The following is a 144,179-nucleotide window of genomic DNA, read 5'->3' on the forward strand; positions in this document are numbered from 1 at the left end:
CCTAAGTGAGGTAGTGCTTGCCTTGTTTCTCCACTATACTCATTTTCCCTTTTTCCATACTGTACTCTCTAGAAGGAAGTCAGTAGCACAGCCCACATTCAAGGGGGTGGGAGTTATACTTCAGGGTAGATTATCTCAATAAATTATTCAGAATTCTTCTGCACCAGAGATTTGTCTCCTCATCCTTGTTTTATTACTTTATTCATGTCAGTATTCACATCATTAGTTTATTTACATCAATATAGACTCATGGGTATCAATTTTATACTTAAAGTTATAATCCAATAGAACTTTACTGGTTTTGTTGCTGAAGGAATGCGTATTTGTAAGACTGAGTAATTCACTACAAAGCTATCGCGCTAACCTAATGGTGGTACCAACTCTCACAGTTAACAATGAGGATCCATTTCCCTTTAATTTCACACACCCTTTTTAAAAGCAGGTCAGCAAACAAGGGCGAGGCCCAGGTCCCTCCCTGCCAATTCCCCGACGCCCCCGAAGACAGACGAGGCCAGCCTGAGGAGGCGTGTTCTTCCCCTAACGGAGACCTTATCCCTCACCCAGCCCACCCTTAACCACCAACACTACAGGCCCGTAACCCCTTCTCCGGGCTTCCCCAAGGCCCCTCCCACCGTGGGGCGGAAGTGGGCGCGGCCACGGGCAGGAAGCGTCTAGCCGGGGCGGGCCCTCTCAAGCAGCAGCCCCACCCACTCCGCTCCACCACCGCCCCACCCCTCCGGCCCAGACCGGAAATGAGGTCAGAAAGGGAAACCCCGGCGGGGAGACTCGGCCCCAAAAGCGGCGGCCATTGGAGGTGGCTGCTGCAGCTGGTGAGGGGGAGGAGTGGGTTGAGAGGGTCGGGGGCCAGGGGCCGGCGCCAACGGGAATACCGGCTCCCAGCGGAGTCTGAGGGGCCGTGTGCGCCATGGGGCTGCGAAGGTTGGCGGGAGGGGCGAGGGTGGTTGGGCCTTGTTTTTCAGGGCCCATCGCCCCCATCCCGGGGAATAAGGTTCGGGCGTCTCCGGGGCGACACTCACCTCTTCTCCTTTCTTCTTTCTGGCGCTTTCGGGCAGGCGACAGCTTGAGGGCTTGCTGTCCCGAGCCGTGTTCGCCCTAGTCCTCGGAGGCGGGCCGGGGGCTTGGAGGGAGAGTCCTTCGAAACCAGCTTTTTCTCACATATGTGGCCATGTTGCGACCCCTGATCACGGAGGGAGCTTAGTCACCAGGACTTGAATTTTGGCAGTTTCTGCCCGAGCGAGAAGGGCTGAACCCCTGCCCCGGTGAGCCCAAATGAGAAGTTGCTTCCTGCCTCCTGCCTTCCTCCCCCCTCCTCCCCCCAGCTCCTCGCAACCCGGTCTTTCGCTCAGACCATACGCCTGCCTCTTTTTACTTCTATCCGTTTCCCGTGCTTTTCTTTGCGTGACTTAACCTTTCCTCTCCTCGAGTGCTTGCTGGACAAGGGGGTTCTCTCGGAGTATGCACCCGAGAGTGAAGGTGTGGGAAGCTCAAGGTTCTTCTGTCACCTGCTGTTGGACTTGCAGTCTTTTAGGAAAGGATTCTGCACGAATGACTGCAAGTTGTTCTGTCACTTTGTTTCACGTTAATTTGTACAGTTCTGCCTGAGTTTTTAAAGCAGTAATTCTTTATTAAGGAAGTCGGTTTAGACGTGCTGTCCTCACTTCTGTTTTGGTCTTACAGGCAGTTGCCTCCGGAACCCCAGTCATGGCGTTTTAAACTATTTCGTATTGCTTAAAGGGACGTGGGCATTTTATATTGTGTGGCTTTTGACACTTTGAGACGTTTTGTTTGGTTGGTAGTTTTGGAACTAGGTGTCCCCATTGCTCCCATCCATGTGGCAGATAAGCCAGACTACTGTTTTCTTCCCTTTGAAGTCGTTGGCATGGGGACAGCATGAAAATAGGTTTTAGAAAGTCCTTTGCAGAATGTAAACTGCATGAACGAAAATACCGTCTGAGAGTGGCGCCACACAGTTTTAAATTCTAATTACGGACTTGAAATACTTTGGGCTTAACAAGGGCTAGGGAAAAGTGCTAATTTAATATGTACTTAATAAGGTGTTGTACGAATTATATTAGACATTTCCCTTTAAAGGGGCATTCCAAAAATTGCTCCTACTGCTCTAATCTCTTGGAAGGTTTGCTTTTAAAGTGACTCCTGAAGTATGAGGGTTTGACATTAGGAAAGTTTAGAAAGCAGTTGGCTAGAAATCATAGAGACTCCTCCCGTGCGTTTCATTTCAACCTGTTATATCCTGCTGTCGTGTGATGGGTACTAAAGCACATAAGTAGGGTGATCACTTAATTTTTTGAAGGATGGGAGAAGAGCATAAAAGTTGCTAGTTGTTATATATGTGTGTGTGTGTGTGTGTGTGTGTGTGTGTGTGTGTGTGAATGACCTACTCAACAAATGGCCTTCCCTTCTAGCTTCCAGGTGGTAGTTGGGACCATAATGGGTGCAGACTTACTCTGTTTTCTCCATTCAGGGTACAAATGTGGGTCACTGCAGTTTCTTGGATCACTAAAAGTACAAGCAGACTTCCTTAAAGTGTGTCACTGTGTTGTCTTCTCCCTTCCACAAGCATCCTTATTAGTGACCCCAGACCATAGCACAGTTGTTTATCTATGGTTTTGAAGTTGTGTGCTGTTGTGCTACTGTCTGGTGAGACATTGTCTAATCTTTTTGGATTTTATTATTATATAATTTAGTGATGAGTTTAATTGGGAAAAAAGGGGAAAGATTTATTTCCCTGGGTTTGCTGGTTTTTGCTAATATCCTGGTTGTGATCCGGTGAGTGTTGACTTCAGGCACTTAAGGGCCAAACACCTATTTTTAGTGGCTGAAAGGAGCATGGATGGTAGGAACAGAGTCTTAAGTGTAGCCTGATGAAAGGTGAGTTTATTTTCTGTAGATAGGTTGGGCTGTGCACTGCCATGATCTGGTTTATAAAATTATTCTAAAACAACAGATCCTGTTAAGTATTTCTTTTTCTTTTTTCTTTTTCTGGACTTTCTTTTGGCAGATGTGGCCTCATGGATGAGCTGGTACATGACTTAGCCTCAGCCTTGGAGCAGACATCTGAGCAGAATAAGCTCGGTGAGCTGTGGGAGGAGATGGCCCTGAGCCCTCGGCAGCAGAGGCGGCAGCTTCGCAAAAGGAGAGGCCGGAAGCGCCGCTCGGACTTCACTCACCTGGCCGAGCATACCTGCTGCTACAGTGAGGCCTCTGAGTCGAGTCTCGATGAGGCCATTAAGGATTGTCGAGAAATGGCCCCTGTTGCCAATTTTAGTGACTCCGATGACACGATGGTAGCCAAACGGCACCCGGCTCTCAATGCCATTGTTAAGAGTAAGCAACACTCTTGGCACGAATCTGACTCCTTTACTGAAAATGCGCCCTGTCGACCCCTCCGGCGCCGGCGGAAAGTGAAGCGAGTGACATCAGAGGTGGCTGCCAGCCTTCAGCAGAAGCTCAAGGTGTCAGATTGGAGCTACGAGAGAGGCTGCAGGTTCAAGTCTGCTAAGAAGCAGCGTCTGTCCCGCTGGAAGGAGAATACTCCCTGGACCTCATCAGGTCATGGGTTGTGTGAATCAGCAGAAAATAGGACTTTCCTAAGCAAAACAGGAAGGAAAGAAAGGATGGAGTGTGAAGCAGATGAACAAAAACAGGGCTCTGATGAGAACATGTCAGAATGGTGAGATCTCTCTTACTAAGTCAAAGATTTGCCTGCTTATTTTTACCCCAGGTACAAATTTACAGTCGTGATGAGTTCAACTTTCAGAACTAGCCACTGCAATGTTGCCTTTGTAGCCCTCCTTTAACCAGTCAGCTAGAGTTTATCTCTAGTTTTTTAAAGTACATTCATGATTCTATTTCCCTAGGTCAAGAAAGCTTTATGTAATGAAACACATTGTTTCTAAAAATTGTTTAAAATGTGTATCTCACATGCATAACCAAGAATTTTGTTTTAAAAACCGTTTACTGCTGTTTATACCATGTAGTTCATACATCGATATTGTTAGAACCAGGGTCTCAGCAGAGGCTGGTGTGTGTGTTTGTGTATGTGAGAAAATGCTGGTACTGGGCATGTGGAGTTTGTGTACGTTTCTGGTAAGCTTCCTTTACCCGTTAAGAGTCTCGTCTTCAGATAACGGGCTATAATTCTGTTCTCTGCTACTTACGGTTTGACTCTGTTGAGTTTATTTTTTATGGCTGACATCCAAGTCGTCTGAAAGACATAGTGGGGCTTTGAAAATAACAGTATTGAATCCCATTAGTTTTCAACCAAATGTCATTGAGCCATAAAAATTTGTGTCTATTGGATGCATCTTTAAAATGTCAGTGTAGATTTTGGTGACTTTGTTTTTTCCATCTCACATAGTCCTAGGAACATTGATAAGCCCCACCTCGATACTTTAATATTAATGTTTCTCAAGGAGGGTGCTCTTGGTGTTTTTTTGTTTGTTTGCTTTTAATGTTTATTTATTTTGAGAGAGAGAGAGAGAGAGAGAGTGAGAGTTGGGGAGGGGCAGAGAGAGAGGGAGAGGAGAGAGAGATTCCCAACCAGGCTCCACACTGTCAGCTCTGAGCCCATCTTGGGGCTCAGTCTCACGAACTGTGACATCATGACCTGAGCTGAAATCAAGAGTCAGGCTAATTTGACCTACTGAGGCATCAAGGTGGCCCTCTTGGTGTTTTGAATGGGGGCAGTTCTTTGTGGTGAGGGACCGTACCATGCTTCACAGGCTATTTGGCATCTCTACATTGTTCCCATCCCTTTCATTGTATCAAACCACATGCCCGTGTGGGTGCTGCCTAGTGGGTTGGTGGTCCCAGGGGAATGTTCAGGACTGCGCCGTATGGCAGGCACTGCTATTCGTACTTTATAGAAGAAGAGATGGAGGTTAATAGCGTTTAGATAATTTGCCCATGGTCACCCAGTGGCAAAACTAGGAATCAAATCTGATTCCATAGTTCATACTTAACCACCATGTTTTGCTGCCCTTTGGGTTTGCCTTTTCCACTGCTCTTTCCGCCTCTTCTTACCTTTTACAACTGTAGAATATCTGGCCTTTCTTAGGACTTTGCTTCTGAAGTTTGTCTGAAAAACAAAGACATGAATCTTAGGAACTGTGTCGTGAGGCTGTGTCAGTAATCAGAAAGGCTGCGTAGGTCTTTATATAAGCCCATACCTTTTTCAGGGTGGTTTTTAGTCCAGCTTCAACAATTTTTCTCACTAACTTTGTATTTGTGGGTTTGCACAACTGGTTAGGCTTATAATATGGCTTCTCTAATTTTCCTCTAATGTATATCCTAAGACCTTTTTACCCAATATATATGTGTAATTTTGGGTTACAAAGGTTTTTTTTTTATCATGCTGTTTTTTTATTTAAAAAATATATTTTTAATGTTTATTTATTTTTGAGAGAGAGGGAGACACAGAGTGCAAGTCAGGGAGGGGCAGAGAGAGAGGGAGACACAGAATCCAAAGCAGGCTTCAGGCTCTGAGCTGTCAGCTCAGAGCCCGACGTGGGGCTCAAACTCATGAAACCGTGAGATCATGACCTGAGCTGAATGAAGTCAGACACACCAACTGAGGCACCCAGTTGCCCTTATCATGCTGTTTTTTTTAATCAAACAAATGTTTAGTCAATTTACAGCCGTACACAATATCAAAACCCTCAATTGAGGTGTTTAAATTTGTGTCAATGTCGAACATATATTCCAAATAATTTACTGTTGAAAATCACGATTTGTTTTTTAAATTTGAGACAGAGTGAGAGCGTGTGTGAGTGGAGGAGAGGAGCAGAGGGAAAGAGAATCTCAAGCAGGTTCCATGCCCAGCGTGGAGCCTGACACGGCTTGATCGCTGGGATCATGACCTGAGCCAAAATCGAAAGTTGATCGCTTTACTGACTGAGCTACCCAGGTGCCTTGAGAATAGTGATTTTTAAAAATTGTTTTTTGCAGTGATAGCTTGTGTATATTTTTTCTCATGACATAATTGTTCACTCTGTCTGCTCTTAAGATAACAGTCTAAGTGTGGTTCCAGATGCAGTCTGTAATCTAGTAGCGAGGCACTTTTAGTTCCTTCCTACCTCAGACACAGCTATTGCACATATAGTCAGGTTGTGATAACATTCTAGTTACGTGAGAGTCTGGATAAGTTGAAATAGGCAGCAATTCATATGAAATTCTTATTCTTTTCAAAAAATTTTTTTTAAATGTTTATTTATTTTTGAGAGAGACAGAGACAGAATGCAAGTGGGTTAGGAGCAGAGAGAGAGGGAGACACAGAATCCGAAGCAAGCTCCAGGCTCTGAGCTGTCAGCACAGAGCCCGACTCGGGGCTCGAACTCACGAGCTGTGAGACCATGACCTGAGCCGAAGTCAGACACTCAACAAACTGAGCCACCCAGATGCCCCTATTCTTATTCTTTTCATTTGAGAAGACCTTGTTACCCTGTTTGGGCTATCTGCCTGGTACATGACTTCAGAGTTCTTTTAACATTCTTTTTTTTTTTTTTTAATGTTTATTTTGAGAGAGAATATGAGTAGGGGAGAGGCAGGGTGAGAGGGAGAGAGAATCCCAAGCAGGCTCCTCGCTATCTGCACATAGCCCAATGTGGGACTTGATCTCATGAACCATGAGGTCATAACCTGAGCCAAAATCAAGAGTCAGATGCTTAACGGACTGAGCCACCCAGGCGTCCCATCACTCTTGAGTTATTTTAGTAACATGGATGCCCACATTCTTGTAGCTATGAGAGAAATTAGGGTGGAATAGTAGCAGACTTAAAATGAGAACAATTCTTCTTTAGAATCTAATTATTTAGGGGTCTTAAATATGCCTTGACTTATATCGTTTCATCTGTAGTTACGAACAGAAGTGCCTTGTATTTTTTCCCCCTAAATCTACTCTGTGGAGAAAGAGGGGTGACTGACTTACACTTTGACCACAAATTATGTTCAGCCTCTCACCAGTAAGATGGAACTAAAATCTTGCCTTGATTATTAAGCATACCTTATGAATAGGACTAGCATTAGAGTATGTTTAAGTAGATAATAATTTATGATTTGGATATTATACTATTTTGGTGAATTGATTCTCTCAAAATTTTCCTACCTTTGTTCTACATTAACAAATATTTTTAAGAATCTCCTTGGTTGCTCTTTCATAAATCTGCTTGGACGTGCATCTTTGTTCTCATACAGATCAAGTGTAGAACCTTACATTTTATCAGTGATATTGAAGATTGTCAGTGTGTATGATCCAACTTGTAAAATTATTAGGATGAAGGTGATCAGTAAATTTAACTTAGCCTCATCAGTGGATGGAATTCTTTTTTTTTTTTTAATTTTTTTTTTTTTTAACGTTTATTTATTTATTTTTGAGACAGAGAGAGACAGAGCATGAACGGGGGAGGGTCAGCAAGAGGGAGACACAGAATCTGAAACAGGCTCCGGGCTCTGAGCTGTCAACACAGGGGCCCGATGCGGGGCTCGAACTCACCGACCGTGAGATTGTGACCTGAGCCGAAGTCGGCGCTCAACCGACTGAGCCACCCAGGCGCCCCATGGAATTCTTTTAAAAAATACGTGTCAGGTGTTTTAGGTTTGAAAATGTATGTCTCAGCCAGGGAGCTGTATTTCTAATTTCCTTAAATTCACTTTACTAATTAACCATGGAATAGTTTTAAGCTTAACCAATAATTCCTTTTCCTTTTATTTTTCTGTTCTTCCTTCAATTCTACGCCAACCAATCCCTCAAGAGTTTTGAGGAACTGGAAGTGGTTATGATACAATAGTTTTTTATACCTGCAAAAAGATCAGTTATTATTTTAGTAATTTTCCTGTGTATGTGTGTTCCATTCTAGAATGGAGAAATTCTTTTGTAAAATTCCTTTCTACTGTTTTTATTCATATTGTCTATATCACAGGTATTAGGTGATTCATAGCCTAATTTTACTCTGTTCTTCACTAACTCATCCTTTGTTCCCCTTAAATATAGTTTAGCTTCTTTGGTTTTTCTAAGTGAATTGGTTTGGTGTTGGCCTGAAGTCTCAGTCAGGAGCTTTCCTAAGGTGATGTATTAGAGGCCGATCTCACAGGAAAGAAAATATTCCCTTCTCTTGGAAGGCAAGTGACAGAGATAGAGTGCTAACCCTCCCCCCTCCTTTTCCAGCCCACGCTGACCTTCTGCGGCCCCTTGGTGCCTCTTGTTTTCTTATTTTTATAGAAAATCAATATCCCTTCTGACACAAACAATAGCTCAGAAGCAAGAATAAATGGGAGAAAGCTGAGATCTCTGTCCATCACCTCTCACTTTACCTCCCCAAACTCTTTAATTATGAGCATGCTTTGCTCCAGGTGTTTGTGACAGTGAAATTGCTAAATGAGGACCATTTTAACCAAAGATTGGGTGATCAGTAACACTCTATAGCAGTACCTTGTTGGATCAATAGTATTCATTATTTCATGGTTAAGGTAAGTAGCCTCCTTTGCAAGTGGAGGTCATTAATCAGGGAATACTGGAAAGAATGTATGTGGTAGGTTGAGGTTGCCCTGTTTCCTATTCCATAACTGGAGGTGCTGACCAAGAGTGTATTTACCATTGTTGCAAATGGTACTATTGCATTTGAGAGTTCTGAATAGCTAGCATAGCGTGCGTCCATAGATTTATGCAGAGTTCTGCTAGTATATCCTTGGGAACAACGGAGAAAGACACCTTGGGAGATGGATTTGATACTACTGTATTTGAAAATCTGTCTCTTGAAAGAAGTGTGTTAGGATTATTCTGTGTGACTCCAGAGGATGGAGGTAGGGCTCATAAAAATGGAAAGCACAGAGAGTTAAGACGTTGCCTCATTGTCAGATACAACATTCCAAAAATTCGACCTCTGTAAAAATGAAATGAATTGTTTCACCGGGTAATGAGTTCTAGGTCACTGAAGGGGTTCAAGCCTGGGCTTGGTGACCACTTACTGAGTTATTGTAGAGTTGGTGAGACTGTGCTGCATGACCTCTAAGGTCCCTTGTAACACTGAGACTCTGGAACTCTTTCCAGTCACAGCCTCCTTCCAGTGCATCATTGTAACTTCGTAGTGTAAAAAACATTTGATAAGCAATATCAGCTGCCCATTAAAATGCTTAGGAAGACAGAAAACATTGTAAACTCACATCGCCAGGAACCAGGACTTAGAGTTGGCCTCTCGCCAAGATAGCGACAAACCACAAGGCTGATAGATGTGCAGTTGGAAGCCCACATCGGCAGTGCTGAGCCTACGCTGAAGGTATGTAGTGAGACCCTTCATTCTCTGTAGTCAGGCCTTTGTTCAGAAACGCAGGTCCATTTTAGTCAGAAAATCAGGCAGCTGCAGTGTGAGCCAGAGTGTTGTTCCGTCCTCTACAGTAGTCCCCTCTTGCCCAGTTTCTTTCTGTGGTTTTAGTTAACCCTCAGTCAGATGTGGTCTGGAAGCAGGTGATGCACCTTCTGACATTCCGTCAGGAGGAGGAGGAGTAGCCTAACAGTACGTCACAGTGCCTGCATGGTTCACTTCACTTCATCTCATTTCCTAGGCATTTTATCCTCTCACATGATCATCAGAAGAAGGGTGAGTAGAAGATATTTTGAGAGAAAGGGCCCACATTCACATAACTTTTATTATAGTATATTGTTATATTATTAGTTATTGCCTCTCTTTTACTGTGCCTAATTTATAAAATTAAACTTAATCATGGATACATATGTATAGGAAAAACACATGGTATATGTACGGTTAGGTACTATCTACAGTTTCAGGCATCAGTGAGAGTCTTAGAACTTCTCTGCCGTGCGGAGAAGAGGGGATACTGTACTTCCCAATCTGTATCTTTGAGTTTCTGTTTGGAGGCTCTAACTCCCAGAATATACTTGGATAAGGAATTGGTGTTTTCTGTGTGTGTATTTGTGTTTGGAGTGGGAGGCAGTCACTGCAAATTCAGTCCTGGGAAATACATTCTCCAAGAATAAAGTTTACTGTTGGCATGGGGAGAGGAGGAAAAAATCACTCTTAGTGGTGCATTCTAGAAATTGCAGTGTTTTATATATCTTTATATATTGTAGACTCTTGGAATGGGGTCAGAATAAGGCAGCGACAGTTAGAAGAAGATCCTGTCTTGGTCCCACATAACTATATGAGGGACATATGGGTGTTAGGCCAGGAGCTCTATATCTCATAACTATATGAGTGACACTGGGTGTTAGGCCAGGAGCTCTACACATTGTCTTGGCCAGTTGTGGATGTGGGAAGCATGTTACCTATATCCAAGAGAATAGAGAATGGGACCAGGGGTCATTTACACACCCTTTCTGTTGGCAAGTAACGAGATTCTAGGTAAACCAGTTTTCAGCAAGAGGCCTTTCAACAAGTTCTGTGGAATAAGGGAAAAGGAACATTATCCTGAAAGTTCAGAGGAAAAACACATATCCAAAAATGATTGCCAGTGGAAACCAGAACATTTTAGAAAGTCTTCTTTAGGATGCGAAAAAGACATAGTCACTTTGGAATAGGAACAGTTAACTCATAAGGAAAGAAAGATGGCTATTTGAAGACCCAGTAGTATGGGAGGAAAAATGTAAGGAAATTGTTGTAATTGCAGTGTTAAAACAAGACAATTCATTCTGTGGAAAATTGAGTTGATTTGGAAAACTTTGGAAGCCCTCCCAAGATGCAATGAGAGGAGGTGATAATGAGAGAGAAGTTGATAGATCTGGAGAACAGAAGATAGAGGCCCTGTCTATGAGTATGTAAATATTTCAAAGGAAGAAACTGAAGCATTGGAATAGAATAATGATTTAAAAAATAGAACTGAAGAGAAAAGGCATTCTTGGGTTGAAAAATTATAAAGATTAAAAGGGAAAATGAATGAACAGACACATACTACCTAGATCTATCCTGGCAGAAGTTTGCATTCTGCCTTGGTGCAGGGGTGGAACAGGTATAAAGAACAATTTTTTTTTTTTAATGTTTATTTTGGAGAGAGAGCGCGCATGAGCATGTGCAGGGGAGGGGCAGAGAGAGAGAGAGAGGGAGACAGAGGATCTGAATTGGGTTCTGTGCTGACAGGAGAGAGCCAGACGTGGGGCTTGAACTCATGAACTATGAGATCATGACCTGAGCTGAAGTCGGACACGTAACCAACAGCCACCCAGGCTCCCTGGGTATAAAGAACAATTTTAAAAGGGATGAAAACAAGGCTGGCATTTATTCCTACAGTACTAAGTGTGAAGGGCTGCAGTTGCCTGTAGAATTTTGGAGCAGGGGGGGAAGATTGCTCTCCTACTCCCCCCCTGAATTTTATGTATAGCCAAGATAGATTTCATATGGAAAAGCAGCAGAAAGTCATTCTTAGACATTCAGGTCTCAGAATATATGTTCTTTAAAAATTTACTCTGCAAAGACATTTCTTCTAACTGAAGATGAATCACTATTAGCTCTAAGAAAAGGTAAGTCGTAAAAGGATGGGTAGGCTTCTGTAAGGCACACCCCCCTAGCTCAGTAGCAGAGTCCTGGGGCAAATCATTAAATCTTTACCCAGTATACCTGATTGCAGGGGCTGCACTAATAAGCCTGTGAAACCAGTGAGGCTGTTTCTTTTGTGGTGTCCTCCCAGTGAAACCAGAAAACAAACTCCTTCATTATACATTCTTACAACTTATTAAGTTATTGTGGGAATAATTTTGCAGTTGGTGTGAGATATTTCTCTGAAAAACCTCTCCCTTGGTCATAGTTACTTTTAGACTCTGAAATCTGACTGTATACGGTTATAGATATACCACCTTGACCCAGGAAAAAAATTGAGCAAAGATGTCTTTGGGCTCTGGGTCTAGGAGTGACTTTTCCTTTCTGTTTTTCTGAATTCTAAGATGATTTAAAATTTTTGTTAAGTGCATTATTTAATAAAAAGTTAAAATGAAAACCCCTTATCTTTTAACATGATGGTAGAGGCCATTCTCTCTCTCTCTCCTGTTTGTTTCTTTTAAAATTAGATGTAAAAGATCCATCTTATTCAAGATACTTGGTTAATAATCCAGGTGTTAACTTACTGATACCGCTGTTTTAATTATAGGTAATAAACGAATTCCTTATTTTAGTTGAGACAGGTATAAACTACTCTTACTCAGTTCTAAATTTATAGTCCTTTGTGGTTAGGAATATGAAAGAACCAGCGAGCTGTTAGGTCAGAGGACAAGGTGTGTTTTTTCTCCCAATTATGAGAATTCAGAGATTTGTCTTATTCAAATTAGAAGCTTTTGTTAGGGCTAGAAAGCAGGGAGTTATTTTCAAAAAAGAATTCACAAAAATGCTGTATTATTTATTGTGTCAGAAAAAAAAAAAACTGCCCTGAAACTTAGTAGCTGTAAGTAACATTTACAGTTTCTGAAGTCAGGAATCTGGGAGTAGCTTAGCGGGGTGGTTCTGGTTCCGAGTCTCATATTGTCACAGTCAAATTGTTGATTGGGGCTGTAGTTGTCTCCGGGCATAACTGTGACTGAAGGATCCACTTCCAGGCTCACTCAGGGAGGGCTGTTGGCAGATTTCAATTCCTTGTAGGCTGTTGGACTGTAAGTTCCTTTCCACAGGGGCCGGGCCCCTCCACAGGGCTGTTCGTATTCTCAAGACATGGCACTTGACTTTCCCTAGGGGTAATGATTTGAGAGAGAGAAAGAGAGAGAGCATACCAGCCCTCACTGAGTGTCCAAGAGGGAAGCCAGTCTTCTATAATCTAATCTCAGAAGTGACCTACCGTTACTTCTTCCTATGCCATCGGTCGTCACACAGACCAACCAGGCTGGGAAATACCAGGATGCTGGGATCATCGGGAGTCATCTGACAGTCTAGTTACCACAGATGGCTCTCCATCTTCTGGAGTTTTTTCCTGACTTAGTGTGAAGCTAGATTCAGGAATGGTATTTTCAGAGTATCTGTCCCTAGAATTTGGGGGAATGTTTTTACTTTGATTTCAAAGGAAGGGCATTCAGGAACTCTAAGGACAAGCGAAGGTATAGATAACTGAGAGTATATTTTGTTGTAAGTATGTATACTGAAGGTGAATATTTATTTTTAAAATTCAAAATATGGCATTAAGATGGAGAGCTTTTTCCAAAGTGAATCCCTAGTTTGTTTTCTTGGTGTTCAGCATGTTTGATGCATTTTTAGCTGATATAGTTAGAGTCAAAACATAGAGTTTCAGCTGTGTCTGAATGTTTTAACTAGCAAAAAGCAAAGGAACATTCTTTCCCAAGTTCAGTTAATCTGTTAGCATTTTCAGGAGAATGAAAATGAGAAGTGCTGAATTGAAAAGTAGCTCATGAAGAGAGAAACATGGAATTACTTGGTAAATGAATCTGTGCACCATCCATGTTTTGGCGGCCATTCAGCAAGCTCATGGACTTTGGAAATACACCGTATTGGCTCTGACGTTTATTTGCTGTGTAATGTTGGGCAACTTGCTTGCCCTCTCGAGGCTTCACTACTTCACTTGTAATATGAGGTTGACATAGTTACCTTGTAGAGTTTTGCAGTAGAAGAAATGTAATAATGAATGTAAAGCTCTTAGTACTTTGCCCGGCCTGTACTAGAACTCAGTAAATGATATTACTTGAATCAATAATGAATTCTGTATTAATAATTTCTATTAAGGATTTGAACTATTATTATTAATAAACAACTATAAAATTATTGATTAAAATTATTAATATAGAATTGTTATCTAATACTTTTGTACTATCAATAATTTTCTTATTAATAATTCTTATTAATAATTTTCTGGAACTCCACTCAAGTACCAAACCCCTTCTTGAGACACTTCTGGTTTGGATATCTACTGAGAGCTGTGTCTCCCTCTCTTGGATGAAGCCCCATATAGAGAACATATTAGATTTCATAAGCCACATTTATTTTTCCATTCAAAATGAGAACAGATTCAAGTCCCATAGAATGTTGTTTTTTCTTTACTGGAGTATAATTGAGAGTCCTATAGAATTTAGATTGCTATTTAATAAAAAGACTGTCCGGGAATTAACACTATCATCTGCTAAAATAATAATATTGGAGACATGAGAATTAGCACCTTAGAGGTAGCTTCTGAATCTTTCATCCTTTGGCTCTGTATAAGATTCTAGAGTCTGGGGGCGCCTGGGTGGCGCAGTCGGTTAAGCGTCCGACTTCAGCCAGGTCACGATCTCGCGGTCCGGGAGTTCGAGCCCCGCGTCGGGCTCTGGGCTGATGGCTCGGAGCCTGGAGCCTGTTTCCGATTCTGTGTCTCCCTCTCTCTCTGACCCTCCCCCGTTCATGCTCTGTCTCTCTCTGTCCCCAAAATAAATAAACGTTGAAAAAAAAAAAATTAAAAAAAAAAAAAAAAGATTCTAGAGTCTACAAAGTGGGATCACATACCTCATATCATCACATCCTCAGAACAGCCTTGCAGGAAATAGTATTAGAGAAGTGAAGTGATACAGCATGAAGGCCATAGAAGGGGAAGCAGCAGCTGATCTGAAGGCGTTCATTCCATATGTAACATTTGCTGAACGCCTGCTGTGTGCCGGGTGCCGTGCTAGGCATTGGGGAGACTGAAATGAGCAAGATCTTACCCTCTTTCCCAGCCTGGATCTCTCTCTCCTCTCTCTGCCTGGGCTGGGCAGGGAGGAGTGATCTGTACAACTCTTGAGTAGTTTCAGTTCTACCAGTTGGCCTGAAGGTCCAGCTACCTTCTCGTGATTCCTGGGATCCAGAGGCCTCAGGCTCTTTGAGGCCCTGGCAAGAGAATGGCATTGTTGCTACTATGGGATGTTGACCTCTGTCCTTGAAGGCCGGCTTTATCCAGCAAAAGTGCACAGCCTCCTCTCTGAAGTGGTTTTCCTTAACAAGATGCCCTGTCGGCTTCATCCTGTACTTTATCACTATAGACGAGGGTTCTCCCCTTTGGCACTACTAGCATTTTTGAGTCAGATGATTACCTGTTGTGAGGGTTGTCCTGTGCATTGTAGGATGCAACGCTCTACCCAGTAGCTGCCAGGAGGACACCAACCCCCCCTCCCCTGCTCCAAGTCCTGACAAACAAAAATGTTTCCAGACATTGCCACATGACCCCGCGGGTGCAACGTGGGAGTGGGGGTGAGGAGAAGGGGGTAAAATTGCTTTGAGTTGAGAGCTACTGCTGATGTTTCTAGGTGCTGATCTGGGGTTTTCACTTAATTGATTTTGCTTTCACCAACAAGCGTAAGTTTCAGATTTAGAGAACTTAGTAAGGCCAAAACATTGATCTCTTCTATAGAATAAAAATACTGTAGTTTTTAAAACTTTGTAACTGAGAGTTTTTGCCAGCTTGAAAAAATACCCTTTAATTGCTCCTCAAAAGGGCAAACGGTTCATTTTCAGAACTTGGAAGGAAGAGCAATTCAGATGAAAGCATTTTAAAGTTCATACCAAGGTTTACAATATTGAGCTCAGAGTGTTTGCCCTGGAATCAATGATTCAAGTGGATGAGGGGTATCAATAGTGTTTTATTAGGCTTGATTCCTGTGATAATCTCCTTCTCTGAGAGTGGATGCCAATCATCTGGTCTACCAAGAGTGTCTTGGATTACCAAGATGCCCAGCAGGGAAGGTTAGAGGGATAGATGTGTGATAAAACAGAAAAAGCAAAATGTTCATGGCAGTGTGTGACGTGCGGTAGGTGATATGATGGAGTGTGAGTGGTAACTGGAACTTCTTTCAACCTTTTCATATGTTTCAAAGTGTTCATAATACAGTGTTGGAGGAGGGAAGCCTCTGGAACTGCAGGTTAGTGGGACTTTCTTTACACTTCTGTTTTTTCAGCTCGATGTGGTTTGGTTTCTTTTCTAACATATAATAATAATTAGGTAATACAATTGGTGGTCTAAAACGCAGGCTTTAATTTTATTTGTGTCTTATTTAAAATGGTGGCTATGCTGCTGAATTCAGTGTGGGAACATTTTTTAGGGACAACCACTGTAGAGAAGTGTGATGTATTATTACTGTTTTTACTCACATAGAAATACTTTTGAGGTGTTTTCTGATTTCTAAGATGGGGAGATTTCCTCAGTGTTACATGGTTAAATTGTAGGCTTGCACACCCCCTTATTTGCAGAGTATTATTCATTGGAAAGCATTCTTCCTTTTCACATCCTTCTCCCGTGGTTTAGACTAGGTTTCTTATAAAATGTACACCTTTATATTGTTATTGAGACGTTTCTTTGTTAGTTTTAGGACTGGGTAGAGTGGTTTCTGGTGTATGGTAAATAGTCAGTGCTTACTAAGTGAATGAGTAGAAGTTTAGGAGAAATGGGGGAGGGGGCTTTTCCTCCTTTTGTTGTGAGAAACTCATTGCCCTAATTTTTTGAATTTTTTGAATGATGTATAAATTATTTGTAGGGTTAATACATTTTTAGAAATTTTAGAAATACTCTAGGAGGATTTTATTTTTAATGCAAACTATTTATAGGTGAGAACCATGTGAGAACAGGGAGTCCAGAACAGCTCCCAAAGCAAAGACAGGAGGCATTGCTGCCTATAGGAGTTGCTGCCATTTTAGGAAAAGATGAGATTTCACACCTGCTATCTTTGTGGGTTTTGTGTAGTTTTTCTGAAGGTTAACAAAGGCTGAGTTTTTGTCTTCCTGACTGAACTTCAGAGGACCACAAGTAGAGTGGACACTAAAGGTAGGATCACACTTTTTTCTTACAAAAATCAGGAGCAGAGCTTTTTCTCCTTGCCTAGTAAAAAGGCTCATGGCAAAAAAGTTATAAACAAATTTGGAGGTTTTGAGATAGGAAAAACACGTAGGATTCTGTCACCTTTTAACTTTTTGACCTTGTGAACTACAAAGGTGCTAAAAGAAACTTATGTTTATTGAAAGGTAGCTTAGTTTTAATAGACCATTAAACATTCTGTTTAGTTAGCTAAATTAACATTTTCTAAAAGCGTTTATTTTTATTTATTTTGAGAGAGAGAGAGAGAGAGAGAGCAAGTAGGGGAGGGACAGAGAGAGAGGGAGACAGAATCCCAAGCAGGCGCCGCACCATCAGCACAGATGTGGGGCTCGAACTCACGAACTGTGAGATCCTGACCTGAGCCGAAATGAAGAGTCGGATGCTTAACCGATCGGGCCACCCAGGCACCCCATAAATTGACATTTTATAGTTGACTAAATCGCTATTAAATCTCACTAAGCTGATTTTTTTCGAAGAAGATCTCAGAGCCAGAAGTGAATGAAGTCTTCAGGACTGGACAATTTTGTCTTCTAATTTGGAAGGGGAAATATTTGCTTCTACTTTCTAGCTAGCACTACACTTTTGCATGCTGTATCATAGTGTTTATGTGCAGATATGCCATGAATTTCCCACTTTTGTCTTTTTTCTCATCAAATCATGCTAACAATTTCTTATGTATGATTAGATTTCCACAGTGCAAGTTCTTCTGAAGGAATAAATAGAATTAGCAGTTGCTATCCAATGTACTAGTTACTTCCAGATACCAGTAGACTGGTGATACTTTTATGTCATAACCATGCTGTAAGACAAACTATTTTCTCTGTGAAGAAAATACTTATTTCTCTTGATCATAGTCTTAAAATCCTGGTGATATTTCTGTAACATCATTGCCATTCCTCGAATTAACTATATACAGAAAGCTTATAGACATGTTTAATCCAGCCTCTTTCAGAAACCGTGAGTCCTCTTAAATGCTGTCGACAAAAATAGAAAAGGTACAGTGACACAAAGGCTTTAGGTTACCAGCACCTTTCTTGATCCAGCAGATTTCTTTGAGCTTACCCCCTTGGTTTAGAATACGAGGAGAGAACGGCATCCGTGCAAAAAAGGATCAAGGGAGCACTGTATTTTGTAGTACTTACAGGTGGCTGGAAATGAATGGGGAAAAGAATTGATAGATTTTGTAATAAAGCAAGCAGTTTAAATTTTATAATGGTAAATACTCAAGAGTAGAACTTGTACATGTAGAGTAGGGGTCAGCAAACTTCCTCTGTAAAGAGCCAGATAGTAAATATTTTAGGGATTTGCTTGTGATATGTTCTGTGTTGCCACCACTCAGCTTTGAAGTTGTGGTGTGAAAGCAGCCATCGATGATATGTAAATGAATAACTGTGGCTCTGTTCCAATAAAACTTTACTTATGGACACTGAAATTTGAATTTCATATCATTCCCACGTGTCACAAAATTCTTCTTTTGATTTCTTTTTTTGCTGTAAAAACCATTCTTAGCTCACAGGCTAAAATAGGTGCAGGCTGTCATATGCTGACCCCTAAATCTCAGTTAGTGATACTGCAAACTAATAAAGTATATATAACGTGCTGATGGGATAGCGTATCTGTTCTATAGCTTAATGTGCTTTTTTTAAGGACTGCTTACTGTGAAGAGGAGTTAAAATAATATCAAATTTGGTCTATCTTTGAGGCCAGATGAGGATAATAAAGTGGTAATATGAGAGACTGTGTAGTAGAACTCAAGGGAGTTAGACCACTGATGTTCTTAGGAATTTGCTAAAAATACAAAAGTAGCACCATGAAGTTCAGCAGGCACAGTTCCTTGAACTCAGAAGTAGGAAGGGTGCAGTGCTCAGGGAGGATGGCCTCTGGTTTTACCCGCAGAGCTCCTTGAAGATTCTAAATCCATCAGAATCCAGTAGTATAGTTTTGTGACACATTTCTTACGACAACACCCGAGAAAGTTCTCACTTATCAGTACAGAAGAAAAGAAAATGAAAGAACGTTTAAATAAATCGAGTTATGTTTTATTGGCTCTTGCTGCAGCAAATTTCTTGGATCTCTTCAGAGATAAACTTAAGCGAGGAAAGAGCACAGCTACTTAATTTAATCAGCAGTTTAAGGATTTCGTGTTGGCAAGATATTTGGACATGTTGCAAAAATACAAAATATTTTCACATTTTTGATCCAGAAATGTAGACTGGGATTTTGCCAAGCCTATTGCTTATGCAGTATGATAAGAATGTTTCTTCCTTGCTCTGGTTCCTTCCATCTTTAAGAATAGGTGAAAAAAAATGGCGAGTTTGGAAGGAAACACTCCCAATCAAGGGAATAGCTAAAATTGTAAAGAATAGGGAAATTTTTCCTGAACCAGATCAAATTTAATGGAGATTAGGCCCAAGACATTGCAGCATCAGAAGAGGCAGAATCAATTGTTAGTAATAGCTCAGAAAATGAAGCAAATTGAACAGAAGTCTACAGAGCAAAAGTTGTATTTCATTGGCTTCAAATGGAGTTTGTTTATACCTTTTTATTTTTTTTTTTTGACGTTTATTTATTTTTGAGACAGAGAGAGAGCATGAATGGGGGAGGGGCAGAGAGAGAGGGAGACACAGAATCAGAAACAGGCTCCAGGCTCCGAGCCATCAGCCCAGAGCCTGACGCGGGGCTCGAACTCACGGACTGCGAGATCGTGACCTGAGCTGAAGTCGGATGCCCAACCGACTGAGCCACCCAGGCGCCCCTATACTTTTTTATTTTTAACCTTCTGTTTTGAGAATGAATTTTGTTGTGTCCACTTCATATCGGGAAGACATTAAATTTAGAAAATGTAACTTTGGTCGTACTGACTTTTTTTCCTGTTCATGGATTTTTGTTTGCCGCTTTGTAAATGGGAACAAAACTTGAGAGATGCTACATGTCTTAGAGTTGGACAGTTTCGTTTGAAACCGAGAGTTAACAGTATTTAAAAAAAAAAAATCATTGGTAAATTTGTGTTGTTTAATACATCCAACCAAGTTGAGATTAGTTTTGTGAGCCTTAATAAGTTTTTTTTTTAAGTTTGTTTATTTTGAGAGAGTGAGTGGGGGAAGGGCAGAGAAAGAGAGAGGAGAGAGAGTCCCAGGCAGGCTCCGTGCCGTCAGCACTGTCAGCACAAGGCCTGACGTGGGCTCTATCCCACGAACTGTGAGATCATGACCTGAGGCAAAATCAAGAGTTGGACCTTTAACCGACCCAGCCACCCAGGTGCCCCACTAAATAACTCTCCAGTGCTAACCTAACAAAGTGACTTTTGGTATTTTTTAAGTATTTTGAAATAGAAGTATAAGTTTTAGAAGTTTCCTTAGGTTTTGTTTTACAGGAAAATAAGCTTTCCTCTGTGGCTTAATTATGAAATTTAATTTCTGATTGGCTAATGAGCCGGAGTGAAATTAGGCAAACGGGATGTTTTGATTTGAAAACCTGAAGAATGGATGCTGCTTTGGTTTTGATGGGATCTGATGTGTTCTCTTGTGTTTGTCTCTTTTCAGTGAAACCAGCAGTGTGTGTAGCAGCAGTGACACAGGGCTCTTTACCAATGATGAAGGACGGCAAGGTAATCTTGATCCCAGCTTTGGGATGTTGGTTGAGTATTTCTGGGAAGATTCGAATGATTATAGGAATAAGTCACTGAGAATATGGTGGTTGTCTATGGCAGCGGTTCTCAAACTTTAAGGCATATAAGAGCCACCTGGTGAACTGTTAAAACTGCACATTCGGAGGTCCTACAAATCAAATAGATCTAGTTAGATTTGGTTTTTGGAATCTGAATTTTTCGCAGTGATTTTCATGCAGGTAGTTTAGACTTTGAGAATCATTGATTAGGGGGATAGGGGATTAGGGGGATAGTGTCAAGGATAGGACTTTTGGAAGTTGCTTTTAATTAGAACCAAAAAATATCCTTCTGTATTAGCTCCTTTATTGGATATTAAGACATTCTTATTTTTACATAGGAAGAGTTTATTTTTATAACCTTGTTTATAAATGATCATAGTGTTCTAGATGAATATATTCTAGAAAACATCTTCTTTCTAATGTTAAGACTTCTGAAATTCAGTATAGAACACTGTGGATAAGACTGGTATAATTTAATTACCAGTTCTTTATTTTTACAACTTAAACAGTCATTTGAGACTTTGTTTTTATCGGGTACACTTGCTTAGGACCATACTAACTATGTTCCAATAAGAGTTTCATATAGCTCCTTTGGACTGTAATTCTCTTCGTCTAAATAAGGGATTTGTAGCTCTCTAAAGTCCCTTCTAGCTCTGGGATCCAGTGATTTTTCTTCAAAGGTTAAGTGATCAAAGGACAAAAACACAATGGCTACATGTCTAGGCTGATCCAGAAGAGATCCTGGGACCGTGAGACTCCGGATCCAAGTTCTGATTTTGGAAAGAGATTGCGGGAGGTTATCTCCCCCATACCTCAGAGTTGTGGGCATGGATGGGGTTGCTGAGCTTCTTATTGTAATGGAGGTTATTGTGAATACATTTCTGTCCCTTTCGGGTTCTGAGGGAGCTAGGTGTCATTAGAGGCTGTGTGTATATACTCCCAGATTGGGTGCAACTAGGGTCTTGATTCTTTTGTCTTTGTTTGAATGAGCTAGTGTATACAAATTTTGCTCTTTTTCTTTGCTTTTATACTGTTCTATGAAGTATCATAATGTGTCTCTTAAAGATTATGATATATAATTATACAGAGGTGTAAGAAAGTGTGGACCTGTTATGACAGATTAAGTTTCAGGCCTTCGGAAAACCTTTTTACTTGTAAGCATTCCTTGCTTTATCGTGGAAGATTTTAGAATATAGCCCTAGCTTTCCTCTCTATCTCTGCTTCAACTTCATGCATTCTGGTGATATTTGGATACTTAGAGTTCTCAGCACAAAGCTATGTCATTTTCTGCTTCCATGTCTTTGTTTATGCTGGTGTCTCTGCCAGAAATCACATCCCCACCTTTTCTTGACTGGTTGGTCATCCACCTAGACAATTTTCGTTTTGCCCCTCCAGGGCATATTTATGGACTGTGTCAGTGGGTTGTTTTTTTTCCCTCAATTTCTTATTGGATTTGGCCAATAGGAGGCATTAGCAGAAGATTGGAGGGAGGAAGGTGAATGAGACTGAGTGTATTTTGTTAAGTTTTTATTATGGTAATACTGTTTAACAGCCCCAGAATTTCAGGGGTTTACCTCATTTATTTCTTGCTATGGGGCTGCTTGTTGGCTCAGGCTCAGCTGATCTAACCTGGGCTCAGCTGGTCTCCAGGCTTTAAGTTAGGTTTGTATCTATCTACTCAGTGTATCCTGTCCTGGGACCTCTGCTGGAAGAGCAATGACTGTTCTTGGCACGGACTTTTCCTGGTGGAAGACATGAATGCTAAGTGACCAAACCAGAGCTTGGCGACCAAGCCATATTTAAAAAAGCTTTTGCTTGGATCACATCTGCTAATGTTCTACTACCCCAAGTGAGTTATATGACAAGCCTTATGTCAGTGGGAGGAGGAAGTATGCTCTGCCTGAAGGGGAAGGCTCTGGAATTCTGTGGGTAAAGGCAGAAGGCATGGATGTGTGTTATCACAGGGAGGTAGCGAAGAGTTGGAGACAGTAATATAGTCTGTGACTTTGGATTGTAGCTTTCTCGGGCTCCCTTTCTGTTGGACTGCTGGTTGGCAGTGGTGGTGTTCCTCTGCCAAAGGCCACCACCCCTGTTGGCAGTCTTCTGTAACCTAAGCTTTCTCTCTGGTCTCTAGTAACCATTCTCTCTCCTTGCTGCTTCAGGTCTAGGAAAGGTAAAGACTTCCTGCCGGGCTGGCTCCAGGGTGCTTCACCATCCCTTATTGGATCCTCTTAATACTATCCACTCCTTTGTAAATAGTCACCTTATTGAAGTCTCCATTACTGCATTTAAGTGTGTGCGCATTTCCTGGAGGGAATCTGGCTGGATGTCACAGTCTGTGCAGGCATCATCTTCTAGAACCAACCCTTGCTCTTTCTTTCCCTGTATTTTCTTACCGCTTACCATATGACATTATTCATAGATGTGTGCCTTTTCCATTGAAGCTTTCTCAAGGTACGAGTTTTTTTTATTATTTGCAACTATAGTAGGTAACACATTGCCTGGCATATAGTAGCTCTTAATGAATGGTTATTGTGAAACTCAGAAAAGGGGAAAATTCTCCTCTTTCTCCCTCAAACAGAATTATACATAGAACCTCAGATTATGAAACAGATAACCTGTTTTGGTTAAAGCGTGATTCTAGAGGAGCAGGAATTCTGGAACCTGACCCATCAGCCTCTTCCTTATTCTCCGGCAGTACTCTTCTGGAGAGCTGCTGCATCGTGCATCCACAGGAGCCCAGGGTAGGGGACTACTGGTCTAAACGATTTCACAAGGTTTCCTTTGGTTCAAGTGAAGCCCTTTTTGTATTGTCAAAAATCTTGAGTGAATGCTTGAGTATCAAAAAAAAATGCCATTATGGGATGCCATTTGTCATCAGAAAATATTATCTTAGCTAAATATACTGTTTTAATAAATGGCTTAAGGAGTGTCTATGAATAAGAAAGGAATTAATATATTGACATGCAGAGAAACTAATCATTGTTAATTCTAATGCCTTATCTTTAATCCATCTATGCACCTGGTTTAGTAAGATGCTTTTAGAGTAGTAGTTCTCAAAATGTCCTGAAGTCAGCGCAGCATCACTAGGGAACTTGTTAGAAATGCAAATTTTTGATCCTCCTGGGACCAGAATCAGACACTTTGGGGATAGGACCCAGCAGTCTGTGTTCTAACAACCGTTTTTGGTCGTTCTGATGTACGTTGAAGGTTGAGGGCCACTGTTCTGGAGAAATAGCCATTGATGGTATGTTTTTATAAGGGAACACTTTGAGTAACTTCTTTATGAGCATTTTCATTTTCCCTTTTAGAGATCTCCACAATGAGTTAAGAGTTATCATTACCATGGATGTAAGTGGCCCATGAATCTGATACTTCATGTGCTTAACATGGCCTAAGCAGTTTCCCTGGGATCTGGCACACATTAGAGAATGAAGGCATTATGAACACTTTAGATGTTCTTGTCATGAATCCCTTCATCCTTGGTATTTTGAAAGGAGTATGGGATGGCAGACATGAAGTTATCAGTCTTACTACTCTTTGTGGGTGGAACAAGGTCTCTTGCAAACTGAGATGCTGTCATTGTAGCCAGTAGAAAGAGGTTTGAACCGAGAGTCTGGCTATATGGGTCTAGTCTTGACTTTGTCACTAATGACGAGTTTGGCCTTGGTTGAATGGTATAACTTCTTGACAGATCTTGGGAGGTTATATTGCTTGTCTCTGTGGTTATTTTTTTCCTGGTTACTTGAATTGCTAGTGTCAAGATGATTTTCTGTCCCATTAATGTCAGGGTACCAAGGAAGAAATGAGGTATGGGTATACATTTTTTGTTTACCTACTATGAGAAATGCAAATGTAATACCTCAGGAGTAGCTAGTTTTGAATTAAGAAACGTTTGTGGGCTTTGAACTCCCAAGTTCATTTACACCACAGAATGGTACATAGGAGGCAATTTATTTTTGTGTTAAAGGCTTTGGAGTTAGTCACGCTTCGGGTTCAGATCTTGGTTTCATCATTTACTAACTTGACCTTGCCTTCTCTCGCTTTAGTTGCCTTATTTATAAGTTGGAATTAGTGTAGGGTTTAGAAGAGATAACATGCTTGCAGATTTGTAGCATGGACCCTCATAGGGTGGTAAGGGTTTAGTAAATGGTAGCTTTATTAGTTTTTTACTATCAAAAGTAGTCCAGTGTAACACAGTATTTCATTTACGTGAAACTAGTTTGGTACTCTAGTTTCCATCATAATATGGATCAAGAAGAAAGTTCAAAACAGTTTTTTGTACTTTGACATTATTTAAAAGGTATCATCAAATCTATAGTTCTGAGAAATCCTTGCATTTGGTTTTCCATAGAGCATGTTAAAATTCCAACTTATGATCTCTTTACTTTAGGGGATGATGAGCAAAGCGATTGGTTCTATGAGGGAGAATGTGTCCCAGGATTCACTGTCCCTAATCTTCTGCCCAAGTGGGCTCCTGATCGTTGCTCTGAAGTAGAAAGAATGGATTCTGGACTGGATAAACTTTCCGATTCCACATTCCTTTTACCTTCTCGACCAGCTCAAAGAGGTAAGTTCTGAGGAGACCAAACTATACTTCACACTTTTATGGTTCTCTTTGGGGAGAATCATCATGGCAAGCATATTCATGCCTCTAAGCATGTATTAACTATCTGAGTTTTGGAGCTAGTCCAGGGATTTTTCTAGAAGATTCAAGGGTGAGTCTTAAAACTTGAGGTTCTCCATTCGTACATAAATCCAACCCGTGGAGACTCTTGGGATATCTATTAGCAGGGCATTCCTTCAGCTTGCTATTGCCATTTGTGCCAGATTTAGGAAGCCTAGCAGCGTGTCACTGCTGCTTACCTGCTGTGAAACCGATGAGCTATGGAGTGCTCAGTGGGAGCCTGAAGTATTGGATCTTGGAAGAGAACAGATTTCAGTAAGAACATTCACAGACAAGGTATAATGACATTTTTTAATTGGATGATTTAAAAATATTTCCTTAAATTATTTTATTATTGTGGGCTTTCACACAAATACATCCTTTCTCTTTGCTTTACCTTTACTTCTGATGCAGCGAGGTAGAGTGGGAAGAGCCCAGGGAAGGGAGAAGGAACTGTGGTGATAATACTGTCTGGTACTGTCTTCCTAGCTCGGTTACTATGACAGAATCGCTTCATTTCTTTGGGACTTCAGGGTCATTACTTAAAACACTGTGATATTGAACAGACTATTTCAGAGGTTTCTTTTAGTTCTATAAATTTATGATTCTAAGATTCCCAGGAATCCATTATCAGGTAATAGTTGGGCATCTGTTGGTGATTAGAATTATGCTCAGAGCTATAAACTCCTATAGCAATTTGTTAAGATGAATTTGGGTGATTGAAAGTCCTTCTCAAAATAGTGGGCTCTTGGTAAAGATTACTGCCGGGCTTAGGCACACATTTGCTACCTTAACAACTTCCATCAAACATTTCAGTGACCATTTCTGAAACTTCCTTATGGACCACTTAAAATACACACAAGAGGAATAGGGAGAACAACTTAAGATGGCCTGTAATTCCATACCCAGAGACAGTGTCAAGATAACATTTTGGTGTGGACTCTTCCAGTTGTGTTTTTTGGGTGTGGAACGCATGCAGTAATTAGAAAAATGAGATTTTACTATACAGGCTATTTTTACTGTTATTTTATGGCATAAAGTGTTTTTGAGATAATAACTGGCATTTAATTTATAATTAGAAATTATTGATAATGTCTTCTATTTGTGTAGTGTTTTTGGTTTATAAAGTACCTTCCATGTGCTGTTTCATGGAGTCTTCAAATGAGCTCTGTGAGACAGGATTGAGCCAGTGATTATCCCTCCTTTACAGGTGAGGATGCCTAAGTCAGAGGTAAATGACACGCCTAAGATCATACCACAAACACATGGGAATAATAAATCCTTGGAGGATAGCCTAGTGATATGAGCTTTAGGGTCAGTCTAGTAAGATCCTGGGAGGAAGGCCTGTAGTGTGCTAGAAGCACATCATTGCTAATGAATCTTCTGCATTCGGTTTCTGAGGGCTTTCTTCTGTTTTTTAGGATATCATGCTCGCTTGAATCGTCTGCCTGGAGCTGCAGCTCGATGCCTCAGAAAGGGCCGAAGAAGGCTTGTTGGGAAGGTGACAGCTCTCACTGTCTACTGGGCTCACTGGGAGGATAGTATTCCCTACAGGATTTGTGTACCCTGTTGCTAATCAGAGGTGCTGCGGTACTCCCTGGAGTAAATTAAGCCAACTGGAATCTTTCGCAAGTTCACGAGAGAGAACCTTATGTAGGATGTGAATGGATACACACATAAGAGACGAAGCTTAATTCATACAGAAATTTTGACAGAGCAAACACTGTCATGACAGTTTATCTGTAAATCTATAGGCCTGATCTTGTCTCTTCTCTTTTGATTAATCTTATATTACTATGGAAGTTAAAATAGTCTTGGCTTCTTTATAACTCCTCCTGAATTCATGAATGCTTCTTCTATCCTAACTTTGGTCTTTTATTCTAGAATTCATTAAAAAAAAAACCCCAAAAACCTGAAAGAAAACCTGTTCTCAATTTTTAAAAGCTCCTTGGCCACAAGGAAGGGATATCTACCTTTATTCAGTTCTGCCCTTGCCAGGGACTATACTGGGCACTGGGCACCGAGAAGGTATTGCCTTCTACCTGATACTACCTAGACAGAAGTGGCAGATAGAGAATTGAACCCAGCTGTACTTTTGTTTTATCTTTTTAAATTCAAATTTAAAAATTTTTTTAAATTCATTTTTTACTCTAGCTTTGAGATTGAAAGTAGGTTAAGACTGGGGCTCATACCCTGTTAGAGAAGATGGTGGTGGGCTAAGAGTGAGCAAGTGAGAGGCATTTCAGAGCATTACTGCATTCACTGCACATGCAATTAGAATGCCTACTATGTGTCAGGCTCTGTGCCAGGCCAGGTATATATAGTGATCACAGCCATAGCCTGGCTACCCTTAGGGAGCTACTGTTTTGTAGTGGAAATAGGGAGTTGTTTTCTGAGATTTTAGCTATGTAAAAGGAATGAAGCTATTTATTTCCAGATGAACTCAGATTTTTTATCTTTAAATTTAATTTCAGATCTCTCATTAGAAAGACATTTGATTATTGGAAGAATTATACCTTCTTCTTTTGGCTCATTTATTTTACAGAAAATAAAACGCTGCTTTTGCTATCCTGGGAGCTTATTCTTACTTAATGGGCCAGCTAACAGGGTAGGAGTGCATGAGGTAGAGGGAGGCAGGAGGTTGGGAGTAGGGAACAGAGAGATGGTTTTACTTTTTATTAGTTAGGCTGGAAGGGTAATGTTCTCCTTACTGTCTGCCTTATTTTGTTTCATCTCCTGTAAAATAAGAGCCTTCCTCTTTTGTGGAAGTAAATCATTTCGTCTTGAAGGCTCCCTTTAGTTTGCCTGGAAGGAAACTCTAGGGCCTGTTGGACGTGCCTCCAAGAATTTCAGATGAATAGGATAATATTTACTTGTTTCATTCATCTTCATCACCTTAAAGGGATATTTGTCATTTCTAGCAGAGGTCACTGTTCTGCCCCCCTCCCCCTCCCCCACCTCTCTTCTCTTTTTCTAAATTATAATCATAAATAATGAGTTTCATTCACCGCTCCCTGCCAGCGAGCTGCTAATTACGCAAAGTACTGCTTGTAATTTACACAGTAATAAACTGTAAATTTAAACATTACGGCACTTTAAGTTAATAATTTTTCTGCAGTAACAAATAGCTCATTTTTCACCCATCTTTTCTGTTGGCCCCACTACTATGGCTGTGTCTGTGACCAGGAGGCACGTGCCTAAGGGAGGAAAAATGTGAAGAATACACTATGTGAAACCTTTTCATTTAGCTCCACTCCCACCCAGAATCTGACCTCAAATTAATTTTTCTAGAGTCAGTTCTGCTAAAATGCATACCCTAATATTTTGGGCTAGTCCACACAAATGAACTATCGATCCACATAAATGAAAAGCGATCATAATGTTTTCCCAGAAACAAATGTGTTTGAATAACAGGCTTCACATTCTTGACAGTCATGCCCGTGACTTATGCGTTCTCATCTTCACACTTACTCATATGTGGGTACCTCTTATTTGTGTATCATTGGTACCCTTCCCCAGGTACTGTGGTGACATTCATTGTAAATATACTCAAGTTAAATGAAGGGTGAGTGCCTTCTGCCATTTTCCAATTTTTTGGAGATGATTAGTTTCTGAATTGCTTTTGGTGTTATGGGTAAGCTTTCATATTACAGTCTTGAGAAACCTAAATTTAAGAACCAATTTATACAAACTATTTTACTTTAAGAGATGATGCTTAACAGACAAAAGGCATGGTAGCAATTTTTGTAAGTTCTAAAATTCCTTTAACATGTATGTGTTACTCACCAGATGGTAGGTGTTACCAGTGAGGCCTGGGTAGATTTCCCATTATGAAGGCTATTGGGGCTGTAATCATACTTGCCTAGAAGCTTGGTGTGCTAGCCTATTAAAAATTGGCTGCTGTTGGACTTCTTTTTTTAAGTGTGCTATTTCCATATACTTTAAAACTCCCTGTATTAAAACATATAGTAAACAAGGTTTATAATGACTTTTTTGGAACACTGGGAAAAATAAGGCTAGGATCACATGTAACACTTTTTAAGATAGATTCCCATAAAAAGAAATAAACTTGCTGTTAGATTTTAAGATTGACATTTGACATGTGCCTTTGAGGTTGCTGGCACAGTTGTGGGAAAGTGTGAGCCTGATGACAGATCATACTTTATTTCTATGGTTAGATGACACTCGTCTTCCTTGCCTTTTCAGGAGACCAGCATAAGTACTCTGGGTACTGAGAGGATAGGCCACATTATTAGTGACCCTCGGCAGAAAGAGTAAGTGCTGCTTATATATTTACTTATTATCCCAGCCTGTTCCTTGGAGGAGGTAGAGGGAAGTTTTATGGAGGAACCTAGAAATTGGGCTTTAAAGCTGAATGAGAAGATCTTAAAGATTTGTGCTTTACCACGGTTAACATGGCTAACACCCCAAACCCATGAGAGTGATTTTTTTCCTTTCGAGACTAGTTTTTCTTTCTTTGCTGTTTGTATGTACAGGTGCTGCATTATAAAAGTAGCCTCCAGTTAGGATGTTGTTTTTTTTAATGAATGAATGAATGAATGAATTTACATTGAGGTAAAGTTGGTATATAGCATTACATAAGTTTCAGGAATACACCATCATAATTCAGTATTTGTATCTGCTACAAAGTGATCATCACCATAAATCTAGATACCATTCATCAGCGTAAAATAGAGCCCTTTCACCCACCCCTCAACCCCCTTCCCCTTGGTAACTACCATTCCCTATATCTATGAATTTGTTTTGTTTCGTTTTATTCATTCATTTTGTCTTTAGATTCCACATAAAAGTGATGTCATACAGTGTTTGTCTTTCTCTGATTTACTCATTTAACCTAATCCCTCAAGGTTCGTCCATGTTGTCACAAATGGCAAGATTTCCTTCCTTTTTATGGCTGAGTAGTACTCCATTGTGTATGTGTGTATTTATGTATACACCACATGTTCTTTATCCGTTCATCCATTGATGAACACTTAGGTTGTTTCCATACCTTGGCTGTTGTAAATAATGCTGCAGTGAACATAGAGGTGTATATATCTTTTCAAGTTAGTGTTCTCATATTCTTTGGATAAATACCCAGAAGTGGAATAGCTGGATCATATGGTAGTTCTATTTTTAGTTTTTTGAGGAATCTCCATACTGTTTTCCACAGTGTCTGTGCCAGTTGACTTCCCACAAACAGTGTACAAGGATTCCCTTTTTTCTGCATCCTTTCCAGCACTTGTTATTTGTTTTGTTGATAATAGCCATTCTGACAGGCGAGGTGATACCTCATTGTGGTCTTGATTTTTATTTCTTTGATAGTGAGTGATATTGAGCATCTTTTCATGTGCCTATTGGCCTGTATGTCTTTGGAGAAATGTCTGTTCACATCCTCTGCCCGTTTTTTTTTTTTTCTTCTTATTTATTTTTATTTTTTATTTAATTTTATTTATTTTGAGAAAAAGAGGGCATGCATGAGTGGGGGAGGGGCAGAGAGAGAGAGAGGGAGAGAGAGAAAGAGAGTATCCCAAGCAGCCTCCAAGCTGTCAGTCCAGAGCCCAATGTGGAGCTTAATCCTGTGAACCTTGAGACCATGACCTGAGCCAAAACCAAGAGTTGGACACTCTCCTCTGCCCATTTTTTAATGGGATTGTTTGGGGTTTTTTTGTTGTTGAGTTATATGAGTTCTTTATATATTTTGGATATTCTTTATTGGATATATGGTTTTCAGTATCTTTTCCCATTCAGTAGGTTGTCTTTTGGTTTTATTGATGGTTTCCTTTGCTGCACAAAAGCTTTTTAGTTTGATGTCGCATTTGTTTATTTTTATTTTTGTTTTCCTTGCCTTTGGACTCAGATCCAAAAAATAAAAAAATAATAATCAGAAGAGACCCATGTCAAGGAGCTTACCACCTATGTTTACTTCTAGGAATTTTATGCTTTCAAGTCCTACATTAAATTCTTAATCCATGTTAAATTAATTTTTGTGTATTGTGTAAGATAGCGGTCTAGTTTTCTTCCTTTGTATGTCGTGGCCAGTTTTCCCAACATCGTTTATTGAGGAGACTGTCTTTTCCCCACTGTATATTCTTGCCTCCTTTGTCATAAATGAATTGACCATCTATAAGTGAGTTTATTTCAGGGCTGTTTATTCTGTTCCATTAGTCTATTTGTCTGTTTTTATGCCCATACCATACTATTTTGGTCATTATAGCTTTGTAGTATAGTTTGAAATGAAGAAGTGTGATGCCTCCAGTTTCGTTCTTTTTTCTTAAGATTGCTGTGGGTATTCAGGGTCTTTTGTGGTTCCATACAAACTTTAGAATTATTTGTTCTAGTTCAATGAAGTATGCCATTGGAATTTGAATCTGTATGTTGCTTTAGGTAGTGTGGACATTTTAAAATGTTAATCCTTCCCATCCATGAGCACAGAGTATCTTTCCATTTAGTTGTCTTCAGTTTCTTTCCTCAGTGTCTTAGAGTTTTCAGTGTACAGGGCTTTCACCTCCTTGATTAAATTTAGTCCTGGGTATTTTATTCTTTCTGATGTAATTGTAAATGAGACTGTTTTCTCATTTCTCTTTCTGATAGTTCATTATTAGTGTAGAGAAACACAACAGATTTCTGCATATTGATTTTGTATCCTGCAGCTTCTTTGGATTCATTTATTAGTTCTAACAGTTTTTTGGTGGAGTCCTTAGGGTTTTCTGTGTATGGTGTCATGTCATCTGCAAACGGTGATAGTTTTACTTCTTTCTTTCCAGGATGTTATTTTTTTTTAATCTATTTTTTAAATGTTTATTTATTTAGTTTTGAGAGGGGGAGAGAAGGAGAAAGCAGGGGAGGGGCAGAGAGAGAGGGAGACCGAGAATCCCAGACTCCGCACTATCAGCATAGAGCCTGATGAGGAGCTCAAACTCATGAACCGTGAGATCATGACTTGAGCCGAAACCAAGAGTCAGACGCTCAACTAACTGAGCCACCCAAGCACCCCTCCAAGATGTTACATTTTAAGCTCATTTTTCTGTCTCTTAAAATTCTTTTGTTCAAAATGGGTGATTGCCTGTATACTCTCCTATGCTTTTCCCATGTTTAGACCTCTATCTAGAGAAATAGAAATCTCTTTTGTCTTAACTGCTGTGGTAAGTGCAGCTGGAAACCCTGTGTGCAGCTATAGGAAAATGATTCCTCCCTTTCTTATGACAACCTTGTCCCCTAACGTGATTGGCTGTTTGTCTCCTACACACTTGAAAGTCAGTGTCTAGTTACGATCCTACACTCATTAGCCTGGTCGAATTTGTAATTAACAAAATAGGCAAGATATGGGTATGGTTTGCGTTCTTGTTGAATTCGGGGATCCTCTTGTCACCACACAGCTGAGATTATGGTGTCACACCATAATCTTGAGTTTGTTTTTAGAGGGTCCAGGATTTCACATTTCATTACAAGACTTTTTCCTTTGAAGAGTTATTTTTCACAAGAAGTTTGTGCACGTCTACCATGTCTTTTCTTTTCTACAGTTCCTTCTTTTCCCCAGTTCTTTCTGTGTCTTCACTTTGTTATGCCAGAGGCCTTTTTTCTTCTCCTCCTCTATAATTTCCAACCACTTCTTTTATTTTCTTTCCTGTTGTTCTCTCCCTCTCTTTAGTTTCTGGTTACCATCAGCTGGGAAAAGAGAACGAAACCAGGTAAGATTGCTTTTCTTTGTCATCTTTAGTTTATCATTTGATTTCCTTTTCTTTAGAAAGAATAAAGCATTGGCTTCTGATTTTCCTCACATTTCTGCTTGTGCGCATGAGGTAAGGTTCCCGTTCCCTGCGTTATTCTGATTTCTTATAGAGGACTGTTTTCTAAAATTTTCTGATATTCACTGATAAGAACTATAGCTAATTCCCCTTTTTAGGTTCAACTGTGCTTTTCAGTTTATTAGTTATAATGTATATTTCATAGGAATCCTGTTTTTATTTTAGTTTTGAACTTTGCAGTAAGAAATCAGAATGAACCTCATTTGCGTATGGTTTAGTTCAGCACCAGCATCCTACGCTGAGAAGTACAATGGTGAAGCCTGAACATAGGAGACAGAAGAAGGTAGAGCTGCTGTGAGTGAAGTAGTGGGGTCAAGGCCTTAGAGCCGTGCCCTCGTAGTCGCTTAGTCTTTTCCCCAGCTACCCCTGCGGAGGGCCCTTGGCAAATCTAGGCCTTTGTAAGGGTCATAATTTAAAAATTACTGACAGTGACTATCGATGCGTTCCTTTCACGTTTGAAGCTTTTGATTTTTGGGGGGAAGAGAGGTTGCTTTATCTTGATTAGTTATAAAGTAGATAAAGACTGGTAGGTAAAAATCTCAGGCTTACTGTTGCTCAGTGTTTTTTGTTTTGTGTATTGACCACTTAGGACTTACTAAATTGCTGTGCAGTTTAGACTTGAAACCTTCCTCTTGAGGACACTCTTTCAAAATGAACCAGAGCAGGGGTAGACCTAACTGGTGTGTATTCATGAGATGCTTTTAGATGGTGTGTGGACATACAATTATTTTAAGTTATCATTTGTAATTGGAAAAAATGTCATCATCATATCAAACTTGTTCCTTAGAAACATAGTAAGGGCAGGCTGAGTAAAAATAATTGATATGAAGAAAATACTAAGTAAATAACAGTGCAGGTTGTGGGCAGAGAAAGAAGTCATTAAGGCGGTGAGAGACTGCAGCTTGGGAGATCCTGAGCCCGAGCACTGTTTGCAGGGGAGGATCTAAAGGCAGAAGAGGACCTGTGTTGATCACCCAGTCCAGATCTGTTATTTACAAATAAGATTTAAGTGATTTGCCCAAAGTCCTGCTTCTTTCTAAGTTCTTTTGAAATTACCATTCAGAGTTCTTCTGGTCTTAAGATATATTTAGGTTTGAAATTTGGGGGTGGGGGGCATTATTTATTCTAGGGAAAGTCCAAATAAAGCTAGAAAATGGAAAGTAAGGTACTTTTTTTATATATTATATCCAAGTTTGACCCTCACAACCACCTTTTGAGATGATTAGAAGTTTTACAGAAGAGAAACTGGAATTACCGACTGAAAGCAATATTTTATTTATGCCCCCGGTAATCCTGTAAAATAGGTAAGACAGCAGTGCACCCCCTCGTACAAGTGAGGACAGTAAAACTCAAAAGAGATTATGTGATTTTTAATGTATGAAAACTCAGTGATAGACTGAAATTAAGTGTTAGGTATTCTAATTCTTAATCAAGTTCTGTTTCTACTACACTGCAGCTGGTATGTGCTAACCAGTTATTTACTGGAAACATTGGCCAGGATAAAGAAAGAAAAAGGTAGTTTCATGCTAGTTTTCTTGGGAACAAGGGCCAATAATCAATAGATAAGTTCCTGTTATGTCATATAGAAAGCGCTATCTTCTGCCATTTAAGTAATTACCAGGTATTAGAGGTTTTTGAAAAATTGTTATTTACCAAGGAGTAGCCTTTTTGGGGGTATGTGGGATCAGGTATGCTAGATTTGTGGTTAAAACTTTATTGAGTGGTGTCTGTTATATGGCAAGAGAGTCGAACCGTCAAAGGGGCAAAGTGATCAAACAGAAAGTCACCTTTTAGAATCAGATCTTTTTCATGTAAGCTTTGCTAAAATAATCTCATTTATCCCTGCAGTTTAATCCCCTCTCCCCTCTCTACTCCTTGGATGTTCTGGCTGATGCTTCTCACCGAAGATGTTCACCAGCGCACTGCTCTGCCAGGTAATAGTCTTCTAGCGACGATTTTCTTCCAGACAATACCATTTCCTTTTTTATAATGCTTTTCAAATTATAAACTATGTTTGTGTATAGTATCCAATTTGATCGTTACAACAACCTTTAGAGGTCAGTAGATGTTTTACAGATGCAGAAACTGAAGCACAGTATTGAAGTACCTTTCCTGTGATCTCATGGCTAGTATACGATTTATGTCTCAACTGTGACCTAAGTCTTCTGACTTGTATTTCATATTTCTTGTGCTAAAAGCCCCATCTTCAGAGAATGTTATTACCGGTCCTTGCCATGACCTGCAAAACTCTGCGTAATTTGACTTCTGCCTGCATATCCAGCTTCCTTTCATATATACTCCTTTCTCCTCCCTGGGGGAGAGGTCCAGCTGTGCTAGAGAGCTCAGCTCCATTTTGTTCGTCACAAATAGCAACCCTTTTGTGCCTCTGAAGCCTCACACTTGTTCCCTTTGCCTAGACTGCCGTGTTAAGCCTCTTCTCACGGTTGACTACTTCTCATCTCAACTCTGGGAGGACCTCTCAGACCATCCTATGTAAAGGGGCCACCTCCATCACTCTCCACTCATCGATTTCTTTCTGCTAAAGCTTTATCACGGTCTATAATGATTTGCTTGTTGGGTTCCACCCTCCCCCCCAACTTTTTCTCCTGTCTCTTTCACTACGATATAAGCTTCAAAGTGTAGGGACCTTGTTTTATCTTGTTCCCTGATAATACCCTCAGCACCTAACACAGTGTCTGGCACTTACTAGACATTTGGTATGTTTGTCAGAATGAATCCTACGCCTCTCAGTATAAATTCTCTTGAGTTAGGTGACATGGGAAATAAATATGGTTTTAATGGTAGCATCCCCTAGCAGGGTTATTGTGCACAAAAGAGGAGCTAATTGGCTGAACCGTAGAACTTTTATTATTTCTAGTGGCACAAAGAATTCCTTTCCAAGGTTCTGATGTGTTGTTGGTTTGTTTGTTTGTTTTTCTTTTTTCTTCCTGATTTGTTCTTAATTGGCTGTATTCATAAGATTAGGGTACAGGCACAAGAAATTATACTTTCATGGATGCAATGAGAACTTCACTATGGGCTATACTAATAAACTCCGCACCATAACCTACCACCAACTACCAGACCTTCTATTGGAGAAGTGGCGTTTCAGTGGAAAAAGTCTTTTGAAAAGAGAGACCCTCACAAATGGTGTTACTAGAAATGTGGAAAATTGTGGGACGATTAATAAACTACTTCCATAAGGCCCTCTCTTCAGTAGCACGCTGTTTGTCCGTCGTCCATTCCTTCAGCACTTGCTGACTGCCTCCTGGGCCCCAGGCCCTTTGTGTAGGCACCACCCTCAGGAGCTTACATTCTCTTGAGAAAGGTGTGGAGATTGATAGCTACAGCGTGGAACGCCAAATGTGTAAAAGATGTGTGCCAGAATGCCAGGAAGCACAGAAGAGAGGCTTCTAAGAGGCTGATGGGGGGTTTCTTAGAGGTGGTGATCCTCAAGCTTGAAAGACCAAGATTTCAGTCCATAGAAAAGCAGTCCTTCAGCTTTTTGTCTTCATACCAACGGAATCATGGCTGTGGCTACTCTTTGGGAAGACTCTGACTAGCACCGTATTGTGTCCGATGCAGAAAGAGGATTCTTTGCCGTCCTCCCTCTACGTCTGTTACCTAGACCCCGTGCCATGCTGTGCTGAGATCAGTATCCATGCATTTATCACTCAGGTCTCCTGTTGCCTCTGAAGCCTCATCCTGGCTGGAGTGGGTGTCAGTTTTTTGTCTCTTTGTGTATCTCATTATCCACATCGTTGTCTTGGTTCTCTTGCTGGTGGTGCTGGGGGCCAGACTTGGAAACATAAGGCAGTCTGGGCTGTGCTTCCGGTGTAGTCTGCTGTAGAGAAATATTGCTTATTGCTTTAGACCATTGCTGAAAACAAGGTGAGAGGGTCTGGACAATGCCAGCTTATCCTTGTCCTTCTAGGTGTCATTCCCAGGACACTGGAAGTAAAGTGAGTTGCATTGTTTGGGGCAGGGGAAGACATTTTTTAAACTTACATTCACTATCTGATCCTTAAAAAAATGGTTTTTTGTTTTAAATTGTACATAGAAGAATCCAACAGCACATAATTTTGTTTATATGTGTTACATACATAAAGAGTGTGCAGATCTTTTACTCGTGAGGGTGCCTAGTTCGTAAAGTTTGGCAACCATGGCTCTGTGGGAAATGGCTAGCACAAGTGACCTCTAAGCAATTTTTAGAAAATGTGGGTGATGAAATCCTGAGCCCTCAGGGCATCCTCTCACTCCCTTGAAGTTGGGGGTGGGGAGGAGTTCCCTGCCCAGCAAGGGGTCAGTTGAGAAGGAGCCATCTAGCTCCAGTGTGGCTGAAGGATGAGATGGGATCCAGAACTGGATGGTCAGCTTTGTACAGCGTGGACACCATTTAATAAAGCCTGGAGTCTAGGAAGGAATGTTAAAAGAGTGTTGGTGGCAGGGAAGAGGCAGGTGAATGACTGTATTAAAAACTGTTTCGAATGGAAATTTTATCTTTTTCTTGTTCCATTTTATTTGTAGTAGGAAAAGATTTCTTTCAAAGCGTCTGGGCAGCCCTGGGAATTTCACACCCATCATTAGAACGATTTGTGTGTGTGTGTGTGGTGACTATGTTATCATTAATGGTATAATTTTATTTTGCGAAGAGAGAAGTGTTTCCTGTTTTATCACAGCTTTCCCCGAGGAGGGCTGGTGTATTAATTTGCTGTATTGCCTCCTGGCTGTTCCCAGGCTGTTTTTCCTCTTCATCATGGAATTTTTAATGGCCCTGGTGCCTCTTGGGAAGCATGTGAGGAAGAGTTCCTCAGGGAGTGCTTCCCTTTTTTCACATGCCTATAATTACTCTCCTTTAAGAGCACAAAGAGTTTGATAATCATGCCTGAACTGTGAAGGTTTCCTCTTGTCGGGTTACTGAGCTGAGGCTGCTTCCTGCCTGGACATTGCCTGTTCTACTCTCCCACACACTCAACTGTGAGAGAGTGAGGACCCCTCAGTCACCCCCTCACTGCTGGCACTATTCAGCTCTGGTTCTCAGAGTGAGGCTTGGGGGCCACTGGGAGGCCATGACCTCAGGTACTCTCTTGTTTAGTATTTCATTGCTATAAACAAGGAAATAATGGGACTGTGATTTTAAGAGAACACTACTGATGTGTCATTTTAATACAGCCCAGATGGTAGGCAGGCACAGTTGTTGGGCAAGGGAGTCTTTGTGGTCTTTGTACCACCTAATAGATCTGTGGGTTATGAGGTTTTCAGAAATACCACCCTAGAAATAATTAAATTTGGTGGTTTTCAACCCTGACTGCACTTTTGAATCACCTGAGAAGCTTTAAAAAATATATCCATGTTGAGCCCCACCCCAGAGATGCTGATTTAACAGATCTGGGGTGAGGTCCAGGCACTGGCATTATTTAAAGTTCCCAGGTGACCCTAATCCGTGGCCTGAGTTACAAATTATTGCCCTACCTGCAAATGGTTTTATGACTAGTGCTTTGTAATTTGCTTAACAGGAAATCCCATTTCGTAATTGTGATTTGGTGTTGCATGCCTGATTCCTCAGGGGAGGTAGGACGCTGGACTTGTCTTCCCTTGGAGAACTGCCGAGGTGAAGAACAGGGTGTCAGGGCCTAGCATGGTGCCCAGCACGTTGTGACTCACCGTCGGGGGGACTTGCTGGGCAGGTGTTCGGCTTGTTGGCAGGGTTCACGGAAGAAATTTGTCAACCCACTGTCTTGGATTGGTTGTTTTGGTCACTAGTATTGGGATGTTGCGTTAAAGTAGTGATACTTGTTATCGGTGGTAGGGATTGCTGCAGCTCCAACAGCAGATGGTGTGATTGGTGTTCTGGTGGAGGCAGCGGTATTGCTGTCAAGGACACGGTTCTAGAATGGTAATAAGGAGCGAGTGCTGGAGGCAGCTTTTCCCAAAATGAGAGATTTATTGATCAGGAAAGATAGCTTTTCTTCCATTATTGCTGTAGAAAACCATAACTAGAACTTATCAGTTGTTAGATCTGTCTGTGTGATGCACAAGTCCTCCGTTGTAGTTTTTGAGTGTCTTGTGACAGTTCTCAGTTTTCTCCAACTGTCCTGACCTTTCCTCTGTTGGGGGTGGCGATTTGATGATGTATCACCGCTTCCATTTATCCTTCTTTTAAGTTTCTGATCTCATATTAGTGGGAGTCCTGGCAGTCCCAGGTAAGAATCTTAGCTTTACCTGGGCAAATGACTTAACCCCCCTCTCCCTCAATTTCCTCATCTTTAAAATGGAAATATCAATTTTTATGGGGCTAGTGGGGATCAAAATGAAACAATATATTTGTTTAGCATACTGGTAGCTAATATTACTTTTGTTACATGGTTACTACTCCTCCCCTGTCTTTAGGATAGTTGCAGTTTTATAAACTTTGAGTCTGCTTCCAGAGTCATTTGCTAATGAGATGTCGTACAGATCCTTGAGGTGCTTAAATGGCTTAAATGGACTATAAGAGGAGGCATTTGGACAGTGTTTGGGTAAAAAAGAGACCTTTCTGCCCATTAGAGAGTTGAAATATGATAGGCTCTGCTCATTGTAATTCATTTTATCTGTTTCACAAACGTTACGATCTGCATATCAGAGTTGTGTGCCCAGCTGGCTGTGCCACTTGACAAGGAGTTTCAAAGAGCAAGAAGAAGACTCAATTCACGCTGTTAATTTTGACCTTTGGAGCCACAGTAAACAGCCTCGGGTTTTACCTCAGGGCTTAGGGGAAAGAACCTTTTATTAGTCCTCTATCTGCTAGGGATGCTGTGACGCACAGCGGCCCTTGCCCATCTCTTTAGTGCCTGAGTTGTGGCCAGGTGTGAGGAAATGTTTCTGCTGTGATATTGTCCAGAAAGCTGCCCAGCCCTACTGGAGCTTCCCGTCGTAGAGTACACAACTCTTGAATCTTTTGTCCTTTACCAGATGGTCTTGTCGACAGCACCCTCAGCCGGCTGGCATCTTACTGCCTAAGTGGAGTGACGAAAAGCATTTTCCCTCTCTGGCCACTGTAACAGACCCAACTTTCCAATTGATGCACAGCTTTTCTGCTCCTGTGGATGGCATGAAACCACTCCAGGATATGCCAACCTTGGCCCAGGCCGGGGAAGGAGAGTACATGGAATTTTCAGGTGCCAGTGAGCACTTCGTTACGGACTGTCAAGGGTTAGGTTTGAGTGAAAACACTATTGGAAATGCTGGGATCTCATCCTGTTAGAGAAGCCTCTTCTGTGCCCTCTCATTGTGAAGTGGTTTTCTGTCCCTAACTGCTGCTCGTGTCAGGCCCGGACCCTTTCCTGTGCGCAAATCTGAGAAGACGGTTCCTACTGAGTGCTTCGTCAATGTCAGTTAACCCCGAAGATGAAATCACATGTGAGGAAGGGGCTTCTTCATTTCTCTAGATTGGATCCTCTTTTCCTTCCTTTTACCCTAGCACTTTGTTCTTGGATTACAGCTCAGTGTCTGGCATCTGTTCATTCTTTACGCATCGGCCTTCCTCACTGCGTCCTGAGTGCCCGGCGGACGGGCCCTCGGCTCAGTCATCTTGTGTGTACCCTCTCCACATTCAGCAGAGTGCTTTACACAGGGTAGGCCTCCATAAATTTTTGTTAAAAATAATTGAGGGGAATAGATTAGTAATTAAGGAGAATAATTGGAATATATGATGTATATGACCTTTGGTCCTTAGAAATATCAATAATTTTTTTTTCTTGATGTTACTTGTTTGTATGTGTTTAAGAAAAAAATACAGCGAATAAATACCTTTTCACAATAAATCTTATTTTTATTTCCCATATTTAAAAAGTGAACTTTTCAGTGATTTTTAAATGAGTGATTTTTGAAGGTGAACTATTTCTTAAATTAACTTGCCATTGGCAGGTAGACTGTTTTCTCTCCTCAGAAGCGACTCTAAACATCTTTGTTCTAAATCTAAAGCAGCCACTTCAGTTATTTTTTGCCAACATTGGTTCTATTAAACATGCATGTATTTCTCAAAGTAATTTTTTTTCCCCTAAAAGTACATTCCTGCCCCAGGGACATAGTGATCTGCCCAGTTTCCTAAGTAACACTGCAGCTTGAACGGCTCACCTGATCTTTCAGTTACCTGAACTAAAAAGTAAAATAGAAATGTTGTGTTTATGTGTGGATATACAGAATGCTCTTTCAATTAATTGCTAATGTTCAGCATTCACCTTCACATTTATGAAATGAATTTAGTTGCTTTTCCTGAAGTAAGGATTTTTAAAGAGTGTGTTTCTTTTCATACTCACCACCCCCCCTCCCCCATCAGTTCTTTTTGGCAAATGCTGCTGAATGTGATGTTTTTAGGGGAAGCACTCTTGCTGTGGAAGGATCCCGCCCCAAGAATGTGGAGGCCCCGATCAGATGAAACAGAACGAGCATAGCTGGTCTTTTCTTTAGGTTAATTGCTCGTATACTGGGGGACAGCAGTTTTATTTAAATTACTATTCATTTCATCATTCTGTTATTAAGTTAAATTTTTAGATCTCTTTTATTGACTAAGTTGGCTTTGGGAATTTGGCATATATATGTATTTTTTTAACTCAGTAATTTTCACAGCAGATAGAAGCTTATCAGAATTACCTGAGGAGAAATTTCAGACTAAGCATATTACGGATTCTTCTCCCACCCCAGCATGGTGGGACATGCATATTTTGTATAAATCTTCTTATGTGATTCTGATAACCATTGCCGATCCAATGGAGAAGAAGGTTTAAATTTTAACCTGGTAGAAATTTTAGCTTAACTGATACGTATTCTTTTTGCCCCCTGCATAATTGAAAGGTCCCTCCCCTACATACAGTACACGATTTGCAACAAAGAAACACCTGTGTAGTGCTCTTGACAGAGAGTTAAAAAAAATCTAGTTAAATCTTCCACCCTTTCTACCTACAATGGGGGGGCTCTCTTTCCCTGTCCTTTGAGAGACCTCGATTGTATATGTTGTCTCTTTTCAGTTTCTATCTTGTGAGAGTAGACAGAGAAACTGAGTAACACAAAGAAGCAACACGTTGAAAAGAAAGGGGGCCAGAAAGGAGTTAAATACTCTTAAATGAAAGTGAGTATGGGAGGAAGTCCATTTTTTTTCTCCCCTTTCCTTGATTCTCTAGGTCTCCTGTTTTCTGATATGGAATTATTTGGGACGGTTCCAAAATTGGAACTGCCTCTTCAATAGGAAGCGGTGGCTGCTCATTGCACACCTCCATGCTTGGGTCCCCAAATGTAACACAGGGGCCCTCCCGGCCCCCAACGCGGATTGCTCTCCACTCCTGAACAGGGCTGCCCTCGTGTTCGAAATGTGCTAGACAGTGTGGCAGGCTCTGTTTCCTGTCTCTCTTAAATCCTCTTGTGCCGAGCACCCAGCTTCCTCTGTGCTTTCCCCAGGCTCTGGGTTTCCAGGTTCCTGGGTCCTCTTCCCTTTTTGTCCTCCAAGGTTCCTCCCAGGCAGATGGAGCCCTCAAAGGGGAAAATAGATTTTCCCAAGCTGTAAACTCTGCCATTACTAGTGTTCAGTTAAAACCAAAGAGAAGGAAAATGTCTTACTGTCCTTTATAATAATTTGACTGTCTCCCTTCTTCCTTTCCCAGACCTTTACCAGGAAGGGACGTAAGGAGAGACATATATCCCTTCTGTACTCAGACCTAAGATGTGATGTTATTCAACTTCTGAAATAGCTCTCCAGCCTGGAAATTGTCTTTAAGAGAAATGTGTTAAGAGGGAGGGAGCATTAAACTGTGTTTTAGGCATGAACATGGCTTCTCTTTATCCCTGCCTCAGTTTCTCTGTTATCTAGTTCTGTAACTAGAAAAGCTGTGTGGCTGGAAATAGGGCCAGGCTACAAGGTCCTTTAGGGAAGAGACTGCCTCTTTTCACCACCTCAGTAAAAACAGTGAACAATAAAAGAAGCAAAAAAACCCTCCTGAATAGAAAGGAAATAGTCTGTGTAACGATACATACTTTTACAACAAAATAAGGTGATTGACTTCATCAACTTTATTACCTGGGTCCCTTAGAAAGCCTTAGGTTCTTTCCTAAGTTACCACAGAGGAATTTACAAAATTTGAAGGATTTAGAATGTTCGAGGTAATAATTAAGAATGGGAATGGGGTGATAGAAGTCGATCATTTACCACAGAGACAGGTAACAGGCTGGAGGCTTAGCAGTAAGGGAGCATTTAATGTAGGGCCAGTTGACCCTAAAGCCCTTACCATCACTGAGCAAGGAAAGAGTGGGGGTCAGAGAACCATGGCCCAGAGGGACAGGGCCTCGTAAGGATCACCTGAGTCTGTGAGGCCACAGCAGCCCCCTAAGGACACTGCAGGATGTAGCGCAGTATAATAATCTGTATGCGCAGTAATAGGTAAGTGATACTTATTTTTATTTTACTAAAATAAGCATTTAAAAAAGCACCATATTTCTGCTTAAAATCATTGAAAGTATAAATATTTTGGTATATCAGTGATTCCATCTTTTTATTCCCAAATGTGTCAGTTCTTGAAAATGTGAGATAAATGTCACTGACTCGGTCAATTAAGGGGTGATAATATGGGCCCTTACCCATCTTACTGACATATATCAAACATGCAAAGCTGTGAAAATGATGAACGGTGTATATATAAAAGGCAGTACTTATTTAGTTCAGCCCAAGTTGATACTCTGAGAATTAATATCTTTAAACCCTTTTGAGGGGTGCCTGGGTGGCTCAGTCAGTTAAAGCGTCCAACTCTTGATCTCTGCTCAGGTCATGATCTCTTGGTTCATGAGATCGAGCCTGCGTCAGGCTCTGCACTGACAGCGTGGAGTCTGCTTGGGATCTCCTCTCCCCCTCTCCCTGACTCGTGCTCACTCTCTTTCTCTCTCAAAATAAATAAACCTTAAAAAAAAAACCAAAAAACCTTTTGAGTGCTTACACTTTGCATTTTGCATCTGTCTCATAAAATTCGGCACTTTGTAAACACTGACCTTGAAGAAATAATGTTTTGTGGGTTTTGTTTTAGTTTGTTTGCAAAGGTTTTTAAACTAAGCTTTCTAATGAAGGATAGTGAAGTCACATTGAAATAACCTGTATCCGGATCCAGACACGGAACGTTACCAAAAAGAACCCCAGAAACTCCTGGTGCTTTGTCTAGTCACTATCCCTCCTCCCTTCCACTCCATAGCTCAAGGGTGACCACTGTCCTGACATCTAACAGCATAGCTTAGTTTGAAGAAAGGATGTTAACATCTAATCTAAAAAGTTTTGGAGAGTCTTTAATGAGCTTGAGGTAAAGAAGAAAACATGAATATATACCGTTACTCTTTCTTTATGTGACTCGTCTGTCTGAAGTACTTCAAGAGAAGCATGCTTAGATTAGAGCAAAGTGGAAAATTTGAGTCTGGATCTGCATGTACTCAAGTACCTCATCTGTGGAAAAGATGGAAGCCATATTCTGTACATTCCTGTATTTTGATAAAAGACAAAACTTTGTCAGGCCACTCTCTTTTCTGCCTGTGGCTTTGACTTCAAAGGGAATTCCCACCTTTCTCTGTAGATGGAAGGCCAGTCTACCTTTGGTATTCTGCCATCTATGTTTCTTATTATTAATCAACATGCTGATTTATTCCCAGGACTTTGGTAAGGTATGGAAAATGAATTGTTCTCTCTGCTTTACACATTTGTATTCACATTTCACTTTGGGGGCTCTTTAACTCTTCATGGGATACTTAAAAGTTAGCTCTTTTTCCATTTAGAAGAGAGTGATCGATGAAAAGTGACTTAGATGGAATATTCCAAAATACGGGCTTTATACTATAAATCTCTGCCTGTTGTAATGTTCTTTGCATTCTGAAAATCTTATGATTTCAGTTAAAGTCTTATCTTTTTTTGTTTATAAATTGAATTGATTCTTAAGCTTTTGCGTTTAGAGAAAAGAACGTATATACTTGCATGCTTTTTAAACTGTGGAAGTTGCCAGATTAGGGGCCCTCTGAATAGGAAAATTTGTCCATTCAACAGTTGTCTTAGTACTTTGTTAACTAGGTGCTCTTAGATTTGACGGAGGTTCTAGTCTTAAGACTGATAAAGTATATAAGCCAATTTGACAATAAATTATATTCATAAAAAAAAAAAAAAAGACTGATAAAGCCATGAAGGATGCCTGGGTGGCTCAGTCAGTTTAGCGTCTGACTCTTGATTTCTGCTCAGATCATGATCTCCTGGTTCGTGGGATCGAGCCCTACATCAGTCTCTGCACTGACAGCATGGGGCTTGCTTGGGATATTCTCTCTCTCTCTCTCTCTCTCTCTCTGCCCTTCCCCAGCACATGTGCACACACTCTCAAAATAAATAAATAAACGTTAAAAAAAAAAGACTATTAAGCCATGATACTTGATCCCCAGCTGGGACTACCAATTAAGAGTTCATCTGGTATAATTTTACTAGATTCCTTTTTATATGTTATATACTCTGGCTATTTTTTAAAAATTGTGGTAAAACATACATAACAGAATTTGCAGTTTGAACCACTTTTAAGTGTACAATTAACTGGTTTCTAGAACTTTTATTCATTAGTATCAGTTCTAGTCAACAGATATTTAATGGCCATCAGCTAGGTGCCTTGTGCTGAGGTTAGTAGATCAGTGGAAAATTATGAAAGGAGTATAAATATGGTCCCTGTTCTCAAGGAGATTAAGCCTCATTAGTGAAACAAGATATATGTATACCAGTTAAATAATGATTCATGGTCAGTAAGGCCTCGAATGTTCAAGGAAAGCTTTGTGTAAAGGTGAGAATCAACTTGGTCCTTCATCGGGTAGGGTCTGTCTAGTTTGAGAGGAAGGAGGAAGTGGGCAACTAAAATCGCAGGCCAGCTGTTTCAGCGTTCAATCCATTGTCTTTCATACAATCTTTTGCTTTTTTCCAGCAGTGAAGCACTCACTGTTTTGTTTTTAAGTTAAGCTGACTATTCTGATGAGGGAATATGTTATTAGCAAGAAATTAATATTTAAAAAAATCACAGAAATCAAACTTACCTAACTTGTGATACAGACACTTAAAATCCAGAATTATAATGATAGAAGGGTTAAAATCCCTATTAAAATTCTGTGCAAATATCTGTGTTCATGCAGCATTAAACTTTTCAGTATATTACCACTTGGGAGTAGGTATTTCATTAGTGAGTTTAGAACAATTGCAGTTATAGTTTTTATGAAAAATAATTGTACAAAAATCAGCATGCAATGAAACACATTTATTGAAATTAATCTTGAGTGTCTGCTATTCTGAAATTAGGTAAAAAGTTTAGAATGGGTATAGATTGTGCATAAAAAATGAGTTATGGTTAATCCTGAATAATCTTGTACTTGACAGTTGATGACAAAGGATGGTACCTGTCTTGTTAGTGTATGTCTGTAATGGGTCAGGGATTTTATCTGGGCCGAACATAATGTCTTACAATAAGAATAACAAAGTAAAAACAGTGTTTTTTCTTTCTCACATCTGCAGACAGGCAAACATACACTTGGGACCCCCATGTTCACGTGACATCAAGAGGAAACGGAAACCTGTGGCCACAGCATCTCTGTCTAGCCCAAATGCAGGTAACTGTATGTAGTTATCATTTCTTGAGCACCGGTTGCGTGTCAGGCGCTAAATTATGTTTTTATATACCTTTTCATCTAACCTTTATAATAAGGTAGGTCATTTTATTCCCATTTTGTATGGGAAAATGAGAACGTGAGAAAGTAATTTGCCCAAGGTCATGTACATGGTAAGAATTCAAACCCAGCTCTCTCCAACCTAGAAGTCTGTGCTTTTTCACTGTGTCCTGTGGCTTTCTTGAGTTTGAATCCCACCCAGTATTCCACTGGATCAGCAATCTTTAGTCATCTGTGCTTTTGTTCTACCACAGACAAGGAAGTTAGGTCTGTGTTAATGAAAATCCAGATAGGATGGTGGTTTAGTCAGTAGTCAGGGAGCCACATGGATTTATTTACTTTCTTTTTTTTTTTTTTTTTTTTAATTTTTTGTTTTTTTCAACATTTATTTATTTTTGGGACAGAGAGAGACAGAGCATGAACGGGGGAGAGGCAGAGAGAGAGGGAGACACAGAATCAGAAACAGGCTCCAGGCTCTGAGCCATCAGCCCAGAGCCCAACGCGGGGCTCGAACTCACGGACCGCAAGATCGTGACCTGGCTGAAGTCGGACGCTTAACCGACTGCGCCACCCAGGCGCCCCTATTTACTTTCTTATTTGGTTCACAGTACAGTGCATTCTCACTGTTCTTATTTGTAGTAGAGTGCTAATACTTTCCTATCTGTGGAATTTCTACTTAAAAACTATTTTTAGGGGCACCTGGGTAGGTCAAGTCGGTTGAGCGTCCGGCTCTTGATTTCAGCTCAGGTCATGATCTCACGGTCGTGGAATCGAGCTCCGTGTCCAGCGCAGAGCCTGCTGGGATTCTCTGTCTCCTTCTACCTCTCTCCCCCACTCACATGCTCTCTCCCGCTCTAAAAAAACAGCTTTCAAGTTAAAACCTGTTCATTTTCGGGGCAAAACCAGTTGACTAGAAACTGAAATAGTGGTTCTCTTTGGTGAGCAGTAGTGACCAGGAGAGGACATGAAGAAGTCTTCTAGGAAAGGCTGTATGTCATCAGCTAGGTAGGGTTACATGAATATATACATATGTAAAACTTCATTGAGCTGTACATTAATGATTTATGTACTTTACCTATGTTGTTCTTAAAAAAGGGGGAATGACTATTATTTATATCAGAGAGAATATCGGATAACTCCAATTTTTCTTTGGAGTTAATAGAAAGTAGTTAAACATAGTTGGTAATCAGGAAATTTTTGTGTTATTTCAATACAGTTTAGGATGAATTGCTCTGGGTAAAAAGATCATATCTATTTGTAGGATCTGTCAGAAATACCTGCAGTTATTTTCTTGATGATGGTGAATTCACCCTGAGGGAATTGAGTATATCATAGATTATTTTATTTTCTTTTTTTTTTTTTTAAATTTTTTTTTTTTCAACGTTTATTTATTTTTGGGACAGAGAGAGACAGAGCATGAACGGGGGAGGGGCAGAGAGAGAGGGAGACACAGAATCGGAAGCTGGCTCCAGGCTCTGAGCCATCAGCCCAGAGCCTGACGCGGGGCTCGAACTCACGGACCGCGAGATCGTGACCTGGCTGAAGTCGGACGCTTAACCGACTGCGCCACCCAGGCGCCCCGATTATTTTATTTTCTTCAGAAAATACTACATATTATATAGATCAGAGCAGTTGATAGCTGAGTAAAGAGTAAGCCTCAGAAAGATGGGGAACTCTGTCCTCCCCACCCCCCCCCCTTAGTAAGTTTCAGTATACATTGAAATTGACTTTCAGCTTCTGTTTGAGGTGGCTACTGGACAATCTTATCACAGATCTGGTAATTATAATAATTTTTTCCAGTGATTTCTACGTGGCCATGCCCTGAGCTGATTACTTTCCATGCATTATTTCACTTAATCTTTGCAACAACTTATAAGGTAGATGCTGTTTGTATTCCCAATTTACACATGAGCACATTGAGGCTTACAGAAGTTAAATCACTTCCCCGAGGTCACATGGGTGATAAATTGCAGTGCCAAGGTCAAACCGGTTTCCCTAGGACTCTCGAGCTGCCTTCTTACACACTTCAGGTGTTCCGTGTTATATAAGGTAGAATTGGTTCCAAACAGTGACTGTATAAAAACCCACCCAGATCCTCATTCACTCTATGGTATTGAAAACATTAAAACAGTCTCCCCTTTTTATCTTTTTTTTCCTCCTTAATATCTAGCTTCTATTTTTAGGTTTTAATTGTTCATAAGACAAGAACTGTTGAGAAGAGTTTAAAATCCTTGTTCCGTACTCAAATCAGGAAAGGTACTGGGAGGTATTGAATAAGACTTGGAGCATTAAACATTTCTCCTACTGAGCTCAACCCCTCCTCTCACTTGTTGACTAAGGTCTGCTTCACTGAACATTTTTTTTTTTTTTTTCTATCCACAACCCGAGTGCCCCATGGAGGTGAAGGACATAGCCCGAGCCCGCACCATCAGTCAGTAGAACAAATGGGCTTGCTCTGCCTAACATCGGGCCATCTCGGATTCCACCTCTTTTATAGAAATGAGTGATGAAGAGAGGTGCGTTCCGCTTTGCCGCTGTATTAATACACATCAGGGGCCAGCTCCTGGCACTAAATCACGCTACTGCATACATCTGTTATCGGACTCTTCACCAGTGTGATGAACAAGACTGCAGATAGAGGCTTCCTTGTGTCATTCTTTATAGGATTTTCCTAAAAGAATAAATAGCTCAGATCTCTGCCAACACTCTCCCCTGTCACTGTGATGAATTCAGCTTCTTTCTTAAACATGCAGCCACAAATCTTTTTCCTTTTCCCCTCCCCCACTGGTAGAAAGTTTTGAGTTGAGATTGACTGAATTTAAAGGTATTAATAAGGCTAGAGAGGTGAAGAGCGGAAGGGAGTAGCTTGTCTTGTCTTTTTATATTAATACTAAGAAAAACCAGGGGAAAAGGCCTTTCCATTAGGTCGTTAAATACATCTTGAAAGTGTAGCACCTTTATTTTCTTCTTTTTATGTCCACTTCCCTTCTCTTTATGACTTTATAACATACACAGGTGTCTGGCACACAGAGCCACCTTTGGAGTTTAGCGAGAAACTGTGTAAACTGGCTTCTGTTTCAATAGCACCGGAACAGGGAAGACCCAGTAAGTCTGTCCCTCGTGTTCAAGTGAATTTGCTGGATATGCTCTTAAAGAATGTAACTGGAAAAGAAAAAATGGGTTATTTTCTCTGAGGTTCAAGATCTTAAGTAGTTATAAGAAAACGTAAGGAACACAGCTGAAAACTAGGTTTCATTTCTATAAGATGATTTTCTTCATTAGAATGATAGAATGGAGGCTTTGGTGTACAAATCCTATTCCTTCAAAAATTAAACACCTGGCTTCGGGTAAAGGAGAGTTGGGGGGTGGTATGATGCTGTATTCAGAGCCCTGACTGTGTTGGCCATCCCCAAAGCCTCTTCTGACCTTCCTGTCTCTGGGACCAGATATGTGTCCTTAGAGCATCAGTTGGAAGGGTACTCAGCATTTCCAAATACCAGGCCATTGATGCTAGAGACACATTTGCAAGGGCAGGAGTTTCTGTCTGGTCTGCTCACTTCTGTACTCCTGGCATCTAAAATAATACTCTGCCCGGAGAATGGTCTCACTAGATAGTTTTCATGTGAATAAGTGAGTACAATCTTAAAGTTGAAACAGAGTTATTCTGAAAATTACTCTGACCCTGTGACTGGATTCAGTAGTTCCACTGTAAGTTGGCCTTGTCCCAGGAGTCATAGGGCAGATTCTTATCGCCCCTTTTTGTTTTTGTTTTTTTTCTTACTGCCCCTTTTTAAAGTTTAAATGGTTTTTAAAGTTAAAAATGTTTTTTAGTAAATATTGAATGGCTATGAAAGAAGATTTGTAGAAGATCTGTAAGGTGTAAAGGAAAACAATATAGCAAATATCCACGTGCCTACCATCCACTTTAAGAAAAAGACCACCACCTTTAAAGTCTTCTTCTCACTGTCCTTGGAGGTCACCATTGTCCTGATGTGGTTTTTTGTTATATTAATAAGTGTTTTTTAAAAATCATTTGTCATTCTTTGGGGTTTGTTTTCAAATTGCTTTAACAGACATATGTTCTTTAAGCAATATATTGTCTAGTTAGCATGTTTTAGAAGCTTGTGTTAATGGAATGTCCTCTTTTATACGTTACAAGTTTCACCCAGTTGTATTTGAGATTCGCTCACGTTTTGTCCTGCCAAAATCCTTTTTTTTCCTGCCGTATGTACGGTATTCCGTTGTATGAATATGGTGAGTATACTACAATTAAACATTCCTAATGGACATTTGGATTATATCCCATTTTATGCTATTGTGAAAAATACTGCATTGTTCTCTGGGAGAACATGTGCCAAAGTGTCCCTGGGCCACTTCACACTCCTTAGGATGGCTGTATCAGGGAACAGGGAACAACAAATGTTGGGAAAGAGGTGAAGAAATTGGAATCTTGTGCATTAACGGAGGGTATGTAAAATAGTGTAGCCACTGCGGAGCCCTGTGGTGGTTCCTCAAAATTGTAAACGTAAAACTGCCATGTGATCCAGCAATTCTGCTTCTAAGTGTATACTCAAAAGAATTGAATGCATGGATTCAAACAGATAATTGGACACCCGTGTTCATAGCAACATTATGCACAGTAGTCAAAAAGTGGAAACAACCCAAATCGATAAATGTATAAATCGATAAACAACATGTGGTGTATACACACAGTGGAATATTATTTGGCCTTGACAAGGAAGGAAATTCCGACATGCTACCGCATGAATGAAGACATAACGCTAGGAGCGCCTGGGCGGCTCAGTCGGTTAAGCATCCGACTTTGGCTCAGGTCATAACTTCACGGTCTGTGAGTTTGAGCCCTGCACCGAGCTCTGTGCTGACAGCTCGGAGCCTGGAGCCTGCTTCGGATTCTGTGTCTCCCTCTCTCTCTCTGCCCCTCCCCCAGTCGCTTGCTCTCTCTCTCTCTCGAAAATGAGCATTAAAAACAAAAAGACATAATGCTAAGTGAAATCAGTCAGACATAAAAAGATAAATACTATATGATTTCAGTTATATGAGGTACCTAGTATGGTCGAGTATTTAGAAACAAAGTAGAATCATGGTTGCCAAGGACTGGGGAAAGAGGAGAATAGGAGTTACTATGTAATAGGATAGCATTTCCATTTGGGATAGTGAAGAAGCTCAGGAGTGGGATGGTGGTGATGGTTGTGCAGCATCGTGAACGTACCTGATGCCTCTGAACTGTACACTTGAAATTTGTTAACGTGGGAAATTTTATGTTATGTGTATTTTACCGTAATAAAAAATACAGAGCAAAAAGCCAGTTTTCCTAGGATAAGAGGTGTTTTCCCACTGCGGCTGAATACCATATAGTAACGTTAGATTAAGTTTCGTGAAATTTATTTTCAGCTAAATATGAGTGAGTGAGCATGTTTTGTGTGTGCATGTGCATGTGTGTGTAAGAGAGACACAGAGACAGATTGGGGTTGTGGTGTCAAACGTATTTCTTACTGCTATGGGTGAGGTTCCAAAATGTTTGAAATCTGTGTCATAGAATAATAGCCTGCCGTGAGAAATTCATGTTTGAATATGTATGTGGGTGTGCATGTAAAGCTAAAATAAATTCTTGGGTTCACTCTTATATATATTACTCCTTTTCGTTAGAAAAAAATACCGGTCTTGGCCTACTAAGTTGATTTGGTGACCCACAATTTGAAAATTACTGTTCTGGTTACATTCCTAGGAGATGAATTATTGAGTGACAAGGTAAAAACAAACATTTTCTAGATTTTGCTGTGTTTTAGTGTATATCCGTTCACTCTGAACAGAGTGGGTGTGATGGTGGTTTGTACCACTCTGCTTGGGCATTTGGAAATGTGAGGACACTGTTTGGTCATCACAGTGACTGAGGAGTGCTTTTGGCATTCAGCGGATGAGGTCCAGAGTGGAAGTGCCCTAAAGTATACAGGGCAGCCCTGCACAAGCAACGATTGTCGTGTCCAGAATATCTTCGGTGTCCTTGTCGAAAAACACTGGGCCTGACTGTGTAGTTTTTCTACCGTTTTTCTTTTTGTATGCTATTTATTGGTAACACTGTATTATTGGAGGCATGGGCCGTAACAAGCCTGGGGCCTGAAGTCCGGAATCAGAGTTTGAATCTTGCTACTTAACCAGCTCTCTTGTGTCCCTGAACAATGTATCTGCTTATCTCTCTGCCTCAGTTTTTTGATCCAGAAAATGGAGATGACAATACCTACTTCCAAGGGTTTGCCTTAGAAAATAAGATTATGGTTGTAGAGTATTTACAAGCTCATAAGTGCTCAATAAATGATAATTACTACATTATGAATTTGTACTGCTGTATTTATTTGTTCAGTTAAACCCATTTTCTCAGGTAGAGACATACTTATCTTACTTAAATCTTGCCTTATTATTATTATTTTTTTTTTTTTGGAAAGGAAAAAGAGAAACCTTATGTGGCCACTTGGGTTAATAGAGTATAAAATAAAAGGATTCAGAGAAATTTGCCTTGAAGTGTCTCTTATTCTAATTTGTCTCCCCTTGATCTTTTCTTCCTTATTTTTATTGTAACCACCTTCCCAGTTCACGTGGATGTAGTGGAGCCAACCACACCAGCATCGCAGGTCCAGAAATCTCCAAACCCTGAGTGGTTGGTCAGGACCTCTGCCGCAGAGAAAGCTACTGACTCCGCTGCAGCTACGTTTTTTAAAATGCCACCAGAAAAGAGCCCTGGATACAGCTAGAGGGCAGGAGCCCACCCACCGGGAGCCGCTGGGTGTCGTGCAACGCATCCTAGACGTGGTGTCGCAGAGCCTTGCATATCGCAGTTGACATTCCCAGTCCTTTTACCGCCAGGATGACCCCTCTTCAGACAAAGCAGTGGACTCTTTCTCTTAGAAAATCATGTTGTGCAAATCTGGTTTAAAAAAAAAAAATTAGTAAAGTATTGCAGCAGCAGTTTAAAACAGAAAAAAAAAAAGTCATCCTCTGCTATTTGTTACATTGCTGTCATTGTCCCAACAGTTACCTGCAGCCCCGTTTACAGAGCTGTTGCTTTTTGCAGGTATGTCTCTTTCCTTGAAAAACTAGTAACTGCTTTTGCATCCTTTTTGTGTAGAGCTTTTAATATCATTTGAGGAAGTCCCAAATTGGTAGCCAGTTCTAGACAGATTCAAACACTGAGTTAAGACCGGTGTGTGGAATTGCGTTTGCAGAGACAAGGTTTGCCTTTGAGCCTGGTCTTGATTCACTGATCGTGCCAATAAGCTAAATCCATCAAGTTCTCATTTCGGAGCCTCAGAGGAGACCCCAGCGGCCTGGACAGCGGGAACTTCTTCCAGTTTTCTAAATGGCCTAATGGGATCTCCAGCAGATGCATTTGTACTTGGCCTCGTCTCCAAAGTTGGTGTTCTCCTGCAAGAGGATGTCTGTATTCATGATGTAATGAAGAAAATGGTTTAGTTGTTCAACAAACTTAAAATAGTCAGTGGATTGTGTCTTAATACTTCATGTCACAGTGTAAGCCTTTATGTACTAAATGGGAATTTTATTGTTAGTTTATAGGTCAGTAACCTGCAGCAGAAATTCATACTCTGTTATAATAATGGCTTCTTGGGGCCGTACTTTGGGGAGAAAAATGTCTTTTTGACACGCCTTTATACTTGGCGTGTTTATGACGGCTCAGCTGCGTGTGGAGTTATGTATACAGCCATGCCTGGAGTTGGATGCCGCTTTGTCAGAATGAGGAATAAGTGACTGCCTGGAACCGCTGGGGAAAAGCCACCCTTTCTAAAAAAGTATTATCAAGAGTGTCTGTCATTCAGAGGACTGGTTGACAGCGCGTTCTTTTTTGTACAAATTGAGTACATTTACTCTGAAATGTACAGAAACTGTTTTCAAAGTGCCCACTGCTCTGGAACATTCCAGAGGAACTCCCAGCCCCGCGCCTGGATATTTTCTGTGCTTGAATAGGTGCTGAGTGTCAGGACAGAGCCTCCTTTTCATGAAACGCAGTTGTCCCTTCTCCTCACACAGAATGTGAGGGTGGGCTGCTCTATCACGTTCCCTTTAAAAATGGTAGTCCTCTCCAGTGCCAAGTCCAGGGTTTCCTTGTTGATGGGTGGGTGTGAGTCTAGTTGGAAAGGGGGACTTGAAGGTAATTTACGTAGCCCTTTTCTGTAACGGAGAACGGAGAACATGTCAGCTGTAACAAGGGGTATGGTGGAGGGAGGGGCAGGTGGAGATTGTGAGGTGAGGGAGTGGCGTGAATGCCAACCCAGCATCTCTGGGAGCCACCCCTGGTTCTCATGCAGTAGTGAGTGTACTTCCCTTCCCTGGGGCCTGTAGCCGTGGCAGTATAAGAGATAAAGTGCCTGTTGAATATGAAATGGCACTACCAAGTTGTTTTAGTGACGAAGGTTGGCTTGATTGTCCTGTGTGCATTCAAACCTAGTCCCCGTCGTGTCCTGAGACAAATCTCTAATGTAATTAGTTGGATTTAAGGGAGAAATCCATGGATGTAATTTTACTTTCTTTGCACTAAGCTCTGGCTGTTGTAGAGACGGGTCCTGTCATCATAGCCTATTCAGACTTCCACAGTTCAGGGCGAGTCTTATGGCCTAGCAGTTCTCCTTTGTACCTGTGATTACAAATAATTTACATAGACAACTTTATTTACATTTTAAACATCTGTGTGATGTAAGGGTAGGTGACTGCTGCCATTTTTCAGAGACCAGAAATAAAGTTTAGCACCTTGCCCAGAAATCACATAATCAAGCCAAAACTGAAATCCCAGATTTTTGGACTTCCTCTGCCCTGGGTTATAATCTTTTGTTTTTCATTGATAGGCCTGAGTGACTCGGAGACCCATAATTTTGAAACAGTGTGTCATGAACGTTTGTCATCTTTCTTGGGCATGCTTTTCTACATATTTTGAGTACCTTCAACAGGGATTACCCCCAAATGCCATATCTACCTATAAGTGGGGAAGAAAATTAGTTGCCTAAAAAATAGCCATGAATACTTTGCAACACAGGGTTGTCAGCTGTGCTCCTCATTTTAGGCTGCTGCATGAGCATGCTTACAGAATTATTAACCAACTTACTTTGCTTCTTTTCTGTATGAGTCAATTCCAGAGGAGTAACCTTAGAATGGGGTGTTTTTTGAATCTTAAATTTTAAATTTCTTTTTTATATGGCCAAGTGTATGATGTCATACACCGAGAAAAGTCTGTTACTTTTCAACAAAAGATGTAATTTTACGATCAGGTTTTGTAGTCTGTTGAAAAAACTCTCATAGCATGACTTCCTTTGGGGATAATCATTGAGCTCACATGCATTTGATCTACTCAAAACTAGTAACTGAAGCTGAGTTGCACAGTTCTTGCTTATTTCAGGGTTCTGATTTATCCTAGCCGGCTATACAGCCTGCCTGTCTGAATCCTAACCTGTATTTTCCATGGTGGGCACAAGTCAAGACATTATCTACTTGCATGAGCATCATTCATAAAAATTAGTTTTGCTTATGAATTTAAGGGAATTGGAGGTTATTTTTCATTTTAAGGGAACAGGTTCATTTGCATCAACTCTTGTGTTACTTTTTGGTAAGAACTGTGCAGAATAGGGAATTAGCGGTTTCCGTGGTGCCAAGTTTGGGAGGGGCAGGGTGTGGTCTCTATTGAGCGGTGTATGCTTAATAGGGCACATTTAACCTTGAATTCTTTTGAAATCAAATGCAGTTGAAAATATCAGACGACATTGTTTTGCTGGGCTGTGAAACAGGCTGCGAACAAGGCCATTTTGGCAGTAAAGTGACCAAAAGCTGAAATAAAACTTCTTAATCTGTGATGCTTGTGGCATCCTTTGCTAAGTCAAGCTCCACACTGAGGACAGGTAATTAAACTACTTAGGAATCCCACATAGATGGCTCTGATCTGTCCCTGTATTTTGGAATCAGAGACATGGTCTAGACCCACAGCATCGGAGGTTGTCGAGCTGCAGAGGAGCAGAGTCACCACAGAGGTCACTTAGAGTGGAACAGGTTACGGTGTCAGGAGGAAGGAGGTAGGCTGGCAGTGTCATTGCTGGTGTGACGGCTACTCCACTTTGGCTCTAAGGCTCCTGGTGATGTTTGATTTCATTTCTGGTCTTCTCTCTATTTTGACTTCATTCCTCTGGTCAGAGCCACATGCTTTTTGTTTCCTGAGGCGAAGACTATGTAAAAATCTTAGCATTACGAGCCACATTCAGTGTTCCCTAAGTCTGGTGAAATTCAGCCGAGCTGGCGTGAGAACGGACTGGCCTACTCTAGCAGCTGTGGATACAGTCTAGCTGGGGGCAGAGTTTACAGGGTGTGTCATGATTCATGTGGTGGCCGGAGGGATAGTAAAAGCAGTTTGCCCCTGGTGTCAGCTGTTACCTTTGTTAATACTTGAGCTGTCTCACTTGTTGGTATTTGCTTATCTCCCGCACCGGCCACGCCAGCTGGTGTAGTTACTGATGGTGGCGGCAGTCAGGATGGGCTCTTACCCCATCAAGCAACAGTACTGAGGGAGTTGTTGGGTTTTGCCAATGCACTAAACGCAAGGTGGCCCGGAGAGGCTTTCACCTACATTAAGATCCCAAAAGAGATGAATGTCAAATGCCTGAAAACAGCAATGTGGAATAGACACAAGGAAAATGAATGATGCTGCTGAAGCGTATGGATCTGTAAGGTTTTTAGCAAGCCCAGCAAAACAAACTTCTGGCCAAAAGAAATTTTCCCGCCACTGCACATAGGTGTGTTAAGCACTTGGGGAAATTGCCAAGTTTTCGGAACGTAAGCTTTCCAAGCACAGTATTGAAGAATGAGGCAGATCCTGAAGATGTTCACCGGGGAAAACAATCTTGGGAAGGTTCAGAAGTAAGAAGGCATGACGAAGAGAAGGAGACATGCTTAGAGCAGAGGTGCTGGGGCCTGTAGACGGACAGCAGCAGCACGTCCTTGCCCCAACCACACATACTGGACCAGAAATGGAGGGTGGGTTGGGCAGTCTTACAAGCCCTCCGGGGGACTCTGGTGCACGCTGACATTTGTGAACCACAGGCTTTGCATAGTTAAATGTTTTAAGATGTTGGTGTCCCCCTAAGCTGTAAGGTGCACTTACATTTCTCTCCACAAGTATAGACGTGTTTTGTATATGATTCTTTGCAGAAATTGTTAATGTCTTTATTTCCCATACTTTTTCCCTGAAGCTCCTAAAAAATCTCCTGGAAATATTGGGAAAGGATGATGGGGAGAAAAATGTCATCAAGGCCATATTTAGATGGATGGAAACAACCTTTCACGTGGGTTAAAATATAACTGAATTTTCAGTCTGTGCGTGATAGTCATTTTTCACAACAGACAGCAAAACATTTGTGTAACGTACGGCCGCCTATGATTTCATGATACTTGTTCATTGCATCTTAATTTCCTGGGAAAGTGTTATGTCTTTTCCGGCATAATAATGACGAAGTCTTTAGAGTGTGGCTCACAAAAATGAAATAATTGGCGGAAGAGACCATCCTGAGTACATAGTGTTGTGGAATAAATCCTCGTTGAGTTATTGGTGATCTTTTGCTAGAACTTAATCACACCCTATTGTCTTTGTGTTACATTTCAATGATTCTGCAGAGGCTGGTGACCAGCAGCAACAGAATGTTGTATATTTTTGTGTTGTCTGACTCAAGGATTCAGCATTTCCGAATACGGTACTCGAGTCCTAAAGCTTTGAAATGAAATTGCGACCGTTTCTTTCTTTGGGTTTTATTTGCACAAATAAGGCTAGGCTGTAATTTATTACTAAAGCCTGCGAGCCCAAGATTTTCTCTGGGAATATGTGTGGCCAATGAGGACTTCTCTGGTATCATGTCCTCAGGTACTCACGTCGTCTTGTGCCCAGGTGTGACTTTATAAAGGTGATTAAGTGAGGGCACAGGCCTGTGTCACCGAAAGAAAAGCTTAATGTTACAGTTCCCCTAGAAATAAGGCATGGCTTGCCCTGCAGGGCCACAGGAGGACAACCGGGTTTGGTCAAGAGGCAGAAGATGGGAGCAAGCAGTAGGTTTAGGCCAGAGCCTCTGTTGGGGTTTCCACTATGAAGGCGGGGCAGGGCAGGGGGAACAGTTTGGAAATGGCTAGTTTGAATAATTCTGGGGCCTTTGGACCATAGTATAGACTCTGGTTGCCTGGTACCTGGCCCTGGGGTGATTGCTTCCTGGAGTGGAACAGGCCAGATGGAGGGGGTATGGCTCCATCGTACCTGCTTAGTTTGCACATCAAAAGCGTGCTGCTGGCTGATTCCTTTGCTGTCTTCTGAGAATCAGCCAGCCCTGGGAGAGGCAGTGTTTCCCTAGCCAGAAAGGGTTTTTAATCTGTTAAAACATTGTAATATACAGAAAATTAAAAAAAAAACAACAACAGGATTAGCCCACATGTTTAAGCTGTTGAGTTCTCCTTTCAATTTTTTCAGTCTTTTAAAACACCATGTGATTTTCCTCTTCGATCTTGAAAACCAGTTAAAAATACCTCTGACCAAAAATGTTGGTGTTACTAGATAGTATCAAGGTATGGGAATATAAAAAGAAGGTTTTCAAGATGTAAATTATGAGAAGTAATGTTTTCTTTCGCCGGAAGTGAGTTCTGACCCTTGGAGATCCCTCATTCAAATGTTTTTAATTGAGAAAGAGGAAACATCAGAGAACTTACAGATGGTTGTGGTGGCTTTGACTTAAATCAACCCCTTTCACTGTGTGTAGACCCTGCATCTTGCCCCTCCCAGTGGGCCGTGTATCCCTTCATGAACAATTGTCATGATTGTGCGGACTCCTGCCACCCCAAAACCATGGCGACATTTAAAATTGCTCTCGATATTTATCCCACTCCTCTTGTCAGTAGCTATTGCAAACTGCGGCCATTTCAAACTCTGCTTACCCCCACCTTCTCTCAAGTTCAGCGGCCAATCTCCCCCATCCCCTAGCAGGTAACAGGCCATTAGACAGGAGTCCCCGGTCGCACACCCCTTACGTACACCCTTCCTCACCTCCTTCTTGCAAGTGCCTGTCATACCTAAGACAGATTCCTTCTCCTCTGTGCCTTGGTTCCCTCTCCTTTGATCAGATGCCTTGCTCAGTCTAACTATAGCTTCTCACTCCTGGCACGTAGAGCTTTGCATTTGAACATGTTTTAAAGATTCCTTCTTCAAACAAAAATACCTTTCTCAGCCCTTTGAACCCCTTGGCTACCAAAAATACTGCCCTCACTCGCACTTCCTGTTCATTAATTCTCAGTCCACTGAAGCGGTAGTTTTTAACCCTGGCTGCACATTAAGACCACCTGGGGAGATTTTTAAAAATCTTAATTCCCCCAACTGAACCACAGAAAAATCACATCAGAATGGGGAGGCGGGACAGGCTTCATTCTTTTTAAAGCAATGGTGCAGGTGGGGCTGAGAACCACCATACCAAAACCTGGCTGCTACACTCACCGCCATTAAAACTTTTTGCTGGGTTCACCAGTGATTTCCAGTTGTCAAAATTCAGTCCTTTGATTGATCATTATGATGTCATACTGTACAGTGACTTCCATTGTGGAATTGTCCCTGTTCTGACCCTGCTTTCTCCTGATTTTTCCCCTACTTCTTTGCTTTCTCAATCTCCACAGGTGGGAGGATGGGTGGGTGGGTCAGTCCAACACAGACCGGATGTCCCTGTCCTCCCTTTTGATATTTCAGTTAACACCCGTGGGCTCACGCGCCCCTTTGCCATACCACCTAATGCACTGACTTAAAGCACGGGCATAGAGTGAAGCATTTCATTAATAATTGGTGTAGACTCACAGGAAAGTGTGCTCAAGGTCTCTGCTCCTTCCTTTGTTTCTCTTTGTCCCTACTCCAGGCCCACATAGGTAGGAAGGTTGCTAATCACATTTGTCAGGTTCTAAGATTCATAAGACCCCTATTTCCTCTTGGTGTTGCCATTCGTGAAAAGTCAGGCTGGAACTCTGGTCCCTCTTCTGTTTTCTCCTCTCCAGGGTCTTGGACCAGTAAGGAGGCCTGGGCCCACTTCTACATACAAGGAGGCTACCCCCACCTAGTGCTTTCAGTTTTTTTACTTTCTGCTTCTGGTAAGAGTTTAGTTTGGGCATGAGACGGACTCATTTCCTCACCGATGTTTGACCTTCGGTACCACGTTGGATCTTGGGGTTTCAGGCCCTAGCCCTACTCCTAGTAAAGTGGAACTCGATTTTCTACTTTATTGCCGTCACTGCATACTGCCTCGGAAACTATATGTAGGGGTTCCACCCTCATCAGAAGGGATCCTGTGTGTTCCTGGCTTCTTTGAATCAGTAGTTTCTGATTCGAAATCTGGGATGAGGGATCTGATTAGTACTCATGTGCCTATCTATCCTAGCTGCAGGAAGTGAGGATGAGTTATCTGGAATGTGTAGCTTCTGTTGGGGTTGGATGAATTCCTCAAACAGGAGGGTAGTTCAGATGCTGGACAGCTGATAAGAATAACAAAGGTCTACTCGGGCCATTGTCCTATTTACTGATTCAAAAAACATGTATTCAGCACTCAGTAAGCCAGCCTTCCTCAGGGATCTTGTGGGGAAGATGGCTGCTACAAAACAGGATAGTCCCAGGGTCCTTAGATATACTCTGCTTGAAACCAGTCTGACCCTTTCCAGAGCCCCTAATAATATGATGATGATGATGGTAATAATGACTATTTACTGAGTGATTATTATATGCCATTTGTCAACAGCATCTCAATCTTTAACAACTCTAAGGTAGGTAAATTTATGTCAGTTTTAAAGCCATGAAATAATACATGCAGTCATAGATTAACTTGCTCAAAGTCACATAGCTAATATTCAAGCCAGCATTCACACTCCGTCTTTTTGGTGCTAGACTTTCTGTTCCCAGCAACACTATCTGCTGCCTCTTTTCACAATGTAAATGAACTATTGGTGGCCACGTATATGTGAAATAAACTATGTGCCACTGGTCCCAGGGCTGGGTGTCTCGTGACACCCTTTTATTCCATTTACCTGTTGCTCCTGGTGAGCTGTTTATCAAAGCAACCGTGAATGGGCTCCTGTGCCTACATCATTGAAAGAAGATAGGCAATTTCTGTGGCATCTTCTTTTTTTTTTTTTTAATTTTTTTTTCAACGTTTATTTATTTTTGGGACAGAGAGAGACAGAGCATGAACGGGGGAGGGGCAGAGAGAGAGGGAGACACAGAATCGGAAACAGGCTCCAGGCTCTGAGCCATCAGCCCAGAGCCCGATGCGGGGCTCGAACTCCCGGACCGCGAGATCGTGACCTGGCTGAAGTCGGACGCTCAACCGACTGTGCCACCCAGGCGCCCCTCTGTGGCATCTTCTTAAAATGACCTATTCTTGTTTTTGGAAGCTACTAGAGCAAAAGTCAATAAAATCTTCCAAACCTATGGCAGGTGTTGTCCTTTGTATGCCAAAGCAAAATGGATCCCTAAGGCGTGAGGACATGTACTTTGAATTGTTAATGGTAGTGATGGACTGTTCTGAACGTTCTGCTAAACGCCTTGTAGACCTGCTAGCAATATAGCTGTCTTAACAGTTTGGGCCTTAATAAATGTCCCTTCACTCAGTAGATGTGAATAGAACACATTTTATGCCAAGCACCCTGCTTGCAGCTGAATACACAAAGAGGAAAGGCATTCCTGCTGTCATGATATTCATGGTCTTCTGAGGAAGAGACCAGGAGAGCAAATATTGTGATGTAGAATGATAAATTTTGAGATAAGAATACCAGGGTATCTTGGCAGCAAGGAGGAAGGCACCCGAACTCAAACTGAGTAGAGGGAGGATTTGAAAAATGCTGGACCATGTCCTGAAGGATGAACAGGAAGTTCAGTGAAGACAAGAGAATGAGGTCATCCTGCCTAAAGAGCATGGTTTGTATAGGGCACTGCATGTCTTGTGGTATGGCTGACAGCATAAAGGAGCAGGGAGAGGTAGGCAGGAGGCCAGTGAAGGACCCTGTGTAAACTGGCTTGCTTGTCGATTTGGAGAGCTGTTACAGTATTCCTCTGCTGGGTAGTCATGGAAAGCCTACTGCAACTGGCCCATTGTGCAAACAAAGCCGGAACTGAGATGTGACCAGGTTTCCATCTCCTCGATCACCTCCCTGGAAAACATAACCAGATCCATCTGTTTGTGGGAGCTACTGACGTGCTTAGGAGTAGAGGAAGCTGAATTGGAAATAACAGTTTGCACCATGGCTGACTGAATCCTTCATGTGTTCTATCCTGATGCCAGGCTGAAGTTATTCCTCTTAAACCACCTTATCTTGGTAGAATTTAATGCACACTGCAGTCATCTTAATTCCTAGTACTGTTCTTCAGTAGCAGAGTTGCTATTCTAAACTATGTGTTTGGAGATTTTTTTGTTTCTCAGTGGTGACCATAAATTTGTGTTGATCAACTCACACTCTATATTGGGAAACTCTGCAGTCTTTGCAATTTCAAGGCTGCAGAAAGTATCCATAGGATAGAATGAATGAACCTGGCCCATATTAAGCATTGATTTTGGTCTCATTAATTCCATGCTGTAAGTAAAGTTAGCTGAACCCTTTGAAATGGTGTAAAATGGAACCAATTAAGTGGTTTTGGCCAACAGTGGTGATGAATGGCCCTTTTTCTGGTGTTCCACAGTAGTGTGACTTAGAGCCTCCTCTCCACATTCTTTGGAGCTCTTGATTCAAACCCTTTTTTTAAACAAAAAATCTTTTAGTTTGAAATAAGTTTAGACCTAGAGGAAAGTTGCAAAAATAGTACAGAAAGTTGCCATATGCCCTTCTCCCAGCTTCTAGTGTTAACAACTTACATAGCCGTGATACAGTTATTGAAACCAGGAAATTAACGTTGACACAATCCAGTTAACTAAACTACCTGCTTAGTTGAATGTCATCAGTTCTGCCTGTTACGTCCTTTCTCTGGTTAAGAATTCAACCCAGGATCCATTTGTATTTGGGTCTGTTTCTGGGCTTTGGGTTCTATTCACTGGTCCGCTTATCTCCTTGTACACAGTAGCACACTGTTTTCAATAATAGACACTTTATAGTATATTTTAATATCTGGTAGAGCTAGTCCCCTGTTACAATTTTTCTTTTCCAGTGTTTTCCTGGCTATTCTTAACATGTTTGTTTTTCCGCGTAAACTTTAGTATCAACATGTCTGAGATTGCATTACATTTATTAGCTCACTTAGAGAGAACTGACGTCTTTACAGTGTTGAGTTATCCAAATTACCCAAGAACAGGGGATGTATTTCTACTTGTTCAAGTCTATTTTTGTGCCTTTTCAGTACTGTTTTAAAGTTTTCCTTGGATAGGTAGTACGTATATCTTATTAAGTTTATCCCCTTGTATTCAATTCTTTCTTGCTACTAATGGGGTTTTCTCTGCTATGAGGTCTTCTACTTGGTTATTGTTCTTATATATGCCTTTTGATTTTTGTATATTAACTTTATATCCTACTGCCTTCCTGAATTCTTTTGATTTTGGGGTGACTTTTATCACTGATCCTCAAGGATCAAAAAAAAAAATCTTTCTAAATGTATTGAACAGTAGCAAGAAATGAATCTGTAGAAGTCGAGAGTGCTTTGAAAGCTTAACTTTGGGTGGCAAGTGAGATGAAAGCCGCCTTTCACCCTGAAAGTATCTGTGGAGACCTGGTCCCTTGAGTCTCTGTCATGGTGACTGTGATAGGTGCCAGAGGTAAAGCAGGGCCTACTCAAAGCAGAGTGTTTAGCCTGAGATCTCCCACGAAACAGGGACCCTCAAAGTGCTACCCTCACAGTGTAAGCATCAACACTAAGTAAACCCACCAAGCAGAAATAACAGCAAGATAGCATGCCTTTATTGATATTGGCCTTGGGTGGAGGAAGAGTTTCTTTGTTTGTTTGTACCTTAAAATGTTTAGCAAGTTGTCCCTTATAGAGTTTATGGCCTAAGTTCATCCTACTGGTGTGGTCCAAAATACTGCAAATGGGAATTTCATTTACAATAAACCTAGGTCAGTAGTGACCTCAGAGGACTAGCAAACACAGATTCTCTCAAAAGCAATAAAACTTCAATCAGGGTATCTAAGAACTACCACAGATAAAGTTAGAAAGAATATGAGTAGCTCACAGTTAAAAACCACAAACCAAAGGAGGAATCAAGGTCCCATGAGTGAGAGGCATCAGAAACAACATACAGGAGAGTCAGACTCACAGACACATTAGATATTGTACTTACTGCCACATGATATAAACTAAATGTTTTAAATATATTTCAAGAAATAAAAGAGAGACTTCAAAACACCAGGCAACAGAGGCACGTAATTTTGAAAGGAGGTGATGAGAGTTACAGTGTCCTACTGTCTTTCAGTTGTTCAGGAGGAGTTAGAGTCTTACCAATTTGGGGCCTTAGGTGGGTAGACATTTTAAAATATTTGGAGTAACCACTCAATAAATATAGAGAATATAGCACTTAAGTTAACATGGGAAGGATGATAAAAAAGAAGCTAGAAAGGTGAGAAAAACAAAAAGCATAAAATAAGATAGTAAAAGAATTCAAATATGTCAGTTATAAGTGTTAATGAACTAAACTCTGCAGTTGAAAGATAAAGCCTGTAATACTGGATTTAAATATCTACCTATATGCTATTTATGAGAGGTACTTGGAAAACTTAGTCACAGGAAGATTGAAAATAAAAGGATGAAAAAAATATAAGAGGAAGATATCAGAGAAAGTAATCTCTATGAAATTAGAAACTTCGGCTCCATTACTGATAAATGGTTCAATTTGCCAGACATACTGATTTTCAGCTAAGCTTGATAATAGAGCCTCAGTATATACATAAGCAAAAATTGGCAAAACTAAGTTTAAAATATCTTTTAGTAATTGATACAAGTGGACAGAAATTGTTACCTGCAAAATATACCAAAGCAAAATACAAGTGATAACAGGATAACATATTTGCAGTTTATTTCACACATTAAGGGCTAATAGTCCTAATTTATGAACACCTTTTTAAGATAAAGGTTTTGGGGTACCTGGGTGGCTCAGTCAGTTAATTGTCCAACTTCAGCTCAGGTCATGATCTCATGGTTGAATTTGAGCCCCATGTCGGGCTCTGTGCTGACAGCTCAGAGCCTGAAGCCTACTTTAGATTCTGTGTGTCTCTCTCTCTGCCTCTCCCCTGCTCATGCTCTGGCTCTCTCTCTCAAAAATAAAATAAAATAAAAAACAATTAAAAATTAAATGGTTTGGGGCACCTGGGTGGCTCAGTCGGTGGAGCATGTAACTCTTGATCTCACGGTTGTGGGTTCAAGCCCCATGTTGGGTATGGAGATTACTTGAAATCTTAAAAAAAATAAAAATAGAGGAGATCCTATAGAAAAATAGGGAAGAGAGATGAACAGTTTATAGGGAAAAAATGCAAATGTCCCTTAAGCATGTGAAAAGACAACTTAATTATTTGATTTTCACAACAACCTAATGAGGTAGATATTCTTATCTTCCCCATTTTTCAGAGAAGGAAACTGAGTTAAAAAGAGGTAAAGCATTCTACCTGAACTCAAATACTAATCAGTTATGGTGCTAGGATTTGAACGCAGTCAGGCTGGCTCCAGATCAGAGTAATTCACCATGACTAAGTGAGGCTTGTTTCAAGAACACAAGGGTCATTTAATATTAGGACTAGCTGGGTGTTTCCTTAATTTGATAAAATATATTTATCTCAATTCAAAGCCAGCATCATGCTTAATTGAGAATTAGAGAAACAATTTTTTAAATTAAAGTCAGAAACAAGACAAAGATGTCCACTAATCATCACCATTGTTTAAAACTGTTCTTCAGGACTTAGACAAGACAATTAGACAAGAGAAAGAAATTAAAGGTAGAGAAATTAGGAAGAGAGGATAAAATTATAATTTGCAGATATGATTGGACTGTCAAGCTAGAAACTAAAAAGGAGTAACCAACTTAGAACAAACTTAGAAACGAAACAAGAATTTAATAAATTAGATGGGTACAAAAGTAATTTTTAGAATCAACAGCCTTTGTATACACAATGTCTGATTACATGCTACAAAGAAAGAAAAGACCCACTTTATAATAGCAGCAGAAAACAAAAGATATAAAATACTTAGGAATAAGCCCAAGAAGTAGAAAAGTTCAGAATGCTAATGAGGGACACAAAACAAGACTTGAACAAATGGGAAGAAATCCCATGTTCTCACACAAGAACAATGAGCCTTGTAATGACGTCACTCTCCTTAATCTATAAATTTGATATGATATTCAATAAAAGTACCAGATTTTTAAAAAAATTTGTAATGTTTACTTTTGAGAGAGACAGAGTGCAAGTGGGAGAGGGGAAGAGAGAGAGGGAGACATAGAATCTGAAGCAGGCCCCAAGCTGTCAGCACAGAGCCCAACATGGAGCTCGAAGCCATGAACCGTGAGATCATGACCTGAGCCGAACGCTTAACTGGCTGAGCCATCCAGATGCCCCCTTTACCAATTAGATTTCTAAAAAAGATTTACACAAACTAATTCTGAAGTTCATATGGAAAACCAAGCAAGGATATGCAAGAAAGAAAGGGATGGTGATAGAAGGAGATTAACTCTATAGATGTTTAAAATTTATAAATCTATAGCAATTAAAACAGTGTGGTAATAATTCGTGAATAGCCAGATCAGTAGAAGAGTTCAGAAACAGGTCTAAATACATACAGGAATTGAGTGTATGATAAAGGTGGCTTTTCAATCAGTGAGGAAAAGACTATTGAGAAGGAGATCACTGGGTAGTGTTCTGGAAAAAAATTAAGGTGAATCCACACTTTACTCCTTATATCAGGATAACTTGCAGGCAGTTCTAAGGCTTAAGTGTAAAAAATAAAACTCCGAATGTACTAGGAAGAAAAAAGAAAATTTTCTTATGACTTGAGAATGGGAAAGGACTTTCTGAGTCTGCCACAAAACCCAACAGCCTTAGAAGAAATGATTGCTAGGTGAGACTTTGTAAAGATAAGAGAGTCTCTTCATGACTCTCTTCATAAGCATCATAAGCAAATGCAAATGAGAACCTGGGTGAGATATGTGTAACTCCACCAAGATAAGGGCTAATTTACCTAATTTTATAAAAGGAACCCCTCAAATCAAAAAGAAATAGATCAGCAATCCAATATAAAAATGGTCAAAAGAAATTAACAGATACTTCATAGAAGAGAAAATACAAATGACTCTTAAGCATGTGAAAATAATGTGAGCTAAAGCTCACTTGTAATAAAATAGATTTTTCACCTATCAAAAACAATAAAGTTTGATAATACACTATAGTGGCAAGCATTGTAAGAAATTACAATGGACGTTAGACAGTTATTTTGAACTAAATTACAAAAAAAAATCATGACATCAAAACTTGAAGAACAAAGCTAAAGCTGTACTTAAAGGGAAGTGTGTTTCTTTAAATCTGCATATAATAAAAGGAAAGAAAGGCTAAAAAACAATCTGAAGAGTAGAGTAGGAAATTTAATAGTGGAAGAGGCACTTTCACACATTGCATAAATTAGTACAAACTGTGGATGCTGACAATATCTATCAGATGACAGGTACATTACATCTTTTAACCCAACAATCCTAGGAATTTTTCCTACAGATACATTTGTATTATGTGCAAAATGACTTCTGAGCATGTTTGATCATTAGAATTCACTAGAGGTGAGTTAGTTTCACTGCACACTCAGGGGGAAGACACAGAAATGCTTGAATACAGAAGGTGAGGATCATTTGGGATCGTCTTAAAGAGGCTGCTTACCACATTGATACATATTTTTAAAAACCGAACTATATGTTGCTTTCAAGGGGCACACTTTTTAAGTGTAAAGACAAAGAAAGATTGAAAGTTAAAGAATGGAAAAAGATACACCAACCAAGAGCTAACCAGAAGGAGGCTGATGTAGCTATACAAATATCAAAGTAAGTCAAGAAGCATTACTAAACATACAGAAGGACAGTTCATAAATAAAAACATAAATCCACCAGGAAGGTATAATAATATAAAAATAACATTATACTTACAAAAAATAAGTATAATATTTGGTGCATGTGTTGATGCACCTAATACTATAGTTTCAAAATATAGAGCAAAATTACAGAACTATAATAAGCTGATAGTAACAGGTAGTGAAAAAGTCATTAAGAATATGAAAGATTTCAACATAAGTAATAACTTTAACTGATGCACATACCATACTACAATCAGTATTGTCAGGATATGTGTTTTTTCCAAGTGTCCATGGAGCACTTACCAAAATTTACCATCTGTTGGTCCTTAAAGTAAATCTCAACGAATTCCAAAGAGTGAAATCATCCAAAATAGATTCTCTGACCAAAGTGGGATTAAGGTAGAAATTAATAACAAAAAGATAATTAGGGACTCCTCAAATATTTGAAAATTAAGCAATATACTTCTAAATGACCAATAATTCAAAAGAAATTATAATGGACATTAGACAGTTATTTTGAATTAAGTTACAATAAAAATAATGACATCAAAACTTGAAGAACAAAGCTAAAGCTGTACTTAAAGGGAAGTGTGTTTCTTTATATATAATGAAAGAAAGGCTAAAAATCAATCTAAAAAGTAGAGTAGGAAATTGAATCTAATTCTAGAAGAGTAAAGAAAATAATAAAGGTAATAAATTAATGAAATAGAAAAAAGTATATAAGAAAGTCAACAAATCTAGAGCTGGGTTTTTTGAAAAGACTAATAAAATTGATAAATTGCTAGCAAGGAAAAAAAAAACCACTGCTAGACTAAGAAAATGAGAAAAAAAGGTACAAATTAACAATGCTATTAAGTAGATATTATGAAGAACTTTATACCAATAAATCTGAAAATCTACATGAAATGAAATTTCTATGAAATTACAGTTTACCAACTGAAGAGGAAACAAAGTCTGAATGTTTTATAGCTAAGAAATTGAATCTGTAACTAAAAATTTTCAGGTGTAGATTTCTTTACTAAATTTCTAAGCATTTTAAAGGAATTAAACTGATCTTACACAAACTCTTTCAAATCAGAGAAAGAAAAAAACAATTCCCAGCACATTTTGAGACCACCATAATTTTAATACCAAAGGGTGATGAGTACATTATAAGAAGTAAAAATAATGGACCAATATCTCTCATGAACATACGTACAAATATCCTAAACAGAATCTTAGTAAGTAGAGTCCAATGATATAATTCATTTCAGTAATACAATGTTGGCTTAATATTACAAAATCAAGCAGTATTTTCAAGTGGTTCTGGGACAACTGAATATCCACATGCAAGAAGGTAAAGTTGGATTTCTTCATACTCCATATGCAAAAATTAATTCAAAATGGGTCAAAAACCTAAATGTAAGAGTTAAAATATAAAACTATTAGAAGGAAATACAAGTATAAATCTTCATGATCTTTCATTCGACAGTGATTTCTTACATATGACACCAAAATCACAAGGAACCAAAATAAAAGTGGATAAGCTGGACTTCATTAAAAATTTAAACTTTTGTGCTTCAAAAGACAATAACACAAAGAAAATACAACCTACAGAGTAGGAGAAAATATTTGTAGCTCCTATAACTGATAAGTGTCTAGTATCCAGAATAGATGAATTATTCTTACAACTAAACAAAAAGGCCAACAGAACAACTAAAAAAATAGGCAAAAGGATTTGAATAAACATTTTTCCAAAGAAGAGACACAGGTAGCCGATAAGCACATAAAAAAATGTTTAACATCATTACTCATTACAGAAGTGCAAATCAAAATCACAATGAGATACTACCTCACACCCGCAAGGAAGACAATAATAATTTAAAAAAAAAAAATGCAGGGATGCTTGGCTGGCTGGGTTGGTGGAGCATGTGACTCTTGATCTCAGGATTGTAAATTTGAGTCCCACACTGGGTGTAGAGATTTCTTTTTTTAAAAATCCTTTTAAAAATACAGATAATAACAAGTGATGATAAGGATGTGGAGAAATTGGAACTTTCATAAATTGCTGGTGGGAATGTAAAATGGTGTAGCCACTTTGGAAAACAGTTTGACAGTTCCTCAAAAAGTTAGGTGCAGTTTACTATATGACCCAGAAATCTTACTCCCTGTATTCATAGCAGCATTATTCATAATAGCCAAAAAGTGGAAACAACTCAAATGTCCAACTAATGAATTGGTCAACAAAATGTGTTATATCCATATGACAGTATCATTCAACCGTGAAAAGGAATGAAGTACTGATTCATGCTACATGGATGAACCTTAAGGATATTATGCTAAGTGAAAGAAGTCTGACACTAAAGCATATTATATGATATGATTCCACTTATATGATTATATGATTCCACTTATAAGTGAAATGTCCAGAATAGGCAAAATTTATGTAGACAGAAAGTGGATTCGTGGCTTCCAGAGACTGGGGGAAGAGGGTAATGGGGAATGACTGCCAATGGGTATGGAGTTTCTTTCTGGGAATGATTAAAATGTTCTGGAATTAGATACTGGTGACAGTTGCACAGCTTTATGAATATACTGAAGACCACTGAATTGCACACTTTAAAAGGATGAACATTATGGTATATGAATTATATCTCAATTTAAAATCAGCATATTTAACCAAATTAGCATCATAAAGGAGAAAAAGAATGAGATCACCTCAATAGAATGATGTAGAAAAAGCATTTAATAAAATCAAATAATTATTCATGATATATACTCAACACACTAGGAATAGAAGGAAATGTTCTTAAACTGGTAAAGATCATCTATAAAATATCATAGTTAGTAGCAAAATGTTGAAAGCTTTCTCCCTGAGGTTAGGAATACCTGCTGGGGCACCTCTCTGGCTAAATTGGTGGAGCATGCAACTCTTGATCTCAGGGTCGTAGATTCGAGCCCCATGTTGGATGCAGAGATTACTTAAAAATAATAAAATCTTAAAAAAAAAAGGAATACCTTCTAATAGTACTTATATTCAATATTGTGCTGGAGATCGTAACTGTTGTAATAAGGCAAGAAAAAAGGTTATAAAGACTGAAAAGGAAGAGATAAACTGTCTATTCACAGATGATATGATTGTTTATGTAGAAAATCCTAAAGAATCTGTGGCTTAGCAGGATTACTACAAATACAGTGGTGCCTGGGTGGCTCAGTCGGTTAAGCATCTATTTTGGCTCAGGTCATGATCTCACGGTTGTGAGATCAAGCCTACATGGGGCATGGAACTTGCTTGGGATTCTCTCTCTCCCTCTCTCTGCTTCTCTCTCTCTCTCTCAAATAAATAAATAAACGTAAAAAAATACAAATATATCAGAGTCCGTGGATTCATGGTGTGTGTGTGTGTGTGTGTGTGTGTGTGTGTATCTCACTATATATGTACTATATTACTATATCCTGTAACTACTATGAACAGAATATGAGTAAACAATAAGTAGAAAGTGAAATTTTAAAACACCATTTACAATGACATTAAAGATATAAAATACCTGGGAATATATCCGATGAAAGATGTGCAGGGTCTTTACAGAGAAAACATTATTAAAAGAAAATTTAAAAGACCTACATAAATGGAGAGATTTGCTGTGTTCATGAATTGAAAATCTCAAATGTCGGTTCTTACCAAATTAGTCTATAGAAGGAATGCAGTCCCAGTAAAAACCACAGCAGTTTGGGTTTTGGGAGGAGGGTAGGGGTTGGAATTAAGTTAACTGTGAAATTTACATGAAAATAGTAAAGACGAGGGTGCCTGGCTGGCTCAGTCTGTAGAGCATGTGACTCTTGATATTGGGGTCATGAGTTCAAGTCCCATATTGGCCATAGAGATTACTTAAAAAAGAAAAAAGAATATGTTAAAAACCCAAGAATAGAGCAGATGTTCTTGAAGGAGCAAAGCTCCTTCAAAGACTTAACACCACTAGGTATCAAGACTTCTTATAAAGCTATAGTACTATGTGGTATTATTAGTGCACATATTGACAAATACACCAATGGCACAAAATAGACTGGAAGCAGATCCACACGCATACAGTCACTTGGCTAAAAACAAAGGTGACTATATTGTGCAGTAAAGAATAGACGACCTTTTCAATAAATAGTGCTTACTCAGTTGGATATTCATTTGTGGTATAAATACGGATCCCTATTTTCACTACTTAAAACCAATTCCATAAAGATTACATCATAAAGGTGAAAGGGTAAAAACGACAAAACTAACAGGAAAAAAAAAAGAAAGAAAATATCATATCTCCAATGCCTTGAAGTGGGGTAAGATTTCTTAAAATATAAAAAATATTACCTAGAAAGTTAAAAATTGATGCATTGGATTACATTAAAGTCAAAAGACCCCACTGAGAGTAAAAAAGCCAGCCACAGGGTAGGAGATTATATCTGCAATACAAATATCTGACAAAGGACTTGCATCTAGAACCTTTTTTTAAAAAAAAGTATTTAAATTCAAGGTAGTTAACATACAGTGTAGTATTGGTTTTAGGAGTAGAACCTGGTGATTCATCACTTACGTATGACAACTAGCACTCATCCTAACAAGTGCCCTCCTTAATACCCATCACACATCTAGTCCTTTCCCCCACTCCCCTCCCCTCTAGCAACCCTCAGTTTGTTCTCTGTATTTAAGAGTCTCTTATGGTTTGCCTCCCTCTCTGTTTTTATCTTATTTTTCCTTCCCTTCCCCTATGGTCATTTATTTCGTTTCTTAGATTCCACATATGAATGAAATCACGTATTTGTCTTTCTCTGATTGACTTATTTCTCTTAGCATAATATACTCTGGTTCCATCCATGTTGTTACAAATGGCAAGATTTCATTCTTTTTGATCACGGATAATCCACTCATTGTATGTATATAGAATGTAGAATATATTATATGCCACATCTTCTTTATCCATTCATCAGTCAGTGGACATTTGGACTCTTTCCATACTTTGGCTATTGATGAGAGTGCTGCTATACACACTGGGGTGCTTATGTTTCTTTAAATCAGCATTTTTGCATCCTGTGGATAAATAGTAGTGCAGTTGCTGGGTCGTAGAGTAATTCTATTTTTAAAAAATTTTTGAGGAATGTCCATACTCTTTTCCAGAGTGGCTGCACCAGTTTGCATTCCCACCAGCAGTGCAAAAGGGTTCCCCTTTCTCTGCATCCTCACCAACATCTGTTGTGTCCTGAGTTACTAATTTTAGCCATTCTGGCAGGTATGAGGTGGTATCTCATTGTGGTTTTGATTTGTATTTCTCTGATGATGAGTGATGTTGAGCATCTTTTCATGTGTCTGTTAGCCATGTGGATGTCTTCTTTGGAGAAGTGTCTATTCATGTCTTCTGCCCATTTCTTCATTGGATTATTTGCTTTTTGGGTGTTGAGTTTGATAAGTTCTTTATAGATTTTGGATACTGACCTTTTATCTGATATGTCATCTGCAAATATCTTCTCCCATATGGAGCATTGTCTGTCAGTTTTGTTGGTTGTTTCCTTCACTGTGCAGAAGCTTTTTGTCTCGATGAGGTCCCAATAGTTCATTTTTGCTTTGGTTTCCCTTGCCGCTGGAGACATGTCTGGTAACAAGTTGCTGCAGCTGAGGTCAAAGAGGTTGTTGTCTGTTTTCTCCTGTAGGATTTTGATGGTTTCCTGTCTCACATTTAGGTCTTTCATCCATTTTGAATTTATTTTTGTGTATGGTGTAAGAAAGCAGTCTAGTTTCATTCTTCTGCATGTCGCTGTCCAGTTTCCCAGCACCATTTGCTGAAGAGACTGTATTTTTTTTTTCCCATTGGATATCCTTTCCTGCTTTGTTGAAGATTAGTTGGCCATACATTTGTGGGTCTATTTCTGGGTTCTCTATTCTGTTCCATTGATCTGAGTGTCTGTTCTTCTGCCAGTACCATACTGTCTTGATGATTACAGCTTTGTAATGCAGCTTGAAGTCTGGAACTGTGATGCTCCAGCTTTGGTTTTCTTTTTCAACATTACTTCAGCTATATTCAGAGTCTTTTGTGGTTCCATACAAATTTTAGGATTGTTTGTTCTAGCTCTGTGAAGAATGGTGGTGTAATTTTGATGGGGATTGCACTGATTATTTTGGGTTAATAAAGATTTTTTAACAATATCTGTTTTTCCAATCCACGAGCATGGACTATTTCTCCATTTGTTTGTGTCTTCTTCAATTTCTTTCATAAGCTTTCTATAATTTTTAGCATACAGATCTTTTACCTCTTTGGTTAGATTTATTTCTAGGTATATTATGGTTTTGGGTGCAGTTGTAAATGGGATTGATTCCTTGATTTCTCTTTCTACTGCTTCATTGCTGATGTATAGAAATGCAGCTGATTCTGTACATTGATTTTACATCCTGCAACCTTGCTGAATTCATGGATCAAGTTCTAGCAGGTTTTCGATGGGATCTTTTGTGTTTTTCAGGTAGCAGTTTTAAAAATAGATTCTGTGGTGTTTCATGTTGATTCACATATCACAAATTAACGTGATACACCACAGAATCTATTTTTAAAGCTGCTACAAATCAGTTAAAGCAAACAGATAATCCAACTCAATAATGGGCAAATGACTTGGACAAAGCATCACAAAAGATATCTCAATGGCCAATAAATGTATGAAAATGTACTAAATATCATTAATCATTCATGAAATGCAAATTAAAACCCCAATGCTATACCATTACACACTGAACAGAATGGCTGAAATTAAAAAGATTGACAACATTGAGTACTGGTAAGGATGTGGACCAGCAGGCACTCCTTGAAGCCTGGCAAACCGCCTTGGAAAGTTATTTAACAATATCCATTAAAGCTGAACAGATGCAAACCCAACCACCTAGCAATTTAACTTTTAGGTATATATTCAGTAGACATGTAAACATAAGTGCACCCAAATACATGCACATAGCAGCTGTATTCATAGCAACCCAAACTAAAAATACACAAACGGCCATCAACAGAGTGAATTCATAAATTGTGACGTCTTCACACAATGGAATGCTATATAGAAATGAGGATTAACAAACCACATGCGGCAACATGGATGAATCTCAGAAACATAATGTTGAGCAAATCAGCCAATGCGTGAGAACATATTGTATCATTCCATTTATATGAGGTTAAGAACAAGCAAAATAAAATTCTCTGCTAGAAATCGGGAGTGTGCTTGCCAGGAGGTGTGAGTGATAACTGAAGGAGACAGAGGGCCTCTGGAAGTTTTGGTAATGTTCTTGCCTTTGTTGAGTGGGTGTGTTCTCTTTGTGAAGACTCACTGAGATGTACATTTGTGACCGTGCACTTGTCTGGAAGTATATTGTGTTCTATAAAAACACAAAGCAAGCAAACGAAAATATATGTGAGGGGCGCCTGGGTGGCTCAGTCGGTTGAGCGACCGACTTTGGCTCGGGTCATGATCTCACGGTTTGTGAGTTTGAGCCCTGCGTCGGGCTCTGTGCTGACAGCTCAGTGCCTGGAGCCTGCTTCGGATTCTGTGTCTCCCTCTCTCTCTGCCCCTCCCCATGCTCTGTCTCTCTCTGTCTCAGAAATAAATAAACATTAAAAAAAATTTTTTTTAAATGTATGTGAGCATAGATAGGTAAGTGTTTTTGAGTAGATGAGGGGGATGTATAGAACCCATCTCCCCATCAAGCTCAGGACCTGGGCAGGAAGTACTAGACAGAGGCCCTTGCTCCTGAGCTGTCTGAGGGGTCCTCCCTCCCCGCAGTTTGGAGATCCTTGAGACCTCCGGGCATTTCTGTTCAGAATCAGCCATGGAACCCTATGTATTTTGCCATTGTTTCAAAAGGAACTTCCACAGCCATGCTGGAGTCCTGCCCCTGAGTATTCTGACCAGCATCTGTTCTGATTAAGATAATGTCTCTTCCTACAGGATATCCCTGGTTTGGGACTAAACGACAGCCTGCAGATGTCTTCAGCACCCCTCTCCACAAACTCAAAGGTCCTGAGCACTTGTCCATATGGACTAGAGCAAACAGCCCAGGCTGCACAGAAGTGATGTCGACGGAGCCCCAGAGTCTAGGGGAAAAGGACTCAGGCACAAGTGACTGTGACCAGCTGAGGGGGGTAGAACCCAAGGCATGAAGCAGATCCCCTGTGGGGAGAAGAATCCAGGGTTGTGTAGAGGAACTGCCTGAAGACTATTCTAGGATGTTCATGTACCACCATCTGGCTGGTAGCATTGTTTACAGGTCATTTCTGAAATAAGTAACAAAATTAATCATGTCCCTGCTAGGACACAAGCTTTTATTCCAAGGTATTAAAAAAGTAGCTCATGTTTGTAACACATACAATCCTATATATATAGCAATGCATACGAAAAGCATACTGCTGTAACTCTAGTTATCCACATGGTGTAGGTATGCAAAAGATGAGCTGCTCCATTCTTGCTACAAGCAGAAAGCGGACCCTCAGTCCTGCCCCTCCAGTCTGCACCACAGGGACCCAACACGGAGTCTGAGAGCTGGAAAGCCCACTGGAGATCAGCCGGTCCGGCCTCCCTCAGGCAGAGGGCTCAGCCCATGATTCTCAGCCCCAGGGAGTAAGGTAGGTGGAAAAAAAATCTATTCACTTCTCCTGGGGTAACTCCTACGTGAAGGGGAAAAATAGCAATAGATAATCCTAGAGCTTTCCAGGGGCGTCGCTCCTTTGTGGGTCTGTGGGGCTGCATGCAATACTGAGGAGGTTAAATGCTAATCAAATGCCCTTTCTGGAACCAAAAGGTGAATATAGCTCTAGGTACCAGGATCTTACTGGTTTGCACCCCCACTTCAAAGACAATAAAGTAGTATTGCTTTAACTTCACCCTGAGACCCCAGAGGGAAGCAGAATTCTCCTTTCTGTTAGATCCGAGATCCTCAAGCATTTTGTTTCAAATGTTGGGTTCCTTCTGGGGAGGGAGGAACATAAACACTTTTGGTGTTTGATTTGTGTGTGTGTGTGTGTGTGTGTGTGTGTGTGTGTGTGTACACAAAGAAAGGTTGCTTCTTGCCTCTCACCTCCCTGCAATACAAGTCTTTGCCTCTTTCTCTGAACTTGTAACTTTCAGCATTGTGCCAGGGGGCATGCAGTTTCTAGGTTGTCGGTTTTCCAAGGTCATCCTTTGAGATTAGCTGACTGCTGGATGCATCAGTAATAAGTCAGACAAGGGTTTCTTAGACTGACTTAGTAGGCTCTTCCCCTCTGATCTGAACCTGCTAAGGAGTCTCTGTGCATCCTGTAGCCTCTTAGTGACTGTAAATTTCTGAAAGAGAATGAAAGCAGAGTTCAATAATTCCTAGCGCCTGGTCCTTCTCTCCTCTCCTCTCCCTCCCTGTCCTTTGGTGAGTGTGAAAGGGTGTGACAATGTCTGGGGGAGTTTGTGGAGAGAGAAACAGTGGCCTGTGGGTTGGCACTCAGAAAAAGAGGTTATCCTAGGATGAAATACAAACCATATCACATTGATTTTCCCTTTGGGGGGCCCGGATATCACATCCTTCCATTTCCCTCTAGTCCCTGCCCGCCATCGACAGGGAAGCATTAACAGGGAATAATCAATGGCGTTCTGTCCTGAAAATAAAAGGCTTGTCATGTCTCTCCATTTGGTGGAATGGATGTGGGACCAGGGGTCATGTGGCCAGCTTCCATCTGTCTCCTGACACAGGCACTGACTCAGACATGCTTTCCATCCAGAGGGCTGCAGCCCACAGCCAGGTGATTGCAAACTCTCCATGGGCATCAAGAAAAACAAGACTTCAGTGTCTTTGAACTCTTGTGTCAGGAGCTTGGCTAACTATCAACATGGCAGCTCAGGGGTGGCTATGCTGAACTTTAATTTCTGGGTTACGTCATGGATTGATGTTCCCTAACATGATGGATGCTGTGCTTGCAGGCAAAAAGACTATGTATTTACTCTTTTGCAAAAGAATCCCAGAAATCCAGAATTAACAGGGACTTAAATCTGTGATCCAGTCCCGTTCCCCATCTTATGTGTCAACTTGTCACAATTTTCCCGATAAACTCAAAGGTTGTCTGAATGCTACTGCCTCCCAATATTGTTCATCCGTAGTCGGAAATCTCAACTCTTAGAAAGCATTTTCTTGTGCTAACCAAGATCTGTTTTCTGGTGCTCATGGCCATTACCCCTTGTATCTTTTCCATATGTTCACACTTCTTTCACTTAGACCCGATTTCCACTTGGTTCCCAACTCCTGATTCTTTGCCATTCACAATCCTGTTAAGTCCCTTTAGATTTAACCCTTATATTTGGTTGTTCATCAAAGGCCTTGACTTGGAAGCATGCCAATGGCCTTGCTTTTCAAACTCCTTGGATAGCCTCACTGTCCCTGCCTAATCCCCGACCCTTCACCTCAGAAGTGGGAAATATCCACTTCTATTTTTTATACTTGTGTTCACTTAGCTGAAGACTCAGTTTGCTGGCTTCAGAAGACATCCTTTGGACTTGTTTTAAAATAACACTAATTTAAAATCTCTTTGCATTGTTGATGCCTGCTATAGCTAAAGCCATATTTTTCCATACTGTACGTACATGATTTGGTTTTATTTGGACCTACTTGAAGAAAAGTACAAAAACTGCTCTTCCATCTAATCTCGTTAGTTTGTTGTTCCACTTTGCAAAGATCTTTTAAAATCAGATCCTGATGTTACACGCATACACCTTGGTTCATAGATTTGGTGAATCTGCAGATTTGACAGGCATACCTTTTCTATGTTGGTCTCCATCACTGGCAAAAATGAGAGAGTGAGATCTAGGGCAAAGTCCTTGAATAACCTTTAGAAACTTCTCATTAGATTAATATTCATGAGGCAATCGCATTGGGTATGGTAGTTACTGCTCCCCTTAATTAAACTAGCATCTATTTAACTAATTAACTAATTAAACTAGCTGTGTTCTGAATGATGAGGATTATTTATTGAGACTTACTATGTGCCAAACAGTGTTCTGGTGCTTTATGTGCATCGTCTCAATTAATCTGCATAATAACGCAGTGGGGTAGGTACTAACATTATTCCCATTTAACAGATGAGGCACGAAGAGGTTAATTAACTTGCCTGAGACAACAGAGCTATTAAGTGGCAGAGCCCAGATTTGAACCCACGTATTCTGAGTCAGAATCCATACTGTTAACCACTTTGGTATATTTCTATCTCATCCTCCGCAGGGTAAAATTCCTTGTCAGGTGCCTGTGTATTCTGGCTCCTTCAAAAGCTGCCTGCTTATGAAAGCCGACATGAGAGCTGGATTAAGCCACTATGAGCAAGAGCGTCCAACCTTGGGGCCTCTTTCCAGCCTGCCTTCCACTGGCCCCGTTTGCTATTGTTAGCTCAGTGCATCCCCTGACTTGACTGTAATTGGATATGGGATAGGTGGATAGATAAGATCATTTTCCTTCCTAGATGGCATCCAACTGAGAGACCCAGTAACCAGAGAGATGGAGACCCAGATGTCAGCTTTCCAACTAAATGGAATGCAGGGCTTTAGAGTTGCCAAGTGGGTTGCATTTCCCTTCTTGAAGGAAGCTGCCTCGAGACAGGGACAGAGCCCACCCCCATTAAGTTACTACACATCAGAAAGCAGTGACCCCTGTGAGCAGGCAGCCTTCAAAAGAGAACCCAGAAGGGACAGGTGGACATGCTCTTTTCCTTCTCAAAATGCACCAGGGAAGTTTTTCCTCCTCCCATCCCGTTAATAATGAGAGTAAGCATCTTACCATTACTGAAGCATTTTCCTATTCATTCTGTCGTTCAGTCCTACCCCAACAGTTCTGTGGGAGGAGTGTTTTCTTCCTGAAGTCCCTCCACATGTTAACGTGGGCCCCGGAAACAGATTACCCCTGTGGCCCAAACATGGTTCATTCACCTTGTTTCCAGCAACAGGTCTGGTTTGGGGGGTGCAGTGGGGAGGGGGAAATCTCTCCTCCCCTTCCCAAGGGGTGGGCACGCTACTAAAGCTCAGCACCAGGACTTACCATCCCAAACTTCCAATCTCGACTAGATTGATTATCAGGACAGCCTCCAACAACAAGAGACAACACCGCACGTCCACATTCCAGGAGTGCCCTGACAAGACAGTTGTTCTAGCCAGTTAAGTCTTGCCCCTCCTCAGCCTGCCTCTCCACGCTCCCCTCAGTTCTGTGAGTTCACCGATAGTTCCCCAGGAAATTCCACTGTTTCCCGTCAATACGTGAAAAGTCTATTGCACATACTAATATAACCGTAAGAGAAATAAGATACAAATTTTGGTAGTTACCAGGCTCTGACCCAGCCTACCCCGACTCAGCTTCTAGCCCCATTAACACTATTTTCCAGGTTTCCTGACTGGCACCTCTTCCGACCTGCTTCTACGATCCTTTAAGGGATAGCCCAAACTTGTGCCCGATAGGAGGTGATTAGGAAATGCTTTGTTGAATTACAGATAGACCTTATCCAAGGATCTAATAATCACACCAAAGATGGAAATGATGTCAGTTTGTTGCATGTGTGTGTTTTGTGAATGAATCCATACAACAGCCCAGTGTTTGCCGTTTTGTTTCCTGAGTGCTTGGAGGTTATTTAGAATTTGAGATTCTTGTTTGGGTGTCAGTGATAAGCCCCTGTATTTTCAAAATGGACCAGAAGTGGGACCTTGGGCAAGCCTATTTGAACCTCAGCGCGTTCGTCTGTAAGATGGATGGAATAATTGTGTCTGTCTTATAATTTCAAACCTCTATATGGGACTTGGCAATTTAGCATTTATTCTCTCATTTGATCGAACCATATTATTTATTGTCAAAGAACAAACAAGAATGTGTGTGAAAATGCCTAGTGAAATGTAACACACTATATCTAGGCTACTAGTTTGTTATAAAAGCTCCAACCTTCATCTTCTAGAATCTTCTACTCGCCTGGTTGCCTGCAAGATCCCTGACAATAATTTAGCAATCCCATTTGCAAGGGTTATCAGCATCCTGGAAAGTAATTCATTGAGGTAAGCGACTTTAATTCATTAGAGTAGCCAGAGAACAGGTGCACTTTTTATAATCTCTTCACTCGGGGATTTAATTCTCTCTTATCAACATTTGTGTTACCCATTTCATGGTAGAAGATGTTATTTGACAGAAAAGATGGAAGCAAATTAAGGGTATAGAAGTTCTGCCTTCTTTCTGATAAAAATCACTGCCATTCATAAACTGTGGCTCGTGTCATCTTTGTGTTTCACCTGGCCCTAAACTTACCTTTAAAAAGCAGAAACCATTTTTGATGCTTTGGGCTCTTTTTGCAAATTTCGACTCATTGCTGGCCTCAGCCTCCTGGCACTCTTTAAACCACAGCCCATCTTGTTTATTCGTTTTTGTTCACATTCCACTCTGCCAAGATTTTGAAGAACAGAAGCCCGTAAGAATAGATTCATTATTTGGGAAGTGTTTTGAGCACTCGTTCAGGTCAAGTCCCCTTTGCCTCACTCAAAGACTGAAGCCTTAGTGCTAACCTGGAAGTCCCAAGGGTTTACCAGGCCATATGAAGTGTTAGAGACTCACATGAACTGTTACCATGAACTTCTGTTTTATAGCACCGCCTGTCACTGTTCTCTGCACCTCCTGCTCCTTACTTACTCTCTAGGTCCTTGGTTCTGTTTCTTCTTTCCACCCTTTATATTTGTGCTTGTCAGAATGCCGATAGCTGCTTATATTTCCTTTTGTTTCATCTCCCTTTCCTTTCGGTGACATCTTTAGTCACATGGGTTTGAGCTTTTGAGAGTTGCTCAGTCATGAACTACCTTTCTTAAGCTACAGAACCATTGCTAATGTGGCTAAAATTTAGTAACTAAATACACACACATTTCTAATTATCAAAGTAAGTTGTACGTAGTGGCATCCTGTACACCATTTGAACAGTTTAGAGAAGTAGGCATTTTTTTTTAATCTTAGCACCCAAAAGAGCACTCCTTGGCATTTTTGTATAATTCATCTGGACATTATTCTACGTGCCTATGGTAATAATATGCATCAAACATTTTGCATTGGGCATGTTACATAGTCTTTGCCCTATTAATATATAAATTCTTTATAATGCTGTATTTAGTGCCTGCATAATACTGTGTACGTGGAATATACAGTGCTGCTATTAATTGAACTATTATTCTGTTGTTCCCAAGAATTTTTTTTCTGTTTTGTAAATAACCCATGCAAAATTAGAGGAGGCACAATCCACAAGACTGCCTTCATCTCTGGCACCCAACTGCGAAGTTAGGAGCAGTTTATAAGTTGTAAGTTTGGGAACTCCCAAGACTGCCCTGAGTTTTGATAACTCACTAGGGGGGACTCACAGACCTCACTGGTAGCTATTATATTCGTGGCTATAGTCTATTACAATTAAAAGAAACAGATGCAAACAGCCATGGGAAGAGATTTCAGGAAAGTTCCAGACATGGATTTGTCCTCTTCCCATGGAGTCATAGACAGCATTACTTTTCCAGCAACCCAGTGTGACAACATGCATGGAATGAGTATTGCCAACCAGGGAAGCTCACCTAAGCCTTGATGTCCAGAGTTTTTATTGGAACTCCATGGTTGACAGCCTGTGCGGCTGATCTTTAGTATCCAGCCCCTCTAGAACTAGATTTGATACCACATGGCCCATGTGTTAGACTGTCCGTTAGCCAAGGCCCCCACGTAGACAAAGACGCTCTTACCAGGCAAAACATTCTAAAGACCGAGGGATGGATCACTTCCCAAAGCCGAGGGCAAAGGCCAGAGTGTTCTTTGGGAAAGGTGAATTCTCTACTATATTCCTGTAGTAAATATCTTTGTGCATAAACTTTGTCCACTTTGAAAGCTATTTCTTTCAAGTTTATTTATTTTGAGAGAGAGATTGAATGAGCATGATTGGGGGAGGAGCAGAGACAGGGAGAGAGAATCCCAAGCAAGCTCCATGCTCAGTGCGAAGCTTGACACAGGGCTTGATCCCGGGACCGTGAGATCATGACCTGAGCCAATATCAAGAGTCAGATGCTTAACCAACTGAGCCACCCAGGTGCCCCAATGGCTATTTCTTTAGAGTACATTTCCAGAAATGGAATTATTGGATGAAAGGATATGAACATTTTTAAGACTCTTGATACATATTATCAAAATGCTTTCTGAAGAGTGTACCAATTTATACCCCACCCTCCCCCATCCTTTCCCAACAATGCATCAGAATATCTGTTTTATCACACCTTTACTTGCAATGGGTAGCATCACCAAAAAAAAAAAAAAAATTCTCCCAATTTGATAGACACAAAGTGGTCTCACATGGTTTTCATCTGCATTTCTATGATTACTATTAAGAGTATATACCAATACGTTTATTTATTTTTTTTTAATTTTTTTTCAACGTTTATTTCTTTTTGGGACAGAGAGAGACAGAGCATGAACGGAGGAGGGGCAGAGAGAGAGGGAGACACAGAATCGGAAACAGGCTCCAGGCTCCGAGCCATCAGCCCAGAGCCCGACGCGGGGCTCGAACTCACGGACCGCAAGATCGTGACCTGGCTGAAGTCGGATGCTTAACCGACTGCGCCACCCAGGCGCCCCACCGATACGTTTATTTTTTAAAGCTTTTGTTATGCAGGATTTTGAGCACCCACAAAAGTTGACAGAATAGCTTCATGAGCTCCCACATGCCCATCATCCCAGTCCCATAACCACCAACCCCTGGAAATTCTGCTTCATCCATATCTCCACCTTCTCTCACACCCATAGGTTTTTCAAGAAAATCTCTTAGACATACATCATTTTATCTTTACTATTTCAGTAAGAAATTCCAAAAAACTAAGGACTCTATTAAAAGAGACAGATACAGGGGCGCCTGGGTGGCGCAGTCGGTTAAGCGTCCGACTTCAGCCAGGTCACGATCTCGCGGTCCGTGAGTTCGAGCCCCGCGTCGGGCTCTGGGCTGATGGCTCGGAGCCTGGAGCCTGTTTCCGATTCTGTGTCTCCCTCTCTCTCTGCCCCTCCCCCGTTCATGCTCTGTCTCTCTCTGTTCCAAAAATAAATAAACGTTGAAAAAAAATTTTTTTTAATAAAAATTAAAAAAAAGAGACAGATACAATCACCATACACTTAAAACTAACAATAATTTCTTAATGTCATTAAATATCCAGTTGAGATTCACCTTTCTAATTGTTTCTTAATTATCAGAGATTTTTTTTTACATTAAAAAAATCAGAACCCAAATGAGGTCCAGAGATTGAAATTTGTAGATACATCTTTTAATCTGGCATATGATCTTTAATTTACAAATAGATCCCGCTCCTTCCTCCTTCCCCCATCCCTCACCACTTCCCTCTTAAGATACGACTTACTGTTCATTGCTGTAACCCTCCCGGGTGCCTATAACAGAGTCTGGCTCATAATAGATGTAGTGGGCAGGCTCTAAAATGTTCCCGTGACCCCTGCCTCCTGGTCTACCGCCTTTGTACAGTCCCCTTCTCTTGGTTGTGACTTCCTTCTAACCGATAGAATATGGCAAAGGCAATGAGACATCACATCCATGATTGCATTATCCAAGACTACCTTGCTAGCAGCCTCTCTCTCCCTCCTCCTCTCCCTCCGCCTCTCTCTTTTGCTGGCTTTGAAGAAGCAGAGTTCCATGAAGTGAGTGACCCTATTGGAGAAGTTCATGTGGCAAGGAACTGTGAGTGAGCGCTCTCTAATAGTTGAGGGTAGACTCCAGCAAGAAACTGAAACCCTCAGTCTGGCAGCTACAGGGAAAATCTGTGGGAGCTTGAAAGCAGATCTCTTCTCAGTTGACCCTCTGAGGAGACTGCAGCCCCGGCCAACACCTAGATTGCAGCCTGATGAGACCCTGAAACAGAGAACTCAGCCAAGCTGTGTGCAGACTTCTAACCGACAGAAACTACAGATTATAAATGTGTGTCATAAACACACTGCTGAGTTTGTGGTAAGTAACTAAGTGGCATAATAACTGAATGCAGCAAGTGTGCGCTATTTCTAGGTCGAACTGATTAAGTGAATACATAAGAAGGCTAGTTAGGCACCGGTCAGAATACTCTGCTTTTAGGTGAGTAGGTCTTCCAGCCATTGACCAGATGGTCAAATTGCACCACCACCCCACTGCCTCTTCAGATGGTTTGTGGCCCCCATCTTCATTGCTTGAGTTGATCAGTCCCTCCTTCTAGCCAGGCCAATTATGGTATACTCTAACATCGCCTCAGGCCATTCCTGAACCTTCCCTCATCATCTCCTCTCAGACTGCTTACACTGACCTCAGGGTGAGTTTCCAGAGGGTACACCTCCTCATGAGAGCCCTCCTAAAGGCTTGTATCTTCTCAGTGGACCTAATAGTTCCTTCTGTAATGTGGACGACATTGAGCAGATGGTCTTTGGGTATCCATCTGCACTTTATTTGCCCCACAACTGTTTCTCCCTTTGATAAAATTTCCCTTCTCCTCTAGACTCAGCTTCCCCAGTCTGACACTGGATGGTTGTAAATTGCTGCAAACAGCTTTAGAGTGGGACATAACCATGCAGCCTTTTGCTGTCTCTGTGTGGTCACTATGCCGACAGGCCACCCTGGGAAACTTCCTTGTCTTTCCACCCAGCAGCGGCCATTCTCCTCTATCTCCACAGCCCAGGGCTCCATAAACCCTCTGTTCTCCTCATGTTATTCCAGCCTGTGTTTTTAAAAGCAATCATTGTCAGAATATGCCATTTAATATGTTTTCATTTTTTACCGTAAAAAGAGGAAGCAAGGGCTAGTGGTAAGATTGCAGCTGAATAATGAAAGAATTTCTCACAGCTGTTCGGGGATATATATTTTTCCTGCAGTGGAGCGAGACGGATTCCCATCACAGCCCAGAGACTTGTTCCATGAAATCCCTCATCTGTCATGTTCTGAGGGGAAGGGGAAGGTGGAGACGTGTCATTATGGATGTCACTGGGCTCAGAAGTGACTGGTCAAGGTTGACACTGTAGTCCTGACGGAGCTGTTGATGGAAATTTTCCCGGGAAACCCTGCTGGCTGGTGGGGTGGGCAGCTCCAAACAGCCCCTGCTATGTGGCTGATTCCCGATTCCTTTCCTATCAGCCTGCCTTGAAGCTGACATGAGGTCCTCCAAGGTAGCTACCTAAGAAAAATACCCCTTGATCTGTTCCAAACTAGATAGACAGCAGATCACAACAGTAAGCATTCTCCGAGTTTGGCAATGAGTCTGCACCAGATGCCCGTAATTGTCTCTCCTTTCCTGTCCCCAAACTGCTGGCCTGTCTCCCTGGGACCCTGAGCAGAATGGAATCAGCGTGGTTTCTGTCTGTAGCCTGCGCATTGCACTTAAAGGGAGAGCTGCCTGGCTTCTGGGTGGCCTGCATCAGGTTTGCCAATCCAGTGTGGATGCTGCTTTAATCTTAGAATGAGAAAACTAAGGAAGACAGAAATAGGTCCATCTTGTAAGACAGAGAAGCCAGACCTCAGTATCCTCTCCCCACCCCCTTTCCTAACCTCAGGAAACAACTTGTACAAAGAGCTTTTCTGCCACGAACAGCTCTTCTTCCCCTCTCTTCCCGAAGCTGGCGGTGCCCATCCCGCCACTGCTGCAGTGGATCAGGGAGGGAAGGCTGTGTTGTGCTGGACCGATGGCTGCGGCTCTGCCTCTCCCCTAAGGTTTTCAGTTTGCTTGGAGAAAGAAACTACGCGCCCCCACCCCGATCCTTTACATTTATTTTCCCATTGCCGGCCTCTTTCCTAAAAGGATTTGAAATGTCTGACAAAAATATGAATGGTACAGCAAGGTAGAGAGTAAGAAAGAACACCAGGCAGAGGAAATAAAGGCAGGGAAAATAAGACATCCCGGTGAGGCTCTTATGCTGAAGGCCGATTGATATCCATTTGCTAAGTTGGCTCTGAGTTTTCTGGAAGAAGGAGGCGTAGTCAACAACTCCCTTCACAGTGTGTACAAGGTAAAAAGCAAACCACAGATATCCCTCAACTTACAGTGGGGTTACGTCCCAATAAACCCATCCTAAGTTCAAAATATGGTCAATTGAAAATGCATTTAATCCACTCGACCTCCTAAACGTTGTAGTTCAGCCTAGCCTACCTTAAAGGTGCTCCAAACAATTATAGTAGTCTACAGTTGGGCAAAATCACACAACACAAAACGTATTTTATAACAAGGTGTTGAATAGGTCACGTGATTTATCAAGCACTGTGGTGCAAGTGAAAAACAGAATGATTGTGTGGTTATAGAATATTGTTAAGTACATTGGTTGTAACGCCGATGCTCCTGTGGCTGACGGGGAGCCATGGCTTGCTGCCACTGTGTTGCTGGCCCAGGAAAAACTCAAAATTCAAAATTTGAAGTAGGGTTTCTATTGAACGCGCATCACTTTCTCACCATTGTCAAAAAATTGTAAGTTGAGCCATCATTAGTTGGGTACCATCTATCTGTAGTTTGGGAGAAAGTTTTGAAGCACCAGACACATCTCTGCTGGATGTTTATTCTTTTAAATATCCGAACAACGCCATTAATAATGCTGAGTTTTATGGGGCATAAAATTATTTAAAATGTTTAACTTTCTGAGGTCGCTGTGAAGAGCACTGGAGTTTGTATTCTGTGATGGTCTGTAGAAAGAATTGATATTTTATGGACTCAAGTTTAAAAATACACATTTTTCTGGGGCGCCTGGGTGGCGCAGTTGGTTAAGCGTCCGACTTCAGCCAGGTCACGATCTCGCGGTCCGTGAGTTCGAGCCCTGCGTCGGGCTCTGGGCTGATGGCTCAGAGCCTGGAGCCTGTTTCCGATTCTGTGTCTCCCTCTCTGGCCCTCCCCCGTTCATGCTCTGTCTCTCTCTGTCCCAAAAATAAATAAACGTTGAAAAAAAAATTAAAAAAAAAATAAAAATACACATTTTTAACCCCTCCTTCCCCTCTTCCTCTCCCTTCTCTGTCACCCTTCTTATTCTTCTTGAAAGGACTCTAGACATTTTCTACTTTCTGGAGCCAGGGAGCCCGGGCTCTGTAGCCGACTCAGGAGTTATCTGCATCATTGTGCTGTGTGTGTTCTGATCCCTCTGTGTGTGTTTCTGAGATTGTTTGTGCATGAACAAGAATAAATGTAAGTATCCAGCCCAGCTACTTTACCAACGTCAACCTTAAATCAAACAAAGAGTAATTTAATTAAACAAAGATGAGTTTATTTGGGAATAGGGGAATTGCAATTCAGGACAAGAAAACTATGGCGAACCATAGACCTGTCCAAAGAGGCAAAAGGGAAGGTAGCTTTTCTTTAGGTTCTAGAAGGAGACTGGGGAGGGCTGTTTTGAACATAAGTTCACTGGAGAATGAGTTTGAGGTGGTGGTGGTTTCTGTCAGCTGCAAGTGATGGGCAGGTGGCTGTTACTGAGGCATGCGGAAACTTCCTTGAGCGGTGTGTGCATGACCCCTCTCCCTTCATGGCCTCCCGACTCCATTTTAAATCAGGTTTCCTTTATTCGTTTTCGTACCAAGTTATTATTAAATTAAATGCAGTGAGTTGGGCCTAGGATTTTTCTAAGCGGTTATTTTCAAACTTGAGCATGCATGAGAATCTCCTAAAAGCCTTGTTAAAACAGCTGGATGCCACCCCCAGGGTTTCTGACTCAGCAGGTTCAGGGTGGGTCTGAGAATCTGTGTTTCTTACAGGTTTCTTTCTAGGTGGCGTGCTGCTGTTTGTCCAGGGAGCACATTTTGAAAATCACTGTTTTAAAGAAACTTCCTCTCCTCTCCTCTCCTCTCCTCCCCTCTCCTCTCCTCCCCTCTCCTCCCCTCTCCTCCCCTCCCCTCCCCTCCCCTCCCCTCCCCTCCCCTCCCCTCCCCTCCCTTCCCCTCCCCTCCCCTTCCCTCTCCTCTCCCCTAAAGAGTCCTAGGTTGAGCAATCAGTGGTGGTCCATGTGGGAGTTCTCAGTCTGATTTTTCATCTCAAGCCAGGAAAATATAGCCTTTGTCTTTTGGGTAGTAATCTGAATAATCTGAACCCAAAGTAGAAATCTGGCTGGGCAAGGTTCACAGCAACTCACATTGGAGTCAGAACGAAGCAAAAGTTTAGACTGTGAGCATACATATTCTTTCTATTCTGTTCTGTTCCATTCCGTTCCGTTCCATTCCATTCCATTCCGTTCCATTTCATTCCATTCCATCCTATCCTATTCCATCCCATCCCATCCCATCCCATTCTGTATCACACTATAACATTCTATACTATATTGTACCATACCATGCTGTACCATTCTAAGCTATATTATGCCACACCACACCATTCTATACTATACTACACTATACTAGTTATACTATGTTATACCACACCATACCATCTATACTGTACTAAGCTGTGTAAACTATACTATACAGTATCATACCACACTATACTATTCTATGCTATACTAAACTATACTATAGTAAATTATACTATACTACACCATACCATACCATATCACTCTATTCTAAACTATACTATACTATACTATACCATACCACACTATTCTATACTGACTACTGACTATTGAGCTTTTCCACAGTTCTCATTTGGGCAAAGTACCACGTAGTGCCACTCAGATGCTTGAGAATGCCCTGAAAATTAGAGAGAGAACATTATTCGTGTGTGTCAAATATAAGTACTATATATCAAGACAGGTGGCAGACTAAAAAATCTATTTTGGTGGGTAAAGATTCAGGTTCCTTTCCCAGCACTGTCATCTGAAACTAAAATCACTTGCTAGTCAGAGTCCATTTTGGCCAGAGTCTGCCCACTGTCACCAACCAAATAGGGTTTCGGGAGGACAAAGAACAAGCAGGGATAAAATTTCTTAACCTCATAACACCTTGCATTCTTTGGACTACTTGGCCATCTTTGCTGATACATCTTCCAGGGTTCTGCTGCTGGTGCCAGTCAAGTCAAGAGCAAGGAATCAATACCTCCCTGTGCCGGTTCTACAATATGTCCACTAAATTCTCTGATACTCCTCGCTTCAGAAAGTGAAGCTTAATTTCCCATTCTTTGGCTGTAGGCTCTAGTTAGTGACTTTCTTATAATGAGCAGAATATGGCAGAAGTAATATTTTACCTGAAACTTGATCACTATTGAAGGTAGGTCATAAAAGCATTACAGCGTCCTTCCTCCTTCCCCACCTCCTAGGATAGTTCAGTCTGGAGGGAGCCAGCTGCCGTGTTGTGAGGACCCTCCAGCAGCCCTGCAGAAAGGCCCACGTGGCAAGGAGCTCAAGCCTCCTGCCAACAGCCCGTGAGTGATTCACCGTGGAAATGGGCCCTTCAGCCCCAGTCAGACCTTCAAATGACTGCAATTCTGAAAAACGTTTTGACTGCAACCTCATGAGAGACCAGGAGACACCACTGCCCAGGTAAGCCATTCCCAGATTATTGACCCACAGAAACCGTGATATAATAAAAGTTTGTGAATATCTTCCCCCCTTTAGTCGATTGCCTTTCATTTTGTTGATGGTTTCCTTTGCTGTGCAAACGCTTTTTATTTTGGTGTAGTCCCATAGTTTATTTTTGCTTTTGTTTCCCTTGCCCAAAGAGACATACCTAGAAAAATGTTACTAAGGCCAGTGTCTGGGAAATTACTGCCTATGTTTTCTTTTTCTTTTCGTTTTTAAAGTTTTTTTTAATGTATTTATTTTTGAGAGAGAAAGAGAAGTGCACCAGCAAGGGCACATGAGTGGGGAGGGGCAGAGAGAGAGAGAGAGAGGGAATTGGAAGCAGGCTCTGCACTGTCAGCATAGAGCCTGACATGGGACTTGAACGTGCAAACTCTATGATCATGACCTGAGCCAAAATCAGGAGTCGGACGCTTAACCGACTGAGTCACCCAGGTGCCCCTGCCTATGTTTTCTTCTAGGAGTTTTATGACTTCCTGTCTCAATTTAGGCCTCTAATCCATTTTGAGTTCATTTTTGTGTGTGGTGTAAGAAAGCGGTCCAGTTTCATTCTTTTTCACTGTTCAGTTTTCCCAACACTATTTATTGAAGATACTGCCTTTTCCCCATTGTGTATTCTTGCCCCTTTTGTCACAGATTAATTGACCATATAAGCGTGGGTTTGTTTCTGGGCTGTCTGTTCTGTTCCATTGATCTATGTGTCTATTTTTATGCTGGTACCACACTGTTTTGACCACAACAGCTTTGCAGTAGATCTTGAAATCGGGGCTTGTGATGCTTCCAGTTTGTCCTTCTTTCTCAAGGTTGCTTTGGCTATTTGGAGTCTTTTGTGGTTCCGTACAAATTTTAGCATTATTTGTTCTCGTTCTGTGAAAAATGCCGTTGGTATTTTGATATTGGCATTTTGTATTGAATCTATAGATTGCTTTGGGTAGTATGCAAAAGTTTGTTATTTTAAGGCACTAAGATATGGGATAATTTGTTACACGATAATGTAAAGCTATTACAATAAGACAGACCTTTAAAACACCACTGCTGAAATTCTGATCCTGTCACATTCTTTCAAAGAAACTTTCAGTGACTCTTCATTACCTCACATTACATTCCCACTGCTCAGTTAGGCGAGCAAGACCCTCTCCATTATCTTCCACAACTTTCCTACACAGATTCAGCTGAACTATTCGGTGTGCCCCAGATACCCCTCAGACTTTCATCCCTTTGCCGACTAGTCTGAAATTATTTCCCAGCTCTCATCTCCACCTTATGTATGTTAACTAACTTGAATTTTAGTTAATTAATTAATTGATTGATTTTTAAAAATCCTTCTTATCCTCCAGTTCCTATCCCTAAATCCGCCTTCTTCTTGAAACTATTTCTTAGTCTCTCAACCAGGTATTTCTCTCTTTGTCCAACCCCCCCTTGTATTTTGTGCCTCTGTCTGCTGCCTACCCAGCAGCTTTTCCTCTTGACTCATGCCGGCAGAGCCCTGGTTTAATTTGGGTGATCATTCCTCATTTTGACTAGGGGCAAATTTTGATTAGTTGAAGCCACCCATAGCGGTCCCAGTGCCCTTTGCAGTGATTGGTGCAGGAATGGTCATGTGATACAGTTCTGGCCAATGAATTATGAGGAAATGTCTGCATTCTGGTAGAGGCTTTTTCAAGTAAAGATTAAATATTTTTAAATAAAAAGATATCATGGACGAAACAGTTCTGCTGAATATTATCTGCGTGGGGGTGATTTCTAGAATCATGGCAACCATCTTATGAAGGGAGTTAGCCCAAAGATGGATGAACACAAGGTAGGAAGAACCTGGGTTCTTTATGATTTTGTCAGACCATGAATTAGTCAATCATGTTATTGCTCTACCTCTGGGCTTCCTCCTATGTGAAGTCCTTTTTCAGAAATTCTATATTAAGCCGATTAGTTTGGTTTGTTGTTACTTGCAGCTGAAAATGTCCTGATTAGCACAAAAACCCGATGATGGTACTTTTTAAGATTTAAAATTATCACCATACTCGTTTTTCCTTATATTCTGTTATATCTGGAGGGCAGGGAGTTTACTTTTATTGAGGTAAGACATACATACAGAAAAAGATAAATAGCCTCTTGGTAGTCACAGAGAAAATACCTATAGAAGTTACAGAAAAGAAAAAGGGAAAAGAATTGAAAACTATCAATAATAATAATAATAATAATAATAAAGAGTTTGTTTTAAAAGGAAGCAGCATGAGAGAAAGAGGGACAGAAGAACTATAAGACAAACAAAAAACCTGTTTTAAAAATAGCAATAGTAGGATGTGAGGGAGATCTGGCTATGACATCTGTCACCCCATTGATCACCAGTGTTGATTCAGCTGATCTGGCAGGCTAGGCAGGTGTCTCCTTCCTCCCTTACCGCTCCATGTGCATCCCTCCCAAAGCTGCGAGCTTGGTTGGAGAGGACGACCTTCCCTGATAGAGGAGGACCATTCTTCAGTCAAGAGTGCGTGAGCAGCTGCACTCCCCAGCTAGAACCTCCCAACAAACTATCAAGGTCCATTTGTAGGAGAATATAGGGTAGTCAAGCTTCCAAAGCTCCAGACACATCCAAAGGAGGCGCTGAATGTGGCAGTCTGCCTTTCTTTAAAAAATAAATAAATTAAAAAAAATAGCAATAGTAAATCCTTCCCTAATTACTTTAAATGGAAATGGACTAAACTCCTCAATAAAAAGATACAGATGTTTGAATAGATAAAAAACCCAATATCCAACTGTATGCTGTTTATAAGAAACTTCACTTTAGATCTAAAGACCCACATAAACTGAAAGTGAAGGAATATACAGGATATTGCAAGCAATGGTAACCAAAAACAGCAGGAGTGGCTATATTTATATCAGACAAAGTATAGTTTAAGTCAAAAATTGTCTCTAGAGACAAAGAAAGTCATTACATAATGATAAAGGGATCAATTCAGGAAGATATAAGAATTGTAATACATACACACACACACACACACACACACACACACACACACACACATACACCCGACATCAGAGCACCTAAGTATATAAAACAAATACTGACAGATCTGGAAAGGGAAATTGACAGCAGTACAATAATACTGAGACTTTAATACCCCCCTTTTAGTAGTGCATAGAATATCAAGATAGAAAATAAAGAATGAAACAGTGGACTTGAACAACACTGTAGACCAAACGGACCCAATAGACATATACAGAACTTTTCTCCCAGTAGCAGAATACACATTCCTGCCCCCAACAAAGAAAAGCCCAGGGCCAGATGGCTTCATGGCTGAATTCTACCAAACATTCAAGTAAGAATTAATACTAATCCTTCTTAAACTCTTCCAAAAAATAGGAGTAGAGATAATACTTCCAAACTTATTTTGTGAGGCCAGCATCACTCTAATACCAAAGCCAGACAAAGACACCACAAGAAAAGAGCACAATAGACCACTATCTCTGATGAATAGAGACACAAAGTCCTCAATAAAATACTAGCAAATGAAATTTAACAACACATCAAAAATATTATACACATGAACAAATGAGGTTTATCCCTGGGATGCAAGATTTGTTTAACATCAAGCAATGTAATATACCACATTAACAGAATGAAAGATAAATCCATGTGGTCATCTCAATAGATAAAAAGCATTTGACAAAAGTCAACATGCATTTGTGATAAAACTCTCAACAAAATAGATATAGAAGGAAATTTCCTCAACATAAAAAAGGCCACTTATGAAAAGCCCACAGCTAACATTATAAGCAATGGGGAAAACTGAAATCTTTTCCTCTAAGTTCCAGTATAAGGCAAGGATGCCCACTCTTACCATTTTTACTCAACATAACACTGGAAGTATTACCATGTGCCAATCAAACAGGAAAGAGAAATAGAAGTCATCTAGATCAGAAAGAAAAAAGTAAAGCTGCCTTTATTTGCAGACAACATGACTCTACATATAAAAAACTCTAAAAAGCCCATAAAATACTGCTAGAACTAAAACATAAATTCAGTAAAAATTACAGAATACAACATCAACATACAAAAATCAGTTGTGTTTATTTACACCAATAATGATCTATCCCAAAGGGAAATCAAGAAAATAATCCCATTTTTGATAATATCAAGAGTAAAACAAGAGTAAAATACTTAGCAACAAATTTAACCAAGGTAGTAGAAGATCTGTACACTGAAAACTATAAAACATCGATGAAAGAAATGGAAAGCTATCCTGGGTTCATAGAATGGAAGAATTAATTTTGTTAAAATACCCATGCTACTGAAAGCGATATAAAGATTCAATGCAATCTGTATCAAAATTTTTCACGGAAATAGGAAAACAATTCTAGAATTTGTATAAAATCACAAAATAGCTGAAACAATCTTAAGACAGAAGAACTAAATTGGAGGAATCACACTTACTGATTTCAAATTATACTACAAGATATAGTAATCCAGACAATATGTTATCGGCATAACACCAGACATGTAGACTGATGGAACAGACTAGAGAGCCCAGAAATAAACCCAAGTTTTATGGTCAACTAATTTTTGACAAGGACACAACAGGGAAAGGATAGTTTCTTCAACAAATGGTGTTGGGAAGACTGGATACCCACATGCTAAAGGATGAAATTGGACCCTCATCTTACACCATACACAAAAATAAACTCAAAATAGATTAAGGACTTAAATGTAAGACCTGAAACCGTAATACTCCTAGAAGAAAATACAGGGGAAATTTTCCTTGACATTGGCCTTGGTAATGATTTTTGGATATGACACGTAAAGCTCAGGTAACACAGGCAACAATAAACAAATGGGACTATATCACACTAAAAAGTATCTGCACAGCAAAGGAAACAATCAACAAAATGAAAAGGCAAGCTATAAGTGAAAGAAAATATTTGCAAATCATATATATAATAAGGGGTTAATATCTCAAATTTATAAAGAATTCCTACAACTCAATAGCAAAAAAATCAACTTGATTAGAAAATAAGCAAAGGACTTTAATAGACACTTTTCCAAAGAAGACATGCAAATGGTCAGCAGATACATGAAAAGGTTCTCAGCATCACTAATCATCAGGGAAATGCAAATAAAAACCACAATGAAATATCACCTCACATCTGTTAGGAAGGCTGTTAGGAAAAAAAAGATAAAGTACTAGTGAAGATGTGGAGAAAACTAAATGCTTATACACTGTTGGTAGGAATGTAAATTGGTAGAGCCATTATGGAAAACAGTATGGAGAGTCCTCAGAAATTTAAAAATAGATCTATGATATGATCAGCAATTCCTCTTCAGAGCATCTACCAAAAGGAAATGAAATCAATACCTTGAAGAGATATCTGCACCCCCGTGTTTATTGCATTATTCACAATAGTCAAGATATGGAAGCAACATAAGTGTCTCTCAACAGATGAGTGGATAAAGAAATTGTGGCATGTATATGTATGTGTATACACACACACACACACACAATGGAATATTATTTAGCCTTAAAAAGAAGATTTTTCTTTGACAACATTTGCAACAACATGTATGAAACCAGAGGACATTATGCTAATTGAAATAAGCCAGACACAGAAAGACAAATGCCTTATGATCTCACTTCTAAGTGGAATCTTTTGATTCAAATATATTGAAGCAGAGAGTAGAACCATGGTTATTGGGAGTGGGAAGATCGGGGAAATGGGGAGATGTTGATCAAAGGATACAAAGTTTCAGTTATAAAAGATGAATAGGTTTAGAGATCTAAGGTACAGCATGATGACTATGCTTAATAATACTGTATTGTATATTGGAGATTTCAGGTACTTTTACTACACATTAAAAAATAGTAACTACGTGAGGAGATGGGTATGTGAATGAGCTTGACTAATAATCATTTCATATGTATATCAAACATCATGTTGTACATCTCAGATATATACAATATTTATTTTAAGCAGTAAGAAAATAAAGGTTTTAAAAGAGAAAAATACAGAAAATCCAAGTTCTAACTTGATAAATGTTCACAAAGTAACACATCTAAATAACCAGCATCCAGATCAAGAAACAGTATGTTATCAGTGCCCCAGAAGCCATTCTTGTACCTGCTTCAATTTAATCACCCATCCCTTCCTCCCAAGGGTAACCACTGTCATTATTTCTAACAACAATGAACAGTTTTGCCTGTTTTTAAACTTGGCATAAATGGAAACATATAGCGTGTACTCCTTGAGTCTGGCTTCTTTTGCTTGTTATGTCCGTGAGATTCATCCAATTTGTTGTATGTATTGGCTGTTCATTCTTACGGAGATACATATTCCATTGAATAAATATCCCACAATGTATATATTATTATACTGTGATGGACATCTAGGTTGTATTCAGCTTGTGGCTATTACAAATAGTATAGCTATGAATATTCTTGTATATTTCTTTTTTTAGTGAATATATGTACACATATCTAGGGTCTGATTAACGGGTCACAGAGTAGGTGTGTACTCAGTTTTGATGTATATATTGCCAAATGACTTTTCAGCTATTGTCCTTTAAATTCATCTTTGTATCCCCACTCTTTTTTTTTTTTTTTGAGAGAGAGGGGCGGGGGCACAAGTGAGCAAGGTGCAGAGAGAGAGGGAGAAGAGAGAAGCAGGGTTCACCTGAAGCGGGCTCGTGTTTTACCCGAAGTGGGGCTCATGCTCGAGCTCACCCAGAGTGGGTGAGCTCACCCAATGGGGACTTGCTCACCCAATGGGGACTTGAACTCACGAACCACAAATCATGACCTGAGCCAAAGTCAGATGCTTAACAACTGAGCCACCCAGGTGCCCCGTATCCCCACTCTTATGCTCACATTCTCTTGTATACTCTCTTGTCCCTGTCCTCTCAGACAACTTACTGTGCACATAATAGGTACTTAACAAATAATCATTATATAATTATATGTGTATACATACACATATACACTTTTGTGTACGTACATATTTATCTCCATACTTTATATAATAGAATTAAATATAGCAAGCCTACCGTAGCCAGCCAACTGTCAAGCATGCAAAGCTGGGGTCATGAAGGATATGAGGTCAGTTGGAGGTAGTTGGAGATCCCCACTCCCATTTGGAATTTGAATCAGCAATGGATTCATCCATAGGTGTAGTTCAGTTGCCCTTGGTCTGAATTCTGGAAGTTGCTACAACTTCTTTCTTGTGGTAGTTGACAAAAATGGAAGTAGGTCTTTGTAAGGAAGAGTCCTTAATAAAAGAAAGGTGTTTCTTTTTCCATAGTGCTGGAATGGAAGAAGATGAGCCAGGTTAGGATGCTTGGAGAAGAAAAACAAGATTGTTGGTGTGAGAACAGTTCAGTAAAAGCTGCCAGGCCAAGGCTCTTAGATGTAGTATTGATTTTCTTAGAATCATTTTTGTTGTCAACAAACTACCTTTCCCTCAATGATTTTTCTCATTCAATCTTTAGAAAGAACTTGGTTTGCAAAGTGATATTAATGCTGCTCTTCTGTGAACTATCTCCCCAAACTAGGAACAAGTTTCAAAATTTCTATAAAGGCAAGTATTACACTGTTGGGAAATTTATTTTGTTTGGTTGTTTGTTTTTTCAGTTTTAAATAAATTATTTATTTATTTATTTATTTATTTATTTATTTATTTATTTATTTATTTATTTATTTTAAGCTAGGTTCCATACCCACTGTGGTACTTGAACTCAAGAGATCAAGAGTCCTGTGTTCCACCAACTGAGGCAGCCAGGTGCCCCAGGGGAGGGTTTTTTTTTTTTAAATCACAGGAGTACACACTAGTGTGTGTATTGCAGTTTGTTTCAATCTTGATTTGTCCTAAGATGGTTACTAAGAGTTACTGAAATTTCATATTCGTAAGGTTCCATTGGCATATTCCCAGGGTTCACTGGGACTTCTAGCCCAGGGTTTGCTAAGCCATCTGGAATCTGCACAGTCCTTGGTCACATTGCAGAGTAACCCTGGACATATATACATAGAGTCAAGATTCCCACAGCTTTTGAAAAGGACAATTTATGATCAGTGTGCCATCAGTCATCAGTGTTATCTTGAGTCGGTCAGCATTTTTAATACTGGTCGTATGAAAAAAATTCCTTGTAGTTACTCATCATTTGCCCTGAAGGACCAAGAAAGGACTCATGCTAGCTAGTTCTTGGCCCAACGATCCCACACAGCCCAACAGTGGGACTATAGTTGCTAAGAAGCAGAGTCCTACACTACTAGAGTAAATAGGAGTGGAAGCCCTAATCCTCTTTGTGCAGATATTGAAATCTTCCTGCAGGCCTTGTGTTACATGGTAAGAGGTAAAGACATGCCCTGAAGGAGCAACCATTGAGCACAGCACTAGCCATGGCTGTGCAGAACTGGGAGTATGAATAGTGGAGTGAGTTTGGTTGAGACTATCAAGTACCAAGTATGTTGTGGTGGCGGCTAGGTGTGGGTGTTGGAGGTGGCCAAGGTTGGAAAAAGCCCAGGTCAAACCATTGTTTTGTTATTTCTCATCTTCTCTTTTACTACAGAAAGATTTTCAATCACCTTGTACAGCTTATATATATACACACTTGTCAGATAATTTCCTTAAAAAGTAATCAGTAAGCCAGGAATTGATTTATAGCTGAAGTCAGTTTCTATGAATGTTGCTTGGTTCCAAATATATATTTCAAAGCTCTGTGTGATATTATAGAACCATACAGAGATCAGAAAACATACAAAGATCAGATCTTGTCATTTGTGAATTTGGTGAATTATGCCATTTGAGTCACCTCTTGAAAGTACGTTGTCCTACAAATCTATGCATTTCTCAAAATAAAGGCAGTCTTCAGATAACCCAGGTATCCAGTTGCCTCTTCGTTTTAACTACTTAATATATTTTGTATTAATCTCTACCTTGCCTTTCTTAGTCCTCAATAGCTAAGCATTACTCTAACCAGGGTCCCAGTTGATTATTTTTTAAACAAGTGTGGTTGTGAAGGTTGCTTATAAAGGTAGTTACACATCCTGAACTCCTGCAGAGCATCAAAAGACAGAATTAGACATGAGCCTCCCCTTCTGTGCTCACCATGAAAATATTAAATAGGATAGAGGCACGAGGAAGGCGCAGGAACACACACCTTTGTAGTTGGGTTTTTCCACTGGAACCTGCAGATCAGTCTTCATTTTGTGGAATATTTTTACAAATGTGTTTACTGACTGAGTTTTAGAAAGGTAGGTATACCTGTGGTTTATCCTATGGTAGCTACCAGTAGGTTTAGGATTTCCTGCCTAATGTGTTAACTAGGTGTCATGAACCTGCCATGCCCAGTAAGCAATAAAAGGCCACCAGAACCTGAGGAAATACCTAATGCATAGATCATAATTGACATATCTAGTTTGGTCTTGGATCAAAAGTAGACAGATTTAGAAAGTCCACTTTACTTCTGTGGTTGGTATTCTTTAAACTGCTAAAGAATATTCTACCAAACACAATTTTTAGCATTCCAGCCTGTGGTAGAGGCATCAGAGATTGCCAAATACCACACAAGCATTCTTTCTACTCCTATGAATAGAACTTTTAAACAGAGCCATTTTCTATACTGTCAGGGGGGAATGTGAACTTGACTATAATTACTGCTCTAATATCTTCTACCCTCCTAACTATTTGAGGTCACCCAAAGCTTGATTGAAAGATACACTTGGTGAATGTGAGAGTCTACTGGGAATGACAGGTGGGAATGAGAATGTTTGGAGTTGGAAAAGGAAGACAGAGAATTGAATAAAGGATATAGCTGTCTCAGTGTTGGAGTCAGGTCCTCAGAAAACTGGAGAAAGACTGTAGCTCAGACGAGCAACAATGTACTGAGACGTCTTGGGGCAGGGAGGATGCTGGGACTAAAGCCCTTGGTAAAAGCCTTCCCCTTGCGTATGTAATTTCACATACCTAATGGCCAGGGTGCCTTTGTGGTGTAAGGAAAGGAGAGATCATCAGGTAAGCAAAGAGAGTCATTGTTTCCTCTTCCAAAGAGACATTCGTACCAGAAGGAAGATAGCCTTTATGGTTCTTAGAGCTCACTGCTCACAGTTGATCATGGTTGGGAAAGAGGAAGGGAGAGAGTGTCACTGTTTCTATATTCACCCCAAATGTCCTAATACCATCTCTGTTCCCGTCATCTGAGTGACTCCTTTTGTTTTTGTAAAGTGTGTTTGTTTCACGGAAGGTCTTTATCTTCATGCCCCTTGCAGATAGAGCTTTCTACTTGTTTCTAACCACACTTTAGTGGCAAAGAATCCAAGAAAGATGATGAATTAATTAGTGTTATTGACTTCCTAAAAGGATGAGCAGTTCATCTTAGAGTCCAGTAATTTTCTAAAGTGAGAGGAAAGGGTTTATGCACATAGAGATGTGCATATATAATGAACTTTCAGTGTATAGAATGTAACACACACTGGAATCATTCTTAAAAAATTAAACAGATTCTCATTTAGTTTTGTCATATATCCAGTCAAGCCTGGAAAATGGCTGACGTGACTGGTCATTTAGGCAAGCACTCGTCCTGGTTCCAGGGCCAATGTTATGGTGGGCTTCTAGTGTATGTGAGACAAACACACAAACAATCCAGCAACACACATCATTTTAGCTAACACACTGAACCTTTTCTTCTCCCGCCAACCTCCCTAGCCCAGGCAACCTCTCCCAGCTCTTTAATTCAAGGCACTAACAGTAACATTAACACATTTTGGCCTCATTTCCTCTCTCTTTTTCTATCCATTCTTAAATGGATATTCTGGGGAGTAGGCAAACGGTCAAAAACAAAAATATTGTGGGTGATTTTTTGGAGAGAAAAAGATCCTTGGAAGTGTATAAACAGAGTGGGAGTGCCTTTTATATTGGAATTAGTTACATGTACTTAGGAAATATGGGGCCAATCTCTCACCTCCCTCTTTCTCCTTTCTCCCCTAAATCCAATTCCACTCTCTCAACCCCATTCCCAGACTTATTCACTGTTGGTCATCTTAAAGTAGAAATTATGAGTGGGGAGGAGAGAGCGCACCTGCACACATAACTAGTTTTGACCTTGTTTGCTTATGGTGTATGTGTTAGTGTGTGTGCACCTGTACGTGCGTATTTCTTTATTCTCTTTGCATGTACCTCTAATTGATCTTGAAAAGAAGGGACAGTTAAAGAAGACGTTAAGGTGAAATGAAGCCATAACTGCAGCTGGAGACTTTTATTAAGTGTGGCAAAGTTCCCTGGGCTGCGCTGAAATTGTTTATTGATTTTGGTATGGCTGGGTGCTCGGGAGTAATCGCCCAGAATGCCGCTAGAGAGAGCGTCTTGTTAGCTCACGCTCGGCATCTCCTCAGCACAACGTTCACTCTGGAGCTTGCCTCTTTAACCTGTAAATAAATACCCTAGTTAACTCCTGAGATGCCTCTGCCTGAGACCAGAGCCACTTCTGACCTGAACGTGTGCACCCCCAGCAGCATTTAAAGACCAATGTGGTTTAGTTTTTTCTACTGAAAAGTGTTGTCTTGTTGAGCAGGGAAAACAGGATTAGGTTTGATGTTGAAGACACATATCATTTTACATTTTTATTGTGTATTTGGTTTGTTTCTTCTCATTTGACTTTTAGTATTAAGGTGGGAAATTTGAAGAAACAAAGGAAATTGAGATTTTTCAGCAGTGGCTTCACTGTCCCATCCCCGTGTCTTTCCTTTTGTATTTGTCAGTTTCATGGGTGTTGCCCATGGCTGGGCCTCCCTGTTTTCCTATCAGTAAAACTAAACTTTGCCCGGGGTAAGCGTGGAAGGACTGTTCTCCAAGCAAGCAGTCCTATGTAGGGCAGCTGTGTGGCAAGAGCAGGTGTGCACAAGGTCCCATGGTCCATGCCCTCAAGCTAGCGAGGAGGTAGGAAGAGAAGCCTGGTTCCAGGATCATCCATGGGAGGGATCAAATTGTGGGAGAAGATCAAGGATGTCTGGGAGAGCTGAGAGAGGGCTGGCTTGCCCTGAGGACATCCTGACTCTGAAGATAGGTAAGGTTAGTGTCTCTTGGGGTCCCCAGGTTGACTCTGAACAGAGTCACATTCCCGAAGGTATTTTGCTGCAGAATTAGGGTTGGTGCTGATGGGGAGTTGCATTAGTGGATATTATTCCACATTATCCAATTAAAATACCCCCATAGTTATTCTCTCCTGGCCTTTGCGATCCTTCTGCAATTCCCAGGCACTGTTTTTTACAAGCTCCCATCACCATGCTACTTGCAGCATGTACAAATGGCTCCAAAAATAACAGAGCCTACAGAGCACCTGGGACCAGAGACTTATGGTGGAATTCTTTGGAACTAGTAGCTATTCAAAAATTACATGCTGTGGATTGCTCCTTTTCTAGTTATCCTTAAGCACTCTCTCTCAAGATGCTGATGTAATGTCATCTCCTTTGTGATTCCCTCTGTGTTTATCTGCCTCCCCAACCCTGACTTAGTAATTATTTTTTCCTGAAATCAAAGAGTAGCATATTTCCTCATTCTCTTCTGACCACAATGAGTTTTTTCTTCCCTCTGAGTTATCAGTTACCTGTTCTTAGCAATTATCCTATCTATTTCTGTCAGTTATCTGAGAGAACCAGAGGTTCTTTGGAAAGTACCACCTTCTGAATATTTCTAGTTTCCTACCTCCCTCATCCTGAGTATCATGTAATCTGTGCTCTGCTTACAGGGGATGACTCTGCTTATAAGGAAGGGAGTGAGATGAAACACAAAGCATAGAAGACATGGGTTCTACCCTTCAACCACTACTGGTTATGCTTATCACTGCTTTTTCATGCCTCTACCAAGCCCCCTGTAAGAGAGGGTTCATATTTGTTCCCCATCCAAGTTGTCAGTGTTGGTCAAGACAAAGGAGGGTGTTGGAGGTTTGAAAATGTTATGGACCAAGCACGAACTCAATGACAAGGGCCATCACCCAAATTCTCGGTACAATCCCCAGGTTTCTAAACCTAAGATGATATCATCCTTAACATCAACAACGACTCCACTGATGACATTCTAATGATGCAGTGGGGGGTTGAACAATCCTTGGGCCATATTTGACCTGCATAGATATACGATTTAATTAGATATTTGACTTGCACTGATGGCATTATTCAGAATGAACACAGTATCTTCTTCTCCTAGCACATATCTAGGGGAAGATTTTGTGCATCAAGCAGACTTGTATTTAAATCCCAGCACCATTTTTAGATCTAATCATAAGCAAGTTGTTTAACCCTCAAGAATTAGAATTTACTTATGTAAAATGGAGATGTGAGAATTAACTAAGATGCTAGGCCAGATAGTAAGTATAGCTTTGCAGGCCATACAGTCACTGACTCAACCACTGTAGCAAAACAGTTATAGACAATACCTAAATGAGCAGGTATGACTGTGTTCCAGTAAAACTTTATTTACAAAAACAGCCAGTGGTTGGATTTGGTCATAGTTCACTGACCCCTGCTATAGACGAAGTGTTCGCCAGATGATCTAGTATTCACAAATATGAAATGCCTTCCCTTTCACTGATTGTAGAATATTTGGCTATTACTTAGATTGTAATCAGCAAACGAGTCTGTCCAGTATGAAAAACTAATTTTTAAAAATCTTCTACAAGTTGTACTGAGTGTCTATCATTTGTTGTAATACATTTTATCTTCCTAGTTAATTGTTTCTTTTCTCACTAAGCTTGTATGTCACAGACCTCATCCGACCCTCCTTCCCCAAAGTCTCCAATTTGGCATTGGGCTACCTTGGTCTTCCGTTACTTCCCTGGCCCACGCCTTTTAGAGAGTTTAGAATTCCTGTTAGAATTCCTCAGTCTGTTGCCTCCATTGGAAAGAGTTATTTTTGACCTACCCTGACCCTGTCTTGAACAACAATAAAATGGGGATTGGGAGAAACGTGACACAAATCAATAGGTTATCCCAACAGACGTGATCTTTGAAGCTGTTTTTTCTCGGACACTTGCAGCAGTAACAAAGATAAATAGCGACTCCCTCACATTGCCATCTGAGCAGTAGGTGGCTCAGCGGATCACGACATGACCTCTAATCTGGGTGAGCAGCAGGTTTGAGCAGGATGAGGGACAGAGAGAACAAAGATGCTGGCCACAAGGAGAGAAGGGGAGACGGCCAAAGGACAGCTGGTACCTCAGTTTCTAGTCACAGTTGTTGGTGCCCATGGTTGCCCCCCCCCGCTTTTCAGTTTGCTCTACTTACCCATTTCTCATTTATCCTCATTTCCTTATTTTATAGCCATTTGATACATATTTATTGAGCACCTACTGTGTATAGGACACTGACATGATAACTTGGGTACCATAGTAGCTCTAGTGTTTCTTTGCCTGATTCTGAGCAAAGTGAGCTTGAGAATTGATTGCTATGGCAGGTTCCAAGATGCTGTGGGGAAAGAGAGGGGAGAGTAACCCAATGCCTTCCTCTTTCACCTTCCTGGGTATACTAGCTGGCTGGAGAGTGGTCATGAGCAGGCAGAAGAAACACAGGAAACTACTGCCTTTTGTGTGGGTTGTGTGCCCCCACTTGAGCTCCTGTGGTACCAGCAGAGGTGCTACTAGCAGTGATGGTAAGAAGTGACAAAAATAGTGATCATTGGCTACATACGAGGTATAGTCTAGCCTTATTACCTCTATTTTCTCATCCAATTCTCACAGCAACCCCATAGGCAAGTATGGTTATCATTCCCATTTTCTACAAGAGGAAAAGGCTGACAGAGTTGAAGGCACTTGCCATCACATGACTAGGCAGTGGCAGCACTGGGAGGGGAAGCCAGGCAGTCTGGCTCACCATCACATTTATTTCACTGGGCCATAAGCACCTGTTTGTTTCTGCTTCCCCAATGTGACCATGAGTCTGTTGGTGGTGTGAGCATTAACCTTTAAAAATTTTTTTAAGTTTATTTATTTATTTCGAGATAGAGAGCATGAGCAGGGGAGGGGCAGAGAGTAAGGGGGGGGGGGGAGAGAGAGAGAGAGAGAGAGAGAGAGAGAGAGAGAGAGAGAGAGAATCCCAAGCAGGCTCTGCACCATCAGCACAGAACCCAAACCCAACGTGGGGCTTGAACCCATAAACCATGAGATCATGACCTGAGCTGAAACCAAGATTCAGACACTTAACCAACTGAGCCACCCAGGTACCCCTAAACTTTTTGTCTCTAATTTATATTGTAAAATGAAGCACATATACAGAAAATTGCACAGAACATAAAGTGTAAAGCTCAGTAACTATCTGTGAAACACCCATCTGTGTATTCACTGTCCACACATGATCAGCACCCCCAAAACATCCCAGTACCCCTCTTGATCATGACCCCTCCACTTCCCCGCCAAGTAGCAGCTTCCCTGCTCTCTGTCACCACAGTTAATGTCTGTTTCTGAACTAGAGCTACATGGGACCGTAATGCAGATTCTCTTTTGTGTCTGGCCTCTTTTGCTCAACTTGATGTTGTCATATGTAGCTGTAATTTGTTTTCATTTTGGTGTAGTACTCCATTGTAGGAACATATCACAGTTGATTTGCTGAGTGCATTGTTGAAGGACATTGGGGTGGTTTCTAGCTTTAGGGTATTATGAAACACCATGTCTTTTGGTGTTCCTGTACACATATTTCTCTTGGATGTTGACCTAAAAGTGGACTTTCTGGGTCAAAGTGTATCCCAATGTTCACTCTGGTTTTTACAAATTTCTCTCCCTCAGGATCCACGTAAGAGTGAAAACATATGGTATCTGTCTTTCTCTGTATGACTTATTTCACTTAGTATAACACTCTCCATTTCCATCCATGTTGCTACAAAAGGCCATATTTCATTCTTTCTCACTGCCAAGTAGTATTCCATTGTGTATATAAACCACAATTTCTTTATCCGTTCATCAGTTGATGGACATTTAGGCTCTTTCCATAATTTGGCTATTGTTGAAAGTGCTGCTATAAACATTGGGGTACAAGACCATGGGGGAGGGGAGGGAAAAAAAGTTAGAGGCGGAGGGAGCCAAACCATAGGAGACTCTTAAAAACTGGGAATAGGGGCGCCTGGGTGGCGCAGTCGGTTAAGCGTCTGACTTCAGCCAGGTCACGATCTCGCGGTCCGTGAGTTCGAGCCCCGCGTCGGGCTCTGGGCTGATGGCTCGGAGCCTGGAGCCTGTTTCCGATTCTGTGTCTCCCTCTCTCTCTCTGCCCCTCCCCCGTTCATGCTCTGTCTCTCTCTGTCCCAAAAATAAATAAAAATGTTGAAAAAAAATTAAAAAAAAAAACACTGGGAATAAACTGAGGGTTGGTGGGAGGTGGGAGGGAGGGGAAAGTGGATGATGGGCATTGATGAGGGCACCTATTGGGATGAGCACTGGGTGTTGTATGGAAACCAATTTGACAACAAATTTCAGAAGAAAAAAAACCAAATTTCACTCAGCAGCACATGAGAGTCCCTATTGCTTCACACCTCGTTAGCACTAAGGATGTCAGGTTTTTAAAGTAGATAGTGGTAACTCATTGTGACCTTAATTCACATCTTCCTGATTTGTAATGAGATGGGTATTTCCATATGTTTATTGGCTCTTTTGACTCCTCTTTTTGAATTGCCTGTTCAAGCCTCTTACCCATTTTTCTTTTTCATGTTTGCTTTTTTAAAAAAAAACTGATTTGGGGGTGTTATATATTCTGAATACAAATCTTATGCTGGTTATATGTTTGGCACATAATCTTCTCTTAATCCATTACTTGCTTTTCACTCTCTTGATGGCGTCTTTTGATGGACTGAGGTTCTTAATTTTAGTGAAGTTAAATATATCGATCTCTTCCTTTGTGGGTAGTGCTTTTTGTCTTGTTATCCTCTACAAGTTTTATTGTCTATTTTCTTTATAGAGCTATAGTCTATTTGGAATTGATTTTTGTGTATGGTATGAGAAAGGGGTTGTCTTTCTTTCTTTTTCTTTTCTTTATTGTTATTGAATTGACCCAGCACCATTTATTCAAATAACCATCTTTCCCCTGCTGCTCTTCGGTGTCACTTTTGTTGTAAATAAAGTGACCCTATATATGTGGGTCTGTTTCTGGGCTCTATTTTGTTCCAAGGGTCCATTTTCCTATCCTTGTACCATACTATCTTAATTACTGTAGCTTCATACCGAGTCTTATATTCAGCAGAGGAACCTCCACCTAGATCTTACCTGAATTATATCTTTGTGTCCCCGGGGCCAGCCACAGTGCTTGGCACATTATAGATGCTCAATAAATCCTCATTGAATGAAAAGGCCTCTGGTGCCAATTTCTGTGGATTTATCATTGTGGAAGGCTGTGGGAGGAGGATGGCTTCACTGTTCTCCCAGGATGGAGGTTGAATTTGGAGGGTCCTTTGGACCCATGGGTGTTTTTTGGGAGTATCAAGACCTCAGTGTCTACATTAGGCATGTTCAAAGAGGCCATGGGGGTTAACAGAGCTGGGAAGCTCTGACAGAGATTGACATTAGGGATGGGGCAGAAATGGTGAGATGGGTTAGCTGGATACCCTTGGTGGTGACAATGGCATCCACCTATGTCCTTGGGGGGAGGCAGAGGCTTATGTGGGAAATGCAGGGAGCATTAGCAAACTGAAACTTCCACCAAATCTAACCCCAAAGCTTTCCTTCAGCTTCCCTCCCACCCAGTGAGACTGCTCCTTTGACTGGAACTTGACCTTGTCTCAAGCAAATAGATGGGTTGCCTCCTCCTCTCTTCATCTCCCAGTGGGATTCTGGCAGGGATCCATATTTCAGAAATGGTTTTTCTGACTCTGTTCTCTCTCTGTTACCATAGACAGCTAAGCTTCCACAAACACCACCTTCAAGCTGTCACCTCTCTATCCCAAGACCAACAATGAACTCTGTCATTTGCCACATACATTTCAAACTCCTCAGTTTGGACTTTAAGACCCTCCGTAATCTAACCCCAAATATTCAGTCTTCCTTTTCTCTCCCAACCACTCCCTGGTTATTTTACTTGCCTTATTTCCCATAAATAAAATGCTCATTCCCGGCTGAGTCGTTCCTTCTACTTAAATGCCTTTATCTTTTCTTCTATTTTCTTCTAGTGATTCTTTAAAATCCAACCCAGGTTTTATCTTTTCCCTCCTCAAGTTCTTTTCTGACTTTTAGCACCCTATTCTCTCCCATCTCTGAAACTCTTGGTGTATTCATATTCACTATTGAAAGATTGCTACTTATGGTTCCCTTCATAGATTGCAAGAAAGGAAAGCTGTAGTCAAGATTCTTCTGGTAGCTGTATTAGTTTGGTAGGGCTACTGTATTAATCAGGGTTGTCCAGAGAAACAGAATCAATAGAATAGAATAGAATAGAATAGAATAGAATAGAATAGAATAGAATAGAATAGAAAGATAGATAGGTAGATAAAGAGATCTATTATAGGAATTGGTTCACATAGGGAAGCCAAGAAGTCCCACAGTCTGCCATCTGCAAGCCGTAGAACCAGGAAAGCTGGTGGTAACTCAGTCTAGGTCCACAGGCCTGAGAACCAGGGGAGCTAATGGTGTAACCCCCAGTCCCAAGATACCTAAAGCCCTGGTATCTGAAGTCCTGAAAACCAGGAGCTCTGCTGTCTGAGGGCATAAAGTGATGGACGTCCCAGCTCAAGAAGACAGAATTTACCTTCTTTTGCCTTTTTGTTTCATTCAGGCCCCCAAAAGATTTGAATGTGCTGCCCACATTGGTGAGGGCAGATCTCTTTACTCAGTACACTGAATCAAATACTAATCTCTTCCAGAAACACCCTTCCAGACATGCCCAGAAATTATGTTTCACCAACTATCTGAGTGTCCTGTAGGCCAGTCAAGTCAACACATAAAATTAACTATCACAGCTGCCATAAAAAAATACCACAGACTGGTGGCTTAAACAACAGAAATTTATTTTCTTATAGTTCTGGCAGCTAGAAGTCTAAGGTCAAGGTGTCAGCAGATTTGGTTCTTCTGAAGCCTTTGTCCTTGACTTGCAGATGATCACCTTCGCTCTGTGTTCTCACATGGCCTTTCCTTTGCACGTGCCTGTGGCATCTCTCCCTATGTCCAATTTTCTCTTATGAGGGTATCAATCATGTTGGATTAGGGCCTATCCTAATGGCTCCATCTTAACTTTATTACCTCTTTAAAAGTCCTTATCTCTAGGGGCGCCTGGGTGGTGCAGTCGGTTGAGCGTCCGACTTCAGCCAGGTCACGATCTCGCGGTCCAGGAGTTCGAGCCCCGCGTCAGGCTCTGGGCTGAGGGCTCAGAGCCTGGAGCCTGTTTCCGATTCTGTGTCTCCCTCTCTCTCTGCCCCTCCCCCATTCATGCTCTGTCTCTCTCTGTCCCAAAAATGAATAAACGTTGAAAAAAAAAAAAAGTCCTTATCTCTAAATCCAGTCATATTCAGAGGAACTGGGGTTAGGGGTTCAACATATGAATTTAGGAGGGACACATTTCTGTCCATAACAGTGGCCAACTCACAGTGGATAAAGCCAAAGAGAGAATTTATCATCTTCAGTATCTGAAAAGTTGAGGTTGACCAAATCATTAGAGCTGGATCCGGGTACCCCATGTTGTCTAGGACCTTGTGCTCTCTCTCACTCCTCTCCATTTTCTTCTGTGTTGAAATCGTTCTCAAACAGGCTTTCTTTCAGTTGTGGCAAGATGGCTGCCATAGCTCTTGGCTGGTTATTATACCAACTCATCAACTCTAGGAAAAAGAAAGCTTCTATTGCAATGATACCAGGAAAAATTCTGGGGCCAATTCTCATTGACCAAGACTCAGTCATGTGCCCATCACTGAACTGATCACTGAAATTCTAATTAGCTGGACCTTGGCCTATAACGCCCCCCCACCTCACTGCCCACTCCAGACAAAAGGTAGAGTCAGCTTGATCAACCACATAGACTGAGTGGGGACAGTGGTTCCTTATAGAAAAATCAAGGTATTGTTATAGAAGAAGGGGGACAGGATGCAGAGCAAGGAAAATGCCCATTCCAGGTGCTTCCCTGTTCATCTTATTTTGATGCATGTGTTAACCTGTGAGGTAGGTTTTGTTATTTTCATTTCATAATAAAGAAATGGAGGCTCAGAGAGGGTAAATCCATCAAATAGCTAGACTGAGAGCTAGATTTCTTTTTAAATTTTTATTTATTTTTGAGAGAGAGAGACAGACGGAACACGAGCAGGGAAGGGGCAGAGAGAGAGGGAGACACAGAACCCGAAGCAGGCTCCAGGCTCTGAGCTGTCAGCACACAGCCCGATGCGGGCTCAAACTCACAAACGGCAAGGTCATGACCTGAGTGGAAGTCAGACACTCAACCAACTGAGCCACACAGGCGCCCCGAGAACTGGATTTAAGTACTGGTCTATCTATGTGACTCCAAAACCCACATCCTTTTCTCTACTATAGTATCTCCTTCAACTACTTCTAGGCAGGGATTTAACTTCCAGCTTCACCAACGACTGGCTCAGCTGTGAGAAATCATAGGAGCTCAAAAGACGATAGAGGCCAGAGGTTGATTATAGTTGGTTGCATACTGGACATGCTGCAAAGTATGTTAAGCCTCAGGGGCTGAGGTGGGGCAGATAGGGCTCAGGGCTGGGTATAGAGGGTGTGTAAACAAGAAACTCTGGAATGAGACAGTAGGAGGAATGGGGAAGAGAGAACTGGGAAGGACATATAGATAGCAAGTCGGTAGATGGAGCAGGTACAGTTTACTTCCTACAGTTTTGCCTGTTCTGGGAGACTCCCCTTCTATGTCCCCTTTCTCCCTTCTAAGACTTGAGTTTAGCTGCATCCGTGAGGGTGGGTCTTACCGGGCTCCTTCAGATCTTTCCCTTTGTTCTTTTTCTTTGCAGACACCTTTCCGGAATTCCAAACACAAGAACATTAAATTCAGAGATTGCTCAGTTCATTACAGTGGCATGGAGTAAGAGACCAGCCTGGAGGTGGTCTGCCTGGCTCTGCCACTTAGGTGTTGTGTGACCTTGAGCAAGTTGTTGAACAAGTTATTTAACTCTCTGGGCTTCAGTTTCTGTATGTGTAAAGATAGGGATAGGAAGAGATTGGCCTTTTAGGGCAGAGGTGATCTACCAAAATTTCTCAGGACCGTGTCCCACTCACTATTGTATGCCCAGAACTAACAACGTCAGGCATTACTGACTCAAGTCTGAGAAGCCTTGGCAGATGGCGGCTGCTCGGCCCAGAGCAAAGACCCTGAGGAGAGGTGAGCTGGCTCCTTGTTCAGCATGTTACCGCAAACTCAACTCAGAGTTACAGCATCCTTTGGGAGAGAGCTCATAGGCAGGCAGGCAGGCAGGCAGGGTTACATCTGAGTTTGCTTTCCTTGAAGAAGGCTTAGAATAGACTTCTCAGAAGAAGTGAGTCATAGGAAATGATTTTAAGAAAGGGGAGGTGCTGATGAATGGAGGGGCATGAAACTTCAAAAGCTGACCTCCATAAAAATGTAGCCAGTACAAACAGCAATTTTACACCCCCCATATTAATTGAGGGCCCCTTTGCCATGGAAATCTATATCCACTGATAATCCCAAATGCACCTTGGATTTCAGAATACATTGATATATATTTTTGGCAGTAGATCTACTTCCTAATCATGTTTATAGCTTGAATTAGTATGGAAATTAACCCTGAAACCCCAGACCATTTCAAAGCAGACCTTGAACTACTTTAAAATAAATGTTGAACATGTGAACTGCATAAAAAATAAAAGCTGATAGTATTAATTTAATTTCATCTCCATTAAAGATATCACAAATGATTTATTGAGCTTTTAAAAGTAAAAAAGGCATATGCTGTGTTATGGGTATGTGCCACTTGAGATACAGGTTGTTTAAGTGAAAAATAATGCTTTTGCCAGATGCTAGTTTATGGCTGGATCCCAACTAGAAATAAGGTTCTGTAGATCTCACTGTAATGATAATGTGTAAGAACACGTGTCTTTGTGGAGAAACATCTCATATCTTTGGCAATATATAGCTGCATACCAGGTTTTATCATATTCCTGGTTCTGGGGAGAATAAGTTACAAACCATCTTGTGATTATGAATTTTCTCATTCTCAAGTATGGATCGAGCACTCACTATGTGCCCTGGACTATGTTATGTGTTTACTGAAAAAAGTGGGTACAGAGATGTGGTCTCTGCCTTCATGGAACTAGCAGCCTGGGGATCAGGGAGCCATGAGATAAATGAGCCCAAATGAAAATATGATAATAGTTTGGGATAAGCATGCTTGAGATCAAATATGGGAGGGGCATTTTATTTAGTTTGTGAGGTCTGGGAAAGCCTGACATTTAGCCTGAGATGCAAAGGCGAGGAGTCTGCTGTTCACACATCACATAGGCCCCATCTACACATGTATGTTGCTAGATGTCTGTGGAAACACAGCAGGAGGTTTGGAAGGACGCTCAGCATTCCGTGTGTTAGCTCAGGGTGAGGCTGGGTAGGGACTTCACAGGTAGGAGTCTAAGTGGGCATCATCCCCAGTCCAGAGAGGCTGTCACCTGATCCCAGCCACATTCCTGGGAGGTGGCACAGCTGGCATCTGAACTCATGTCTCTGTTTCAAAGTGCATGTTCTTTTTCTCACAAGACAAGGCCTCTCAGGAGAAAGGAGTCCCTCCCCTTCCCCATAAATTCCAAATCCTTCATCGAGTGCTTCCCTGCAGGCAGGCGGTTGGAATTTCAGCTGCCTTCTTCAGTTTAGATGGAGACAAATGTGTCTTCCCCCCCCACCCTGCCGCCGGGAGGGCTGCCCTGGACCAGAGGACCCGAGCTGTGTTCTCACCCTCTGAGGCAGCATCTGTCCTTGCAGTCCGGACGGGCGGGCAGCCTACACGGAAAAATTGTCACCAAAGCCAAGGATCTCCTTTGGATGTTGAGAGGTTTCTATAGTCCTGTTCTTCCCAGTTAGAAGCCTGAGGAGATAATTAGACCAGTCAGGGTGATAAGAGTGGAGCCTCAGGAGAACTGGACTTGCCCAAAGGCAGAGAGCAGGCCTGGGGAGCCCCAAGTGTCACCTGTAAGTTGGCCACACCTGTGGGCGAGGGGAAACACGTGACATTCTTAGCCCAAGAGAAGAGCAGCTTTTGGACTTCTTTTTCTTTTCTTTTTAAACTGACATGTACAAAAAAATAACAATCAGTTATAATATATTCATAATACACTGCACAGATCAGGTCAGTTCCAAGATGATAACAATACACATGTGAAATCGCCACCCCAGACAAGGTATAGAATATTTCCATCACCCCAGAAAGGTCTCTTGTCCCCCTTTCCAGTCAGTCTCCTGCTTCTCCCTACCATAGACAACCAGTATTCAGACTTCTATGGTCTGGTCTTGAATCTCACGCAGAATTATACACGACGGAGTCTTCGGTGGCTGGCTGCTGTTGCTCCCCTGATGGTTCTGGGATTCTGCCACCTTGATGCCCGTATCAGTAGCTTGTCCTTTTTTATTGCCAAGTAAAATTCCATGGTACTGGTATACCATCATTTGTTTATCCAATTTTGATTGCTGGATATTTGGATTGTTTCTGGTTTGGGGTTGTTATGAGTAAAACTGCCGGGGCACCTGGGTGGCTGACAGCTCGGAGGCTGGAACCTGCTTTGGATCCTGTGTCTCCTTGTCTCTCCACCCCTCCCCTGCTTGTGCTCTCTCTCCCTCTCTCTCTCAAAAATAAACAAACATTTACAAAAATTTAGGGGCACCTGGGTGGCTTAGTCGGTTAAGCGTCCGACTTCAGCTCAGGTCATGATCTCGCAGTTTGTGAGTTCAAGCCCCGCCTCAGGCTCTGTGCTGACAGCTTACAGCCTGGAGCCTGCTTCGGATTCTGTGTCTCCCTCTCTCTCTGCCCCTCCCCTGCTCGCGCTCTGTCTCCATCTCTCTCAAAAATAAATAAACATTAAAATTAATTAATTTACAAAAACTGCTATGAACATTTGTGTTGAAATCTTTTTAGAGACATATATTTTTAGTTCTCTTGGGTAATCTAGGAGCGGAGTTGCTGGGTCATAGGGAAGTTGTATTTTATGTGCCTTTACTCTAGCCTACATTGGAAAGAGAAGCAGCGGGAAGATGGGTCTCTTGTGCTCATGGCTTTGCTGTCTTATCTATGGGCACAGCGTATTTATGTCCACCTCCCGCTCGGATGCTGATCAGACAGCCCTGAACAAAAGCTTGTGGACGGTGGTCAGCAGGTGCCGCTGAGCGGAAGGGCTGTTTCTCTCCCTAAACTCATCTTTCCTTGCCTTAGCTCTCTGTCCACTCTTGGTTCTCTAACCCCAACAGCGAGGCCCACGTCCATGTGCCTGCTCTTCTTGCTCCAGGAAGGCAGTGCTGTATCCCTGGAAAGCTTTGGAGTCAGGTGGATTTGGTCTGTCTCCTGGCTCTGTTACTTACTGGCTGAGAGAAATGAGTAAGTTACTTAATGTCTCTGGGCCTTGGTTTCCTAGAAATTGTGGAGAACAACTGCTCTGAAGAGTAGTTCTAGGAATTGCATCAAGGCTTCCAGTATGATTATGCAGGTTGCTTTTGCCCAAAGGACCCACCGCATGCTCTGCTGCTGAGCCCTGTGCCTGTATATGTGGCTGTGTCAGCATACAGGAAGGGGCATCTTTTATAATTTATCTGCCAGAGGGGGAACCTTTTTAAAATTTTTCCGCCCAGATGGGATGTCTTGTTGTAATTTATACAAAGGCAGCTGTGGTCCTACCACGAGGTGTACAATGTGCCACATTCAGAAAGTACTGAATAAACAGTAGCCATTATAATGCGAATTGTATCAAGCAGGATTCTTAGTTGCAAACAGTAGGCATTGGCTCTGGCTCTCTTACAGATAGAAGAGAATTTTCTAAAGGGATATTGAAAGCTCACAAACTTGTTGGGAGAAAGGAGAGCCAGGCTTGGGAATGTCAGGAACCAGGGGCAGGAGGCTGTTTTGAGAGTTGAGCAGCAGGAACTTCAGCCAGAGCCACGTAAGCAGGAGCTGGCTGGTCTGTGTCCTGCAGTGTTTGCTGAGATAAATATGGCCTCCAACTGTCCTACATCTTTGTCTTACTTGCTGTGGGGAGAGAGTGTCTGATTGGCCAATTCGGACTCCCAGTCTTGCCCAGTGTTGGGGATGGGCTGGAAGAATCAGGATTGAACTCCAGCTTCCTTAATAACAGACAAACCTTTTGTTTCACTACCTTTTGTTTCCCATCACCCCATGGGAAATCCCCATAGGTGCTCCCTACCCCCAAGGTGTCACCCCATGGGGGATTCTCCATAATGGTGTACAGGCTCTCTCTTTCCCAAGTTGTCACCCCATGGAGGAGTCTGCCTTGTGACGGGTGGGAGCTCTCTTTCCCAAGAAGGCACCCCAGGGGGGATTCCCTGTAAATGATAGGAAGATGCTCTGAAGAAGGCACCCAAGGAGGACTTTCCACATTGGGATGGTAATAGGTAGGGGATTATATGCTGGTCAGCTAACAAAATGATGAATCCACCACTTAGGTACATTTTGAGGAATGGAAGATGTTCTGATTTATTGCCAGGAGTTGTCATCACTCGGTAAACCAAGCCTTAAAAATGCAGGCTCTCATTAAGCCAAGTCTTCTCCTAAGCTGATGGAAGGACAATGACCCTCAGACAGAACAGGGCACAATGCCTCAGCCTTTCCACTTTCATTTTTGGAAAACATACTCATTCATTGTTATTAAAAAAAAAAAGGCAGAATCACCTGAAGAGATACCATTTGAGTTCTGGGAGAGATGCCTGCTGACTTCCAGAAGATTTATACCTCACATTAATGACTGTTAGCATAGCAGAGTGAAATGTGCCTGGGAAGCTGTGAAAATAGTAATGATCATGGTGGTGATCAAGGCTGATCAGCGAATGCTCTTGGGGAGAGTTGAAACTTTGATTTATAGCTTCAGCATCAAGGAGTCACAAGTATCACACTGGCACCTGATACTAACCATAGGGCAGGGGGATGCGGTTCTTGCATCCAGAAGGCTGCAAGATGACTAAGTTTTTGGAAGGGCACAGATGCCAAGGATAACGTATTATACATTCTATGGTGGGGCGACAGTATAGTGGGGTAAGAGGATAAGGGTAGGGTGAGCTTCGTGGTCTCAGTTCCTAGAAAAAGAAAGCCAGCTTTGTGGAGCAGGGGAGGAGAAAGTGCTGGTAATAGTTGGCCATTGTGCCTCACACTTCACCCATGTCAGCTCATTTAATCCTTGCAACAACTGGGTATAGTAGGTATTATTATTCCCGTTACACATATGAGGAAACTGAAGCTCAGAGAGGCCATGTAAGTTGCAGAATGGTCTGATTCACATGGAGTAGTATGTGGCTAGAAGTTCTAAAAGAAGTCTTAGAACACTGCCACATGATTTAGATCTGGAATCAGTGGGAGGAAAGGATATTCTAAACTGCCACATCAGCCAGAAGTAAGACGCCCTCATCACCTCTGCATTTTGATGACTGTTCATGGTCATTAACATGCCCCAGTGGCCCTCAGCACACAGGTTCTCAGGGCATAGCTCCCTCAATGGCAGGAGAGGGCATAGAGCCTCCTCCTCACCACTGATGGCTGCTTCTACACGGATGGTCCAGCTGCTGCTTGTTAAGGAGAGGCAGAAGACGGAGGAGGGAGGAAAGGTGAGAGCTGATAGGTACTCAAGCCACCGAGGCTCTTTTCTCTAAGCAAACAGCCCCAGCAGAGCCACAGAGAGGCTTGGATTTCAGTGGTGCCCCAGGCTGCACTCCTACTTTCATCATAGGTGCTGTGAACTGAAGTGGCTGACCCTTCCACCCCACGCTTCTCATGTCAGAACGTGTGTTCTGAAGAGACACCCCATCCCAATGCTAGGACACCCCCAATAGCTGGAGAGTGGCCGTGATTATTGGGTTAATAACTGCCTCCACTGTTGACCTTCCTGGAACTCGCTTTTGCAGAAACTGTCCAAATAATCATTCATTCCCTCACCCATTCCTTCTTCCCACAAATACTTACTAAGCACCTGCTACATGCCAGATACTGTGCAGCCCCATGAGTATGGCAAGCAGTCCTTGCTCTCAAGAAACTTACAGCCCAGTGGGGAAGACAAACCATTCTCTTCTGGAGCCTCCCCCACCTATCATCCATGCTCTTCTCTCCCACATACCTCCATGCTTACAGCTCCTGGGTCGCAGGCTAGGCAACAAGATGACAAACTCTGGGCTGCTCATCAAAGACTCTATTGAGAGCTGGTCACCGCATGGAGAAAGCGGCAGTGTTAGTCCTGAACCTGAGCCGGGGAGCACAGCTATTGTCAGTATTGTTTTGACAGCCCTTGACAGCAGGTGTCTGTCAGCCCTCTATTCCTCCCTCCACCCCCACCCCACCCCGCAGGCTCAAAGTGTCACTTCCATTTGGAAGGCATGGAAGAAGCAAGGTGGAGAGAGGAACTGGTCATCACTCTGCCCACTGACCGGGGACGGAGGTCAGGTGTGGCCAGAGGACAAAGGCAGCTGTGCTGAAACATCCCAGGAGTGTGATACAGCCCTCCACCCTTGAGGATGAAGGCAGCTGGGATCACAGCTGGGGTCAGCCACAGCTCTTTTCTCTGCCTATGCTTTTGAAGAGGGGGTTTTCTTCCATGCAGCTGTCATCAGAGTACACCTTCTCTGGGTCTTACCCAGTGGAAATCATATTTCTCTGCATAGGAGAAGGGTGATAAGTGGAAGGGAATGTCCTGGCTAAGGGTTTGAGCTGCCAGAGACTGATTTTAAGGGAAGGGGAACAAAATGAGCATAGGGTAGTAAGTTAAAGCTTTGGGTTCAGACAAACTTAGACTCAAGTCCAAAATATGATCCAGCATTTCCACTCTTAGTTTTCTGTCTACCCAAAAGAAATGAAAACATTTGTCCATACAAGAACACGTATGCAAGTATGGATAGCGGCATTATTCACAATAGCCAAAGAGTGGAAATTGTCCAAATGCCCATCAACTGATGAATGGACGCATACAGTCTTATACATACATACAGTGGACTATACGATTCAACCACAAACAGTCATGAAGTGCTGACATGCTATAACACGGGTGAGCCTTTCTGCTAAGCAGAAGAAGCCAGGTGCAAAAGTTCATATGCTGTATGATTCTCTTTCTGTCAAAGGTCCAGAAAAGGCAAATCTCAAGATATAGAAAGTACATGAGTGGCTGCCGGGGGCTGGGGATAGGGGGTAGAGGGCGGGCAGGAAGTGACTACAAATGGACACAAAGGTGATCTTTTTGGGGAGGATGGAAGTGTTCTAAAACTAGGTGGGGAGGGTTGCACAACTTGGTAAACTTACTAGAAATCACCGATTTGTATACTTAAAATGGGTAAATCTTCTGGTATGCAAATTATACTTCAAAATCAGCTTTTAAAATCCTAATTATGCCAAGTTACTTAACTACCGAGTGTCCCCACCTGTAAAATGAGGATAATGATATTTACTTCCCAGGTCCATTGTGAAAGTTAAGGGGCCTGATTCATGGTGCTCAATAAACGATAGCAGCTATTGCTACAACTTCTGTGTTTTTTTAAAGAAAAAGAGAAAAGGAGATATTTACAAAAAGAGAAAGAGAGATACCAAGACTCATGGGTAGTAGTGAAATTATATTACAGGGTTTAAGGGCTTGCAAGATGTGACCTCCTCTCCTTGTACTAGGCAGATTTTTTTAAAGGTCTGCCTCCATATGCATTTCTGAATGTTTCTCTGAATGCTGAGGAGTCTGTTTAAAACTGAAGACAAAACCAAACTCATCCCAGCCAGAAGCATAATGGAGATATAGATCTTATATCAATATTGTCAGCAAAGGAAGTGAATTATGCTGAAGGGACAGAGAAGGCAACCTTTGTGGTTCAAGTGGTATCGGTGCTCCTTTTTATTCCAGCTTTTCATTTTTATTTATGAATCCAGAAATGTATTTGGAGTTTACTATAAGCCACAGGTGGGCTGAAAGAACTTTCTGGATCAAGACCCTTCTCACTGGAAATGCAGAAACACAACCCAGACTGGCCAAGGCATGCATAAATAAATAAATAAATAAATAAGGAGAGAAAGGAAGGAAGGAAAGGGAAGGAAGGAAGGGAAGGAAAGAAGTGAACAAAGGAAGGAAGGGAAGGAAGGAAAGAAGGGAAAGAAGGGGAAGGAAAGGAGAGAAAGAAAGACAGAAAGACAGAAAGGAAAGGAAAGAAATAAGGAAGGAAAGAAAGAAAGAAGAAAAAGAGGGAGGAAGGAAGGAAGGGAAGGAAGGAAAGAAGGGAAAGGAAAGGAAAGGAAAGAAAGAAGGAAGGAAGGAAGGAAGGAAGGAAGGAAGGAAGGAAGGAAGAAAGAAATGTAGCCCCTAGATCTAGAAAGAAAGGACTTTAAGTTTGAATCTAGGGTCTCAAATGCGGTTGATTCTGGCCCCTCCATCTCTTGGCCCTGCTTTCCTCTGGGTTAAGTTTCATTCCCAGAAAACTGCCCCGCTAGTGGTGACAATAGGGTTTTCAGCAACCCCAGGCTCATGTTCATTCAGCCTAACAACCTCAGGGAAATGAGTTTTTTTCTCAATAGTTTCAGCAAAAATCCTCAGGGTTTACTCATCCTTAAGTGTACCAAGATCTCTCACTTGTTCTGAATCAATCATGGTGGCCTAGAGAACCCGCCATGCTGATTGGCCTGACCTGGGTCACATGTCCATGGGTAGCCAGGGTCAGTCCCACATAACCCACATTGATAGAAAGAGGAGGGGAGGTCCTCAAAGGAAACTTGAGAGTCTTGCCAGAGGAAGAAGGAATAGTCAATGGGCAGATAAAACATAGATGTCCTCCGTGACCATCCAGTGGAGCTTCCACCTTCCTGTGCAGGTTTTGGAGAAATACTAGAACTGTCGTTTGAGGAACACATTGGCTCTGTTTGATGGGTTCCCTTCGTCTGCTGTTTTCCAGAAGCCCCAAAGCTGCCCTTCTGTTCAAGCGTGAGTACTAGTTTAACAACTTTATTTTCATAAAAGAATGTTAATCCCATCTCCCATCTGGCTCATTTTCAAAGCGTGTGTTTCAGTGCTTAACTAGAAACACAATATCTCCATTACACGTTCTTGATAAGCAATATAATGTCAAAGATTTTTTTTTGAAGATTTTAAGTAATCTCTGCACCCAACATGGGGCTCGAATTCACAACCCCAAGATCAAGAGTCACATGCTCCACTGACTGAGCCAGCCAGCTTGCCCCTATAACCTCAAAGATTTAACTGGCCAACAGTTATAAAATTTTTTATTTCAAAATGTAAATCTCATGGAGAACTATCTGGAACATCTACAGTCCAGTAGTTTCTCCAAGTATTCCAAACTGTATCCCTGGGTCAGGCCAGAACTTCCTGAGAACTGTGTACTTTGAATGGCCTCGTATTACCCCCTCCCTGCCCCCCACCCCCATACAGCCATCTCTTGGGAATGTGCTCTTGTCTTTCACTGCAGAATGCTATAAAAAAAACAGCTGTATTAGGATATCCCAGTCCATGATGCAACAACAAGTAACCCTAAATTCTTAGGAATTTAACACAGTAAAGCTTAACTTTGTGTTCCCCTCACAGTCTGCTGTGGGTCAGGTGGTTCTCCTCCAAAACAGACTCAGGGATCCAGGCTGCTTCCACCTGGCCCCTCAGCCATCTCTGACTTCTTTTATTCTTGAAGGTGAAGGGGGCTGGGGGGAAGGGAACAAGTGAGCAGAATTCATTGACCTTGCATTCCCATTCCGGAGAACTCAGCTACATGATCCCAAACTACCGGGCAGGCTGCGAAGTCTAGTCTCCTTGTGTGCCCAAGAAGAGAAAACAGGCTGGTGAAGGCACAGCACTGTCTCCCATCTTAGTTTTAGGAAAGCACAAGCAAACTTATTATAAGAAGGCTGTCAAGACCCAGGAGTGAGTATAGCAAACTGAAACACATACATTTATTACCAGTCCTTCCCCAAACCTAGCTAGATGTGTGGTAAATGGATTTACAAGAGGCATGGATCCATAAGGATAAAGAGAATGAGGAGGACATGATAGCAATTAAATATTAGAAGCTGGAAAACAAGTGCACAGTGGATACTGATCACTTCGGGGGAGCCTGAAGCCTAAGTCAAGAGTGATGGTTGAGGTAGAGGTTCGAGAGAGGAGCCCAGAGGCAGGTTAGGCAGAGACCCAGAAAAGCTTAACTATTAGAGGCACCAGGTATTTTGAAAATGGCCCAGAAAAGCTTAAGTATTAGAGGCACCAGGTATTTTGATTTTTTTTTTCAACGTTTATTTATTTTTGGGACAGAGAGAGACAGAGCATGAACAGGGGAGGGGCAGAGAGAGAGGGAGACACAGAATTGGAAACAGGCTCCAGGCTCTGAGCCATCAGCCCACAGCCTGACGCGGGGCTCGAACTCACAGACCGCGAGATCGTGACTTGGCTGAAGTCGGACGCTTAACCGACTGCGCCACCCAGGCGCCCCTAGAGGCACCAGGTATTTTGAAAATGAGAAGAGAGATGATACTAAAAACAGAAGACAGCTTTAAATGTGGAAGAGTAATCTTTAGACCACCCATCTGGATGGGCAGGACAACAGATTACTCTCCCCATACCGGAAAAAGAAGAGAGGACTATTTTCTAGGGAAACTGAGCCAGAAAGGCTCTGAACTCTCATGTATGGAGCAGGGCCTCCATGTGAACGACAGGAGCGTCACATGCAGATCTGCACACTGAAAGTTAATCCCCATGCCCCTTCCCCATTGGGCTCCCAGGACTCCAGCCGTCAGATCTTACACAAGTCAAGCTGAGAGTAGAAGAGTTCCCTTGGAGGGAACCCATGAAACCAAGGGAAAAGACCCACACGAGCATGATATTTCCTTTACGGCTTGGTGCCCTCGTGGTGGACCTCAGGAGAAATTTCTCTCAAATCCTAGTGGTGCTTCTATTGAACAGCTGAGGAACACCATCTTAGGAACATGGTGAATTTTGTAATGAAGGAGCTTTCCTTCTTCACTTTGTCTCTAGGAAGCTTAACTCCAAATTTTCTACCCAGCTCAAACAGTTGCATATGACATTCTGGTATAGATTTCTGGGCACTAAATTTATTCCAGACTTTACTCTGCCACCAGATCTTAGTTTCATCCTGATTTCCATCCACTGATCCACTGACTCACTCATTCAACAAACATGGGTGAACTGAATGCATTTTGTGTACCTGACAATAGGCTCGGTGTTGGGGTCTGTGGACTTGCTCTCAAGGACCTTATACACTGGCATTGTATGCATTTGGTAAGTGTTCTCAAATCCATCTTGGAAGTATGTGTGGGTATATAACCATTATAAATAAGTACATATGTGAAGAATAGAGAATCATTTCTCCATGATTATGTGCCTCCTGGCAGGGGCAAAATTCTGCTGGTGTCTTAACGTGTCTGCTGCCGTGATGTTTAGGCCTGGAGGGGGCATGGTGTAGAAGGGAAGGTTCTGGGACTAGTATGCCTTCCCATACCTCGAGGAATCTAATAAGAGAAAAACAAAGGAGTGAGCTCTTACTCTTGCCTCTTGGGGATACCTGCCAAGAGTCTTCACTCTGGATTTATGCCCCTAGATGCCTGAGTAACCCTGCAAGACCACAACATTGCAGAACATCCCTAGCCAGTTTTAGGAATACCACCTTGGGTCCAGTTACTGCTTCTCTCCATGTTTTGTTTTTTGGGTTTTTTTGTTTTTTGTTTGTTTGTTTGTTTGTTTGTTTTTTTAGAGAGAAAGAGGCTGTAAGAAAGGAAGGGGCAGAGGGAGAGGAAGAGACAGAATCTCAAGCAGGCTCCACACCCAGTGCAGAGCTCGACATGGGGCTTGACCCTATGTCCACGAGAGCATGACCTGAGCTGAAATCAAGACTCAGATGTTAACTGACTGAGCCACCCAGGCACCCCTCTCCATGTTGATCTCTGCTATGAATGGGGGTCTCACTGCCCAGATCTCCCCCTGCCCCACCACCCTTTTTTGGCTGTGTGAGGCCAGGGTGTGCAGAACCCAGGTGACCTGCCTCCAGGATGCACGTGCTCTGGTCCACACAGGTCTGAAGATCTGTCTCACTTCAGGGCAGTGTTAGCAGGATGGCCCCCTGTGCATGTGCACGCACGCACATGCTCACATGTGTGCACACCCTATAGGGAAGTTAATAGAGATCTACAGCCCTTGTTACCATTTGCTTTCATAAATAAATATATTAAATAGGTAAGCCAAATTTATTTCCGGCAACAGCTTGCTGGCTGCACCTCCCCCTCTTATTCACAGTTCCCGCAGTGACTCCAGCCTCTTCCTCCCCACCCCCAGGCGTGACTTTCTCTCTTAAAATTTTATTTTTAATTTGTTGTGATGAATGAGTGACACCTCTGACAGCCGATTCGCGGAGATTAATAGAAACGACACAATATTTACGTCGGCGCTACGAACAATTATCCCGCCATCTATCTCTGAGATTATCTTCCTGATTGAAAACTACTCATCCGTGTAATCGGAATTATTTGGAATTAGAAGGGAATTTATAGCCCCCCTGGAGCACACTCTCTCCCCTCCTGTCTATACCGAGGTCTCCATCATTCTCTTGTCCCTCCTCTGGGCCTTTGGCCTTCTCTTCCATCTTGGTGATGGGGCAGAGAAAATTCTCCTCTCCTCCAGGAGGGCCGCTTGTCAGGGACCCACCATCCCTTTGGTGTGGTGTGGGGGTTCATGATACGGGGGCTAGACTTAGTGGGCAGTGGGAGGGAGGATCTCAGTGATGTTCGAAGAATGTGGGGTCAGCAGGGCCAGCTTATGAGCTCAAGATAGATGAATATAATCTCAAGAAGGAGGTTTAATGCGAGGGTGGAGAAAAAAGGTGACTTTGGGAAGCATGTGGAGTCAGATTGTGCCCACTGCGAGAAATCTAAAGGAGCAGAATAAGGTTTTTGGAGCGATGTTGAGATTGCTATTAAGATAGGTGGTGTGAGGGGCTGAGGGGGCTGAGACAGGTCCTACGGATCCGGACCCTAGTAAAGGCCACATTTGAATTGCAGGAGTGGAAGAGGGGAGACGGGTAAGGGCGTATGCAGATCCAGAGAGGCCACAGAATCTGCTTGTCACACTGAGGAGGCCAGGCCACGGGATTCAAAGTGTGAGGGAATGGAGATGCTGTGAATGCGTTCTCTGTGCTCTGCTGGCCCCTGCCTATTCGCCCGGTGGAAACAAGCTTTGAGTCAGACAGAGCTCAGTTTGAGCCCTCATTATGCAACTTCAGAGCTGTGTGACCCCGGGCAAGTTTTTTAACCTGTCTGAGCTTCAGTTTGCAATCTCTAAATCCCCAGTTTACGATCCTCCCCCAGAGGAGTTGCACCGTCTGTACACTGAGGGTAGTAAGAGTCCTACTTGACAGGGATGTTGTGAAAATTAAATGAGATAACGCATGCGGGGCACTTTGCACCGTTCTTAGGACCCAGGGATGGCTCCAACTACGTAGATCCCACAGGGGAGGTAAACCTGAACACTGGGCCCATTTAGGAGGCAAAGACCTGGGCTCCAGCAGTAGCCCAAGCTTGCCAGGGTCCTCCTCCCCCTCTGCCCCCCATCCTCATCCTGATGACCTATCAACCTGCAGCCCCCCCTCCCCTCCCACTCTGTGCTACCGGAATGCCATCTGCAGCAGCAGCAGAGCAGGTAGGAACCTAGTCTGATGGGTGCACACTAGGATCTCAAGCCCACTCTCTGTTACTTCTCCTGTCCTCTGATACTTGCAGTTGCTGGCAGGTGTTGAGCACATACTCTGCCCAGGCACTGTTCTTCGTTCCTTACCTGCATTCATATACTTAATCCATACACTATCCCTAGAGGCTACGTACTATTAATTCTCAACCTCCCCATTTTACAGCTGGAGAGACTGAGGCACTGAGCAGTTGGATAATTTGCTCAAGTCAAATGACTAGTTGAGTAGGCAGCCTCTGAGATGCCCTCACTAATCTCCACCTCTGGTATTCACACCTTGGGTGTGGGCTGGGTCTAGTGACTTCTGATGAACAGAATGTGACAAAAGTGATGGGATGTCACTTTAGAAATTAGGTCACAGAAGACTGTGACCTTTGTCATGCTCACTCCTTCCACTTCTCTCTTCCCAGCTCTTCTTGGGTCACTTGCTCTGACAAAGCAAGCTGCCATATTGCGAGCTGCCCAATGGAGAAGCCTCAGGGACTTAGGGTGGCCTCTGGCCAACAGCCCACAATGAACGGAAACCTGCTGACAACCATGTGAGCGAGTTGGGAGGTGAATCACCCCCAGCGGAGACCTGACATGACCGCTACAGCTGGTTGGACACCTCACCCGCAGGCTTTTGAGTGATGCTGAGCCAGAGGACCCAGCTAGGTGGGTCCCAGATCCACGGAACTAAGAGATAGTGTTGTTTGAAGCTGCTGAGTGTGGGGATAGTCGGTCATGCTGCAACAGATAACCCATGTAGCAAGTAGTAGCTGAGCCGGGATTTGGACCTAGGCGGTTAGACTCTGGAGCCTGTGCCCTTGACCTCTTTGCTAATGGCACCTCAGGGGTGAGCCACTCAAGTTCTTAGTTCATCAAATGAGCTCCCATGGCTTTATCATGCTGTCACCTCAGACAGAGATTCAGACTGAAATTAAAGTTAACATCTTGGTGAAAAGAGATTCGCAAACACCACCTGGAAAATGTCTCTTCCCCCTTAGGAGGAATTTAGCCCTGACCAAGAGAACAATGAGCACTGTATGTTGTTTAGGTCTAGAGGAGCTTTATTCTTTAGGTAGCTAGTACGCAAGGAAAGCAGTGTCATCAAGGGAGTCATGGGTCCTGAGCAGGTGAGAATAGTCTCTGAAGGTGTCCTCAGGAAATGCTTCCAAGTCAGGGAAGCCTCACGTGGCCCTGCCTCAAGGACAGGAAAATGATCCAGATTTTACCTCACTAGCACTGGAAATAAGTGGAACCAATCTGGATTTATTAGCATGCTCTTTAAATAGTGGAATTCTTAACGGGCACCTGGGTGGCTCAGTCAGTTGAATGTTTATATCTTGATTTCAGCTCGGGTCATGATCCCAGGGTTGTGGGGCTGAGCCCTGCACTGGGCTCTGCTCTGAGCATGAAGCCTGCTTAAGATTCTCTCCCTCTCCCTCTGCTCCTCTATCCTGTGCACACGTGCGTGCTCTCGCTCTCTCTCTCTCTCTCTCTCTCAAAAAAAAAAAAATAGTGAAATTCTGCCGTTTCTCTCCTGGAAGTAGGGATAACATAAATTTGTCGTTAGGAAATTGTTCCTCCCTTTTAATGAATCCTTCCTTCAGCTCTGGAAGAATTGGCAAAGTCTCCCAGAGGGAGACCGTGGAACCTTTAGAATTTAGTAGAGTCCAGAGCTCATCCTTGAGAACAATGAAAACCAACGTTAAGGCCAGTGTGGTGCATTTGTTTTATAGGTGGGACCCAGATAGAGTAAAAAAAAGAAGACAAATCCTACATTCAAATACTAGAAAGCACCATTGGAGGGAAGGGCAAGATACCATGATAAATGAGAAGACATTACTATTTTCAAGTTGGGTTTAGATTGTGTTATCCCCCAAATTAATAACTTTTGGGGAGCTATATATGTGTCTACTTTAATGGGCCAGTAGATGAATCAGCTGCCTTCCCTGCAGCTTACGCTGATTTACCTGCTTAAGAGGGGCTCCATCCAGAAGAACCTGCATCCACCACAGGGCCCAGAGTCCCTTTGTCCTCCCAGTTTGGGTGGATTGCACTTGGGTGGATTCAAGTCCCTCCTGACCATCTTGTCAGTGGTCTACCACTCCAGAATGATAGGCTCAGATGGGGGGGGGGGGACACTGCACAGGGGCAGGAAGGATGGAGCTAGAGAGAGAGAGGGAACCCCTCCTGTGTGGGCTGTGGTTTCCAAGGGAGGTGGAGAAAATTTCTGAGAAATAGTCTGGGAAGGAAGAGACTCAGAGACATGATAATGGAAGGAGAATGTTAAACTCCAGCCTCCTATTTCATCATTTCCTTCTAAAACTTCTCAGTCTCTGAATAAAGAGCATCCCCACCAACCTGGTCTTAGGAGATAAGAAGGGGAGAGGAGGGTTAGACTGTCCAGGCCATCTAATCCTCATGTCCATCCTTGTATGGTTGCAAACAATAGAAACTGAACAAACTCAAGCAAAACTAGAATGTACTGGAAAGATGGGTTGCTCATGGGAAGGGCCAAACCTCAGGCCAAAGGCTAGGGCAGCCAAAGATCTGCATGGTTAGCTGTTTTCAGTCTTTGGGGCACCTGGTCCAAGACTCAGCACCATGGAGAGGGCATCCTGTTGGCTTTAGGTGGCTTAAGTCATGTTACTGACAGTACCAAGGCTGCAACTAATAGGCGTGAGACAGTTCTCCAATGCAACATGGGAGTGCAGTTACCAGAAAAGGGTATGTTGGGCAAGCAAAAACAATAGGTCATTTGCTGCATTACAACACACTCATGTGAAATCTTCATGTCTGTCTAATAAGTTAATACTGGGCAAAGACAGCTTTCTTTCCATTGATCCCAGGCTCATCCAACAGAAAGGAATTCATCACCACCTTGTTGTGGATGACCCTCCTTTCCTTCACAGACACCCATCAACACAAAGTCCCCCTTTCTGCTGCCCTTGTCCAGTGTGCATACTGGGGTCATAAGCAGACAGGGCAGAAGCTACTAGGAAGAAAACATGTGTGAAATAATGTGGATGGTTGCCCCTTTCTTAGGAACCTCTTCGGATGCAAATAGACAATTCTTCAGAGGACCGGGGCAGGGCCTAGGGACAGAAGCTGAACCTTATTTAAAACGACAGTGAGATGTCTGTATTTGTTTGGGAGTGTGGATTGCGGGGGCAGGGGGCACTGCAGTGAGGTGTGTGCTATTCTGATGGGACCTGGGAGCAGAACACACAGGGCCATTGGTGTCTCATCCAGCCTGAGCTGAGGGGCATGAACTCGCCTATCCTTGGGCAGCTCCTGGTGCTGGAGGAAAATCAACCCAAAGCAAGTCTTCTGAGAGCAGCCTTTTCATGAGAAGGGCCACCAGGGGCATGTGGAAAAGTCATCAGGGTAACCAGCCTTAATAAAGGTAGAAGATGAGATGCGAGAGGGGTGGGTTGGAGCAGGGGGAGTCAGGGGAAGGAAATGATTGCAGGGAAACAGATGCAATTGAACAAGACTCGTGGAGATGGATTTCCCTGCCTTGGTCCAAACTCAAATCCCTGTGCTCAGATTAATTAGCAAGGAAATATTTTCCTGTCTGCAGAAAAAGGCTGCTGGATTGCCAGTGGGACATGAGGGTGGGCAGTCTATCAAATAACTACTAATTAGGTTACTTCCCACTGCTGTTGACATGCTGGGGACACGTTCCTGGGCCAAAATAAAGCAGGGAGGAGGGGAGAGGAACAGAGATGGAGATAGAGGTACAGGCCAGGATCCTTCCTGCTCATCGCAGAAAATTGTTGGCTGGAATTAGGAAGGAGGCCTGGGTCCAAAGTCCAAGGGGAAAGGACACAAGAGAAGAAACGTGCTGATTAGCAGACAGTCCATGAACAGTGCTCTGAAACATGTATAGTGTGGCCAGTCATGGGTAAGCCCTGGGTGGGACAGAGGTCAGTGGGTAGGAATTTGAGTGGTGGTAATAATGACAAGGAGCACTTTTTGAGTGTTTACCACCTGTCAATAGCACTTCACTCATTCATTCATTCACTCCACAAGTGTGAGGGGCAAGGAGATTAACATACATTTGCCTTATTGATTCTTATAACTTTGGGAAAGGTATTTTAGCCCCCTTTTTTTATGAATAAGGATATTGGGGCCCAGAGAGGTTTAATAACTTCCCATAGTCACACAGCAAGTAAAAAGTGGTAAAGCTAAGTTTTGAACCCAAGGTTGGCCTGATTCCAGCTCTGCCTGTCCTTAACCACTGTTAAATGGATAATGCACATTGGACAATATATATTGTCTTCTTGTGTGTTCCTTTGCCTAAGTTCCCTAATTCTGCCCTAAGATTCTCAAGGCATATTCTTCAGTATGTCACATGCAGGAGCTTTAACTATTCTGCAGGAAGGGTACCACCATTTTTCCCGAGATCTGAGACTTTGAGGCTGTCATCTCATTCCCTATCTTAGACACCCCACAAAGGAAGGTTGGGCAACCCATTCCCCTGGCGACACCGCTAAGGCATCCACATTGTGCTTGTGTGGAGTTTGCCCACTTCCTTAGGTCTGTCTTCATTAGAGACAGGGCAGTCAATCAGAGGCTGCTTGCAGGGGCTCCCGGCCATGCCTCCTCCTGGACAGACCCACCCACCTCCCTCCACCTTCTCCTGGTAAGCAGAGTTGGACCGCAGGGTGCTCCCTTGCTCTGTGGGAGCCTCCTGCCTGCTGAGGCCTGTTCTTCACTGTTGTTTCTTTCCTCAGAGCTCTTTGTTGTTGCTTTTCCTGCTGTTAAAGTAGTGATTTGTAGCCTGTGTACTAGCTTGTGAGTTTCTTGAGGCCAAGGACCATGTCTTCCTTATCTTTGTGTCCCCTGCACTTAATAGGGTACCGGGGACCTACTGATGACTGTTCTATGAATATATGCTGAGTGAGGAAATGTATACCCAAACAACTCTCTTTGGCTGGCATCCAGCCTGCCTCTAAATGTTTCTCTAATTTTTAATAGTGCACCAGACACCCCACTAGAGTAGTGGGGTATCTAAGTATTCCGTGCTAAGTATGGCAGAAGAATGGCAGTGCCCTCAAGGTGCCATTTTACCCTGCATGTATCCAGGTTCCTTTTTGACATTAAGCAAGTGGAGACTACAGAAGGTGTTGCTTCTGCTCCAGATGCAGATTGGAGGTCAAGTATTGCTGCTTTCCATCTCACACGCCTTTGAAAGCTGGACAGAGACCTGAAGGCCTGGGCGTGGGGATACCAAGGGGTGATATGGGGACATATACCAGAGTGGCTGGGAAGGAAAGAGTGTCCGGGAAGCCTGCTTCCTCCCAGCAAGTCCTGTGCAAGCAGAAGGAATCTATCCACAGAGGGGTGAGATAGCAGAGCAAGTGGGTTACCTAAAAATAGCAGTGCTGATTTCCCACGTTTAGAGATGGGTCCTCTGTGATTCGTCTTGGCTGGTTTGTGCAAGTTTGCTTATTTGTTGAGAGTCAGAGAAAAGGATCAAATCATTTACCCTAAGATGGAAATCTGCAACCCGTTCTTCACTGAGCAAGCAGACAGGTGAGCTGAGTGAGAAGCTCCTGAAACCCTGGAGGCCTGGGGCAGGTTGTGAGGGAGGTAGGTGTGCCTAGCAGCTCGCCCTCAGCTGGTCTCTGCCTTCACGGTACAGTGGATGGTGGACAGAGCCTCACCCTTGTCATGGGCGACTTCTGTGGAAAAGGCACATATTTACATGCAGCTGCACATAGATATTACGAACGTGTATCTCTCTGAGGGAGTAGATGAGGTGCATAAATCACCTAGCCCAACACCAGGCACACATAGTAGGTGCTCAATAAATGTTAATTAGGGACTCAATTAGGTGGGAGTTGAAGTAAAGAGATAAGGAGGAGCTTTTGGGGATGACAGAATTGTGGTGGTGGCTGGAGTCCAGCAAACTTTTTTATAAAGGTTCAGAAAAGAATTGTTTTATGATTTGAGGACCTCATAGTCTCTGTTACAACTACTCAATTTTATCACTATAACATGAAAACAGACATAAATTGTATGTATGCAAATGGATGTGGCTGGATTTGGCTCAAGAGCCATAGTTTCCTGACCCCGGTCTAGACTCATCAAACTATACTCTTAAAATGGATGCATTTTATTATACATGAATTTTACCTTAATAATGTTGATAAAAATAACACAAAAATAATATGTAGCTAATTTTGAAGTTGATTTTTTTGAAAGCTATATACAGAAAATGTACAAGGCATATGTATAGAGCTTGATGAATTTTAATTTTAGTCGTTCTGGTAGGTGCGGAATAGTATCTCCATTGTGGTTAATTTGTATTTCCTGATGACAACTGATATTAAGCACTTTTTCTACAGTGCCTTTATATATTCTGGATGTAAGTCCCTGTTGGATATGGGTATTGAAAATATGTTCTTCGTTGACTTTACACTCTCTTAATGGTGTCTTTTGATGAACAGAAGCCCTTAACTTTAATGCAGTCTAATTTATAAATATTTTTCTTTATGGTTAGTTCTATGATGTGTTTAAGAAATATTTGCCTACTCCAAGGTTATAAAAATATTCCCCTGTTTCCTTGGAAAATATTTATTATTTTACCTTTCACATTTAGTTATTCAAACTGGAAATGCTTTCTGTGAATGGATATCCAATTGACCCAATCCTATATACTGGAAAGGCAACTGTCTCCTACTTCATGGAAGTTACATCATCATAAATCAAGTAACCCCATGTGTGTGGGTCTGTTTCTCTGTACTGTTCCATTGCTCTAGTTTTCTGTCCTTGTACCAATACCATACTGTGTTTTCTTATAATGTCTTTGTCTGATTTTGATATTAGTTTAATGCTGACTTCATAGAATGAATTAGGATGTATTCCCTCTGCTTCTATCTTCTGAAAGAAATTTTAGAGAACTGATATTATTTCTTCCTTAAATGTTTGGTAAAATTCACCAGTGAACTCATCTGGACCTGGTGTTTTCTGTTTTGGAGAGTTATTAATTATCGATTAGTTTTCCTTAATAGATATAGGCCTATTCGGATTGTCTACTTTTTATTGTGTGAGTTCTGGCAGATTGTGTTTTTTCTAGGAATTGGTACATGGAGTTAGTTGTTCATAGTATTCCTTGATTATTCTTTTAATGTCCATAGGACCTGTAGTAATGTATCCTTTTTCATTTCTGATATTAGTAATTTGTGTCCTCTCTCTCTCTTTTCTTAGTTAGCTTGCCTTATTGACTTTATTGATCTTGTCCAAGAACCAGCTTTTGGTTTTACTGATGTTCTCTTGATATTCTGTTTCCAATGTCATTTATTTCTGCTCTAATTTTTATTATTTCTTTTCTTCTGCTTACTTTGGATTTGATTTGCACTTCTTTGTCTAGCTTCCTAATGTGAAAACTTAGATTATTGATTTTAGATGTTTCTTTTTTTTCTAATATGTGCATTCAATGCTATAAATATCCCTCTGAGCGCTGCTTTCATTGCATCCCACAAATTATGATAAGCTGTGTCTTCATTTTCATTTCATTCAACACAGTTTAAAATTTCTTTTGAGATTTCTTCTTTGACCCATGTGTTATTTTTCTTTTTTTTTAATTTTTTTTAACGTTTATTCATTTTTGAGACAGAGAGAGAGCATGAATGGGGGAAGGTCAGAGAGAGAGGGAGACACAGAATCTGAAATAGGCTCCAGGCTCTGAGCTGTCAGCACAGAGCCTGACGCAGGGCTCGAACTCACGGACCGCGAGATCATGACCTGAGCCGAAGTCGGACGCCCAACTGACTGAGCCACCCAGGCGCCCCGACCCATGTGTTATTTGGAAGTGTACTTGCTCTCTGGGGCACCTGAGTGACTCAGTGAGTTAAGCATCTGACTCTTGATTTTGGCTCAGGGCATGATGTCACAGTTTGTGGGATTGAACCCCACTTTGGGCTCTGCACTGACAGCATGGGGCCTGCTTGGGATTCTCTTTCTCCTTCTCTCTCTGCCCTTCCCCCACTCACATGCATGCACTTTCAAACATTTTTTTAAAAAAGAAGTGTGTATACAGTCTTAATTACTTGAAATTTATGAAAACTCTTGACACCTGCTTATAAGTCCTCAAGTTTGGTTTTTCTACTTCAGTATTGTTTGGCTTTTATTGAGCCTTTGCATTTCCATATAAATTTTAGAATCAGCTTGTCAATTTCTTTAAAAACCTGCTGGGTATCTGACTGGAATGACACTGAAAATATAGATCACTTCATGAATAATCGACCTCTTTACAATATTGACTCTTATAATTTATATACATTGTATATCCCTCCATTTGTTTGGATTTTATTTTCTGTCAATAACTTTGTGTAATTTTCTATGTAAAGATTTTTTGCACATCTTTTGCTATATTTAGTTTTAGGAATGTAATTTTTTTTTAACATTTATTAATTTTTTTTAAATTTTTTTTTAACGTTTATTTATTTTTGAGACAGAGAGAGACAGAGCATGAACGGGGGAGGGTCAGAGAGAGGGAGACACAGAATCTGGAACAGGCTCCAGGCTCTGAGCTGTCAGCACAGAGCCTGACGCGGGGCTTGAACCCACGGACCGCGAGACCGTGACCTGAGCCGAAGTCGGCCGCTTAACCGACTGAGCCACCCAGGCGCCCCACATTTATTAATTTTTTGATAGAGACAGAACGTGAGTTGGCGAGGGGCCGAGAGAGAGGGAGACACAGAATCTGAAGCAAGCTCCAGGCTCTGAACTGACAGCACAGAGCCCAACACAGGGCTCGAACTCACGGACTGTGAGATTATGACCTGAGCTGAAGTCAGATGCTCAACCGACTGAGCCACCCAGGTGCCCCAGGAATGTGATTTTTTAAATGCTATTATAAATGATATCTTTTTAAAAAGTACGTTTTCTAATTGTTTGGTTCTAATGTAAGAGAGGTACAATTGGTTTATATATTGGCTTTATATCCAGAGATCTTACTAAATTCACTTATTAGTTCTAATAGTTTATTTGTGTGTATATTTTGTATTTTCTACTTAGAAAGTCATATTTCCTGCCAATAGTGGCAATTTTATTTCACTTTTAATTCTTACATTTTCTATTTCTTTTCCATGCCTTACTACACTGACCAGTACCCCAGTACCCAGTGTACTTCTGGGTTCGATTGGCTAGTATTTTATTTAAGATTTTTTGTACATGTATTTGTGAGAGATATGGGCCTGTATTTTTATTTTTTATAATTTCCTTATTATATTTTGTATCTGAAATTGTAACTAAAAAGTTGGGCAGTGTTTCCTCTTTTTCTATTCCCTGGGAGAGTTTAGGTAAGATTGGTATTTTATTTCTTCCTTAAATCTTTGATAGCATTCAACAACGAAGCCATTTAGGCCTGGAAATTACAGATTTAAATTCCTTAATATATAAAGAGAATTATTCAGATTTTCCATTTTTGTTGAACTTAAAAATTTTACTTTTAAAGAATTTGTTCATTTCATTTAAATTTTCTACTATATGAGCACAAAGTTATTATAATCTCTCATCTTTTTAAAATCTGTAGGATCTATAATGGTGTTCCTCATTTTATACATGAAATTCATTTTATTCATGAAATATATACAAATGTATATACAAATATATATATACAAATCTTGTGTATATATATATTTGTGTGTGTGTATATATATATATATAGAGAGAGAGAGATCTTACTAAAATTTATTAGTCTGTTTTGAGAACCAATTTTTAGCTTTGTTGATTTTCTCTTATCCACATTTATTTCCTATTTAAAGAATTTCTACTCTAATCTCCATTATTTCATTCCTCTACTTTCTTAGGACTTAATTTACACTTGATTTTTAAAATCTTAGATCATTTGCTTTCAGTCTCTCTTATTTTATAATACATACAATCAAGGATACAAATTTTCCTCTAAACACCTTATAATTTTTGATTTACCACATTTTTATTATCATTTAATTATCAATATTTTCTAATTTTTATTGCAGATTCTTCTTTCACTTATTGGTTGTTTATAGTGTTTTACTTAATGTACTTCATTTCTAAACATGTGGGGGTTATCTAGTTATCTTTGTGTTATTGATTTCTGGCTTACAACGTGATCAGAGAAAAGATTCTGATTTATTTTAATCTTTTAGAATTTTTTGTGAGTTGCTTTTATAGCTTAGCCTATGGTAATTCTGTAGACATTTCATGGTATTTTAGAAAATGGTATATTCTGAAGTCATTGGATGAAATGTCCAATATATGTCAGTTAGTTCAAGTTTGTTCATCATGATGGCAGAGCTTCCATATTCTTACTGATTTTTTTTGTCTGCTTGTTCTATCATAAGTGTTGTTTTTTATATTCAAGTTTTTTAGATTTATCCACCTTTTCCATTTTTAATATTTCTTTCCTTCATTTCCTTCTTCCCGAGAAGAGCTGCCTTAAGTATTTTACTGTGGGTCTGATTGCAGTGAAATACTTATTTTCCTAAAAACATCTTTATTTTTCCTTCACCTTGAAGCATATTTTCAAGGAGTATCCTAGGTTGGTTGTTATATTCTTTAAGCACTTTAAAGATGGCATTCCTTGTCTTCTTCCTTCCATCATTTATGTTAAGAAGTCAGCTGTCAGACTTATTGGTGGTCTTTTAAGTATAATGTCTCTTTTTTTTTTTTTTTACTATGGCTGCTTTTAAGATGTTCTCTTTGTTTTTAACTTTCAGATGTTTGAGTAGAATGTGGTTGGGTGTTATTTCATTTGTATTTATATTGCTTGGGGTTTGTAGTGCTGCTTGAATATTTGGTGTGATATTCACCAATTTTGAAAATTCTAGGCCTTTATTTTTTCAAATAATCCTTCCACTAATTCCCTCTATTCTCAACTTCTGGGACTACAAACCTACACATTTTAGAACTTTTCACCGTACTCATGACCCTTTACCTTTTTTTTTTTTCCTACTTTGCATTTCCACTTTGGCCTATATTCCAGTAAAATAACCCTCTCCTCACTTTCATCCATTATGCTGTTTATTTGACATTATTTTTTCAGTGGTAGAATCTTCAATGTTAGTAATACATTCAAATTCTCTGATGAAATTCTCCATCTTGACAATTATTTTCTTGAACATTTTATCACGTTTATTTTAAAATCCATGTCTAATAATGCTAATATCTGGCTCATCTGTGGATTTGTTTCTGTTATCTTTGTCTTCTTCCTTTGTGTGCTAGGAAATTTTATTCTGTACCAGATCTGTGTAAGAACAATTACAGAGGCTCTGGACAAAGTTATCTTCCTGCAGAAAGGTTTTAGTCTATTCTCTAGAAGGCAGTGAGAGCAGGGCAGATCACCTCAATCCAGTTAGGGACTGAGATGACTCAAAGGTAGCTTGAGACTTTTTAAGTCTTGATCTACCCCTAATGTTCTTACTCTTAGGGTATAGACCCCCAAAAGTTCTAACTAGGAGGTCAAGGTGTTTTCAAGACATCCTCTCAATGTCTGGCTATTTTTGAAGCTCTCCAATGCCCTCAACCAGAGTATTATATTTTATCTAGATTTTCTCTTTGGTCTTGTGGGTCACAGATCTGATACAAGCCACTTCATTGAAGTATATATATATATATGAAGTATATATATATTTATATATATAAATATATGTATTTATATATATGACAGTTCTAGAAATTATTATATATATAATATATATTTATATATATAATATATAATTATATATATATATAATTATTATATATATAATATATAATAATTTCTAGAACTGTCATTTAGGCTCTGATCTAGAACTATGATGTATACATTTTCTGAAAAATATTTATTAAGGATCCACTAATAATTTCAGGCACTTTCTTGGCACTAGAGATATAGCAGTAAACAAAGAGCAAAAATCACTGTATGTGTGGTGCTTATATCTTAGTGGGAAAGATAGAAAATTGGCAAAATGACTAAGTAAAACATATTATGTGTTTAATAATGAAAAATGTTAGAGAAAATACATGAAGAAAGAGGAATAGAGACTCTTTATGGGAGAGAGTTATAATTTTATATAAGATATCCAGCTAAGGTCTCAAAGGGAAAGTGACATATGCATAAAGACGTGAAGGAGGTGAGAGAGCAAGTCGTACAGATATCCAGAGGAAGAGCATTCTAGGTGAATGGAACAGTAAATGCAAAGCCATGAGGCAGAGACACACCCAGTACGTTTAAGGAAGAGGAAGGAGGCCTGTGCAGCTAGAGCAGATGAGTGATGGGAGAATAGTAGAAGATAAGGTCAGAGAGGAAATTGGGGGCAGTTTATGAAGGACTTTGGAGGTCATTGTAAGGACTTTAGCTTTTACTCTGAATAAGATGGGAAGCCATAGGAGGGTTTAAACAATAAGAGTGACATGACTGACTTATGATTTACCAGGTTCCCTCTAGTTACTATGTAGTAGATAGATAGAAGAAGGCAATGGAAGAAGCAAAGAGACTTGTTAGAAGACAAGGATCCCACTAGGAAAGGCTCAGCATGTAAAAGAGGAAGTGCTAAGACAGAGCCCAAAGGATCAGATATGGGGTGAGAAAGAAGGTCAAGGATACTCAAAGGTTTTTGTCCTGAGCAACTGGAAGAATGGGAAACCCATTTACTAAGATGAGAAGAGCAGGTTTGTAGAGGCAGGAAAGGAGGTTGTAGTAGCTCACTTTGAACATGATAATTGGAAATGTTTAGTAGATACTCAAGTGGAATCAGATGGTTGGATACAAAAATATGAAATTCAAGGGAGAAGGCTTGGCTAGAAATGTAAATTTAGGAGGCATGAGCACACTGAAAGTATTTAAAGCTTTGAGGCCTGAGGATCTTCAGGGGAGATACAGGTAGAAAAGAGGTGAGTACTGGGACTGATCCCCAGGATTCTCCAACATTTAGAGGTCCAGGAAATAAGGGAAAACCAGCAAAGGAGACTAGGAAGAAACATCCAGAGATAGCAGGAAAATGAGAAGTGAGTGATGTCCAGGAAAGAATGAGTAATTATGTCAGGTGTGTTGCAGAGAGGCCCAATTATACAATGAGGGGCAACTGACCAAGGGATTTAGTGATGTAGAGACCCTCAGTGATTCTGCTAAGGGCCTTGGGTGTCATGGTAGGAATGAAAGTCTGTTATATTTGGGTTCAAGAGAGATGGGCAGAAAAGAAATTACATACAGTAAATATGGGCAACTCTTTCAAGGAACATTGCAATAAAGCAGAATAAAAAAGAGGGGCAGAAGCTGCATTGAGAAGAACAGAGAATATTTTCGAGTTGGAAAAACAATAGCATGTTTGCTGTGATGGCTGAAATAGTCCAGTGGAGGGCAAAAATTGATGATGCGGGAGAAAGAGGTATAGAATTACAGGTGCAATGTCTTTGAATGGGTGAGAAGAACTAGGATCCAGTGCACACACTGGGGCTGCCTCATAGTTGCACCAAGAGTTCAACAATAGTTATGCGGTTGGCATGAGCCAAAGACTGCTTTAAGCCACAGATGTCTAAGAAAAGGCTAAGCTTTCTGACCTGTTCACCCTATGACTTCTATATTTTACATGCACTTCAATACTAGAGAGTTGATTCCTCCAACAAAGATTCAGCAAAAGGGGGAAAGCAGAAGAAGCAGGTTTTTTCCCTCCTACCCATGCCCTTTGGTTCAGGCTATTTCCTAGAAACTGCAGGGCAGCCTGAGGGCAGACCGAAGTCTGTGGTTAGGACCCAGCCCTGAAGGTCAGGCTTTCACTTTGGGCTCACCACAGGAGGGGACACACCATCTCTTCCGTGATTCAGGTTGTCGTCATCCATGAGGGTCCTGGGCCAGAACTTTCACAGCTACCTTGCCTCTTCTCTGTCTCTCACTTCCACCAACTGGTCAATGATTAAATCTTATAGTTGCTATTTTAGAAATGTTTTCCCCAAACCCCCACTCCTCTCCATTTGCTTGGCACTGCCTAAATTGACACCCACATGTTCTTCCTCTTGGCCTGTCTCAAGGCCTTCTGCCGGTACCCCAGCCTCCTAGTCCTTCCTCTTCCATCGTTGTATGACCATGAGAGTTATTATCTTACAACACAAAGCTGTATTTGTCACATATGTGTTCAAAAGCCTTTTCTGGCTTGCACATGGCTACAAGCAGGAATTTTGAACCTGTGGTCTATACATTCCCTGAAATCACAGGTATAATTTTATGTGTATCACTATGTGTGCATATTTTCTGGGGAAGGCAGTGGCTCATAGCTTTGTTCAGATTCTCAGACATGTCCATGACCTCAACAGCCTAATTATAGGCTCAAAAGGTAATGTGCAAACTCTCTGCTTGAGAGAGTGCAAGGCTCCCCATTATTTGTCCTCAGCTGTACCTGCTGTCACTCTTCAACATTTAACAGAACATTTGTTGAGCCAGGCATTGTTGTGCTAAGTGCTGGGTATTGCTGTGTGTGCTGGAGAAGACAGAGACTAACAAGATATGGAGCTTACCTTTCATTAAGGGATGGGATTAGAGAGGATATGGAGGTAGATAATTAAAAAGAATATTTTTTAATGTTTATTTATTTTTGAGAGAGAGACACACACACAGAATCTGAATCAGGCTCCAGGCTCTGAACTATCCACACAGAGCCCGATGAGGGGCTCAAACCCATGAACCGTGAGATCGTGACCTGAGCCAAAGTCAGACGCTTAACCAACTGAGCCACCCAACTGCCCCAATAAAAAGAATATAAAAAAAAAACAAACAATAAGTCCCGTTTGGAAAATTAAAGTAAGATTATACAAATGCTTTTGGAAGGTTACCCTAAGTGGTGTTGTAAACTGGATTAGCCAATTTGGTCAACGACAACTCTTAGGTTCTTTCTAATTGACTACTCCCCATGATTTCACAACAATGTCATAAGAGAGGCAGTTGCAGGCCAAATTATGCCCTCACGGAGATATTCATCAAGTAAACTTCTCCAAGAGGCAAGCACAAAACCAATTCATACACCTATTCTGTAGGCTCAAGGAAATCCCAGCTCTATGGCCTTTCAAGTGCTCCAACAAACACCAAGATTCCAGAGGTAGGATTCTTACTACCCTGATAGCCCACCAGCAACCAGAATCTTCTAGAATTTACAGCTGGCTGATAGCACCACTTGGGAATTGGCTTAGAGCATCACCCCAATTGGGTAAAGCCTACGGACTCTACTGGTTTCTTATACTCTGCATACAAAGGCAGGTGAGTGTTTTCAGTGCATTTTAGGGGGCCAATCTATTGTCTTACCCAGGGGCCCCCCATAAGCAGACCCCGAGACAAGAGCATGAGTATAACTATGTTATTTCATGGATGAGTTCAGGAAGTATAAGGGAGGAAGTAGGGAAAATGAAACAAGAAAGAAAAAAGACAGCAAAGGGAGACATCAAAAGGTTTGCTAAGGAGAGTTACTGCTGTGAGTGGCTGCACCTTAACCCATCTGCAGACCCTCCAAGACACCATGTGAGGCAAACTGCAGAATCTTCCCACCAAAGGACTGGGAGACTGGGGTATTTATCCAATGACTCCCACCTCCTATCAGTTGAAGATAGACCCTGGGGGCGTTAGCTCTCCTCATTGGACCTGCTTTAAGCAGAGCCAGCTACAGTGGTGGCAGAGAAAAGAGACAGAAAAAAAAAAAAAAAAGACAAGGATGTTTGAGGTGGGAAGTGGCCACACTGTTGGATACTGAGCATCTCAGAAGCAGCTGAACCCCAATGGGCAGAGGGATTTGAGGGTGGGGCGGGCACCGTCTCATGTAGACCTTGAAAATTTCGCAGACCTCATGTCTAATTTAACAGTAAAAAGCCACTTCTGACATTTTCTAGGCTACTTAGCCAAGTGTTGCTCACTGATCTAGACACAAATACCAGACGCTCCAGACACAGGCCTCGTGGCTAATTACCAGCCTTCACCCTGCACTGTGCATTCTTGATTGAAATGCTAGCCGCCCCTGGGTTATAGCTTAACCTAAGCCACACACACATAATACCACACTGTTATAGGCTGGGGTCTCTTAAAGTAAGGTACAGACACTCTGACCAATGGGTGGCTACGGAAGGCCTCTCAGAGGAAGTGACCATGGAAGCTCAGGTCTGAACGACGAGAAGGAGCCTGCCAGGCAATGTTGAACATTCTAGGCACAGAAACTAGCTCCTGCCACTCCCTCCCTCTTCCCCCTCCTTCTCCAGGCTTGCCTTTTATGCTTTTTGTTTGTCTACCTGGAACACAACTCTCACCTGCTTCTATGCCTGCATCCTCCTCTTCAGGCTTCAAAGCCTAGCTCAAATATCTCCTCATAAACTCTCTTCCCACAACTTCACCGGAGTTCTCTGAGCACCCAAGGCACTCGATCCTACCTCTGCTGTGTTGTATTGTATTTTTTCTTTCTGTATTTGCCTTCTTAGGAAGGCTTGTTTATTTCTGTATCCCTGGTCCTTAGCCCAATGCCTGGCTTATAGTAGCTGCTCAATAAACATTTGCTCAACAAATGGTATCGGTGTGCTTGGCAGGGAGAGGGGCAGTTAGGATGATGAGCCAGGGTTGGCTCCTCTACCTAAGTCACTTGCTACCAAGTCCTCACATCCCTGCCCAAAGGCTCATCCCCAGTAGTACCAGGAAGGGAAACGTTAATAATGTCTGAAAGGGAGAGGCTTTCTTCTTCCTGCTGAGCACAAAGGCAGGTCTTTGGGGATATGCTGTTCGGCCCTCTCCCATTCTGTGGTTTAATGTGTAACTTGTCACCTTTCCTGAATGTCAATTTCTTTTATTTGCTGGTAACACTTTCACCTTGCTTTGTCTCCTTGGTTACAGTTCCAGTCCCACTGCAGACCTGTCACAACTCAGCCACCTCTGCTCCACACTGACTGACAGGGGCTTTGACACCCTTGTCTCCAGCCCCAGGGGCCTGACCAGGGCTAGACTTCCTAAATCCACCAGACATTCCCCAAACCACCCTCACCCCAGGGCCGGCTATTAGCAGTTGGGTTTTCCTTGAGAGTAAGATCCCTGGGGCCAGGACCTGTCACGTGCCTCCCACGGAGCCTTGTCCTTTGGAGATGCTCAGAGAGTATTTGTGGAATTGAACCCAGTCGCTGTCCCCTTCCCCTGCTGGGATCCCTTTATTCGAAGACTGTTTTCATTTCCTTAGAAGAGTTCATACTAACCTATAAGCTCTCCCTCCTTCCCGTCCTACCTCTTCCTTCCCCTCTCTCTTCTAGATACATATTGGGCACCTAATATATGTCAGAGACAGGGGATCCCAGGGTAAAAAAGAATCCCAAGTGTCTGTTTTACAGAGATGACCTTACAATGGGGGACAAATCAACAAATCAACAAGGTGACCGCAAATTGTGGGAGATACTATAAGGGAAGTAAGCAGAGGCCCCAGAAAGAAAAGGAGAGGGATCTTCTGGGCAAAGGACAGTCAGGGAAAGCACTTCAGAGGAGGTGACAGAGCACGTGATGAGTAGTATCGATGTCTTGATGTAAAATTTTGTTTCTTGAAAAAAAAAATCGGTAGTTAATGATATAAGGTTACCATTTGTTTGTTTTGGTGGCAAGAACGTTGGTATTTGTTACCTTTCACACTTCTCTGTATTAAAAATGTTCTCTGGGGCACCTGGGTGGCTCAGTCAGTTAAGTGTCTGACTTATTTTCAGCTCGGGTCATGATCTCGAGGTTCATGGGATCAAGCCCCATGTTGGGCTCTGCACTGATGGTGCAGAGCCTGCTTGGGATTCTCTTTCTCCCTCTCTCTCTGCCCCTCCCCTGCTCATGTTCGTTCTCTCTCTCTCTCTCTCAAAATAAATAAACATTAAAAAATATGTGTATATATAAAATGTTTTCTGCATGAAATCATCTAATTGAAAGCTTCCATTTCAACAATCCATAACTTGTAACGCATGAGCCATAGCTCATATGAATGACGAGTAGCCACCGTGGAGCATCAGTCACTCTCTGGCCCTTGTCTTGTGGCCATCCTTGCCTTTCACCTTGTCTCTTTCTGTCAGACTCTTATTCATCCTTCAAAACCCAGCTCAGATATCACCATCCCAGTGAAGCTTTCCTTTACCTCCTCTTAGGGAGAGTCAGTTATTCCTGATTGTGGTTGCTCAGTACATTGCTGATATATTTCTAGTAAATCTTAGCCTCCTCATAGTTTATTTGTTTGCATATA

The 144,179-nt window shown here is 41.4% G+C and overlaps 1 protein-coding gene across 4 annotated transcripts; it reads left to right on the top strand.

The window, feature by feature from the left end:
- The first annotated feature begins 747 nt into the window (after window positions 1-747).
- On the top strand, window positions 748-58,225 carry GPATCH2L (G-patch domain containing 2 like). 4 transcript variants are annotated; one of them, XM_047862028.1, is made up of 11 exons: window positions 781-830; window positions 1,074-1,280; window positions 3,041-3,712; window positions 20,337-20,401; window positions 24,854-25,030; window positions 26,548-26,627; window positions 29,333-29,400; window positions 32,778-32,817; window positions 34,783-34,868; window positions 46,466-46,560; window positions 53,224-58,225. In XM_047862028.1, the coding sequence occupies exons 3-11, from the start codon at window positions 3,051-3,053 to the stop codon at window positions 53,382-53,384; spliced, it is 1,434 nt and encodes a 477-aa protein (XP_047717984.1). In that variant the 5' UTR covers window positions 781-830; window positions 1,074-1,280; window positions 3,041-3,050; the 3' UTR covers window positions 53,385-58,225. The 4 variants fall into 4 exon arrangements, with proteins under 4 accessions (XP_047717982.1, XP_047717984.1, XP_047717981.1 ...); XM_047862025.1 differs by lacking the exon at window positions 32,778-32,817 and adding an exon at window positions 32,874-32,928; XM_047862026.1 differs by lacking the exons at window positions 1,074-1,280; window positions 32,778-32,817 and adding an exon at window positions 32,874-32,928 and having other exon boundaries at window positions 748-830.
- The last annotated feature ends 85,954 nt before the right edge of the window (window positions 58,226-144,179 follow it).

Source organism: Prionailurus viverrinus, chromosome B3 (assembly GCF_022837055.1).
Source record: "Prionailurus viverrinus isolate Anna chromosome B3, UM_Priviv_1.0, whole genome shotgun sequence".
NCBI classification, from domain to species: Eukaryota; Metazoa; Chordata; class Mammalia; order Carnivora; family Felidae; genus Prionailurus; species Prionailurus viverrinus.

Excerpts from the sequence above, each read along its gene's own strand:
- GPATCH2L (XM_047862026.1), top strand. The coding sequence starts at position 3,051 with ATGGATGAGCTGGTACATGACTTAGCCTCAGCCTTGGAGCAGACATCT. Across the intron at positions 20,402-24,853 it reads CAATGATGAAGGACGGCAAG|GGGATGATGAGCAAAGCGAT; the intron begins GTAATCTTGATC and ends TCTTTACTTTAG. Across the intron at positions 46,561-53,223 it reads TCTGTCTAGCCCAAATGCAG|TTCACGTGGATGTAGTGGAG; the intron begins GTAACTGTATGT and ends CCACCTTCCCAG.